The sequence below is a fragment of the Capricornis sumatraensis genome, unplaced genomic scaffold (genome assembly GCF_032405125.1).
Source record: "Capricornis sumatraensis isolate serow.1 unplaced genomic scaffold, serow.2 scaffold10, whole genome shotgun sequence".
In the NCBI taxonomy this organism is placed as follows: Eukaryota; Metazoa; Chordata; class Mammalia; order Artiodactyla; family Bovidae; genus Capricornis; species Capricornis sumatraensis.
The window spans coordinates 3,629,656-3,768,606 of record NW_027184621.1 but is presented as its reverse complement, the minus strand read 5'-3'; positions in this window follow the sequence as shown (position 1 = coordinate 3,768,606).

The following is a 138,951-nucleotide window of genomic DNA, read 5'->3' as shown; positions in this document are numbered from 1 at the left end:
GCTCCCGTCCACAGCCCCAGCTCAGGGAAGCAGCTCCTCAGTTAAGACCTGTAGGAGGCGCGGGTCGCCCCCGCCTGGAAGCCTAGTGCACAGCATGCGGGAAGCGAGCCTCCTCGGTAGAAGAGAAGGCAGCCCAGCTGCGTGCGGCTGCAATCACTGCTTTGGCGGAGCCGAGTGCCCTTCCAGTACGGCAGAGCTCCAGCTCTGCTCAAAGGCCCGATCTCTCATAGTTGCTGGCGTGAGGCTGCTGTGCCCTTGGCGAGCCTTGCCCAGACTTGCCTCGCGTTAGGCTTCCAGTCCAGAAAGGAGCGGGCTGCGCGAGACTGGGAGATGCTACTGGCGCCTTCCTGGCCTCAGCTCCACTCCTGCCTTGCCTTTGCACCTAGTCCCCAGGCGTTCTTGTGGAGGGTTTAGTTGCCGGTGGGTTGCACACTTCCAAGCGCTCCAGCTTGAGGGCTCTATTAGAGGCAAATTGAGGGCAACTAGAAGTCTATTCTTACGGTTACTTGACCGCCCAGACTCAGCACAGCACGGAGAGCACAAGGCTCACAGGGTCCCTGGCTGGGGTCTGCAGCCCCACACACGCGGAGGCTGACTCGGTGAGCGCCCAGAAGGTGCCTGACAGACGTCATTTCCCTAGTGCTCTCCTCCCCAGCAGAGACGTGTGCAGGTGGTTGGGGCCTGCCGCTGCGTGTCTGGGCTCCTGTCCACAGCCCCAGCTCAGGGAAGCAGCTCCTCAGCCAAGACCTGTAGGAGGCGCGGGGCGCCCCTGCCGGGAAGCCTAGTTTACAGCATGCCGGAAACGACCCTCCTCAGTACAAGAGAAGGCAGCCCAGCTGCGTGCGGCTGCAATCAGTACTTTGGCGGAGCCGAGTGGCCCTCCAGTACGGCAGAGCTCCAGCTCTGCTCAAAGGCCCGATCTCTCAGAGTTGCTGGCGTGAGGCTGCTGTGCCCTGGGTGAGCCTTGCCCAGACTTGCCTCGCGTTAGGCTTCCAGTCCAGAAAGGCGCGGGCTGCGCGAGACTGGAGATGCTACTGGCGCCTTCCTGGCCTCAGCTCCACTCCTGCTTTGCCTTTGCACCTAGTCCCCAGGCGTTCTTGTGGAGGGCTTAGTTGCCGGTGGGTTGCACACTGCCAAGCGCTCCAGCAGTGAGGGCTCTATTAGTGGTAATGGGAGGGCAACTGCAGGGCTCCTCCAGCGGTTGCTTGACCGCCCAGACTCAGCACAGCACGGAGAGCACAAGGCTCACAGGGCCACTGGCTGGGGTCTGCAGCCCCACACACGCGGAAGCTGACTCGGTGAGCGCCCAGAATCTGCCTGACAGACGTCATTTCCCTAGTGCTCTCCTCCCCAGCAGAGACGTGTGCAGATGGTTAGGGCCTGCCCCTGCGTTTCTGGGCTCCCGTCCACAGCCCCACCTCAGGGAAGCAGCTTCTGAGCTAAGAATTGTGGGAGGCGCAGGGGGCCCCGCCTGGAAGCCTAGTTTACAGCATGCGGGAAGCGAGCCTCCTCGGGAGAAGAGAAGGCAGCCCTGGTGTGTGCGGCTGCATTCACTGCTTTGGCGGAGCCGAGTGCGCCTCCAGTACGGCAGAGCTCCAGCTCTGCTCAGAGGCCCGATCTGGCAGAGTTGCTGGCGTGAGGCTGCTCTGCCCTGGGCGAGCCTTGCCCAGACTTGCCGCACGTTAGGATTCCAGTCCAGATAGGAGCGGGTTGCGTGAGACTGGGAGATGCTACTGGCGCCTTCCTGGCCTCAGCTCCACTCCTGCCTTGCCTTTGCACCTAGTCCCCAGGCGTTCTTGTGAAAGGCTTAGTTGCCGGTGGGTTGCACACTGCCAAGCGCTCCAGCAGTTAGGGCTCTATTAAAGGCAAAGGGAGGGCTACTGCAAGTCGCCTCTTGCATTTGCTTGACCGCCCAGGCTCTGCACAGCACGGAAAGCACAAGGCTCACAGGGCCCCTGGCTGGGGTCTGCAGCCCCACACACCGGAGTGGAACTCTGGGAGCGCCCAGAAGGTGCCTGCCAGACGTCATTTCCCTAGTGCTCTCCTCCCCAGCAGAGACGTGTGCAGGTGGTTGGGGACTGCCCTTGAGTGTCTGGACTCCATTCCACAGCCCCAGTTCAGGGAAGCAGCTCCTCCGCTAAGACCTGTAGGAGGCGCGGGGCGCCCCCGCCTGGAAGCCCAGTTTATAGCATGCCGGAAGCGAGCCTCCTCAGTACAAGAGAAGGCAGCCCTGCTGCATGTGGCTGCAATCAGTACTTTGGCGGAGCCGAGTGCCCCTCCAGTACGGCAGAGCTCCAGCTCTGCTCAAAGGCCCGATCTCTCATAGTTGCTGGCGTGAGGCTGCTGTGCCCTGGGCGAGCCTTGCCCAGAATTGCCTCGCGTTAGGCTTCCAGTACAGAAAGGAGCGGGCTGTGCGAGACTGGGAGATGCTACTGGCGCCTTCCTGGCCTCAGCTCCACTCCTGCCTTGCCTTTGCACCTATTCCCCAGGCGTTCTTCTGGAGGGCTTAGTTGCCGGTGGGTTGCACACTGCCAAGCGCTCCAGCAGTGTGGGCTCTATTAGAGGCAATGGGAGGGCAACTGTAGGGCTACTCCAGCGGTTGCTTGACCGCCCAGACTCAGCACAGCACGGAGAGCCCAAGGCTCACAGGGCCCCTGGCTGGGGTCTGCAGCCCCACACATGCGGAAACTGACTCGGTGAGCGCCCAGAATGTGCCTGACAGACGTCATTTCCCTAGTGCTCTCCTCCCCAGCAGAGACGTGTGCCGGTGCTTGGGGCCTGCCCCTGCGTGTCTGGGCTCCCGTCCACAGCCTCAGCTCAGGGAAGCAGCTCCTGAGCCAAGAACTGTGGGAGGCGCAGGGGGCCCCGCCTGGAAGCCTAGTTTACAGCATGCGGGAAGCGAGCCTCCTCGGGAGAAGAGAAGGCAGCCCTGCTGCCTGCGGCTGAATTCACTGCTTTGGCGGAGCCGAGTGTGCCTCCAGTACGGCAGAGCTCCATCTCTGCTCAGAGGCCCGATATGGCAGAGCTGCTGGCGTGAGGCTGCTCTGCCCTGGGCGAGCCTTGCCCAGACTTGCCTCGCGGCTAGGCTTCCAGTCCAGAAAGGAGCGTGCTGCGCGAGACTGGGAGATTCTACTGGCGCCATCCTGGCCTCATCTCCACTCCTGCCTTGCCTTTGCACCTAGTCCCCAGCGTTCTTGTGGAGGGCTTAGTTGCCGGTGGGTTGCACACTGCCAAGCGCTCCAGCAGTGAGGGCTTTATTAGAGGCAATGGGAGGGCAACTGCAGGGCTCCTGCAGCGGTTGCTTGACCGCCCAGACTCAGCACAGCACGGAGAGCACAAGGCTCACAGGGCCCCTGGCTGGGGTCTGCAGCCCCACACACCGGAGGGGAACTCTGGGAACGCCCAGAAGGTGCCTGACAGACGTCATTTCCCTAGTGCTCTCCTCCCCAGCAGAGACGTGTGCAGGTGGTTGGGGCCTGCCCTTGAGTGTCTGGACTCCCTTCCACAGCCCCAGCTCAGGGAAGCAGCTCCTCAGCTAAGACCTGTAGTAGGCGCGGGGCGCCCCCGCCTGGAAGCCCAGTTTATAGCATGCCAGAAGCGAGCCTCCTCAGTACAAGAGAAGGCAGCCCAGCTACGTGCGGCTGCAATCAGTACTTTGGCGGAGCCGAGTGCCCCTCCAGTACGGCAGAGCTCCAGCTCTGCTCAAAGGCCCGATCTCTCATAGTTGTTGGCGTGAGGCTGCTGTGCCCTGGGCGAGCCTTGCCCAGACTTGCCTCGCGTTAGGCATCCAGTACAGAAAGGAGCGGGCTGCGCGAGACTGGGAGATGCTACTGGCGCCTTCCTGGCCTCAGCTCCACTCCTGCCTTGCCTTTGCACCTAGTCCCCAGGCGTTCTTGTGGAGGGCTTAGTTGCCGGTGGGTTGCACACTGCCAAGCGCTCCAGCAGTGAGGGCTCTATTAGAGGCAATGGGAGGGCGACTGCAGGGCTCTTCCAGCGGTTGCTTGACCGGCCAGACTCAGCAGAGCACGTAGAGCACAAGGCTCACAGGGCCCCTGGCTGGCGTCTGCAGCCCCACACACCAGAGGTGAACACCGGGAGCGCCCAGAAGGTGCCTGGGAGACGTCATTTCCCTAGTGCTCTCCTCCCCAGCAGAGACGTGTGCAGGTGGTTGGGGCTTGTCCTTGAGTGTCTGGACTCCCTTCCACAGCCCCAGCTCAGGGAAGCAGCTCCTCAGCTAAGACTTGTAGGAGGAGCGGGGCGCCCCCGCCTGGAAGCCTAGTGCACTGCATGCGGGAAGCGAGCCTCCTCCGGAGAAGAGAAGGCAGCCCTGCTGTGTGCGGCTGCATTCACAACTTTGGCGGAGCCGAGTGCGCCTCCAGTACGGCAGAGCTCCAGCTCTGCTCAGAGGCCCGATCTGACAGAGTTGCAGGCGTTAGGCTGCTCTGTCCTGGGCGAGCCTTGCCCAGACTTGCCTCACACATAGGTTTCTAGTCCAGGAAGGAGCGGGCTGCGCGAGACTGGGAGATGCTACTCGCGCCTTCCTGGCCTCAGCTCCACTCCTGCCTTGCCTTTGCACCTAGGCCCCAGGCGTTCTTGTGGAGGGCTTAGGTGCCGGTGGGTTGCACACTGCCAAGCGCTCCAGCAGTGAGGGCTCTATTAGAGGCAATGGGAGGGAAACTGCAGGGCTCCTCCAGCGATTGCTTGACCGCCCAGACTCAGCAAAACACGGAGAGCACAAGGCTCACAGGGCCCCTGGCTGGGGTCTGCAGCCCCACACACGCGGAGGCTGACTCAGTGAGCGCCCAGAAGGTGCCTGACAGACGTCATTTCCCTAGTGCTCTTCACCCCAGCAGAGACGTGTGCAGGTGTTTGGGGCCTGCCCCTTCGTGTCTGCGCTCCCGTCCACAGCCCCTGCTCAGGGAAGCAGCTCCTAAGCCAAGACATGTGGCAGGCGCAGGGGGCCCCGCCTGGAAGCCTAGTTTACAGCTTGCGGGAAGCGAGACTCCTCGGGAGAAGAGAAGGCAGCCCTGCTGTGTGCGGCTGCATTCACTGCTTTGGCGGAGCCGAGTGCGCCTCCGGTACGGCAGAGCTCCAGCTCTGCTCTGAGTCCCAATCTGGCAGAGTTGCTGGCATGAGACTGCTCTGCCCTGGGCGAGCCTTGCCCAGACTTGCCTCGTGACTAGGCTTCCAGTCCAGGAAGGAGAAGGCTGCGTGAGACTGCGAGATGCTACTGGCGCCTTCCTGGCCTCAGCTCCACTCCTGCCTTACCTTTGCACTTAGTCTCCAGGCGTTCTTCTGGAGGGCTTAGTTGCCAGTGGGTTGCACACTGCTAAGCGTTCCAGCAGTGAGGGCTCTATTAGATGCACTGGGAGGGCAACTACAGGGCTCCTCCAGCGGTTGCTTGACCGCCCAGACTCAGCACAGTACGGAGAGCACAAGACTCTCAGGGCCCCTGGCTGGGGTCTACAGCCCCACACATGTGGAGGCTGACTCGGTGAGCGCCCAGAAAGTTCCTGACAGACGTCAATTTCCTAGTGCTCTCCTCCCCAGCAGAGACGTGTGCAGGTGGTTGGGGCCTGCCCTTGAGTGTCTGGACTCCCGTGCACAGCCCCAGCTCAGGGAAGCAGCTCCTCAGCTAAGACCTGTAGGAGACGCGGGGCGCCCCCGCCTGGAAGCCCAGTTTATAGCATGCCGGAAGCGAGCCTCCTCAATACAAAATAAGGCAGCCCAGCTGCGTGCGGCTGCAATCAGTAATTTGACGGAGCCGAGTGCCCCTCCAGTACGGCAGAGCTCCAGCTCTGCTCAAAGGTCCGATCTCTCATAGTTGCTGGCATGAGGCTGCTGTGCCCTGGGCGAGCCTTGCCCAGACTTGCCTCGCGTTAGGCTTCCAGTCCAGAAAGGAGCATGCTGTGCAAGACTGGGAGATGCTACTGGCGCCTTCCTGGCCTCAGGTCCACTCCTGCCTTGCCTTTGCACCTAGTCCCCAGGCGTTCTTGTCGACGTCTTAGTTGCCGGTGTGTTGCACACTGCCAAGCGCTCCAGCAGTGAGGGCTCTATTAGAGGCAAAGGGAGGGCAACTGCAAGTTTCCTCTTGCGGTTGCTTGACCGCACAGACTCAGCACAGCACGGAGAGCCCAAGGCTCACAGGGCTCCTGGCTGGGGACTGCAGCCCCACACACGCGGATGCTGACTCGGTGAGCGCCCAGAAGGTTCCTGACAGACGTCGTTTCCCTAGTGCTCTCCTCCACAGCAGAGACGTGTGCAGGTGCTTGGGGCCTGCCCCTGCGTGTCTGGGCTCCCGTCCACAGCCCCAGCTCAGGGAAGCAGCTCCTCAGCCAAGACCTGTGGGAGGCGCAGGGGGCCCTGCCTGGAAGCCTAGTTTACAGCATGCGGGAAGCGAGCCTCCTCGGGAGAAGAGAAGGCAGCCCTGCTGCGTTTGGCTGCATTCACTGCTTTGGCGGAGCCGATTGCGGCTCCAGTACGGCAGAGCTCCAGCTCTGCTCAGAGGCCCGATCTGGCAGAGCTGCTGGTGTGAGGCTGCTCTGCCCTGGGCGAGCCTTGCCCAGACTTGCCTCGTGGCTAGGCTTCCAGTCCAGGAAGGAGCACCCTGCGCGAGACTGGGAGATTCTACTGGCGCCATCTTGGCCTCAGCTCCACTCCTGCCTTGCCTTTGCACCTAGTCCCCAGGCGTTCTTGTGGAGGGCTTAGTTGCTGGTGGGTTGCACACTGCCAAGCGCTCCAGCAGTGAGGGCTCTATTAGAGGCAATGGGAGCGCCACTGCAGGGCTCCTCCAGCGGTTGCTTGACCGCCCAGACTCAGCACAGCACGGAGAGCACAAGGCTCACAGGGCCCCTGGCTGGGGTCTGCAGCCCCACACACGCGGAGGCTGACTCGGTGAGCGCCCAGAAGGTGCCTGACAGACGTCGTTTCCCTAGTGCTCTCCTCCCCAGCAGAGACGTGTGCAGGTGGTTTGGGCCTGCCCCTGCGTGTCTGGACTCCCGTCCACAGCCCCAGCTCAGGGAAGCATCTCCTGAGCGAAAACATGTGGGAGGCGCAGGTGGCCCCGCCTGGAAGCCTAGTTTACAGCATGCGGGAAGCGAGCCTCCTCGGGAGAAGAGAAGGCAGCCCTGCTGTGTGCGGCTGCATTCACTGCTTTGGCGGAGCCGAGTGCGCCTCCAGTACGGCAGAGCTCCAGCTCTGCTCAGAGGCCCGATGTGGCAGAGTTGCTGGCGTGAGGCTGCTCTGCCCTGGGCGAGCCTTGCCCAGACTTGCCGCACGTTAGTCTTCCAGTCCAGATAGGAGCGGGCTGCGTGAGACTGGGAGATGCTACTGGCGCCTTCCTGGCCTCAGCTCTACTCCTGCCTTGCCTTTGCACCTAGTCCCCAGGCGTTCTTGTGAAAGGCTTAGTTGCCGGTGGGTTGCACACTGCCAAGCGCTCCAGCAGTGAGGGCTCTATTAAAGGCAAAGGGAGGGCTACTGCAAGTCGCATCTTGCGTTTGCTTGACCGCCCAGACTCTGCACAGCACGGAAAGCACAAGGCTCACAGGGCCCCTGGCTGGGGTCTGCAGCCCCACACACGTGGAAACTGACTCGGTGAGCGCCCAGAAGGTGCCTGCCAGACGTCATTTCCCTAGTGCTCTCCTCCCCAGCAGAGACGTGTGCAGGTGATTAGGGCCTGCCCTTGAGTGTCTGGACTCCCTTCCACAGCCCCAGCTCAGGGAAGCAGCTCCTCAGCTAAGACCTGTAGGAGGCGCGGGGCGCCCCCGCCGGGAAGCCCAGTTTATAGCATGCCGGAAGCGAGCCTCCTCAGTACAAGAGAAAGCAGCCCAGCTGCGTGCGGATGCAATCAGTACTTTGGCGGAGCCGAGTGCCCCTCCAGTACGGCAGAGCTCCAGCTCTGCTCAAAGGCCCGATCTCTCAGAGTTGCTGGCATGAGGCTCCTGTGCCCTGGGCGAGCCTTGACCAGACTTGCCTCGCGTTAGGCTTCCAGTCCAGAAAGGAGCGGGCTGCGCGAGACTGGGAGATGCTACTCGCGCCTTCCTGGCCTCAGCTCCACTCCTGCCTTGCCTTTGCACCTAGTCCCCAGGCGTTCTTGTGGAGGGCTTAGTTGCCGGTGGGTTGCACACTGCCAAGCGCTCCAGCAGTGAGGGCTCTATTAGAGGCAATGGAAGGGCAACTGCAGGGCTCTTCCAGCGGTTGCTTGACTGCCCAGACTCAGCACAGCACGGAGAGCACAAGGCTCACAGGGCCCCTGGCTGGGGTCTGCAGCCCAACACACGCGGCGGCTGACTCGGTGAGCGCCCAGAAGGTGCCTGAGAGACGTCATTTCCCTAGTGCTCTCCTCCCAGGCAGAGACGTGTGCAGGTGATTGGGCCCTGCGCCTGCCTGTCTGAGCTCCCATCCACAGCCCCAGCTCAGGGAAGCAGCTCCTGAGCCAAGACCTGTGGGAGGCGCAGGTGGCCCCGCCTGGAACCCTAGTTTACAGCATGCGGGAAGCGAGCCTCCTCCTGTGAAGAGAAGGCAGCCCTGCTGTGTGCAGCTGCTTTCACTGCTTTGGAAGAGCCGAGTGCGCCTCCAGTACGGCAGAGCTCCAGCTCTGCTCAGAGGCCCGATCTGACAGAGTTGCTGGCGTGAGGCTGCTCTGCTCTGGGCGAGCCTTGCCCAGACTTGCCTCGCGGCTAGGTTTCCAGTCCAGGACAGAGCATGCTGCGTGAGACTGGGAGATGCTACTGGCGCCTTCCTGGCCTCAGCTCCACTCCTGCCTTGCCTTTGCACCTAGTACCCAGGCGTTCTTGTGGAGGGCTTAGTAGCCGGTGTGTTGCACACTGCCAAGCGCTCCAGCAGTGAGGGCTCTATTAGAGGCAAAGGGAGGGCTACTACAAGTCGCCTCTTGCGTTTTGCTTGACCGCCCAGACTCAGCACAGCACGGAAAGCACAAGGCTCACAGGGACCCTGGCTGGGGTCTGCAGCCCCACACACCGGAGGCGAACTCCGGGAGCACCCAGAAGGTGCCTGACAGACGTCATTTCCCTAGTGCTCTCCTCCCCAGCAGAGACGTATGCAGGTGGTTGGGGCCTGGCGTGCGTGTCTGAGCTCCCGTCCACAGCCCCAGCTCAGGGAAGCAGCTCCTCAGCCAAGACCTGAAGGAGGCGCGCAGTGCCCCCATCTGGAAGCCTAGTGCATAGCATGCGGGAAGCGAGTCTCCTCTGGAGAATAGGAGCCAGCCCAGCTGCGTGCGGCTGCAATCACTGCTTTGGCGGAGCCGAGTGCCCCTCCAGTACGGCAGAGCTCCAGCTCTGCTCAGAGGCCCGATCTGGCAGAGATGCTGGCGTGAGGCTGCTCTGCCCTGGGCGAGCTTTGCCCAGACTTGCCTCGCGGCTAGGCTTCCAGTCCAGGAAGGAGCAGGCTGCGCGAGACTGGGAGATGTGACTGGCGCCTTCCTGGCCTCAGCTCCACTCCTGCCTTGCCTTTGCACTTAGTCCCCAGGCGTTCATGTGAAAGGCTTAGTTGCCGGTGGGTTGCACACTGCCAAGCGCACCAGCAGTGAGGGCTCTATTAGAGGCAATGGGAGGGCAACTGCAGGGCTCCTCCAGCGGTTGCTTGACCGCCCAGACTCAGCACAGCACGGAGAGCACAAGGCTCACAGGGCCCCTGGCTGGGGTCTGCAGCCCCACACACGCGGATGCTGACTCGGTGAGCGCCCAGAAGGTGCCTGACAGACGTCATTTCCCTAGTGCTCTCCTCCCCAGCAGAGACGTGTGCAGGTGGTTGGGGCCTGCCCCTGCGTGTCTGGGCTCCCGTCCACAGCCCCAGCTCAGGGAAGCAGCTCCTCAGCCAAGTCCTGTAGGAGGCGCGGGGCGCCCCCTCCTGGAAGCCTAGTGCACAGCATGCGGGAAGCGAGCCTCCTTGGGAGAAGAGGAGGCAGCCCAGATGCGTGGGGCTGCAATCACTGCTTGGGCGGAGCCGAGTGCGCCTCCAGTACTGCAGAGCTTCAGCTCTGCTCAGAGGCCCGATCTGGCAGAGTGCTGGCGTGAGGCTGCTCTGCCCTTGGCGAGCCTTGCCCAGACTTGCCTCGTGGCTAGGCTTCCAGTCCTGAAAGGAGCGGGCTGCGCGAGACTGGGAGATGCTACTGGCGTCTTCCTGGCCTCAGCTCCACTCCTGCGTTGCCTTTGCATCTAGTCCCCAGGCGTTCTCGTGGAGGGCTTAGTTGCCGGTGGGTTGCACACTGCCAAGCGCTCCAGCAGTGAGGGCTCTATTAGAGGCAATGGGAGGGCAACTGCAGGGCTCCTCCACCGGTTGCTTGACCGCCCAGACTCAGCACAGCACGGAGAGCACAAGGCTCACAGGGCCCCTGGCTGGGGTGTGCAGCCCCACACACGAGGAGGCTGATTCGGTGAGCGCCCAGAAGGTGCCTGCCAGACGTCATTTCCCTAGTGCTCTCCTCCCCAGCAGAGACGTGTGTAGGTGGTTTGGGCCTGCCCCTGCGTGTCTGGGCTCCCGTCCAAAGCCCCAGCTCAGGGAAGCAGCTCCTAAGACAAGACCTGTGGTAGGCGCAGGGGGCCCCGCCTGGAAGCCTAGTTTACAGCTTGCGGGAAGGGAGCCTCCTCAGGAGAAAAGAAGGCAGCCCTGCTGTGTGCGGCTGCATACACTGCTTTGGCGGAGCCGAGTTCGCCTTCAGTACCGCAGAGCTCCACCTCTGCTCTGAGTCCCAATCTGGTAGAGTTGCTGGCGTGAGGCTGCTCTGCCCTGGGCGAGCCTTGCCCAGACTTGCCTCGCGGCTAGGTTTCCAGTCCAGGACAGAGCATGCTGCGTGAGACTGGGAGATGCTACTGGCGCCTTCCTGGCCTCAGTTCCACTCCTGCCTTGCCTTTGCACCTAGTCCCCAGGCGTTCTTGTGGAGGGCTTAGTTGCCGGTGGGTTGCACACTGCCAAGCGCTCCAGCAGTGAGGGCTCTATTAGAGGAAATGGGAGGGCTACTGCAGGGCTCCTCCTGCGGTTGCTTAACCGCCCAGACTCAGCACAACACGGAGAGCACAAGGCTCACAGGGCCCCTGGCTGGGGTCTGCAGCCCCACACACGCGTAGGCTGACTCGGTGAGCGCCCAGAAGGTGCCTGACAGACGTCATTTCCATAGTGCTCTCCTGTCCAGCAGAGACGTGAAAAGGTGGTTGGGGTCTGCCCCTGCGTGTCTGGGCTCCCGTCCACAGCCCCAGCTCAGGGAAGCAGCTACTGAGCCAAGACCTGTAGGAGGCGAATGGGGCCCCGCCTGGAAGACTAGTTTACAGCATTTGGGAAGCGAGCCTCCTCGGGAGAAGAGAAGGCCTCCCTGCTGTGTGCGGCTGCATTCACTGCTTGGCCAGAGCCGAGTGCACCTCCATTACGGAAGAGCTCCAGCTCTGCTCAGAGGCCCGATCGGGCAGAGTTGCTGGCGTGAGGCTGATCTGCCCTGTGCGAGCCTTGCCCAGACTTGCCTCGCGGCTAGGCTTCCAGTCCAGGAAGGAGCACGCTGCGCGAGACTGGGAGATGCTACTGGCACCTTCCAGGCCTCAGCTCCACTCCTGCCTTGCCTTTGCACCTAGTACCCAGGCGTTCTTGTGGAGGGCTTAGTTGCCGGTGGGTTGCACACTGCCAAGCGCTCCAGCAGTGAAGGCTCTATTAGAGGCAATGGGAGTGCAACTGCAGGGATCCTCCAGCGGTTTCTTGACCACCCAGACTCAGCACAGCATGGAGAGCACAAGGCTCACAGGGCCCCTGGCTGGGGTCTGCAGCCCCACACACGCGGAGGCTGACTCGGTGAGCGCCCAGAAGGTGCCTGACAGACGTCATTTCCCTAGGGCTCCCCACCCCAGCAGAGAAATATGCAGGTTGTTTGGGCCTGCCCCTGCATGTCTGGGCTCCCGTCCACAGCCCCAGCTCAGGGAAGCAGCTCCTCAGCCAAGACCTGAAGGAGGCGCGCGGCGCCCCCGCCTGGAAGCCCAGTGCACAGCATGCGGGAAGCGACCCTTCTTGGTAGAAGAGGAGCCAGCCCAGATGCGTGCGGCTGCAATCACTGCTTGGGCGGAGCCGAGAGCCCCTCCAGTACGGCAGAGCTCCAGCTCCACTCAGAGGCCCGATCTGGCAGAGTTGCTGGCGAGAGGCTGCTTTTCCTGAGGGCGAGCCTTTCCCAGACTTGCCTCGTGTCTAGGCTTCCAGTCCAGGAAGGAGCAGGCTGCGTGAGACTGCGAGATGCTACTGGCGCCTTCCTGGCCTCATCTGCACTCCTGCCTTACCTTTGCACTTAGTCTCCAGGCGTTCTTGTGGAGGGCTTAGTTGCCAGTGGGTTGCACACTGCTAAGCGTTCCAGCAGTGAGGGCTCTATTAGATGCAATGGGAGGGCAACTACAGGGCTCCTCCAGCGGTAGCTTGACCGCCCAGACTCAGCACAGCACGGAGAGCACAAGGCTCACAGGGCCCCTGGCTGGGTTCTGCAGCCCAACACACTGGAGGGTAACTCCGGGAGCGCCCAGAAGGTGCCTGACAGACGTCATTTCTCTAGTGCTCTACTCCCCAGCAGAGACGTGTGCAGGTGGTTGGGGCCTGCCCTTGAGTGTCCGGACTCCCTTCCACAGCCCCAGCTCAGGGAAGCAGCTCCTCAGCTAAGACCTGTAGGAGGCGCGTGGCGCCCCCGGCGGGAAGCCTAGTTTACAGCATGCCGGAAGCGAGCCTCCTCAGTACAAGAGAAGGCAGCCCAGCTGCGTGCGGCTGCAATCAGTACTTTGGCGGAGCCGAGTGCCCCTCCAGTACGGCAGAGCTCCAGCTCTGCTCAAAGACCCGATCTCTCATAGTTGCTGGAGTGAGGCTGCTGTGCCCTGGGCGAGCCTTGCCCAGACTTGCCTCGCGTTAGGCTTCCAGTCCAGAAAGGAGCGGGCTGCGCGAGACTGGGAGATGCTACTGGCGCCTTCCTGGCCTCAGCTCCACTCCTGCCTTGCCTTTGCACCTAGTCCCCAGGCGTTCTTGTGGAGGGCTTAGTTGCCGGTGGGTTGCACACTGCCAAGCGCTCCAGCAGTGAGGGCTCTATTAGAGGCAAAGTGAGGGCAACTGGAAGTCTATTCTTACGGTTGCTTGACCGCCGAGACTCAGCACAGCACGGAGAGCACAAGGATCACAGGGCTACTGGCTGGGGTCTGCAGCCCCACACACGCGGAGGCTGACTCGGTGAGCGCCCAGAAGGTGCCTGACAGACGTCATTTCCCTAGTGCTCTCCTCCCCAGGAGAGACATGTGCAGGTGGTTGGGGCCTGCCCCTGCGTGTCTGGGCTACCGTCCACAGCCCCACCTCAGGGAAGCAGCTCCTCAGCCAAGACCTTTGGGAGTTGCAGGGGGCCCCGTCTGGAAGACTAGTTTACAGCATGCAGGAAGCGAGTCTCCTCGGGAGAAGAGGAGCCAGCCCAGCTGCGTGCGGCTGCAATCACTGCTTTGGCGGAGCCGAGTGCCCCTCCAGTACGGCAGAGCTCCAGCTCTGCTCAGAGGCCCGATCTGGCAGAGTTGCTGGCGTGAGGCTGCTCTGCCCAGGGCGAGCTTTGCCCAGACTTGCCTCGCGGCTAGGCTTCCAGTCCAGGAAGGAGCAGGCTGCGCGAGACTGGGAGATGCTACTGGCGCCTTCCTGGCCTCAGCTCCACTCCTGCCTTGCCTTTGCACCTAATCCCCAGGCGTTCTTAGGAAAGGCTTAGTTGCCGGTGGGTTGCACACTGCCAAGCGCTCCAGCAGTGAGGGCTCTATTAGAGGCAAAGTGAGGGCAACTGGAAGTCTATTCTTACGGTTGCTTGACCGCCGAGACTCAGCACAGCACGGAGAGCACAAGGATCACAGGGCCACTGGCTGGGGTCTGCAGCCCCACACACGCGGAGGCTGACTCGGTGAGCGCCCAGAAGGTGCCTGACAGACGTCATTTCCCTAGTGCTCTCCTCCCCAGCAGAGACGTGTGCAGGTGGTTAGGGCCTTCCCCTGCGTTTCTGGGCTCCCGTCCACAGCCCCAGTTCAGGGAAGCAGCTCCTCAGCCAAGACCTGTGGGAGGCGCAGTGTGCCCCGCCTGGAAGCCTAGTTTACAGCATGTGGAAAGCGAGCCTCATTGGGAGAATGGGAGCCAGCCCAGCTGCGTGCGGCTGCAATCACTGCTTTGGCGGAGTCGAGTGCCCCTCCATTACGGCAGAGCTCCAGCTCTGCTCAGAGGCCCGATCTGGCAGAGTTGCTGGCGTGAGGCTGCTCTGCCCTGGGCGAGCCTTGCCCAGACTTGCCGCACGTTAGGCTTCCATTCCAGAAAGGAGCGGGCTGCGTGAGACTGGGAGATGCTACTGGCCCCTTCCTGGCCTCAGCTCCACTCCTGCCTTAACTTTGCACCGAGTCCCCAGGCGTTCTTGTGGAGGGCTTAGTTGCCGGTGGGTTGCACACTGCCAAGCGCTCCAGCAGTGAGGGCTCTATTAGAGGCAAAGGTAGGGCAACTGCAGGGCTCCTCCAGCGGTTGCTTGACCGCCCAGACTCAGCACAGCACGGAGAGCACAAGGCTCACAGGGCCCCTGGCTGGGGACTGCAGCCCCACACACCGGAGGTGAACTCTGGGAGCGCCCAGAAGGTGCCTGACAGACGTCATTTTCCTAGTGCTCTCCTCTCCAGCAGAGACGTCTGCCGGTGCCTGGGGCCTGCCCCTGCGTGTCTGGGCTCCCGTCCACAGCCCCAGCTCAGGGAAGCAGCTCCTGAGCCAAGACCTGTGGGAGGCGCAGGTGGCCCCGCCTGGAAGCCTAGTTTACAGCATGCGGGAAGCGATCCTCCTCCGGAGAAGAGAGGGCAGCCCTGCTGTGTGCGGCTGCATTCACTGCTTTGGCGGAGCCGAGTGCGCCGCCAGTACGGCAGAGCTCCAGCTCTGCTCAGAGGCCCGATCTGACAGAGTTGCTGGCATTAGGCTGCTCTGTCCTGGGCGAGCCTTGCCCAGACTTGCCTCACACATAGTCTTCCAGTCCAGGAAGGAGCGGGCTGCGCGAGACTGGGAGATGCTTCTCGCGCCTTCCTGGCCTCAGCTCCACTCCTGCCTTGCCTTTGCACCTAGTCCCCAGGCATTCTTGTGGAGGGCTTAGTTGTCGGTGGGTTGCACACTGCCAAGCGCTCCAGCCGTCAGGGCTCTATTAGAGGCAAAGGGAGGGCTACTGCAAGTCTCCTCTTGCGTTTGCTTGACCGCCCAGACTCTGCACAGCACGGAAAGCACAAGGCTCACAGGGCCCCTGGCTGGGGTCTGCAGCCCCACACACGCGGAGGCTGACTCGGTGAGCGCCCAGAAGGTGCCTGACAGACGTCATTTCCCTAGTGCTTTCCTCCCCAGCAGAGACGTGTGCAGGTGGTTTGGGCCTGCCCCTGCGTGTCTGGGCTCCCGTCCACAGCCCCAGCTCAGGGAAGCAGCTCCTGAGCCAAGACCTGTGGGAGGCGCAGGGGCCCCCGCCTGGAAGCCTGGTTTACAGCATGCGGGAAGCGAGCCTCCTCGGGAGAAGAGAAGGCAGCCCTGCTGTGTGCGGCTGCATTCACTGCTTTGGCGGAGCCGAGTGCGGCTCCAGTACGGCAGAGCTCCAGCTCTGCTCAGAGGCCCGATCTGGTAGAGTTGCTGGCGTGAGGCTGCTCTGTCCTGGGCGAGCCTTGCCCAGACTTGCCTCGCGTCTAGGCTTCCAGTCCAGGAAGGAGCAGGCTGCGCGAGACTGGGAGATTCTCCTGGCGCCTTCCTGGCCTCAGCTCCACTCCTGCCTTGCCTTTGCACCTAGTCCCCAGGCGTTCTTGTGGAGGGCTTAGTTGCCGGTGGGTTGCACACTGCCAAGCGCTCCAGCAGTGAGGGCTCTATTAGAGGCAATGAGAGGGCAACTGCAGGGCTCCTCCAGCGGTTGATTGACCGCCCAGACTCAGCACAGCGTGGAGAGCACAAGGCTCACAGGGCCCCTGGCTGGGGTCTGCAGCCCCACACACGCGGAGGCTGTCTCGTTGAGCGCCCAGAAGGTGCCTGACAGACGTCATTTCCCTAGTGCTCTCCTCCCCAGCAGAGACGTGTGCAGGTGGTTGGGGCCTGCCCCTGCGTGTCTGGGCTCCTGTCCACAGCCCCAGCTCAGGGAAGCAGCTCCTCAGCCAAGACCTGTAGGAGGCGCGGGGCGCCCCTGCCGGGAAGCCTAGTTTACAGCATGCCGGAAACGACCCTCCTGAGTACAAGAGAAGGCAGCCCAGCTGCGTGCGGCTGCAATCAGTACTTTGGCGGAGCCGAGTGCCCCTCCAGTACGGCAGAGCTCCAGCTCTGCTCAAAGGCCCGATCTCTCAGAGTTGCTGGCGTGAGGCTGCTGTGCCCTGGGTGAGCCTTGCCCAGACTTGCCTCGCGTTAGGCTTCCAGTCCAGAAAGGTGCGGGCTGCGCGAGACTGGAGATGCTACTTGCGCCTTCCTGGCCTCAGCTCCACTCCTGCTTTGCCTTTGCACCTAGTCCCCAGGCGTTCTTGTGGAGGGCTTAGTTGCCGGTGGGTTGCACACTGCCAAGCGCTCCAGCAGTGAGGGCTCTATTAGTGGTAATGGGAGGGCAACTGCAGGGCTCCTCCAGCGGTTGCTTGACCGCCCAGACTCAGCACAGCACGGAGAGCACAAGGCTCACAGGGCCACTGGCTGGGGTCTGCAGCCCCACACACGCGGAAGCTGACTCGGTGAGCGCCCATAAGGTGCCTGACAGACGTCGTTTCCCTGTGCTCTCCTCCACAGCAGAGACGTGTGCAGGTGGTTGGGGCCTGCCCCTGCGTGTCTGGGCTCCCGTCCACAGCCCCAGCTCAGGGAAGCAGCTCCTCAGCCAAGACCTGTGGGAGGCGCAGGGGACCCCGCCTGGAAGCCTAGTTTACAGCATGCGGGAATCGAGCCTCCTCGGGAGAAGAGAAGGCAGCCCTACTGCGTGTGGCTTCATTCACTGCTTTGGTGGAGCCGCGTGCGGCTCCAGTACGGCAGAGCTCCAGCTCTGCTCAGAGGCCCGATCTGGCAGAGCTGCTGGCGTGAGGCTGCTTTGCCCTGGGCGAGCCTTGCCCAGACTTGCCGCACGTTAGGGTTCCAGTCCAGATAGGAGCGGGCTGCGTGAGACTGGGAGATGCTACTGGCGCCTTCCTGGCCTCAGCTCCACTCCTGCCTTGCCTTTGCACCTAGTCCCCAGGCGTTCTTGTGAAAGGCTTAGTTGCCGGTGGGTTGCACACTGCCAAGCGCTCCAGCAGTTAGGGCTCTATTAAAGGCAAAGGGAGGGCTACTGCAAGTCGCCTCTTGCATTTGCTTGACCGCCCAGGCTCTGCACAGCACGGAAAGCACAAGGCTCACAGGGCCCCTGGCTGGGGTCTGCAGCCCCACACACCGGAGGGGAACTCTGGGAGCGCCCAGAAGGTGCCTGCCAGACGTCATTTCCCTAGTGCTCTCCTCCCCAGCAGAGACGTGTGCAGGTGGTTGGGGCCTGCCCTTGAGTGTCTGGACTCCATTCCACAGCCCCAGTTCAGGGAAGCAGCTCCTCCGCTAAGACCTGTAGGAGGCGCGGGGCGCCCCCGCCTGGAAGCCCAGTTTATAGCATGCCGGAAGCGAGCCTCCTCAGGACAAGAGAAGGCAGCCCAGCTGCATGTGGCTGCAATCAGTACTTTGGCGGAGCCGAGTGCCCCTCCAGTACGGCAGAGCTCCAGCTCTGCTCAAAGGCCCGATCTCTCATAGTTGCTGGCGTGAGGCTGCTGTGCCCTGGGCGAGCCTTGCCCAGAATTGCCTCGCGTTAGGCTTCCAGTACAGAAAGGAGCGGGCTGTGCGAGACTGGGAGATGCTACTGGCGCCTTCCTGGCCTCAGCTCCACTCCTACCTTGCCTTTGCACCTATTCCCCAGGCGTTCTTGTGGAGGGCTTAGTTGCCGGTGGGTTGCACACTGCCAAGCGCTCCAGCAGTGTGGGCTCTATTAGAGGCAATGGGAGGGCAACTGCAGGGCTACTCCAGCGGTTGCTTGACCGCCCAGACTCAGCACAGCACGGAGAGCCCAAGGCTCACAGGGCCCCTGGCTGGGGTCTGCAGCCCCACACACGCGGAAACTGACTCGGTGAGCGCCCAGAATGTGCCTGACAGACGTCATTTCCCTAGTGCTCTCCTCCCCAGCAGAGACGTGTGCCGGTGCTTGGGGCCTGCCCCTGCGTGTCTGGGCTCCCGTCCACAGCCCGAGCTCAGGGAAGCTGCTCCTGAGCCAAGAACTGTGGGAGGCGCAGGGGGCCCCGCCTGGAAGCCTAGTTTACAGCATGCGGGAAGCGAGCCTCCTCGGGAGAAGAGAAGGCAGCCCTGCTGCCTGCGGCTGAATTCACTGCTTTGGCGGAGCCGAGTGCGCCTCCAGTACGGCAGAGCTCCATCTCTGCTCAGAGGCCCGATCTGGCAGAGCTGCTGGCGTGAGGCTGCTCTGCCCTGGGCGAGCCTTGCCCAGACTTGCCTCGCGGCTAGGCTTCCAGTCCAGAAAGGAGCGGGCTGCGCGAGACTGGGAGATTCTACTGGCGCCATCCTGGCCTCATCTCGACTCCTGCCTTGCCTTTGCACCTAGTCCCCAGCGTTCTTGTGGAGGGCTTAGTTGCCGGTGGGTTGCACACTGCCAAGCGCTCCAGCAGTGAGGGCTTTATTAGAGGCAATGGGAGGGCAACTGCAGGGCTCCTGCAGCGGTTGCTTGACCGCCCAGACTCAGCACAGCACGGAGAGCACAAGGCTCACAGGGCCCCTCTCTGTGGTCTGCAGCCCCACACACCGGAGGGGAACTCCGGGAGCGCCCAGAAGGTGCCTGAGAGACGTCATTTCCCTAGTGCTCTCCTCCCCAGCAGAGACGTGTGCAGGTGGTTGGGGCCTGCCCTTGAGTGTCTGGACTCCCTTCCACAGCCCCAGCTCAGGGAAGCAGCTCCTCAGCTAAGACCTGTAGGAGGCGCGGGGCGCCCCCGCCTGGAAGCCCAGTTTATAGCATGCCAGAAGCGAGCCTCCTCAGTACAAGAGAAGGCAGCCCAGCTGCGTGCGGCTGCAATCAGTACTTTGGCGGAGCCGAGTGCCCCTCCAGGACGGCAGAGCTCCAGCTCTGCTCAAAGGCCCGATCTCTCATAGTTGTTGGCGTGAGGCTGCTCTGCCCTGGGCGAGCCTTGCCCAGACTTGCCTCGCGTTAGGCATCCAGTCCAGAAAGAAGCGGGCTGCGCGAGACTGGGAGATGCTACTGGCGCCTTCCTGGCCTCAGCTCCACTCCTGCCTTGCCTTTGCACCTAGTCCCCAGGCGTTCTTGTGGAGGGCTTAGTTGCCGGTGGGTTGCACACTGCCAAGCGCTCCAGCAGTGAGGGCTCTATTAGAGGCAATGGGAGGGCGACTGCAGGGCTCTTCCAGCGGTTGCTTGACCGGCCAGACTCAGCACAGCACGTAGAGCACAAGGCTCACAGGGCCCCTGGCTGGCGTCTGCAGGCCCACACACCAGAGGTGAACACCGGGAGCGCCCAGAAGGTGCCTGGGAGACGTCATTTCCCTAGTGCTCTCCTCCCCAGCAGAGACGTGTGCAGGTGGTTGGGGCTTGTCCTTGAGTGTCTGGACTCCCTTCCACAGCCCCAGCTCAGGGAAGCAGCTCCTCAGCTAAGACTTGTAGGAGGAGCGGGGCGCCCCCGCCTGGAAGCCTAGTGCACTGCATGCGGGAAGCGAGCCTCCTCCGGAGAAGAGAAGGCAGCCCTGCTGTGTGCGGCTGCATTCACAGCTTTGGCGGAGCCGAGTGCGCCTCCAGTACGGCAGAGCTCCAGCTCTGCTCAGAGGCCCGATCTGACAGAGTTGCAGGCGTTAGGCTGCTCTGTCCTGGGCGAGCCTTGCCCAGACTTGCCTCACACATAGGTTTCTAGTCCAGGAAGGAGCGGGCTGCGCGAGACTGGGAGATGCTACTCGCGCCTTCCTGGCCTCAGCTCCACTCCTGCCTTGCCTTTGCACCTAGTCCCCAGGCGTTCTTGTGGAGGGCTTAGGTGCCGGTGGGTTGCACACTGCCAAGCGCTCCAGCAGTGAGGGCTCTATTAGAGGCAATGGGAGGGAAACTGCAGGGCTCCTCCAGCGATTGCTTGACCGCCCAGACTCAGCAAAACACGGAGAGCACAAGGCTCACAGGGCCCCTGGCTGGGGTCTGCAGCCCCACACACGCGGAGGCTGACTCGGTGAGCGCCCAGAAGGTGCCTGACAGACGTCATTTCCCTAGTGCTTTCCTGTCCAGCAGAGACGTGTGCAGGTGGTTGGGGCCTGCCCCTGCGTGTCTGGGCTCCCGTCCACAGCCCCAGCTCAGGGAAGCAGCTCCTCAGTTAAGACCTGTAGGAGGCGCGGGTCGCCCCCGCCTGGAAGCCTAGTGCACAGCATGCGGGAAGCGAGCCTCCTCGGTAGAAGAGAAGGCAGCCCAGCTGCGTGCGGCTGCAATCACTGCTTTGGCGGAGCCGAGTGCCCTTCCAGTACGGCAGAGCTCCAGCTCTGCTCAAAGGCCCGATCTCTCATAGTTGCTGGCGTGAGGCTGCTGTGCCCTTGGCGAGCCTTGCCCAGACTTGCCTCGCGTTAGGCTTCCAGTCCAGAAAGGAGCGGGCTGCGCGAGACTGGGAGATGCTACTGGCGCCTTCCTGGCCTCAGCTCCACTCCTGCCTTGCCTTTGCACCTAGTCCCCAGGCGTTCTTGTGGAGGGTTTAGTTGCCGGTGGGTTGCACACTTCCAAGCGCTCCAGCTTGAGGGCTCTATTAGAGGCAAATTGAGGGCAACTAGAAGTCTATTCTTACGGTTACTTGACCGCCCAGACTCAGCACAGCACGGAGAGCACAAGGCTCACAGGGTCCCTGGCTGGGGTCTGCAGCCCCACACACGCGGAGGCTGACTCGGTGAGCGCCCAGAAGGTGCCTGACAGACGTCATTTCCCTAGTGCTCTCCTCCCCAGCAGAGACGTGTGCAGGTGGTTGGGGCCTGCCGCTGCGTGTCTGGGCTCCTGTCCACAGCCCCAGCTCAGGGAAGCAGCTCCTCAGCCAAGACCTGTAGGAGGCGCGGGGCGCCCCTGCCGGGAAGCCTAGTTTACAGCATGCCGGAAACGACCCTCCTCAGTACAAGAGAAGGCAGCCCAGCTGCGTGCGGCTGCAATCAGTACTTTGGCGGAGCCGAGTGGCCCTCCAGTACGGCAGAGCTCCAGCTCTGCTCAAAGGCCCGATCTCTCAGAGTTGCTGGCGTGAGGCTGCTGTGCCCTGGGTGAGCCTTGCCCAGACTTGCCTCGCGTTAGGCTTCCAGTCCAGAAAGGCGCGGGCTGCGCGAGACTGGAGATGCTACTGGCGCCTTCCTGGCCTCAGCTCCACTCCTGCTTTGCCTTTGCACCTAGTCCCCAGGCGTTCTTGTGGAGGGCTTAGTTGCCGGTGGGTTGCACACTGCCAAGCGCTCCAGCAGTGAGGGCTCTATTAGTGGTAATGGGAGGGCAACTGCAGGGCTCCTCCAGCGGTTGCTTGACCGCCCAGACTCAGCACAGCACGGAGAGCACAAGGCTCACAGGGCCACTGGCTGGGGTCTGCAGCCCCACACACGCGGAAGCTGACTCGGTGAGCGCCCAGAATCTGCCTGACAGACGTCATTTCCCTAGTGCTCTCCTCCCCAGCAGAGACGTGTGCAGATGGTTAGGGCCTGCCCCTGCGTTTCTGGGCTCCCGTCCACAGCCCCACCTCAGGGAAGCAGCTTCTGAGCTAAGAATTGTGGGAGGCGCAGGGGGCCCCGCCTGGAAGCCTAGTTTACAGCATGCGGGAAGCGAGCCTCCTCGGGAGAAGAGAAGGCAGCCCTGGTGTGTGCGGCTGCATTCACTGCTTTGGCGGAGCCGAGTGCGCCTCCAGTACGGCAGAGCTCCAGCTCTGCTCAGAGGCCCGATCTGGCAGAGTTGCTGGCGTGAGGCTGCTCTGCCCTGGGCGAGCCTTGCCCAGACTTGCCGCACGTTAGGATTCCAGTCCAGATAGGAGCGGGTTGCGTGAGACTGGGAGATGCTACTGGCGCCTTCCTGGCCTCAGCTCCACTCCTGCCTTGCCTTTGCACCTAGTCCCCAGGCGTTCTTGTGAAAGGCTTAGTTGCCGGTGGGTTGCACACTGCCAAGCGCTCCAGCAGTTAGGGCTCTATTAAAGGCAAAGGGAGGGCTACTGCAAGTCGCCTCTTGCATTTGCTTGACCGCCCAGGCTCTGCACAGCACGGAAAGCACAAGGCTCACAGGGCCCCTGGCTGGGGTCTGCAGCCCCACACACCGGAGTGGAACTCTGGGAGCGCCCAGAAGGTGCCTGCCAGACGTCATTTCCCTAGTGCTCTCCTCCCCAGCAGAGACGTGTGCAGGTGGTTGGGGACTGCCCTTGAGTGTCTGGACTCCATTCCACAGCCCCAGTTCAGGGAAGCAGCTCCTCCGCTAAGACCTGTAGGAGGCGCGGGGCGCCCCCGCCTGGAAGCCCAGTTTATAGCATGCCGGAAGCGAGCCTCCTCAGTACAAGAGAAGGCAGCCCTGCTGCATGTGGCTGCAATCAGTACTTTGGCGGAGCCGAGTGCCCCTCCAGTACGGCAGAGCTCCAGCTCTGCTCAAAGGCCCGATCTCTCATAGTTGCTGGCGTGAGGCTGCTGTGCCCTGGGCGAGCCTTGCCCAGAATTGCCTCGCGTTAGGCTTCCAGTACAGAAAGGAGCGGGCTGTGCGAGACTGGGAGATGCTACTGGCGCCTTCCTGGCCTCAGCTCCACTCCTGCCTTGCCTTTGCACCTATTCCCCAGGCGTTCTTCTGGAGGGCTTAGTTGCCGGTGGGTTGCACACTGCCAAGCGCTCCAGCAGTGTGGGCTCTATTAGAGGCAATGGGAGGGCAACTGTAGGGCTACTCCAGCGGTTGCTTGACCGCCCAGACTCAGCACAGCACGGAGAGCCCAAGGCTCACAGGGCCCCTGGCTGGGGTCTGCAGCCCCACACATGCGGAAACTGACTCGGTGAGCGCCCAGAATGTGCCTGACAGACGTCATTTCCCTAGTGCTCTCCTCCCCAGCAGAGACGTGTGCCGGTGCTTGGGGCCTGCCCCTGCGTGTCTGGGCTCCCGTCCACAGCCTCAGCTCAGGGAAGCAGCTCCTGAGCCAAGAACTGTGGGAGGCGCAGGGGGCCCCGCCTGGAAGCCTAGTTTACAGCATGCGGGAAGCGAGCCTCCTCGGGAGAAGAGAAGGCAGCCCTGCTGCCTGCGGCTGAATTCACTGCTTTGGCGGAGCCGAGTGTGCCTCCAGTACGGCAGAGCTCCATCTCTGCTCAGAGGCCCGATATGGCAGAGCTGCTGGCGTGAGGCTGCTCTGCCCTGGGCGAGCCTTGCCCAGACTTGCCTCGCGGCTAGGCTTCCAGTCCAGAAAGGAGCGTGCTGCGCGAGACTGGGAGATTCTACTGGCGCCATCCTGGCCTCATCTCCACTCCTGCCTTGCCTTTGCACCTAGTCCCCAGCGTTCTTGTGGAGGGCTTAGTTGCCGGTGGGTTGCACACTGCCAAGCGCTCCAGCAGTGAGGGCTTTATTAGAGGCAATGGGAGGGCAACTGCAGGGCTCCTGCAGCGGTTGCTTGACCGCCCAGACTCAGCACAGCACGGAGAGCACAAGGCTCACAGGGCCCCTGGCTGGGGTCTGCAGCCCCACACACCGGAGGGGAACTCTGGGAACGCCCAGAAGGTGCCTGACAGACGTCATTTCCCTAGTGCTCTCCTCCCCAGCAGAGACGTGTGCAGGTGGTTGGGGCCTGCCCTTGAGTGTCTGGACTCCCTTCCACAGCCCCAGCTCAGGGAAGCAGCTCCTCAGCTAAGACCTGTAGTAGGCGCGGGGCGCCCCCGCCTGGAAGCCCAGTTTATAGCATGCCAGAAGCGAGCCTCCTCAGTACAAGAGAAGGCAGCCCAGCTACGTGCGGCTGCAATCAGTACTTTGGCGGAGCCGAGTGCCCCTCCAGTACGGCAGAGCTCCAGCTCTGCTCAAAGGCCCGATCTCTCATAGTTGTTGGCGTGAGGCTGCTGTGCCCTGGGCGAGCCTTGCCCAGACTTGCCTCGCGTTAGGCATCCAGTACAGAAAGGAGCGGGCTGCGCGAGACTGGGAGATGCTACTGGCGCCTTCCTGGCCTCAGCTCCACTCCTGCCTTGCCTTTGCACCTAGTCCCCAGGCGTTCTTGTGGAGGGCTTAGTTGCCGGTGGGTTGCACACTGCCAAGCGCTCCAGCAGTGAGGGCTCTATTAGAGGCAATGGGAGGGCGACTGCAGGGCTCTTCCAGCGGTTGCTTGACCGGCCAGACTCAGCAGAGCACGTAGAGCACAAGGCTCACAGGGCCCCTGGCTGGCGTCTGCAGCCCCACACACCAGAGGTGAACACCGGGAGCGCCCAGAAGGTGCCTGGGAGACGTCATTTCCCTAGTGCTCTCCTCCCCAGCAGAGACGTGTGCAGGTGGTTGGGGCTTGTCCTTGAGTGTCTGGACTCCCTTCCACAGCCCCAGCTCAGGGAAGCAGCTCCTCAGCTAAGACTTGTAGGAGGAGCGGGGCGCCCCCGCCTGGAAGCCTAGTGCACTGCATGCGGGAAGCGAGCCTCCTCCGGAGAAGAGAAGGCAGCCCTGCTGTGTGCGGCTGCATTCACAACTTTGGCGGAGCCGAGTGCGCCTCCAGTACGGCAGAGCTCCAGCTCTGCTCAGAGGCCCGATCTGACAGAGTTGCAGGCGTTAGGCTGCTCTGTCCTGGGCGAGCCTTGCCCAGACTTGCCTCACACATAGGTTTCTAGTCCAGGAAGGAGCGGGCTGCGCGAGACTGGGAGATGCTACTCGCGCCTTCCTGGCCTCAGCTCCACTCCTGCCTTGCCTTTGCACCTAGGCCCCAGGCGTTCTTGTGGAGGGCTTAGGTGCCGGTGGGTTGCACACTGCCAAGCGCTCCAGCAGTGAGGGCTCTATTAGAGGCAATGGGAGGGAAACTGCAGGGCTCCTCCAGCGATTGCTTGACCGCCCAGACTCAGCAAAACACGGAGAGCACAAGGCTCACAGGGCCCCTGGCTGGGGTCTGCAGCCCCACACACGCGGAGGCTGACTCAGTGAGCGCCCAGAAGGTGCCTGACAGACGTCATTTCCCTAGTGCTCTTCACCCCAGCAGAGACGTGTGCAGGTGTTTGGGGCCTGCCCCTTCGTGTCTGCGCTCCCGTCCACAGCCCCTGCTCAGGGAAGCAGCTCCTAAGCCAAGACATGTGGCAGGCGCAGGGGGCCCCGCCTGGAAGCCTAGTTTACAGCTTGCGGGAAGCGAGACTCCTCGGGAGAAGAGAAGGCAGCCCTGCTGTGTGCGGCTGCATTCACTGCTTTGGCGGAGCCGAGTGCGCCTCCGGTACGGCAGAGCTCCAGCTCTGCTCTGAGTCCCAATCTGGCAGAGTTGCTGGCATGAGACTGCTCTGCCCTGGGCGAGCCTTGCCCAGACTTGCCTCGTGACTAGGCTTCCAGTCCAGGAAGGAGAAGGCTGCGTGAGACTGCGAGATGCTACTGGCGCCTTCCTGGCCTCAGCTCCACTCCTGCCTTACCTTTGCACTTAGTCTCCAGGCGTTCTTCTGGAGGGCTTAGTTGCCAGTGGGTTGCACACTGCTAAGCGTTCCAGCAGTGAGGGCTCTATTAGATGCACTGGGAGGGCAACTACAGGGCTCCTCCAGCGGTTGCTTGACCGCCCAGTCTCAGCACAGTACGGAGAGCACAAGACTCTCAGGGCCCCTGGCTGGGGTCTACAGCCCCACACATGTGGAGGCTGACTCGGTGAGCGCCCAGAAAGTTCCTGACAGACGTCAATTTCCTAGTGCTCTCCTCCCCAGCAGAGACGTGTGCAGGTGGTTGGGGCCTGCCCTTGAGTGTCTGGACTCCCGTGCACAGCCCCAGCTCAGGGAAGCAGCTCCTCAGCTAAGACCTGTAGGAGACGCGGGGCGCCCCCGCCTGGAAGCCCAGTTTATAGCATGCCGGAAGCGAGCCTCCTCAATACAAAATAAGGCAGCCCAGCTGCGTGCGGCTGCAATCAGTAATTTGACGGAGCCGAGTGCCCCTCCAGTACGGCAGAGCTCCAGCTCTGCTCAAAGGTCCGATCTCTCATAGTTGCTGGCATGAGGCTGCTGTGCCCTGGGCGAGCCTTGCCCAGACTTGCCTCGCGTTAGGCTTCCAGTCCAGAAAGGAGCATGCTGTGCAAGACTGGGAGATGCTACTGGCGCCTTCCTGGCCTCAGGTCCACTCCTGCCTTGCCTTTGCACCTAGTCCCCAGGCGTTCTTGTCGACGTCTTAGTTGCCGGTGTGTTGCACACTGCCAAGCGCTCCAGCAGTGAGGGCTCTATTAGAGGCAAAGGGAGGGCAACTGCAAGTTTCCTCTTGCGGTTGCTTGACCGCACAGACTCAGCACAGCACGGAGAGCCCAAGGCTCACAGGGCTCCTGGCTGGGGACTGCAGCCCCACACACGCGGATGCTGACTCGGTGAGCGCCCAGAAGGTTCCTGACAGACGTCGTTTCCCTAGTGCTCTCCTCCACAGCAGAGACGTGTGCAGGTGCTTGGGGCCTGCCCCTGCGTGTCTGGGCTCCCGTCCACAGCCCCAGCTCAGGGAAGCAGCTCCTCAGCCAAGACCTGTGGGAGGCGCAGGGGGCCCTGCCTGGAAGCCTAGTTTACAGCATGCGGGAAGCGAGCCTCCTCGGGAGAAGAGAAGGCAGCCCTGCTGCGTTTGGCTGCATTCACTGCTTTGGCGGAGCCGATTGCGGCTCCAGTACGGCAGAGCTCCAGCTCTGCTCAGAGGCCCGATCTGGCAGAGCTGCTGGTGTGAGGCTGCTCTGCCCTGGGCGAGCCTTGCCCAGACTTGCCTCGTGGCTAGGCTTCCAGTCCAGGAAGGAGCACCCTGCGCGAGACTGGGAGATTCTACTGGCGCCATCTTGGCCTCAGCTCCACTCCTGCCTTGCCTTTGCACCTAGTCCCCAGGCGTTCTTGTGGAGGGCTTAGTTGCCGGTGGGTTGCACACTGCCAAGCGCTCCAGCAGTGAGGGCTCTATTAGAGGCAATGGGAGCGCAACTGCAGGGCTCCTCCAGCGGTTGCTTGACCGCCCAGACTCAGCACAGCACGGAGAGCACAAGGCTCACAGGGCCCCTGGCTGGGGTCTGCAGCCCCACACACGCGGAGGCTGACTCGGTGAGCGCCCAGAAGGTGCCTGACAGACGTCGTTTCCCTAGTGCTCTCCTCCCCAGCAGAGACGTGTGCAGGTGGTTTGGGCCTGCCCCTGCGTGTCTGGACTCCCGTCCACAGCCCCAGCTCAGGGAAGCATCTCCTGAGCGAAAACATGTGGGAGGCGCAGGTGGCCCCGCCTGGAAGCCTAGTTTACAGCATGCGGGAAGCGAGCCTCCTCGGGAGAAGAGAAGGCAGCCCTGCTGTGTGCGGCTGCATTCACTGCTTTGGCGGAGCCGAGTGCGCCTCCAGTACGGCAGAGCTCCAGCTCTGCTCAGAGGCCCGATGTGGCAGAGTTGCTGGCGTGAGGCTGCTCTGCCCTGGGCGAGCCTTGCCCAGACTTGCCGCACGTTAGTCTTCCAGTCCAGATAGGAGCGGGCTGCGTGAGACTGGGAGATGCTACTGGCGCCTTCCTGGCCTCAGCTCTACTCCTGCCTTGCCTTTGCACCTAGTCCCCAGGCGTTCTTGTGAAAGGCTTAGTTGCCGGTGGGTTGCACACTGCCAAGCGCTCCAGCAGTGAGGGCTCTATTAAAGGCAAAGGGAGGGCTACTGCAAGTCGCATCTTGCGTTTGCTTGACCGCCCAGACTCTGCACAGCACGGAAAGCACAAGGCTCACAGGGCCCCTGGCTGGGGTCTGCAGCCCCACACACGTGGAAACTGACTCGGTGAGCGCCCAGAAGGTGCCTGCCAGACGTCATTTCCCTAGTGCTCTCCTCCCCAGCAGAGACGTGTGCAGGTGATTAGGGCCTGCCCTTGAGTGTCTGGACTCCCTTCCACAGCCCCAGCTCAGGGAAGCAGCTCCTCAGCTAAGACCTGTAGGAGGCGCGGGGCGCCCCCGCCGGGAAGCCCAGTTTATAGCATGCCGGAAGCGAGCCTCCTCAGTACAAGAGAAAGCAGCCCAGCTGCGTGCGGATGCAATCAGTACTTTGGCGGAGCCGAGTGCCCCTCCAGTACGGCAGAGCTCCAGCTCTGCTCAAAGGCCCGATCTCTCAGAGTTGCTGGCATGAGGCTCCTGTGCCCTGGGCGAGCCTTGACCAGACTTGCCTCGCGTTAGGCTTCCAGTCCAGAAAGGAGCGGGCTGCGCGAGACTGGGAGATGCTACTCGCGCCTTCCTGGCCTCAGCTCCACTCCTGCCTTGCCTTTGCACCTAGTCCCCAGGCGTTCTTGTGGAGGGCTTAGTTGCCGGTGGGTTGCACACTGCCAAGCGCTCCAGCAGTGAGGGCTCTATTAGAGGCAATGGAAGGGCAACTGCAGGGCTCTTCCAGCGGTTGCTTGACTGCCCAGACTCAGCACAGCACGGAGAGCACAAGGCTCACAGGGCCCCTGGCTGGGGTCTGCAGCCCAACACACGCGGCGGCTGACTCGGTGAGCGCCCAGAAGGTGCCTGAGAGACGTCATTTCCCTAGTGCTCTCCTCCTAGGCAGAGACGTGTGCAGGTGATTGGGCCCTGCGCCTGCCTGTCTGAGCTCCCATCCACAGCCCCAGCTCAGGGAAGCAGCTCCTGAGCCAAGACCTGTGGGAGGCGCAGGTGGCCCCGCCTGGAACCCTAGTTTACAGCATGCGGGAAGCGAGCCTCCTCCTGTGAAGAGAAGGCAGCCCTGCTGTGTGCAGCTGCTTTCACTGCTTTGGAAGAGCCGAGTGCGCCTCCAGTACGGCAGAGCTCCAGCTCTGCTCAGAGGCCCGATCTGACAGAGTTGCTGGCGTGAGGCTGCTCTGCCCTGGGCGAGCCTTGCCCAGACTTGCCTCGCGGCTAGGTTTCCAGTCCAGGACAGAGCATGCTGCGTGAGACTGGGAGATGCTACTGGCGCCTTCCTGGCCTCAGCTCCACTCCTGCCTTGCCTTTGCACCTAGTACCCAGGCGTTCTTGTGGAGGGCTTAGTAGCCGGTGTGTTGCACACTGCCAAGCGCTCCAGCAGTGAGGGCTCTATTAGAGGCAAAGGGAGGGCTACTACAAGTCGCCTCTTGCGTTTTGCTTGACCGCCCAGACTCAGCACAGCACGGAAAGCACAAGGCTCACAGGGACCCTGGCTGGGGTCTGCAGCCCCACACACCGGAGGCGAACTCCGGGAGCACCCAGAAGGTGCCTGACAGACGTCATTTCCCTAGTGCTCTCCTCCCCAGCAGAGACGTATGCAGGTGGTTGGGGCCTGGCGTGCGTGTCTGAGCTCCCGTCCACAGCCCCAGCTCAGGGAAGCAGCTCCTCAGCCAAGACCTGAAGGAGGCGCGCAGTGCCCCCATCTGGAAGCCTAGTGCATAGCATGCGGGAAGCGAGTCTCCTCTGGAGAATAGGAGCCAGCCCAGCTGCGTGCGGCTGCAATCACTGCTTTGGCGGAGCCGAGTGCCCCTCCAGTACGGCAGAGCTCAAGCTCTGCTCAGAGGCCCGATCTGGCAGAGATGCTGGCGTGAGGCTGCTCTGCCCTGGGCGAGCTTTGCCCAGACTTGCCTCGCGGCTAGGCTTCCAGTCCAGGAAGGAGCAGGCTGCGCGAGACTGGGAGATGTGACTGGCGCCTTCCTGGCCTCAGCTCCACTCCTGCCTTGCCTTTGCACTTAGTCCCCAGGCGTTCATGTGAAAGGCTTAGTTGCCGGTGGGTTGCACACTGCCAAGCGCACCAGCAGTGAGGGCTCTATTAGAGGCAATGGGAGGGCAACTGCAGGGCTCCTCCAGCGGTTGCTTGACCGCCCAGACTCAGCACAGCACGGAGAGCACAAGGCTCACAGGGCCCCTGGCTGGGGTCTGCAGCCCCACACACGCGGATGCTGACTCGGTGAGCGCCCAGAAGGTGCCTGACAGACGTCATTTCCCTAGTGCTCTCCTCCCCAGCAGAGACGTGTGCAGGTGGTTGGGGCCTGCCCCTGCGTGTCTGGGCTCCCGTCCACAGCCCCAGCTCAGGGAAGCAGCTCCTCAGCCAAGTCCTGTAGGAGGCGCGGGGCGCCCCCTCCTGGAAGCCTAGTGCACAGCATGCGGGAAGCGAGCCTCCTTGGGAGAAGAGGAGGCAGCCCAGATGCGTGGGGCTGCAATCACTGCTTGGGCGGAGCCGAGTGCGCCTCCAGTACTGCAGAGCTTCAGCTCTGCTCAGAGGCCCGATCTGGCAGAGTGCTGGCGTGAGGCTGCTCTGCCCTTGGCGAGCCTTGCCCAGACTTGCCTCGTGGCTAGGCTTCCAGTCCTGAAAGGAGCGGGCTGCGCGAGACTGGGAGATGCTACTGGCGTCTTCCTGGCCTCAGCTCCACTCCTGCGTTGCCTTTGCATCTAGTCCCCAGGCGTTCTCGTGGAGGGCTTAGTTGCCGGTGGGTTGCACACTGCCAAGCGCTCCAGCAGTGAGGGCTCTATTAGAGGCAATGGGAGGGCAACTGCAGGGCTCCTCCACCGGTTGCTTGACCGCCCAGACTCAGCACAGCACGGAGAGCACAAGGCTCACAGGGCCCCTGGCTGGGGTGTGCAGCCCCACACACGAGGAGGCTGATTCGGTGAGCGCCCAGAAGGTGCCTGCCAGACGTCATTTCCCTAGTGCTCTCCTCCCCAGCAGAGACGTGTGTAGGTGGTTTGGGCCTGCCCCTGCGTGTCTGGGCTCCCGTCCAAAGCCCCAGCTCAGGGAAGCAGCTCCTAAGACAAGACCTGTGGTAGGCGCAGGGGGCCCCGCCTGGAAGCCTAGTTTACAGCTTGCGGGAAGGGAGCCTCCTCAGGAGAAAAGAAGGCAGCCCTGCTGTGTGCGGCTGCATACACTGCTTTGGCGGAGCCGAGTTCGCCTTCAGTACCGCAGAGCTCCACCTCTGCTCTGAGTCCCAATCTGGTAGAGTTGCTGGCGTGAGGCTGCTCTGCCCTGGGCGAGCCTTGCCCAGACTTGCCTCGCGGCTAGGTTTCCAGTCCAGGACAGAGCATGCTGCGTGAGACTGGGAGATGCTACTGGCGCCTTCCTGGCCTCAGTTCCACTCCTGCCTTGCCTTTGCACCTAGTCCCCAGGCGTTCTTGTGGAGGGCTTAGTTGCCGGTGGGTTGCACACTGCCAAGCGCTCCAGCAGTGAGGGCTCTATTAGAGGAAATGGGAGGGCTACTGCAGGGCTCCTCCTGCGGTTGCTTAACCGCCCAGACTCAGCACAACACGGAGAGCACAAGGCTCACAGGGCCCCTGGCTGGGGTCTGCAGCCCCACACACGCGTAGGCTGACTCGGTGAGCGCCCAGAAGGTGCCTGACAGACGTCATTTCCATAGTGCTCTCCTGTCCAGCAGAGACGTGAAAAGGTGGTTGGGGTCTGCCCCTGCGTGTCTGGGCTCCCGTCCACAGCCCCAGCTCAGGGAAGCAGCTACTGAGCCAAGACCTGTAGGAGGCGAATGGGGCCCCGCCTGGAAGACTAGTTTACAGCATTTGGGAAGCGAGCCTCCTCGGGAGAAGAGAAGGCCTCCCTGCTGTGTGCGGCTGCATTCACTGCTTGGCCAGAGCCGAGTGCACCTCCATTACGGAAGAGCTCCAGCTCTGCTCAGAGGCCCGATCGGGCAGAGTTGCTGGCGTGAGGCTGATCTGCCCTGTGCGAGCCTTGCCCAGACTTGCCTCGCGGCTAGGCTTCCAGTCCAGGAAGGAGCACGCTGCGCGAGACTGGGAGATGCTACTGGCACCTTCCAGGCCTCAGCTCCACTCCTGCCTTGCCTTTGCACCTAGTACCCAGGCGTTCTTGTGGAGGGCTTAGTTGCCGGTGGGTTGCACACTGCCAAGCGCTCCAGCAGTGAAGGCTCTATTAGAGGCAATGGGAGTGCAACTGCAGGGATCCTCCAGCGGTTTCTTGACCACCCAGACTCAGCACAGCATGGAGAGCACAAGGCTCACAGGGCCCCTGGCTGGGGTCTGCAGCCCCACACACGCGGAGGCTGACTCGGTGAGCGCCCAGAAGGTGCCTGACAGACGTCATTTCCCTAGGGCTCCCCACCCCAGCAGAGAAATATGCAGGTTGTTTGGGCCTGCCCCTGCATGTCTGGGCTCCCGTCCACAGCCCCAGCTCAGGGAAGCAGCTCCTCAGCCAAGACCTGAAGGAGGCGCGCGGCGCCCCCGCCTGGAAGCCCAGTGCACAGCATGCGGGAAGCGACCCTTCTTGGTAGAAGAGGAGCCAGCCCAGATGCGTGCGGCTGCAATCACTGCTTGGGCGGAGCCGAGAGCCCCTCCAGTACGGCAGAGCTCCAGCTCCACTCAGAGGCCCGATCTGGCAGAGTTGCTGGCGAGAGGCTGCTTTTCCTGAGGGCGAGCCTTTCCCAGACTTGCCTCGTGTCTAGGCTTCCAGTCCAGGAAGGAGCAGGCTGCGTGAGACTGCGAGATGCTACTGGCGCCTTCCTGGCCTCATCTGCACTCCTGCCTTACCTTTGCACTTAGTCTCCAGGCGTTCTTGTGGAGGGCTTAGTTGCCAGTGGGTTGCACACTGCTAAGCGTTCCAGCAGTGAGGGCTCTATTAGATGCAATGGGAGGGCAACTACAGGGCTCCTCCAGCGGTAGCTTGACCGCCCAGACTCAGCACAGCACGGAGAGCACAAGGCTCACAGGGCCCCTGGCTGGGTTCTGCAGCCCAACACACTGGAGGGTAACTCCGGGAGCGCCCAGAAGGTGCCTGACAGACGTCATTTCTCTAGTGCTCTACTCCCCAGCAGAGACGTGTGCAGGTGGTTGGGGCCTGCCCTTGAGTGTCCGGACTCCCTTCCACAGCCCCAGCTCAGGGAAGCAGCTCCTCAGCTAAGACCTGTAGGAGGCGCGTGGCGCCCCCGGCGGGAAGCCTAGTTTACAGCATGCCGGAAGCGAGCCTCCTCAGTACAAGAGAAGGCAGCCCAGCTGCGTGCGGCTGCAATCAGTACTTTGGCGGAGCCGAGTGCCCCTCCAGTACGGCAGAGCTCCAGCTCTGCTCAAAGACCCGATCTCTCATAGTTGCTGGAGTGAGGCTGCTGTGCCCTGGGCGAGCCTTGCCCAGACTTGCCTCGCGTTAGGCTTCCAGTCCAGAAAGGAGCGGGCTGCGCGAGACTGGGAGATGCTACTGGCGCCTTCCTGGCCTCAGCTCCACTCCTGCCTTGCCTTTGCACCTAGTCCCCAGGCGTTCTTGTGGAGGGCTTAGTTGCCGGTGGGTTGCACACTGCCAAGCGCTCCAGCAGTGAGGGCTCTATTAGAGGCAAAGTGAGGGCAACTGGAAGTCTATTCTTACGGTTGCTTGACCGCCGAGACTCAGCACAGCACGGAGAGCACAAGGATCACAGGGCTACTGGCTGGGGTCTGCAGCCCCACACACGCGGAGGCTGACTCGGTGAGCGCCCAGAAGGTGCCTGACAGACGTCATTTCCCTAGTGCTCTCCTCCCCAGGAGAGACATGTGCAGGTGGTTGGGGCCTGCCCCTGCGTGTCTGGGCTACCGTCCACAGCCCCACCTCAGGGAAGCAGCTCCTCAGCCAAGACCTTTGGGAGTTGCAGGGGGCCCCGTCTGGAAGACTAGTTTACAGCATGCAGGAAGCGAGTCTCCTCGGGAGAAGAGGAGCCAGCCCAGCTGCGTGCGGCTGCAATCACTGCTTTGGCGGAGCCGAGTGCCCCTCCAGTACGGCAGAGCTCCAGCTCTGCTCAGAGGCCCGATCTGGCAGAGTTGCTGGCGTGAGGCTGCTCTGCCCAGGGCGAGCTTTGCCCAGACTTGCCTCGCGGCTAGGCTTCCAGTCCAGGAAGGAGCAGGCTGCGCGAGACTGGGAGATGCTACTGGCGCCTTCCTGGCCTCAGCTCCACTCCTGCCTTGCCTTTGCACCTAATCCCCAGGCGTTCTTAGGAAAGGCTTAGTTGCCGGTGGGTTGCAAACTGCGAAGCGCTCCAGCCGTGAGGGCTCTATTAGAGGCAACGGGAGGGCTACTGCAAGTCTCCTCTTGCGTTTGCTTGACCGCCCAGACTCAGCACAGCACGGAAAGTAAAAGGCTCACAGGGCCCCTGGCTGGGGTCTGCAGCCCCTCACACCGGAGGGAAACTCCGGGAGCGCCAAGAAGGTGCCTGACAGATGTCATTTCCCTAGTGCTGTCCTCCCCAGCAGAGACGTGTGCAGGAGGTTGGGGCCTGCCCTTGAGTGTCTGGACTCCCTTCCACAGCCCCAGCTCAGGGAAGCAGCTCCTCAGCTCAGACCTGTAGGAGGCGTGGGGCGCCCCCGCCCGGAAGCCTAGATTACAGCATGACGGAAGCGAGCCTCCTCAGTACAAGAGAAGGCAGCCCAGCTGCGTGCGGCTGGAATCAGTACTTTGCCGGAGCCGAGTGCCCCTCCACTACGGCAGAGGTCCAGCTCTGCTCAAAATCCCGATCTCTCATAGTTGCTGGCGTGAGGCTGCTGTACCCTGGGCAAGCCTTGCCCAGACTTGCCTCGCGTTAGGCTTCCAGTCCAGAAAGGAGCGGGCTTCGCGAGACTGGGAGATGCTACTCGCGCCTTCCTGGCCTCAGCTCCACTCCTGCCTTGCCTTTGCACCTAGTCCCCAGGCGTTCTTGTGGAGGGCTTAGTTGCTGGTGGGTTGCACACTGCCAAGCGCTCCAGCAGTGAGGGCTCTATTAGAGGCAAAGTGAGGGCACCTGGAAGTCTATTCTTACGGTTGCTTGACCGCCGAGACTCAGCACAGCACGGAGAGCACAAGGATAACAGGGCCACTGGCTGGGGTCTGCAGCCCCACACACGAGGAGGCTGACTCGGTGAACGCCCAGAAGGTGCCTGACAGACGTCATTTCCCTAGTGCTCTCCTCCCCAGCAGAGACGTGTGCAGGTGGTTAGGGCCTGCCCCTGCGTTTCTGGGTTCCCGTCCACAGCCCCAGTTCAGGGAAGCAGCTCCTCAGCCAAGACCTGTGGGAGGCGCAGGGGGCCCCGCCTGGAAGCCTAGTTTACAGCATGTGGAAAGCGAGCCTCATTGGGAGAAGGGGAGCCAGCCCAGCTGCGTGCGGCTGCAATCACTGCTTTGGCGGAGTCGAGTGCCCCTCCATTACGGCAGAGCTCCAGCTCTGCTCAGAGGCCCGATCTGGCAGAGTTGCTGGCGTGAGGCTGCTCTGCCCTGGGCGAGCCTTGCCCAGACTTGCCGCACGTTAGGCTTCCATTCCAGCAAGGAGCGGGCTGCGTGAGACTGGGAGATGCTACTGGCGCCTTCCTGGCCTCAGCTCCACTCCTGCCTTACCTTTGCACCGAGTCCCCAGGCGTTCTTGTGGAGGGCTTAGTTGCCGGTGGGTTGCACACTGCCAAGCGCTCCAGCAGTGAGGGCTCTATTAGAGGCAATGGGAGGGCAACTGCAGGGCTCCTCCAGCGGTTGCTTGACCGCCCAGACTCAGCACAGCACGGAGAGCACAAGGCTCATAGGGCCCCTGGCTGGGGACTGCAGCCCCACACACCGGAGGTGAACTCTGGGAGCGCCCAGAAGGTGCCTGACAGACGTCATTTTCCTAGTGCTCTCCTCTCCAGCAGAGACGTCTGCCGGTGCCTGGGGCCTGCCCCTGCGTGTCTGGGCTCCCGTCCACAGCCCCAGGTCAGGGAAGCAGCTCCTGAGCCAAGACCTGTGGGAGGCGCAGGTGGCCCCGCCTGGAAGCCTAGTTTACAGCATGCGGGAAGCGATCCTCCTCCGGAGAAGAGAAGGCAGCCCTGCTGTGTGCGGCTGCATTCACTGCTTTGGCGGAGCCGAGTGCGCCGCCAGTACGGCAGAACTCCAGCTCTGCTCAGAGGCCCGATCTGACAGAGTTGCTGGCATTAGGCTGCTCTGTCCTGGGCGAGCCTTGCCCAGACTTGCCTCACACATAGTCTTCCAGTCCAGGAAGGAGCGGGCTGCGCGAGACTGGGAGATGCTACTCGCGCCTTCCTGGCCTCAGCTCCACTCCTGCCTTGCCTTTGCACCTAGTCCCCAGGCATTCTTGTGGAGGGCTTAGTTGTCGGTGGGTTGCACACTGCCAAGCGCTCCAGCCGTCAGGGCTCTATTAGAGGCAAAGGGAGGGCTACTGCAAGTCTCCTCTTGCGTTTGCTTGACCGCCCAGACTCTGCACAGCACGGAAAGCACAAGGCTCACAGGGCCCCTGGCTGGGGTCTGCAGCCCCACACACGCGGAGGCTGACTCGGTGAGCGCCCAGAAGGTGCCTGACAGACGTCATTTCCCTAGTGCTTTCCTCCCCAGCAGAGACGTGTGCAGGTGGTTTGGGCCTGCCCCTGCGTGTCTGGGCTCCCGTCCACAGCCCCAGCTCAGGGAAGCAGCTCCTGAGCCAAGACCTGTGGGAGGCGCAGGGGGCCCCGCCTGGAAGCCTGGTTTACAGCATGCGGGAAGCGAGCCTCCTCGGGAGAAGAGAAGGCAGCCCTGCTGTGTGCGGCTGCATTCACTGCTTTGGCGGAGCCGAGTGCGGCTCCAGTACGGCAGAGCTCCAGCTCTGCTCAGAGGCCCGATCTGGTAGAGTTGCTGGCGTGAGGCTGCTCTGTCCTGGGCGAGCCTTGCCCAGACTTGCCTCGCGTCTAGGCTTCCAGTCCAGGAAGGAGCAGGCTGCGCGAGACTGGGAGATTCTCCTGGCGCCTTCCTGGCCTCAGCTCCACTCCTGCCTTGCCTTTGCACCTAGTCCCCAGGCGTTCTTGTGGAGGGCTTAGTTGCCGGTGGGTTGCACACTGCCAAGCGCTCCAGCAGTGAGGGCTCTATTAGAGGCAATGAGAGGGCAACTGCAGGGCTCCTCCAGCGGTTGATTGACCGCCCAGACTCAGCACAGCGTGGAGAGCACAAGGCTCACAGGGCCCCTGGCTGGGGTCTGCAGCCCCACACACGCGGAGGCTGACTCGGTGAGCGCCCAGAAGGTGCGTGACAGACGTCATTTCCCTAGTGCTCTCCTCCCCAGCAGAGACGTGTGCAGGTGGTTGGGGCCTGACCTTGACTGTCTAGACTCCCTTCCACAGCCCCAGCTCAGGGAAGCAGCTCCTCAGCTAAGACCTGTAGGAGGCGGGGGGCGCCCCCGCCTGGAAGCCCAGTTTATAGCATGCCGGAAGCGAGCCTCCTCAGTACAAGAGAAGGCAGCCCAGCTGCGCGCGGCTGGCATCAGTACTTTGGCGGAGCCGAGTGCCCCTCCAGTACGGCAGAGCTCCAGCTCTGCTCAAAATCCCGATCTCTCATAGTTGGTGGCGTGAGGCTGCTGTGCCCTGGGCAAGCCTTGCCCAGACTTGCCTCGCGTTAGGCTTCCAGTCCAGAAAGGAGCGGGCTTCGCGAGACTGGGAGATGCTACTCGTGCCTTCCTGGCCTCAGCTCCACTCCTGCCTTGCCTTTGCACCTAGTCCCCAGGCGTTCTTGTGGAGGGCTTAGTTGCCGGTGGGTTGCACACTGCCAAGCGCTCCAGCAGTGAGGGCTCTATTAGAGGCAAAGTGAGGGCAACTGGAAGTCTATTCTTACGGTTGCTTGACCGCCGAGACTCAGCACAGCACGGAGAGCACAAGGATCACAGGGCCACTGGCTGGGGTCTGCAGCCCCACACACGCGGAGGCTGACTCGGTGAGCGCCCAGAAGGTGCCTGACAGACGTCATTTCCCTAGTGCTCTCCTCCCCAGCAGAGACGTGTGCAGGTGGTTAGGGCCTTCCCCTGCGTTTCTGGGCTCCCGTCCACAGCCCCAGTTCAGGGAAGCAGCTCCTCAGCCAAGACCTGTGGGAGGCGCAGTGTGCCCCGCCTGGAAGCCTAGTTTACAGCATGTGGAAAGCGAGCCTCATTGGGAGAATGGGAGCCAGCCCAGCTGCGTGCGGCTGCAATCACTGCTTTGGCGGAGTCGAGTGCCCCTCCATTACGGCAGAGCTCCAGCTCTGCTCAGAGGCCCGATCTGGCAGAGTTGCTGGCGTGAGGCTGCTCTGCCCTGGGCGAGCCTTGCCCAGACTTGCCGCACGTTAGGCTTCCATTCCAGAAAGGAGCGGGCTGCGTGAGACTGGGAGATGCTACTGGCCCCTTCCTGGCCTCAGCTCCACTCCTGCCTTACCTTTGCACCGAGTCCCCAGGCGTTCTTGTGGAGGGCTTAGTTGCCGGTGGGTTGCACACTGCCAAGCGCTCCAGCAGTGAGGGCTCTATTAGAGGCAAAGGTAGGGCAACTGCAGGGCTCCTCCAGCGGTTGCTTGACCGCCCAGACTCAGCACAGCACGGAGAGCACAAGGCTCACAGGGCCCCTGGCTGGGGACTGCAGCCCCACACACCGGAGGTGAACTCTGGGAGCGCCCAGAAGGTGCCTGACAGACGTCATTTTCCTAGTGCTCTCCTCTCCAGCAGAGACGTCTGCCGGTGCCTGGGGCCTGCCCCTGCGTGTCTGGGCTCCCGTCCACAGCCCCAGCTCAGGGAAGCAGCTCCTGAGCCAAGACCTGTGGGAGGCGCAGGTGGCCCCGCCTGGAAGCCTAGTTTACAGCATGCGGGAAGCGATCCTCCTCCGGAGAAGAGAGGGCAGCCCTGCTGTGTGCGGCTGCATTCACTGCTTTGGCGGAGCCGAGTGCGCCGCCAGTACGGCAGAGCTCCAGCTCTGCTCAGAGGCCCGATCTGACAGAGTTGCTGGCATTAGGCTGCTCTGTCCTGGGCGAGCCTTGCCCAGACTTGCCTCACACATAGTCTTCCAGTCCAGGAAGGAGCGGGCTGCGCGAGACTGGGAGATGCTTCTCGCGCCTTCCTGGCCTCAGCTCCACTCCTGCCTTGCCTTTGCACCTAGTCCCCAGGCATTCTTGTGGAGGGCTTAGTTGTCGGTGGGTTGCACACTGCCAAGCGCTCCAGCCGTCAGGGCTCTATTAGAGGCAAAGGGAGGGCTACTGCAAGTCTCCTCTTGCGTTTGCTTGACCGCCCAGACTCTGCACAGCACGGAAAGCACAAGGCTCACAGGGCCCCTGGCTGGGGTCTGCAGCCCCACACACGCGGAGGCTGACTCGGTGAGCGCCCAGAAGGTGCCTGACAGACGTCATTTCCCTAGTGCTTTCCTCCCCAGCAGAGACGTGTGCAGGTGGTTTGGGCCTGCCCCTGCGTGTCTGGGCTCCCGTCCACAGCCCCAGCTCAGGGAAGCAGCTCCTGAGCCAAGACCTGTGGGAGGCGCAGGGGCCCCCGCCTGGAAGCCTGGTTTACAGCATGCGGGAAGCGAGCCTCCTCGGGAAAAGAGAAGGCAGCCCTGCTGTGTGCGGCTGCATTCACTGCTTTGGCGGAGCCGAGTGCGGCTCCAGTACGGCAGAGCTCCAGCTCTGCTCAGAGGCCCGATCTGGTAGAGTTGCTGGCGTGAGGCTGCTCTGTCCTGGGCGAGCCTTGCCCAGACTTGCCTCGCGTCTAGGCTTCCAGTCCAGGAAGGAGCAGGCTGCGCGAGACTGGGAGATTCTCCTGGCGCCTTCCTGGCCTCAGCTCCACTCCTGCCTTGCCTTTGCACCTAGTCCCCAGGCGTTCTTGTGGAGGGCTTAGTTGCCGGTGGGTTGCACACTGCCAAGCGCTCCAGCAGTGAGGGCTCTATTAGAGGCAATGAGAGGGCAACTGCAGGGCTCCTCCAGCGGTTGATTGACCGCCCAGACTCAGCACAGCGTGGAGAGCACAAGGCTCACAGGGCCCCTGGCTGGGGTCTGCAGCCCCACACACGCGGAGGCTGACTCGGTGAGCGCCCAGAAGGTGCGTGACAGACGTCATTTCCCTAGTGCTCTCCTCCCCAGCAGAGACGTGTGCAGGTGGCTGGGGACTGCCCTTGAGTGTCTGGAATCACTTCCACAGACCCAGCTCAGGGAAGCACCTCCTCAGCTAAGACTTGTAGGAGGAGCGGGGCGCCCCCGCCTGGAAGCCTAGTGCACAGCATGCGGGAAGCGAGCCTCCTCGGTAGAAGAGAAGGCAGCCCAGCTGCGTGCGGCTGCAATCACTGCTTTGGCGGAGCCGAGTGCCCTTCCAGTACGGCATAGCTCCAGCTCTGCTCAAAGGCCCGATCTGGCAGAGTTGCTTCCTTGAGGCTGTTGTGCCCTGGGCGAGCCTTGCCCAGACTTGCCTCGCGTAGGCATCCTGTCCAGAAAGGAGCGGGCTGCGCGAGACTGGGAGATGCTACTGGCGCCTTCCTGGCCTCAGCTCCACTCCTGCCTTGCCTTTGCACCTAGTCCCCAAGCGATCTTGTGGACGTCTTAGTTGCCGGTGTGTTGCACACTGCCAAGCGCTCCAGCAGTGAGGGCTCTATTAGAGGCAAAGGGAGGGCATCTGCAAGTTTCCTCTTGCAGTTGCTTGACCGCCCAGACTCAGCACAGCACGGAGAGCCCAAGGCTCACAGGGCCCCTGGCTGGGGTCTGCAGCACCACACACGCGGAAACTGACTCGGTGAGCGCCCAGAAGGTGCCTGACAGACGTCGTTTCCCTAGTGCTCTCTTCCACAGCAGAGACGTGTGCAGCTGCTTGGGGCCTGTCCCTGCGGGTCTGGGCTCCCATCCACAGCCCCAGCTCAGGGAAGCAGCTCCTCAGCTAAGACCTGTAGGAGGCGCGGGGCGCCCCCGCCTGGAAGCCCAGTTTATAGCATGCCGGAAGCGAGCCTCCTCAGTACAAGAGAAGGCAGCCCAGCTGCGTGCGGCTGGCATCAGTACTTTGGCGGAGCCGAGTGCCCCTCCAGTACGGCAGAGCTCCAGCTCTGCTCAAAGTCCCGATCTCTCATAGTTGCTGGCGTGAGTCTGCTGTGCCCTGGGCGAGCCTTGCCCAGACTTGCCTCGCGTTAGGCTTCCAGTCCAGAAAGGAGCGGGCTTCGCGAGACTGGGAGATGCTACTCGCGCCTTCCTGGCCTCAGCTCCACTCCTGCCTTGCCTTTGCACCTAATCCCCAGGCGTTCTTGTGGAGGGCTTAGTTGCCGGTGGGTTGCACACTGCCAAGCGCTCCACCAGTGAGGGCTCTATTAGAGGCAAAGTGAGGGCAACTGGAAGTCTATTCTTACGGTTGCTTGACCGCCGAGACTCAGCACAGCACGGAGAGCACAAGGATCACAGGGCCACTGGTGGGGTCTGCAGCCCCACACACGCGGAGGCTGACTCCGTGAGCGCCCAGAAGGTGCCTGAAAGACGTCATTTCCCTAGTGCTCTCCTCCCCAGCAGAGACGTGTGCAGGTGGTTAGGGCCTGCCCCTGTGTTTCTGGTCTCCCGTCCATAGCCCCAGCTCAGGGAAGCAGCTCCTCAGCCAAGACCTGTGGGAGGCGCAGGGGGCCCCGCCTGGAAGCCTAGTTTACAGCATGTGGAAAGCGAGCCTCATTGGGAGAAGGGGAGCCAGCCCAGCTGCGTGCGGCTGCAATCACTGCTTTGGCGGAGTCGAGTGCCCCTCCATTACGGCAGAGCTCCAGCTCTGCTCAGAGGCCCGATCTGGCAGAGTTGCTGGCGTGAGGCTGCTCTGCCCTGGGCGAGCCTTGCCCAGACTCGCCGCACGTTAGGCTTCCAGTCCAGAAAGGAGCGGGCTGCGTGAGACTGGGAGATGCTACTGGCCCCTTCCTGGTCTCAGCTCCACTCCTGCCTTGCCTTTGCACCTAGTCCCCAGGCGTTCTTGTGGAAGGCTTAGTTGCCGGTGGGTTGCACACTACCAAGCGCTCCAGCAGTGAGGGCTCTATTAGAGGCAAAGGTAGGGCAACTGCAGGGCTCCTCCAGCGGTTGCTTGACCGCCCAGACTCAGCACAGCACGGAGAGCACAAGGCTCACAGGGCCCCTGGCTGGGGTCTGCAGCCCCACAAACCGGAGTTGAACTCCGGGAGCGCCCAGAAGGTGCCTGACAGACGTCATTTCCCTAGTGCTCTCCTCTCCAGCAGAGACGTGTGCAGGTGGTTGGGGCCTGCCCCTGCGTGTCTGGGCTCCCGTCCACAGCCCCAGCTCAGGGAAGCAGCTCCTGAGCCAAGACCTTTGGGAGGCGCAGGTGGCCCCGCCTGGAAGCCTAGTTTACAGCATGCGGGAAGCGAGCCTCCTCGGGAGAAGAGAAGGCAGCCCTGCTGTGTGCGGCTGCATTGACTGCTTTGGCGGAGCCGAGTGTGCCTCCAGTACAGCAGAGCTCCAGCTCTGCTCAAGGCCAGATCTGGCAGAGCTGCTGGCGTGAGGCTGCTCTGCCCTGGGCGAACCTTGCCCTGACTTGTCTCGCGGATAGGTTTCCAGTCCAGGAAGGAGCAGGCTGCGCGAGACTGGGAGATGCTACTGGCGCCTTCCTGGCCTCAGCTCCACTCCTGCCTTGCCTTTGCACCTAGTCCCCAGGCGTTCTTGTGGAGGGCTTAGTTGCCGGTGGGTTGCACACTGCCAGGCGCTCCAGCAGTGAGGGCTCTATTAGAGGCAATGGGAGGGCAACTGCAGGGCTCCTCCAGCGGTTGCTTGACCCCCCAGACTCAGCACAGCACGGAGAGCACAAGGCTCACAGGGCCCCTGGCTGGGGTCTGCAGCCCCACACACGCGGAGGCTGACTCGGTGAGCGCCCAGAAGGTGCCTGACAGACGTCATTTCCCTAGTGCTCTCCTCCCCAGCAGAGACATGTGCAGGTGGTTCGGGCCTGCCCCTGCGTGTCTGGGCTCCCGTCCACAGCACCAGCTCAGGGAAGCAGCTCCTCAGCCAAGACCTGTGGGAGGCGCAGGGGGCCCTGCCTGGAAGCCTAGTTTACAGCATGCGGGAAGCGAGCCTCCTCCGGAGAAGAGAAGGCAGCCCTGCTGTGTGCGGCTGCATTCACTGCTTTGGCGGAGCCGAGTGCGCCTCCAGTACGGCAGAGCTCCAGCTCTGCTCATAAGCCCGATCTGACAGAGTTGCTGGCGTTAGGCTGCTCTGTCCTGGGCGAGCCTTGCCCAGACTTGCCTCACACATAGGCTTCCAGTCCAGGAAGGAGCGGGATGCGCGAGACTAGGAGATGCTACTGGCGCCTTCCTGGCCTCAGCTCCACTCCTGCCTTGCCTTTGCACCTAGTCCCCAGGCGTTCCTGTGGAGGGCTTAGTTGCCGGTGGGTTGCACACTGCCAAGCGCTCCAGCAGTGAGGGCTCTATTAGAGGCAATGGGAGGGCAACTGCAGGGCTCCTCCAGGGGTTGCTTGACCGCCCAGACTCAGCACAGCACGGAGAGCCCAAGGCTCACAGGGCCCCTGGCTGGGGTCTGCAGCCCCACACACCGGAGGCGAACTCCGGGAGCACCCAGAAGGTGCCTGACAGACGTCATTTCCCTAGTGCTCTCCTCCCCAGCAGAGACGTGTGCAGGTGGCTGGGGCCTGCCCTTGAGTGTCTGGACTCCCTTCCACAGCCCCAGCTCAGGGAAGCAGCTCCTCAGCTAAGACTTGTAGGAGGAGCGGGGCGCCCCCGCCTGGAAGCCTAGTGCACAGCATGCGGGAAGCGAGCCTCCTCGGTAGAAGAGAAGGCAGCCCAGCTGCGTGCGGCTGCAATCACTGCTTTGGCGGAGCCGAGTGCCCTTCCAGTACGGCAGAGCTCGAGCTCTGCTCAAAGGCCCTATCTGGCAGAGTTGCTTCCTTGAGGCTGTTGTGCCCTGGGCGAGCCTTGCCCAGACTTGCCTAGCGTAGGCTTCCTGTCCAGAAAGGAGCGGGCTGCGCGAAACTGGGAGATGCTACTGGCGCCTTCCTGGCCTCAGCTCCACTCCTGCCTTGCCTTTGCACCTAGTCCCCAGGCGTTCTTGTGGACGTCTTAGTTGTCGGTGTGTTGCACACTGCCAAGCGCTCCAGCAGTGAGGGCTGTAGTAGAGGCAAAGGGAGGGCATCTGCAAGTTTTCTCTTGCGGTTGCTTGACCGCCCAGACTCAGCACAGCACGGAGAGCCCAAGGCTCACAGGGCCCCTGGCTGGGGTCTGCAGCACCACACACGCGGAAACTGACTCGGTGAGCGCCCAGAAGGTGGCTGACAGACGTCGTTTCCCTAGTGCTCTCCTCCACAGCAGAGAAGGGTGCAGGTGCTTGGGGCCTGCCCCTGCGGGTCTGGGCTCCCGTCCACAGCCCCAGCTCAGGGAAGCAGCTCCTCAGCCAAGACCTGTGGGAGGCGCAGGGGGCCCTGCCTGGAAGCCTAGTTTACAGCATGCGGGAAGCGAGCCTGCTCGGGAGAAGAGAAGGCAGCCCTGCTGCGTGTGGTTGCATTCACTGCTTTGGCGGAGCCGAGTGTGGCTCCAGTACGGCAGAGCTCCACCTCTGCTCAAGGCCAGATCTGGCAGAGCTGCTGGCGTGAGGCTGCTCTGCCCTGGGCGAACCTTGCCCTGACTTGCCTCGCGGATAGGTTTCCAGTCCAGGAAGGAGCAGGCTGCGCGAGACTGGGAGATGCTACTGGCGCCTTCATGGCCTCAGCTCCACTCCTGCCTTGCGTTTGCACCTAGTCCCCAGGTGTTCTTGTGGAGGGCTTAGTTGCCGGTGGGTTGCACACTGCCAAGCGCTCCAGCAGTGAGGGCTCTATTAGAGGCAATGGGAGGGCAACTTCAGGGCTCCTCCAGCGGTTGCTTGACCGCCCAGACTCAGCACAGCACGGAGAGCACAAGGCTCACAGGGACCCTGGCTGGGGTCTGCAGCCCCACAAACCGGAGTTGAACTCCGGGAGCGCCCAGAAGGTGCCTGACAGACGTCATTTCCCTAGTGCTCTCCTCCCCAGCAGAGACGTGTGCAGGTGGTTGGGGCCTGCCCCTGCGTGTCTGGGCTCCCGTCCACAGCCCCAGCTCAGGGATGCAGCTCCTGAGCCAAGACCTTTGGGAGGCGCAGGTGGCCCCGCCTGGAAGCCTAGTTTACAGCATGCGGGAAGCGAGCCTCCTCGGGAGAAGAGAAGGCAGCCCTGCTGTGTGCGGCTGCATTCACTGCTTTGGCGGAACCTAGTGCGCCTCCAGTACGGCAGAGCTCCAGCTCTGCTCAGAGGCCCGATCTTACAGAGTTGCTGGCGTGAGGCTGCTCTGCCCTGGGCGGGCCTTGCCCAAACTTGCCTCGCGGCTAGGCTTCCAGTCCAGGAAGGGGCAGGCTGCGCGAGACTGGGAGATGCTACTGGCGCCTTCCTGGCCTCAGCTCCACTCCTGCCTTGCCTTTGCACCTAGTCCCCAGGTGTTCTTGTGGAGGGCTTAGTTGCCGGTGGGTTGCACACTGCCAAGCGCTCCAGCAGTGAGGGCTCTATTAGTGGCAGTGGGAGGGCAACTACAGGGCTCCTCCAGCGGTTGCTTGACCGCCCAGACTCAGCACAGCACGGAGAGCACATGGCGCCCAGGGTCCCTGGCTGGGGTCTGCTGCCCCACACACGCGGAGGCTGACTCGGTGAGCGCCCAGAAGGTGCCTGAGAGACGTCATTTCCCTAGTGCTCTCCTCCCCAGCAGAGACGTGTGCAGGTGGTTTGGGCCTACCCCTGCGTGTCTGGGCTCCCGTCCACAGCCCCAGGTCAGGGAAGCAGCTCCTGAGCCAAGACATGTGGAAGGCGCAGGGGGCCCCGACTTTAAGCCTAGTTTACAGCATTTGGGAAGCGAGCCTCCTCGGTAGAAGAGAAGGCAGCCCTGCTGTGTGCGGCTGCATTCACTGCTTTGGCGGAGCCTCGTGCGCCTCCAGTTCGGCAAAGCTCCAGCTCTGCTCAGAGGCCCGATCTGGCAGAGTATCTGCCGTGAGGCTGCTCTGCCCTGGGAGACTTGCCCAGACTTGCCTCTTGGCTAGGCTTCCAGTCCAGGAAGGAGAAAGCTGCGCGATACTGGGAGATGCTCCTGGCGCCTTCCTGGCCTCAGCTACACTCCTGCCTTGCCTTTGCACATAGTCCCCAGGCTTTCTTCTGGAGGGCTTAATTGCCCGTGGGTTGCACACTGCCAAGCGCTCCAGCAGTGAGGGCTCTATTAGAGGCAAAGTGAGTTCAACTGGAAGTCTATTCTTACGGTTGCTTGACCGCCCAGACTCAGTACAGCACGGAGAGCACAAGGCTCACAGGGCCCCTGGCTGGGGTCTGCAGCCCCACACACGCGGAGGCTGACTCGGTGAGCACCCAGAAGGTGCCTGACAGACGTCATTTCCCTAGTGCTCTCCTACCCAGCAGAGATGTGTGCAGGTGGTTGGGGCCTGCCCCTGCGTGGCTCGGCTCCCGTCCACAGCCCCAGCTCAGGGAAGCAGCTCCTCAGCCTAGACCTGTAGGAGGTGCGGGGCGCCCCCGCCTACAAACCTAGTGCAGATCATGCGGGAAGCGAGCCTCCTTGGGAGAGGAGGAGGCATCCCAGACCCGTGTGCCTGCAATCACTGCTTGGGCGGAGCCGAGTGCGCCTCCACTACGGCAGAGATCCAGCTCTGCTCAGAGGCCCGATCTGGCAGAGTGCTGGCGTGAGGCTGCTCTGCCCTGGGCGAGCCTTGCCCAGACTTGCCTCTCGGCTAGGCTTCCAGTCCAGCAAGGAGCAGGCTGCGCAAGACTGGGAGATGCTCCTGTCGCCTCCCAGGCCTCAGCTCCACTCCTGCCTTGCCTTTGCACCTAGTCCCCAGGCGTTCTTGTGGAGGGCTTAGTTGCCGGTGGGTTGCACACTGCCAAGCGCTCCAGCAGTGAGGGCTATATTAGAGGAAATGGGAGGGCTACTGGAGGGCTCCTCCAGCGGTTGCTTGACCGCCCAGACTCAGCACAACACGGAGAGCACAAGGCTCACAGGGCCCTTGGCTGGGGTCTGCAGCCCCACACACGCGAGGCTGACTCGGTGAGCGCCCAGAAGGTGCCTGACAGACGTCATTTCCCTAGTGCTCTCCTCCCCAGCAGAGACGTGTGCAGGTGTTTGGGGCCTGCCCTGCATGTCTGGGCTCACGTGCACAGCCCCAGCTCAGGGAAGCAGCTCCTGAGCCAAGACCTGAAGGAGGCGCGCGGCGCCCCCGCCTGGAAGCTTAGTGCACAGCATGTGGGAAGCGACCCTCCTTGGGAGAAGAGGAGGCAGCCCAGATGCGTGCGGCTGCAATTACTGCTTGGGCGGAGCCGAGAGCCCCTCCAGTACGGCAGAGCTCCAGCTCCGCTCAGAGGCCCGATCTGGCAGAGTTGCTGGCGTGAGGCTGCTTTTCCTTGGGCGAGCCTTGCCCAGACTTGCCTCGTGTCTAGGCTTCCAGTCCAGGAAGGAGCAGGCTGCGTGAGACTGCGAGATGCTACTGGCGCCTTCCTGGCCTCACCTCCACTCCTGCCTTACCTTTGCACTTAGTCTCCAGGCGTTCTTGTGGAGGGCTTAGTTGCCAGTGGGTTGCACACTGCTAAGCGTTCCAGCAGTGAGGGCTCTATTAGATGCAGAGGGAGGGCAACTACAGGGCTCCTCCAGCGGTTGCTTGACCGCCCAGACTCAGCACAGCACGGACAGCACAAGGCTCTCAGGGCCCCTGGCTGGGGTCTACAGCCCCACACACGCGGAGGCTGACTCGGTGAGCGCCCAGAAAGTGCCTGACAGACGTCATTTCCCTAGTGCTCTCCTCCCCAGCAGAGACGTGTGCAGGTGGTTGGGGCCTGCCCCTGTGTGTCTGGGCTCCCGTCCACAGCCCCAGCTCAGGGAAGCAGCTCCTGAGCCACGACCTGTGGGAGGGGCAGGGGGCCCCGCCTGGAAGCCTAGTTTACAGCATGCGGGAAGCGAGTCTCCTCGGGAGAAGAGGAGCCAGCCCAGTTGCGTGCTGCTGCAATCACTGCTTTGGCGGAACCGAGTGCCCCTCCAGTACGGCAGAGCTCCAGCTCTGCTCAGAGGCCCGATCTGGCAGAGTTGCTGGCGTGAGGCTGCTCTGCCCAGGGCGAGCTTTGCCCAGACTTGCCTCGCGGCTAGGCTTCCAGTCCAGGAAGGAGCAGGCTGGGCGAGACTGGGAGATGCGACTGGCGCCTTCCTTGCCTCAGCTCCACTCCTGCCTTGCCTTTGCACCTAGTCCCCAGGCTTTCTTGTGAAAGGCTTAGTTGCCGGTGGGTTGCACACTGCCAAGCGCTCCAGCCGTGAGGGCTCTATTAGAGGCAAAGGGAGGGCTACTGCAAGTCGCCTCTTGCGTTTGCTTGACCGCCCAGACTCAGCACAGCACGGAGATCACAAGGCTCACAGGGCCCCTGGCTGAGGTCTGCAGCCCCACACACCGGAGGGGAACTCCGGGAGCGCCCAGAAGGTGCCTGACAGACGTCATTTCTCTAGTGCTCTACTCCCCAGCAGAGACGTGTGCAGGTGGTTGGGGCCTGCCCTTGAGTGTCCGGACTCCCTTCCACAGCCCCAGCTCAAGGAAACAGCTCCTCAGCTAAGACCTGTAGGAGGTGCGGGGCGCCCACGCCAGGAAGCCTAGTTTACAGCATGCCGGAAGCGAGCCTCCTCAGTACAAGAGAAGGCAGCCCAGCTGCGTGCGGCTGCAATCAGTACTTTGGCGGAGCCGAGTGCCCCTCCAGTACGGCAGAGCTCCAGCTCTGCTCAAAGGCCCGATCTCTCATAGTTGCTGGCGTGAGGCTGCTGTGCCCTGGACGAGCCTTGCCCAGACTTGCCTCGCGTTAGGCTTCCAGTCCAGAAAGGAGCGGGCTGCGCGAGACTGGGAGATGCTACTGGCGCCTTCCTGGCCTCAGCTCCACGCCTGCCTTGCCTTTGCACCAAGTCCCCAGGCATTCTTGTGGAGGGCTTAGTTGCCGGTGGGTTGCACACTGCCAAGCGCTCCAGCTTGAGGGCTCTATTAGAGGCAAAGTGAGGGCAACTGGAAGTCTATTCTTACGGTTGCTTGACCGCACAGACTCAGCACAGCACGGAGAGCACAAGGCTCACAGGGCCCCTGGCTGGGGTCTGCAGCCCCACACACGCGGAGGCTGACTCGGTGAGCGCCCAGAAGGTGGCTGAGAGACGTCATTTCCCTATTGCTCTCCTCCCCAGCAGAGACGTGTGCAGCTGGTTTGGGCAAGCCCCTGCGTGTCTGGGCTCCCGTCCACAGCCCCAGCTCAGGGAAGCAGCTCCTGAGCCAAGACCTGTGGGAGGCGCAGGGTGCCCCGCCTGGAAGGCTACTTTACGGCATGCGGGAAGAGAGCCTCCTCGGGAGAAGGAAAGGCAGCCCTGCTGTGTGCGGCTGCATTGACTGCTTTGGTGGAGCCGAGTGTGCCTCCAGTACGGCAGAGCTCCAGCTCTGCTCAGAGGCCCGATCTGGCAGAGTGCTGGCGTGAGGCTGCTCTGCCCTGGGCGAGCCTTGCCCAGACTTGCCTCGAGGCTCGTCTTCCAGTCCAGAAAGGAGCGGGCTGCGCGAGCCTGGGAGATGCTACTGGCGCCTTCCTTGCCTCAGCTCCACTCCTGCCTTGCCTTTGCACCTAGTCCCCAGGCGTTCCTGTGGAGGGCTTAGTTGCCGGTTTGTTGCACACTGCCAAGCGCTCCAGCAGTGAGGGCTCTATTAGAGGTAATGGGAGGGCAACTGCAGGGCTCCTCCAGCGGTTGCTTGACCGACCAGACTCAGTACAGCACGGAGAGCACAAGGCTCACAGGGCCCCTTGCTGGGGTATGCAGCCCCACACACGCGGAGGCTGACTCGGTGAGCGCCCAGAAGGTGCCTGTCAGACGTCATTTCCCTAGTGCTCTCCTCCCCAGCAGAGATATGTGCAGGTGGTTTGGGCATGCCCCTGCGTGTCTGGGCTCCCGACCACAGCCCCAGCTCAGGGAAGCAGCTCCTCAGCCAAGACCTGTAGGAGGCGCGGGGCGCCCCCGCCTGGAAGCCTAGTGCACAGCATGCGGGAAGTGAGCATCCTTGGGAGAGGTGGAGGCATCCCAGACCCGTGAAGCTGCAATCACTGCTTGGGCGGAGCCGAGTGGGCTTCCACTACGTGAGAGTTCCAGCTCTGCTCAGAGGCCCGATCTGGCAGAGTGTTGGCGTGAGGCTGCTCTGCTCTCGGCGAGCCTTGCCCAGACTTGCCTCGCGGCTAGGCTTCCAGTCCAGAACGGAGCGGGCTGCGTGAGACTGGGAGATGCTACTGGCGCCTTCCTGGCCTCAGCTCCACTCCTGCCTTGCCTTTGCACCTACTCCCCAGGCGTTCTTGTGGAGGGCTTAGTTGCCGGTGGGTTGCACACTGCCATGCGCTCCAGCAGTGAGGGCTCTATTAGAGGCAATGGGAGGGCAACTGCAGGGCTCCACCAGCGGTTGCTTGACCGCCCAGACTCAGCACAGCATGGAGAGCAAAAGGCTCACAGGGCCCCTGGCTGGGGTCTGCAGCCCCACACACGCGGAGGCTGATTCGGTGAGCGCCCAGAAGGTGCCTGACAGACGTCATTTCCCTAGTGCTCTCCTCCCCAGCAGAGACGTGTTCAGGGGGTTGGGGCCTGCCCCTGCGTGTCTGGGCTTCGGAACACAGCCCCAGCTCAGGGAAGTAGCTCCTCAGCCAAGACTTGTAGTAGGTGTGGGGCGCCCCCGCCTGGAAGCCTAGTGCACAGCATGCGGGAAGCGAGCCTCCTTGGGAGAAGAGGAGGCAGCCCAGATGCGTGCGGCTGCAATCACTGCTTGGGCGGAGCGGAGTGCGCCTCCAGTACGAGAGAGCTCCAGCTCTGCTCAGAGGCCCGATCTGGCAGAGTGCTGATGTGAGGCTGTCTGCCCTTGGCGAGCCTTGCCCAGACTTGCCTCGCGGCTAGGCTTCCAGTCCAGAAAGGAGGGGGCTGCGCGAGACTGGGAGATGCTACTGGCGCCTTCCTGGCCTCAGCTCCACTCCTGCCTTGCCTTTGCACCTTCTCCCCAGGCGTTCTTGTGGAGGGCTTAATTGCCCGGGGGTTGCACACTGCCAAGCGTTCCAGCAGTGAGGGCTCTATTAGAGGCAATGGGAGGGCAACTGCAGGGCTCCTCCAGCGGTTGCTTGACCGCCCAGACTCAGCACAGCACGGAGAGCACAAGGCTCACAGGGCCCCTGGCTGGGGTCTGCAGCCCCACACACGCGGAGGCTGACTCGGTGAGCGCCCAGAAGATGCCTGACAGACGTCATTTCCCTAGTGCTCTCCTCCCCAGCAGAGACGTGTGCAGGTGGTTGGGGCCTGCCCCTGCGTATCTGGGCTCCCTTCCACAGCCCCAGCTCAGGGAAGCAGCTCCTGAGCCAAGACCTGTGGGAGGTGCAGGGAGCGCCGCCTGGAAGCCTAGTTTACAGCATGCGGGAAGCGATCCTCCTCGGGAGAAGAGGAGGCAGCCCTGCTGTGTGCGGCTGCATTCACTGCTTTGGCGTAGCCGAGTGCACCTCCAGTACGGCAGAGCTCCAGCTCTGCTCAGAGGCCCGATCAGGCAGAGTTGCTGGCGTGAGGCTGCTCTGCCCTGGGAGACTTGCCCAGATTTGCCTCGCGGCTAGGCTTCCAGTCCATGAAGGAGCAGGCTGCGCGAGACTGGGAGATGCTAATGGCGCCTTCCTGGCCTCAGCTCCACTCCTGCCTTGCCTTTGCACCTTGTCCCCAGGCTTTCTTGTGGAGGGCTTAGTTGCCGGTGTGTTGCACACTGCCAAGGGCTCCAGCTTGATGGCTCTATTAGAGGCAAAGTGAGGGCAACTGGAAGTGTATCCTTACGGTTACTTGACCGCCCAGACTCAGCGCAGCACGGAGAGCACAAGGCTCACAGGGCCCCTGGCTGGGGTCTGCAGCCCCACACACGCGGAGGCTGACTCGGTGAGTGCCCAGAAGCTGCCTGACAGACGGCATTTCCCTAGTGCTCTCCTCCCCAGCAGAGACGTGTGCAGGTGGTTGGGGCCTGCCCCTGCGTGTCTGGGCTCCCGTCCACAGCCCCAGCTCAGGGAAGCAGCTCCTCAACCAAGACCTGTCGGAGGAGCGGGGCGCCCCCGCCTGGAAGCCTAGTGCACAGCATGCGGGAAGCGAGCCTCTTCAGGAGAAGAGAACACAGCCCTGCTGTGTGCAGCTGCGTTCACTGCTTTGCCGAGCCGAGTGCGCCTCCAGTACGGCAGAGCTCCAGCTCTGCTCAGAGGCCCGATCTGGCAGAGTTGCTGGCGTGAGTCTGCTCTGCCCTGGGCGAGCATTGCCCAGACTTGCTGCTGCTAGGCTTCCAGTCCAGGAAGGAGCGGGCTGCGCGAGACTGGGATATGCTACTGGCGCCTTCCTGGCCTCAGCTCCACTCCTGCCTTGCCTTTGCACCTAGTCCCCAGGCGTTCTTGTGGAGAGCTTAGTTGCCGGTGCGTTGCACACTGCCAAGCGCTCCCGCAGTGAGGGCTCTATTAGAGGTAATGGGAGGGCAACTGCAGGGCTCCTCCAGCGGTTGCTTGACCGCCCAGACTCAGCACAGCACGGAGAGCACAAGGCTCACAGGGCCCCTGGCTGGGGTCTGCAGCCCCACACACGCGGAGGCTGATTCGGTGAGCGCCCAGAAGGTGCCTGACAGACGTCATTTCCCTAGTGCTCTCCTCCCCAGCAGAGACGTGTTCAGGGGGTTGGGGCCTGCCCCTGCGTGTCTGGGCTTCGGAACACAGCCCCAGCTCAGGGAAGTAGCTCCTCAGCCAAGACTTGTAGTAGGTGTGGGGCGCCCCCGCCTGGAAGCCTAGTGCACAGCATGCGGGAAGCGAGCCTCCTTGGGAGAAGAGGAGGCAGCCCAGATGCGTGCGGCTGCAATCACTGCTTGGGCGGAGCGGAGTGCGCCTCCAGTACGAGAGAGCTCCAGCTCTGCTCAGAGGCCCGATCTGGCAGAGTGCTGATGTGAGGCTGTCTGCCCTTGGCGAGCCTTGCCCAGACTTGCCTCGCGGCTAGGCTTCCAGTCCAGAAAGGAGGGGGCTGCGCGAGACTGGGAGATGCTACTGGCGCCTTCCTGGCCTCAGCTCCACTCCTGCCTTGCCTTTGCACCTTCTCCCCAGGCGTTCTTGTGGAGGGCTTAATTGCCCGGGGGTTGCACACTGCCAAGCGTTCCAGCAGTGAGGGCTCTATTAGAGGCAATGGGAGGGCAACTGCAGGGCTCCTCCAGCGGTTGCTTGACCGCCCAGACTCAGCACAGCACGGAGAGCACAAGGCTCACAGGGCCCCTGGCTGGGGTCTGCAGCCCCACACACGCGGAGGCTGACTCGGTGAGCGCCCAGAAGATGCCTGACAGACGTCATTTCCCTAGTGCTCTCCTCCCCAGCAGAGACGTGTGCAGGTGGTTGGGGCCTGCCCCTGCGTATCTGGGCTCCCTTCCACAGCCCCAGCTCAGGGAAGCAGCTCCTGAGCCAAGACCTGTGGGAGGTGCAGGGAGCGCCGCCTGGAAGCCTAGTTTACAGCATGCGGGAAGCGATCCTCCTCGGGAGAAGAGGAGGCAGCCCTGCTGTGTGCGGCTGCATTCACTGCTTTGGCGTAGCCGAGTGCACCTCCAGTACGGCAGAGCTCCAGCTCTGCTCAGAGGCCCGATCAGGCAGAGTTGCTGGCGTGAGGCTGCTCTGCCCTGGGAGACTTGCCCAGATTTGCCTCGCGGCTAGGCTTCCAGTCCATGAAGGAGCAGGCTGCGCGAGACTGGGAGATGCTAATGGCGCCTTCCTGGCCTCAGCTCCACTCCTGCCTTGCCTTTGCACCTTGTCCCCAGGCTTTCTTGTGGAGGGCTTAGTTGCCGGTGTGTTGCACACTGCCAAGGGCTCCAGCTTGATGGCTCTATTAGAGGCAAAGTGAGGGCAACTGGAAGTGTATCCTTACGGTTACTTGACCGCCCAGACTCAGCGCAGCACGGAGAGCACAAGGCTCACAGGGCCCCTGGCTGGGGTCTGCAGCCCCACACACGCGGAGGCTGACTCGGTGAGTGCCCAGAAGCTGCCTGACAGACGGCATTTCCCTAGTGCTCTCCTCCCCAGCAGAGACGTGTGCAGGTGGTTGGGGCCTGCCCCTGCGTGTCTGGGCTCCCGTCCACAGCCCCAGCTCAGGGAAGCAGCTCCTCAACCAAGACCTGTCGGAGGAGCGGGGCGCCCCCGCCTGGAAGCCTAGTGCACAGCATGCGGGAAGCGAGCCTCTTCAGGAGAAGAGAACACAGCCCTGCTGTGTGCAGCTGCGTTCACTGCTTTGCCGAGCCGAGTGCGCCTCCAGTACGGCAGAGCTCCAGCTCTGCTCAGAGGCCCGATCTGGCAGAGTTGCTGGCGTGAGTCTGCTCTGCCCTGGGCGAGCATTGCCCAGACTTGCTGCTGCTAGGCTTCCAGTCCAGGAAGGAGCGGGCTGCGCGAGACTGGGATATGCTACTGGCGCCTTCCTGGCCTCAGCTCCACTCCTGCCTTGCCTTTGCACCTAGTCCCCAGGCGTTCTTGTGGAGAGCTTAGTTGCCGGTGCGTTGCACACTGCCAAGCGCTCCCGCAGTGAGGGCTCTATTAGAGGTAATGGGAGGGCAACTGCAGGGCTCCTCCAGCGGTTGCTTGACCGCCCAGACTCAGCACAGCACGGAGAGCACAAGGCTCACAGGGCCCCTGGCTGGGGTCTGCAGCCCCACACACGCGGAGGCTGACTTGGTGAGCGCCCAGAAAGTGCCTGAGAGATGTCATTTCCCTAGTGCTCTCCTCCCCAGCATAAACGTGTCCAGGTGGTTTGGGCCTGCTCCTGCGTGTCTGGGCTCCCGACCACAGCCCCAGCTCAGGTAAGCAGCTCCTCAGCCAAGACCTGTAGGAGGCGCGGGGCGCCCCCGCCTGGAAGCCTAGTGCACAGCATGCGGGAAGCGAGTCTCCTTGGGAGAGGAGGAGGCATCCCAGACTCGTGCGGCTGCAATCACTGCTTGGGCGGAGCCGAGTGCGCCTCCACTACGGCAGAGTTCCAGCTCTGCTCAGAGGCCCGATCTGGCAGAGTGCTGGCGTGAGGCTGTCTGCCCTTGGCGAACCTTGCCCAGATTTGCCTCGCGGCTAGGCTTCCAGTCCAGAACGGAGCGGGCTGCGTGAGACTGGGAGATGCTACTGGCGCTTTCCTGGCCTCAGCTCCACTCCTGCCTTGCCTTTGCACCTAGTCCCCAGGCGTTCTTGTGGAGGGCTTAGTTGCCGGTGGGTTTCACACTGCCAAGCGCTCCAGCAGTGAGGGCTCTATTAGAGGCAATGGGAGGGCAACTGCAGGGCTCCTCCAGCGGTTGCTTGACCGCCCAGACTCAGCACAGCACGGAGAGCACAAGGCTCATAGGGCCCCTGGCTGGGGTCTGCAGCCCCACACACGCGGAGGATGACTCGGTGAGCGCCCAGAAGGTGCCTGACAGACGTCATTTCCCTAGTGCTCTCCTCCCCAGCAGAGACGTGTGCAGGTAGTTGGGGCCTGCCCCTGCGTATCTGGGTTCCCGACCACAGCCCCAGCTCAGGGAAGCAGCTCCTGCGCAAAGACCTGTGGGAGGCGCAGGGAGCGCCGCCTGGAAGCCTAGTTTACAGCATGCGGGAAGCGAGCCTCCTCGGGAGAAGAGGAGGAAGCCCTGCTGTGTGCGGCTGCATTCACTGCTTTGGCGGAGCCGAGTGCGCCTCCAGTACGGCAGAGCTCCAGCTCTGCTCAGAGGCCCGATCTGGCAGAGTTGCTGGCGTGAGGCTGCTCTGCCCTGGGCGAGCCTTGCCAAGACTTGCCTCGCGGCTAGGCTTCCAGTCCAGGAAGGAGCAGGCTGCGCGAGACTGGGAGATGCTACTGGCGCCTTCCTGGCCTCAGCTCCACACCTGCCTTGCCTTTGCACCTAGTCCCCAGGCGTTCCTGTAGATGGTTTAGTTGCCGGTGGGTTGCACACTGCCAAGCGTTCCAGCAGTGAGGGCTCTATTAGAGGCAATGGGAAGGCAACTGCAGGGCTCCTCCAGCGGTTGCTTGACCGCCCAGACTCAGCACAGCATGGAGAGCACAAGGCTCACAGGGCCCCTGGCTGGGGTCTGCAGCCCCACACACGCGGAGGCTGACTCGGTGAGCGCCCAGAAGGTGCCTGACAGACGTTATTTCCCTAGTGCTCTCCTCCCCAGCAGAGACGTGTGCAGGTGGTTGGGGCCTGCCCCTGCGTGTCTGGGCTCGCGTCCTCAGCCGCAGCTCAGGGAAGCAGCTCCTCAGCCAAGACCTGTTGGAGGTGCAGGGGGCCCCGCCTGGAAGCCTAGTTTACAGCATGCAGGAAGCGAGTCTCCTCGGGAAAAGAGGAGCCAGCCCAGCTGCGTGCGGCTGCAATCACTGCTTTGGCGGAGCCCCGTGCGCCTCCAGTACGGCAGAGCTACAGCTCTGCTCAAGGCGAGATCTGGCAAAGCTGCTGGCGTGAGGCTACTCTGCCCTGTGCGAACCTTGCCCAGACTTGCCTCGCGGCTAGGCTTTCAGTCCAGGGAGGAGCAGGCTGCCCGAGACTTGGAGATGCTACTGAAGCCTTCCTGGCCTCAGCTCCACTCCTGCCTTGCCTTTGCACCTAGTCCCCAGGCGTTCTTGTGGAGGGCTTAGTTGCCGTTGGGTTGCACACTGCCATGCGCTCCAGCAGTGAGGGCTCTATTAGAGGCAATGGGAGGGCAACTGCAGGGCTCCTCCAGCGGTTGCTTGACCGCCCAGACTCAGCACAGCACGGAGAGCACAAGGCTCACAGGGCCCCTGGCTGGGGTCTGCACCCCAACACACGTGGAGGCTGACTCCGTGAGCGCCCAGAAGGTGCCTGACAGACGTCATTTCCCTAGTACTCTCCTCCCCAGCAGAGACATGTGCAGGTGGTTTGGGCCTGCCCCTGCGTGTCTGGGCTCCCGTCCACAGCCTCAGCTCAGGGAAGCACCTCCTGAGTCAAGACCTGTGGGAGGCGCGGGGGGCCCCACCTGGAAGCCTAGTTTACAGCATGTGGGAAGCGAGCCTCCTCGGGAGAAGAGAAGGCAGCCTGGCTGTGTGCGGCGGCATTCACTGCTTTGGCGGAGCCGAGTGCGCCTCCAGTAAGGCAGAGCTCCAGCTCTGCTCAGAGTCCCGATCTGGCAGAGTTGCTGTCGTGAGGCTGCTCTGTCCTGGGAGAGACTTGCCCAGATTAGCCTCGCACATAGGCTTCCAGTCCAGGAAGGAGCAGGCTGCGTGAGACTGGGAGATGCTACTGGCGCCTTCCTGGCCTCAGCTCCACTCCTGCCTTGCCTTTGCACCTAGTCCCCAGGCGTTCTTGTGGAGGGCTTAGTTGCCGGTGGGTTGCACACTGCCAAGGGCTCCAGCTTGAGGGCTCTATTAGAGGCAAAGGGAGGGCAACTGGAAGTCTATTCTTACGGTTGCTTGACCGCCCAGAATCAGCACAGCACGGAGAGCACAAGGCTCTCAGGGCCCCTGGCTGGGGTCTACAGCTCCACACACGCGGAGGCTGACTCCGTGAGCGCCCAGAAGGTGCCTGACAGACGGCATTTCCCTAGTGCTCTCCTCCTCAGGAGAGACATGTGCAGGTGGTTGGGGCCTGGCCCTGCGTGTCTGGGCTCCCGTCCACAGCCCCAGCTCAGGGAAGCAGCTCCTCAGCCAAGACCTGTGGGCGGCACAGGGGGCCCCGCCTGGAAGCCCAGTTTACAGCATGCGGGAAGCGAGAGTCCTTGGGAGAAGGGGAGGCAGCCCAGCTGCGTGCGGCTGCAATCACTGCTTTGTCGGATCCGAGTGCCCCTCCATTAGGGCAGAGCTCCAGCTCTGCTCAGAGGCCCGATCTGGCAGAGTTGCTGGCGTGAGGCTGCTCTGCCCTGGCCGAGCCTTGCCCAGACTTGCCGCACGTTATGCTTCCAGTCCAGATAGGAGCGAGCTGCGTGAGACTCGGAGATGCTACTGGCGCCTTCCTGGCCTCAGCTCCACTCCTGCCTTGCCTTTGCACCTAGTCCCCAGGCGTTCTTGAGAAAGGCTTAGTTGCCGGTGGGTTGCACACTGCCAAGCGCTCCAGCTTGAGGGCTCTATTAGAGGCAAAGTGAGGGCTACTGCAAGTCGCCTCTTGCGTTTGCTTGACCGCCCAGACTCTGCACAGCAGGGAAAGCACAAGGCTCACAGGGCCCCTGGCTGGGGTCTGCAGCCCCACACACGCGGAGGCTGACTCAGTGAGCGCCCAGAAGGTGCCTGACAGACGTCATTTCCCTAGTGCTCTCCTCCCCAAAAGAGACGTGTGCAGGTGGTTGGGGCCTGCCCCTGCGTGTCTGGGCTACCGTCCACAAAGCCAGCTCAGGGAAGCAGCTCCTGAGCCAAGACCTTTGGGAGGCTCAGGGGGCCCCTCCTAGAAGCCTAGTTTACAGCATGCGGGAAGCGAGCCTCCTCGGGAGAAGAGAAGGCAGCCCTGCTGTGTGCGGCTGCATTCACTGCTTTGGCGGAGCCGAGTGTGCCTCCAGTACGGCAGAGCTCCAGCTCTGCTCAGAGGCCCGATCTGGCAGAGTGCTGGCGTGAGGCTGCTCTGGCCTGGGCGAGGCTTGCCCAGACTTGACTCGAGGCTCGGCTTCCAGTCCAGAAAGGAGCGGGCTGCGCGAGACTGGGAGATGCTACTGGCGCCTTCCTGGCCTCAGCTCCACTCCTGCCTTGCCTTTGCACCTAGTCCCAAGGAGTTCTTGTGGAGGGCTTAGTTGCCGGTGGGTTGCACACTGCCAAGCGCTCCAGCAGTGAGGGCTCTATTAGAGGCAATGGGAGAGCAACTGTAGGGCTCCTCCAGCGGTTGCTTGACCGCCCAGACTCAGCACAGCACGGAGAGCACAAGGCTCACAGGGCCCCTGGCTGGGGTCTGCAGCCCCACACACGCGGAGGCTGACTCAGTGAGCGCCCAGAAGGTGCCTGACAGACGTCATTTCCCTAGTGCTCTCCTCCCCAGCAGAGACGTGTGCAGGTGGTTGGGGCCTGCCCCTGCGTGTCTGGGCTCCCGTCCACAGCCCCAGCTCAGGGAAGCAGCTCCTGAGCCAAGACCTGTGGGAGGCGCAGGGAGCGCCGCCTGGAAGCCTAATTTACAGCATGCGGGAAGCGAGCCTCCTCGGGAGAAGAGGAGGAAGCCCTGCTGTGTGCGGCTGCATTCACTGCTTTGGCGGAGCCGAGTGCGCCTCCAGTACGGCAGAGCTCCAGCTCTGCTCAGAGGCCCGATCTGGCAGAGTGCTGGCGTGAGGCTGCTCTGACCTGGGCGAGCCTTGCCCAGACTTGCCTCGAGGCTCGGCTTCCAGTCCAGAAAGGAGCGGGCTGCCCGAGACTGGGAGATGCTACTGGCGCCTTCCTGGCCTCAGCTCCACTCCTGCCTTGCCTTTGCACCTTGTCCCCAGGCTTTCTTGTGGAGGGCTTAGTTGCCGGTGTGTTGCACACTGCCAAGGGCTCCAGCTTGATGGCTCTATTAGAGGCAAAGTGAGGGCAACTGGAAGTGTATCCTTACGGTTACTTGACCGCCCAGACTCAGCGCAGCACGGAGAGCACAAGGCTCACAGGGCCCCTGGCTGGGGTCTGCAGCCCCACACACGCGGAGGCTGACTCGGTGAGTGCCCAGAAGCTGCCTGACAGACGGCATTTCCCTAGTGCTCTCCTCCCCAGCAGAGACGTGTGCAGGTGGTTGGGGCCTGCCCCTGCGTGTCTGGGCTCCCGTCCACAGCCCCAGCTCAGGGAAGCAGCTCCTCAACCAAGACCTGTAGGAGGAGCGGGGCGCCCCCGCCTGGAAGCCTAGTGCACAGCATGCGGGAAGCGAGCCTCTTCAGGAGAAGAGAACACAGCCCTGCTGTGTGCAGCTGCGTTCACTGCTTTGCCGAGCCGAGTGCGCCTCCAGTACGGCAGAGCTCCAGCTCTGCTCAGAGGCCCGATCTGGCAGAGTTGCTGGCGTGAGTCTGCTCTGCCCTGGGCGAGCCTTGCCCAGACTTGCTGCTGCTAGGCTTCCAGTCCAGGAAGGAGCGGGCTGCGCGAGACTGGGATATGCTACTGGCGCCTTCCTGGCCTCAGCTCCACTCCTGCCTTGCCTTTGCACCTAGTCCCCAGGCGTTCTTGTGGAGAGCTTAGTTGCCGGTGCGTTGCACACTGCCAAGCGCTCCCGCAGTGAGGGCTCTATTAGAGGTAATGGGAGGGCAACTGCAGGGCTCCTCCAGCGGTTGCTTGACCGCCCAGACTCAGCACAGCACGGAGAGCACAAGGCTCACAGGGCCCCTGGCTGGGGTCTGCAGCCCCACACACGCGGAGGCTGACTTGGTGAGCGCCCAGAAAGTGCCTGAGAGATGTCATTTCCCTAGTGCTCTCCTCCCCAGCATAAACGTGTCCAGGTGGTTTGGGCCTGCTCCTGCGTGTCTGGGCTCCCGACCACAGCCCCAGCTCAGGTAAGCAGCTCCTCAGCCAAGACCTGTAGGAGGCGCGGGGCGCCCCCGCCTGGAAGCCTAGTGCACAGCATGCGGGAAGCGAGTCTCCTTGGGAGAGGAGGAGGCATCCCAGACTCGTGCGGCTGCAATCACTGCTTGGGCGGAGCCGAGTGCGCCTCCACTACGGCAGAGTTCCAGCTCTGCTCAGAGGCCCGATCTGGCAGAGTGCTGGCGTGAGGCTGTCTGCCCTTGGCGAACCTTGCCCAGATTTGCCTCGCGGCTAGGCTTCCAGTCCAGAACGGAGCGGGCTGCGTGAGACTGGGAGATGCTACTGGCGCTTTCCTGGCCTCAGCTCCACTCCTGCCTTGCCTTTGCACCTAGTCCCCAGGCGTTCTTGTGGAGGGCTTTGTTGCCGGTGGGTTGCACACTGCCAAGCGCTCCAGCAGTGAGGGCTCTATTAGAGGCAATGGGAGGGCAACTGCAGGGCTCCTCCAGCGGTTGCTTGACCGCCCAGACTCAGCACAGCACGGAGAGCACAAGGCTCATAGGGCCCCTGGCTGGGGTCTGCAGCCCCACACACGCGGAGGATGACTCGGTGAGCGCCCAGAAGGTGCCTGACAGACGTCATTTCCCTAGTGCTCTCCTCCCCAGCAGAGACGTGTGCAGGTAGTTGGGGCCTGCCCCTGCGTATCTGGGTTCCCGACCACAGCCCCAGCTCAGGGAAGCAGCTCCTGAGCCAAGACCTGTGGGAGGCGCAGGGAGCGCCGCCTGGAAGCCTAGTTTACAGCATGCGGGAAGCGAGCCTCCTCGGGAGAAGAGGAGGAAGCCCTGCTGTGTGCGGCTGCATTCACTGCTTTGGCGGAGCCGAGTGCGCCTCCAGTACGGCAGAGCTCCAGCTCTGCTCAGAGGCCCGATCTGGCAGAGTTGCTGGCGTGAGGCTGCTCTGCCCTGGGCGAGCCTTGCCAAGACTTGCCTCGCGGCTAGGCTTCCAGTCCAGGAAGGAGCAGGCTGCGCGAGACTGGGAGATGCTACTGGCGCCTTCCTGGCCTCAGCTCCACACCTGCCTTGCCTTTGCACCTAGTCCCCAGGCGTTCCTGTAGATGGTTTAGTTGCCGGTGGGTTGCACACTGCCAAGCGTTCCAGCAGTGAGGGCTCTATTAGAGGCAATGGGAAGGCAACTGCAGGGCTCCTCCAGCGGTTGCTTGACCGCCCAGACTCAGCACAGCATGGAGAGCACAAGGCTCACAGGGCCCCTGGCTGGGGTCTGCAGCCCCACACACGCGGAGGCTGACTCGGTGAGCGCCCAGAAGGTGCCTGACAGACGTCATTTCCCTAGTGCTCTCCTCCCCAGCAGAGACGTGTGCAGGTGGTTGGGGCCTGCCCCTGCGTGTCTGGGCTCGCGTCCTCAGCCGCAGCTCAGGGAAGCAGCTCCTCAGCCAAGACCTGTTGGAGGTGCAGGGGGCCCCGCCTGGAAGCCTAGTTTACAGCATGCAGGAAGCGAGTCTCCTCGGGAAAAGAGGAGCCAGCCCAGCTGCGAGCGGCTGCAATCACTGCTTTGGCGGAGCCCCGTGCGCCTCCAGTACGGCAGAGCTACAGCTCTGCTCAAGGCGAGATCTGGCAAAGCTGCTGGCGTGAGGCTACTCTGCCCTGTGCGAACCTTGCCCAGACTTGCCTCGCGGCTAGGCTTTCAGTCCAGGAAGGAGCAGGCTGCCCGAGACTTGGAGATGCTACTGAAGCCTTCCTGGCCTCAGCTCCACTCCTGCCTTGCCTTTGCACCTAGTCCCCAGGCGTTCTTGTGGAGGGCTTAGTTGCCGGTGGGTTGCACACTGCCATGCGCTCCAGCAGTGAGGGCTCTATTAGAGGCAATGGGAGGGCAACTGCAGGGCTCCTCCAGCGGTTGCTTGACCGCCCAGACTCAGCACAGCACGGAGAGCACAAGGCTCACAGGGCCCCTGGCTGGGGTCTGCACCCCAACACACGCGGAGGCTGACTCCGTGAGCGCCCAGAAGGTGCCTGACAGACGTCATTTCCCTAGTACTCTCCTCCCCAGCAGAGACATGTGCAGGTGGTTTGGGCCTGCCCCTGCGTGTCTGGGCTCCCGTCCACAGCCTCAGCTCAGGGAAGCACCTCCTGAGTCAAGACCTGTGGGAGGCGCGGGGGGCCCCACCTGGAAGCCTAGTTTACAGCATGTGGGAAGCGAGCCTCCTCGGGAGAAGAGAAGGCAGCCTGGCTGTGTGCGGCGGCATTCACTGCTTTGGCGGAGCCGAGTGCGCCTCCAGTAAGGCAGAGCTCCAGCTCTGCTCAGAGGCCCGATCTGGCAGAGTTGCTGGCGTGAGGCTGCTCTGTCCTGGGAGAGACTTGCCCAGATTAGCCTCGCACATAGGCTTCCAGTCCAGGAAGGAGCAGGCTGCGTGAGACTGGGAGATGCTACTGGCGCCTTCCTGGCCTCAGCTCCACTCCTGCCTTGCCTTTGCACCTAGTCCCCAGGCGTTCTTGTGGAGGGCTTAGTTGCCGGTGGGTTGCACACTGCCAAGGGCTCCAGCTTGAGGGCTCTATTAGAGGCAAATGAGGGCAACTGGAAGTCTATTCTTACGGTTGCTTGACCGCCCAGAATCAGCACAGCACGGAGAGCACAAGGCTCTCAGGGCCCCTGGCTGGGGTCTACAGCTCCACACACGCGGAGGCTGACTCGGTGAGCGCCCAGAAGGTGCCTGACAGACGGCATTTCCCTAGTGCTCTCCTCCTCAGGAGAGACATGTGCAGGTGGTTGGGGCCTGGCCCTGCGTGTCTGGGCTCCCGTCCACAGCCCCAGCTCAGGGAAGCAGCTCCTCAGCCAAGACCTGTGGGCGGCACAGGGGGCCCCGCCTGGAAGCCCAGTTTACAGCATGCGGGAAGCGAGAGTCCTTGGGAGAAGGGGAGGCAGCCCAGCTGCGTGCGGCTGCAATCACTGCTTTGTCGGATCCGAGTGCCCCTCCATTAGGGCAGAGCTCCAGCTCTGCTCAGAGGCCCGATCTGGCAGAGTTGCTGGCGTGAGGCTGCTCTGCCCTGGGCGAGCCTTGCCCAGACTTGCCGCACGTTATGCTTCCAGTCCAGATAGGAGCGAGCTGCGTGAGACTCGGAGATGCTACTGGCGCCTTCCTGGCCTCAGCTCCACTCCTGCCTTGCCTTTGCACCTAGTCCCCAGGCGTTCTTGAGAAAGGCTTAGTTGCCGGTGGGTTGCACACTGCCAAGCGCTCCAGCTTGAGGGCTCTATTAGAGGCAAAGTGAGGGCTACTGCAAGTCGCCTCTTGCGTTTGCTTGACCGCCCAGACTCTGCACAGCAGGGAAAGCACAAGGCTCACAGGGCCCCTGGCTGGGGTCTGCAGCCCCACACACGCGGAGGCTGACTCAGTGAGCGCCCAGAAGGTGCCTGACAGACGTCATTTCCCTAGTGCTCTCCTCCCCAAAAGAGACGTGTGCAGGTGGTTGGGGCCTGCCCCTGCGTGTCTGGGCTACCGTCCACAAAGCCAGCTCAGGGAAGCAGCTCCTGAGCCAAGACCTTTGGGAGGCTCAGGGGGCCCCTCCTAGAAGCCTAGTTTACAGCATGCGGGAAGCGAGCCTCCTCGGGAGAAGAGAAGGCAGCCCTGCTGTGTGCGGCTGCATTCACTGCTTTGGCGGAGCCGAGTGTGCCTCCAGTACGGCAGAGCTCCAGCTCTGCTCAGAGGCCCGATCTGGCAGAGTGCTGGCGTGAGGCTGCTCTGGCCTGGGCGAGGCTTGCCCAGACTTGACTCGAGGCTCGGCTTCCAGTCCAGAAAGGAGCGGGCTGCGCGAGACTGGGAGATGCTACTGGCGCCTTCCTGGCCTCAGCTCCACTCCTGCCTTGCCTTTGCACCTAGTCCCAAGGAGTTCTTGTGGAGGGCTTAGTTGCCGGTGGGTTGCACACTGCCAAGCGCTCCAGCAGTGAGGGCTCTATTAGAGGCAATGGGAGAGCAACTGTAGGGCTCCTCCAGCGGTTGCTTGACCGCCCAGACTCAGCACAGCACGGAGAGCACAAGGCTCACAGGGCCCCTGGCTGGGGTCTGCAGCCCCACACACGCGGAGGCTGACTCAGTGAGCGCCCAGAAGGTGCCTGACAGACGTCATTTCCCTAGTGCTCTCCTCCCCAGCAGAGACGTGTGCAGGTGGTTGGGGCCTGCCCCTGCGTGTCTGGGCTCCCGTCCACAGCCCCAGCTCAGGGAAGCAGCTCCTGAGCCAAGACCTGTGGGAGGCGCAGGGAGCGCCGCCTGGAAGCCTAATTTACAGCATGCGGGAAGCGAGCCTCCTCGGGAGAAGAGGAGGAAGCCCTGCTGTGTGCGGCTGCATTCACTGCTTTGGCGGAGCCGAGTGCGCCTCCAGTACGGCAGAGCTCCAGCTCTGCTCAGAGGCCCGATCTGGCAGAGTGCTGGCGTGAGGCTGCTCTGACCTGGGCGAGCCTTGCCCAGACTTGCCTCGAGGCTCGGCTTCCAGTCCAGAAAGGAGCGGGCTGCCCGAGACTGGGAGATGCTACTGGCGCCTTCCTGGCCTCAGCTCCACTCCTGCCTTGCCTTTGCACCTTGTCCCCAGGCTTTCTTGTGGAGGGCTTAGTTGCCGGTGTGTTGCACACTGCCAAGGGCTCCAGCTTGATGGCTCTATTAGAGGCAAAGTGAGGGCAACTGGAAGTGTATCCTTACGGTTACTTGACCGCCCAGACTCAGCGCAGCACGGAGAGCACAAGGCTCACAGGGCCCCTGGCTGGGGTCTGCAGCCCCACACACGCGGAGGCTGACTCGGTGAGTGCCCAGAAGCTGCCTGACAGACGGCATTTCCCTAGTGCTCTCCTCCCCAGCAGAGACGTGTGCAGGTGGTTGGGGCCTGCCCCTGCGTGTCTGGGCTCCCGTCCACAGCCCCAGCTCAGGGAAGCAGCTCCTCAACCAAGACCTGTAGGAGGAGCGGGGCGCCCCCGCCTGGAAGCCTAGTGCACAGCATGCGGGAAGCGAGCCTCTTCAGGAGAAGAGAACACAGCCCTGCTGTGTGCAGCTGCGTTCACTGCTTTGCCGAGCCGAGTGCGCCTCCAGTACGGCAGAGCTCCAGCTCTGCTCAGAGGCCCGATCTGGCAGAGTTGCTGGCGTGAGTCTGCTCTGCCCTGGGCGAGCCTTGCCCAGACTTGCTGCTGCTAGGCTTCCAGTCCAGGAAGGAGCGGGCTGCGCGAGACTGGGATATGCTACTGGCGCCTTCCTGGCCTCAGCTCCACTCCTGCCTTGCCTTTGCACCTAGTCCCCAGGCGTTCTTGTGGAGAGCTTAGTTGCCGGTGCGTTGCACACTGCCAAGCGCTCCCGCAGTGAGGGCTCTATTAGAGGTAATGGGAGGGCAACTGCAGGGCTCCTCCAGCGGTTGCTTGACCGCCCAGACTCAGCACAGCACGGAGAGCACAAGGCTCACAGGGCCCCTGGCTGGGGTCTGCAGCCCCACACACGCGGAGGCTGACTTGGTGAGCGCCCAGAAAGTGCCTGAGAGATGTCATTTCCCTAGTGCTCTCCTCCCCAGCATAAACGTGTCCAGGTGGTTTGGGCCTGCTCCTGCGTGTCTGGGCTCCCGACCACAGCCCCAGCTCAGGTAAGCAGCTCCTCAGCCAAGACCTGTAGGAGGCGCGGGGCGCCCCCGCCTGGAAGCCTAGTGCACAGCATGCGGGAAGCGAGTCTCCTTGGGAGAGGAGGAGGCATCCCAGACTCGTGCGGCTGCAATCACTGCTTGGGCGGAGCCGAGTGCGCCTCCACTACGGCAGAGTTCCAGCTCTGCTCAGAGGCCCGATCTGGCAGAGTGCTGGCGTGAGGCTGTCTGCCCTTGGCGAACCTTGCCCAGATTTGCCTCGCGGCTAGGCTTCCAGTCCAGAACGGAGCGGGCTGCGTGAGACTGGGAGATGCTACTGGCGCTTTCCTGGCCTCAGCTCCACTCCTGCCTTGCCTTTGCACCTAGTCCCCAGGCGTTCTTGTGGAGGGCTTTGTTGCCGGTGGGTTGCACACTGCCAAGCGCTCCAGCAGTGAGGGCTCTATTAGAGGCAATGGGAGGGCAACTGCAGGGCTCCTCCAGCGGTTGCTTGACCGCCCAGACTCAGCACAGCACGGAGAGCACAAGGCTCATAGGGCCCCTGGCTGGGGTCTGCAGCCCCACACACGCGGAGGATGACTCGGTGAGCGCCCAGAAGGTGCCTGACAGACGTCATTTCCCTAGTGCTCTCCTCCCCAGCAGAGACGTGTGCAGGTAGTTGGGGCCTGCCCCTGCGTATCTGGGTTCCCGACCACAGCCCCAGCTCAGGGAAGCAGCTCCTGAGCCAAGACCTGTGGGAGGCGCAGGGAGCGCCGCCTGGAAGCCTAGTTTACAGCATGCGGGAAGCGAGCCTCCTCGGGAGAAGAGGAGGAAGCCCTGCTGTGTGCGGCTGCATTCACTGCTTTGGCGGAGCCGAGTGCGGCTCCAGTACGGCAGAGCTCCAGCTCTGCTCAGAGGCCCGATCTGGCAGAGTTGCTGGCGTGAGGCTGCTCTGCCCTGGGCGAGCCTTGCCAAGACTTGCCTCGCGGCTAGGCTTCCAGTCCAGGAAGGAGCAGGCTGCGCGAGACTGGGAGATGCTACTGGCGCCTTCCTGGCCTCAGCTCCACACCTGCCTTGCCTTTGCACCTAGTCCCCAGGCGTTCCTGTAGATGGTTTAGTTGCCGGTGGGTTGCACACTGCCAAGCGTTCCAGCAGTGAGGGCTCTATTAGAGGCAATGGGAAGGCAACTGCAGGGCTCCTCCAGCGGTTGCTTGACCGCCCAGACTCAGCACAGCATGGAGAGCACAAGGCTCACAGGGCCCCTGGCTGGGGTCTGCAGCCCCACACACGCGGAGGCTGACTCGGTGAGCGCCCAGAAGATGCCTGACAGACGTCATTTCCCTAGTGCTCTCCTCCCCAGCAGAGACGTGTTTAGGTGGTTGGGGCCTGCCCCTGCGTGTCTGGGCTTCCGAACACAGCCCCAGCTCACGGAAGCAGCTCCTCAGCCAAGACCTGTAGGAGGCGTGGGGCGCCACCGCCTGGAAGCCTAGTGCACAGCATGCGGGAAGCGAGCCTCCTTGGGATAAGAGGAGGCAGCCCAGATGCGTGCGGCTGCAATCACTGCTTTGGTGGAGCCGAGTGCACCTCCATTACGGCAGAGCTCCAGCTCTGCTCAGAGGCCCGATCTGGCAGAGTGCTGGCGTGAGGCTGCTCTGCCCTGGGCGAGCCTTGCCCAGACTTGCCTCGCGGCTAGTCTTCTAGTCCAGAAAGGAGCGGGCTGTGCGAGACTGGGAGATTCTCCTGGCGCCTTCCTGGCCTCAGCTCCACTCCTGCCTTGCCTTTGCACCTAGTCCCCAGGAGTTCTTGTGGAGGGCTTAGTTGCCAGTGTGTTGCACACTGCCAAGGGCTCCAGCTTGATGGCTCTATTAGAGGCAAAGTGAGGGCAACTGGAAGTGTATCCTTACGGTTACTTGACCGCCCAGACTCAGCGCAGCACGGAGAGCACAAGGCTCACAGGGCCCCTGGCTGGGGTCTGCAGCCCCACACACGCGGAGGCTGACTCGGTGAGTGCCCAGAAGCTGCCTGACAGACGGCATTTCCCTAGTGCTCTCCTCCCCAGCAGAGACGTGTGCAGGTGGTTGGGGCCTGCCCCTGCGTGTCTGGGCTCCCGTCCACAGCCCCAGCTCAGGGAAGCAGCTCCTCAACCAAGACCTGTAGGAGGCGCGGGGCGCCCCCGCCTGGAAGTCTAGTGCACAGCATGCGGGAAGCGAGCCTCTTCAGGAGAAGAGAACACAGCCCTGCTGTGTGCAGCTGCGTTCACTGCTTTGCCGAGCCGAGTGCGCCTCCAGTACGGCAGAGCTCCAGCTGTGCTCAGAGGCCCGATCTGGCAGAGTTGCTGGCGTGAGTCTGCTCTACCCTGGGCGAGCCTTGCCCAGACTTGCTGCTGCTAGGCTTCCAGTCCAGGAAGGAGCGGGCTGGGCGAGACTGGGATATGCTACTGGCGCCTTCCTGGCCTCAGCTCCACTCCTGCCTTGCCTTTTCACCTAGTCCCCAGGCGTTCTTGTGGAGAGCTTAGTTGCCGGTGCGTTGCACACTGCCAAGCGCTCCCGCAGTGAGGGCTCTATTAGAGGTAATGGGAGGGCAACTGCAGGGCTCCTCCAGCGGTTGCTTGACCGCCCATACTCAGCACAGCACGGAGAGCACAAGGCTCACAGGGCCCCTGGCTGGGGTCTGCAGCCCCACACACGCGGAGGCTGACTTGGTGAGCGCCCAGAAGGTGCCTGAGAGATGTCATTTCCCTAGTGCTCTCCTCCCCAGCATAAACGTGTCCAGGTGGTTTGGGCCTGCTCCTGCGTGTCTGGGCTCCCGACCACAGCCCCAGCTCAGGTAAGCAGCTCCTCAGCCAAGACCAGTAGGAGGCGCGGGGCGCCCCCGCCTGGAAGCCTAGTGCACAGCATGCGGGAAGCGAGCCTCCTTGGGAGAGGAGGAGGCATCCCAGACTCGTGCGGCCTCAATCACTGCTTGGGCGAAGCCGAGTGCGCCTTCACTACGGCAGAGTTCCAGCTCTGCTCAGAGGCCCGATCTGGCAGAGTGCTGGCGTGAGGCTGTCTGCCCTTGGCGAGCCTTGCCCAGACTTGCCTCGCGGCTAGGCTTCCAGTCCAGAACGGAGCGGGCTGCATGAGACTGGGAGATGCTACTGGCGCTTTCCTGGCCTCAGCTCCACTCCTGCCTTGCCTTTGCACCTAGTCCCCAGGCGTTCTTGTGGAGGGCGTAGTTGCCGGTGGGTTGCACACTGCCAAGCGCTCCAGCAGTGAGGGCTCTATTAGAGGCAATGGGAGGGCAACTGCAGGGCTCCTCCAGCGGTTGCTTGACCGCCCAGACTCAGCACAGCACGGAGAGCACAAGGCTCACAGGGCCCCTGGCTGGGGTCTGCAGCCCCACACACGCGGAGGATGACTCGGTGAGGGCCCAGAAGGTGCCTGACAGACGTCATTTCCCTAGTGCTCTCCTCCCCAGCAGAGACGTGTGCAGGTGGTTGGGGCCTGCCCCTGCGTATCTGGGCTCCCGTCCACAGCCCCAGCTCAGGGAAGCAGCTCCTGAGCCAAGACCTGTGGGAGGCGCAGGGAGCGCCACCTGGAAGCCTAGTTTACAGCATGCGGGAAGCGAGCCTCCTCGGGAGAAGAGGAGGCAGCCCTGCTGTGTGCGGCTGCATTCACTCGTTTGGCGGAGCCGAGTGCGCCTCCAGTACGGCAGAGCTCCAGCTCTACTCAGAGGCCCGATCTGGCAGAGTTGCTGGCGTGAAGCTGCTCTGCCCTGGGCGAGCCGTGCCAAGACTTGCCTCGCGGCTAGGCTTCCAATCCAGGAAGGAGCAGGCTGCGCGAGACTGGGAGATGCTACTGGCGCCTTCCTGGCCTCAGCTCCAGTCCTGCCTTGCCTTTGCACCTAGTCCCCAGGCGTTCCTGTAGAGGGCTTAGTTGACGGTGGGTTGCACACTGCCAAGCGCTCCAGCAGTGAGGGCTCTATTAGAGGCAATGGGAGGGCAACTGCAGGGCTCCTCCAGCGGTTGCTTGACCGCCCAAACTCAGCACAGCATGGAGAGCACAAGGCTCACAGGGCCCCTGGCTGGCGTCTGCAGCCCCACACACGCGGAGGCTGACTCGGTGAGCGCCCAGAAGGTGCCTGACAGACGTCCTTTCCCTAGTGCTCTCCTCCCCAGCAGAGACGTGTTCAGGTGGTTGGGGCCTGCCCCTGCGTGTCTGGGCTTCCGAACACAGCCCCAGCTCAGGGAAGCAGCTCCTCAGCCAAGACCTGTAGGAGGCGTGGGGCGCCCCCTCCTGGAAGCCTAGTGCACAGCATGCGGAAAGCTAGCCTCCTTGGGAGAAGAGGAGGCAGCCCAGATGGGTGCGGCTGCAATCACTGCTTGGGCGGAGCGGAGTGCGCCTCCAGTACGAGAGAGCTCCAGCTCTGCTCAGAGGCCCGATCTGGCAGAGTGCTGATGTGAGGCTGTCTGCCCTTGGCGAGCCTTGCCCAGACTTGCCTCGCGGCTAGGCTTCCAGTCCAGAAAGGAGGGGGCTGCGCGAGACTGGGAGATGCTACTGGCGCCTTCCTGGCCTCAGCTTCACTCCTGCCTTGCCTTTGCACCTAGTCCCCAGGCGTTCTTGTGGAGGGCTTAATTGCCCGGGGGTTGCACACTGCCAAGCGCTCCAGCAGTGAGGGCTCTATTAGAGGTAATGGGAGGGCAACTGCAGGGCTCCTCCAGCGGTTGCTTGACCGCCCAGACTCAGCACAGCACGGAGAGCACAAGGCTCACAGGGCCCCTGGCTGGGGTCTGCAGCCCCACACTCGCGGAGGCTGACTCGGTGAGTGCCCAGAAGGTGCCTGACAGACGTCATTTCCCTAGTGCTCTCCTCCCCAGCAGAGACATGTGCAGGTGGTTGGCGCCTGCTCTTGAGCGTCTGGACTCCCTTCCACAGCCCCAGCTCAGGGAAGCAGCTCCTCAGCTAAGATCTTTGGAGGCGCGGGGCTCCCCCGCCGGGAAGCCTAGTTTACAGAATGCCGGAAGCGAGCCTCCTCAGTACAAGAGAAGGCAGCCCAGCTGCGTGCTGCTGCAATCAGTACTTTGGCAGAGCCGAGTGCCCCTCCAGTACGGCAGAGCTCCAGCTCTGCTCAAAGGCCCGATCTCTCAGAGTTGCTGGCGTGAGGCTGCTGTGCCCTGGGCGAGCCTTGCCCAGACTTGCCTCGCGTTAGGCTTCCAGTCCAGAAAGGAGCAGGCTGCGCTAGACTGGGAGATGCTACTGGCGCCTTCCTGGCCTCAGCTCCACTCCTGCCTTGCATTTGCAGCTACTCCCCAGGCGTTCTTGTGGAGGGCTTAGTTGCTGGTGGGTTGCACACTGCCAAGCGCTCCAGCAGTGAGGGCTCTATTAGAGGCAATGGGAGGGCAACTGCATGGCTCCTCCAGCGATTGCTTTACCGCCCAGACTCAGCACAGCACGGAGAGCACAAGGCTCACAGGGCCCCTGGCTGGGGTCTGCAGCCCCACACACGCGGAGGCTGACTCGGTGAGCGCCCAGAAAGTGCCTGACAGACGTCATTTCCCTAGTGCTCTTCACCCCAGCAGAGACGTGTGCAGGTGTTTGGGGCCTGCCCCTTCGTGTCTGCGCTCCCGCCCACAGCCCCTGCTCAGGGAAGCAGCTCCTAAGCGAAGACGTGTGGCAGGCGCAGGGGGCCCCGCCTGGAAGCCTAGTTTACAGCTTGCGGGACGCGAGCCTCCTCGGGAGAAGAGAAGGCAGCCCTGCTGTGTGCGGCTGCATTCACTGCTTTGGCGGAGCCGAGTTCGCCTCCAGTACGGCAGAGCTCCAGCTCTGCTCTGAGTCCCAATCTGGCAGAGTTGCTGGCGTGAGACTGCTCTGCCCTGGGCGAGCCTTGCCCATACTTGCCTCGTGACTAGGCTTCCAATCCAGGAAGGAGAAGGCTGCGTGAGACTGGGAGATGCTCCTGGCGCCTTCCTGGCCTCAGCTCCACTCCTGCCTTACCTTTGCACTTAGTCTCCAGGCGTTCTTGTGGAGGGCTTAGTTGCCAGTGGGTTGCACACTGCTAAGCGTTCCAGCAGTGAGGGCTCTATTAGATGCAATGGGAGGGCAACTACAGGGCTCCTCCAGCGTTTGCTTGACCGCCCAGACTCAGCACAGTACGGAGAGCACAAGGCTCTCAGGGCCCCTGGCTGGGGTCTACAGCCCCACACATGCGGAGGCTGACTCGGTGAGCGCCCAGAAAGTTCCTGACAGACGTCAATTCCCTAGTGCTCTCCTCCCCAGCAGAGACGTGTGCAGGTGGTTGGGGCCTGCCATTGAGTGTCTGGACTCCCTTCCACAGCCCCAGCTCAGGGAAGCAGCTCCTCAGCTAAGACCTGTAGGAGGCGCGGGGCGCCCACCCCGGGAAGCCTAGTTTACAGCATGCCGGAAGCGAGCCTCCTCAGTACAAGAGAAGGCAGCCCAGCTGCGTGCGGCTGCAATCAGTACTTTGGCGGAGCCGAGTGCCCCTCCAGTATGGCAGAGCTCCAGCTCTGCTTAAAGGCCCGATCTCTCAGAGTTGCTGGCGTGAGGCTGCTGTGCCCTGGGCGAGCCTTGCCCAGACTTGCCGCGCGTTAGGCTTTCAGTCCAGAAAGGAGCGGGCTGCGCGAGACTGGGAGATGCTACTGGCGCCTTCCTGGCCTCAGCTCCACTCCTGCCTTGCCTTTGCACCTAGTCCCCAGGCGTTCTTGTGGAGGGCTTAGTTGCCGGTGGGTTGCACACTGCCAAGCGCTCCAGCAGTGAGGGCTCTATTAGTGGTAATGGGAGGGCAACTGCAGGGCTCCTCCAGCGGTTGCTTGACCGCCCAGACTCAGCACAGCACGGAGAGCACAAGGCTCACAGGGCCACTGGCTGGGGTCTGCAGCCCCACACACGCGGAGGCTGACTCAGTGAGCGCCCAGAAGGTGCCTGACAGACGTCATTTCCCTAGTGCTCTCCTCCCCAGCAGAGACGTGTGCAGGTGGTTTGGGCCTGCCCCTGCGTGTCTGGGCTCCCGTCCACAGCCCCAGCTCAGGGAAGCAGCTCCTGGGCCAAGACCTGTTTGAGGCGCAGGGGGCCCCTCCTGGAAGCCTAGTTTACAGCATGCGGGAAGCGAGCCTCCTTGAGAGAAGGGGAGGCAGCCCAGCTGCGTGCAGCTGCAATCACTGCTTTGGCAGAGCCAAGTGCCCCTCCATTTCGGCAGAGCTCCAGCTCTGCTCAGAGGCCCGATCTGGCAGAGTTGCTGGGGTGAGGCTGTTCTGCCCAGGGCAAGCTTTGCCCAGACTTGCCTTACTGTTAGGCTTCCAGTCCAGGAAGGAGCAGGCTGCGCGAGACTGGGAGATGCTACTGGCGCCTTCCTGGCCTCAGCTCCACTCCTGCCTTGCCTTTGCACCTAGTCCCCAGGCGTTCTTGTGAAAGGCTTAGTTGCCGGTGGGTTGCACACTGCCAAGCGCTCCAGCAGTGAGGGCTCTATTAGAGGCAATGGGAGGGCAACTGCAGGGCTCCTCCAGCGGTTGCTTGACCGCCCAGACTCAGCACAGCACGGAGAGCACAAGGCTCACAGGGCCCCTGGCTGGGGTCTGCAGCCCCACACACCGGAGGTGAACTCTGGGAGCGCCCAGAAGGTGCCTGAGTGCCGTCATTTCCCTAGTGCTCTCCTCCCAGGCAGAGAGGTGTGCAGGTGGTTGGGGCCTGCCCTTGAGTGTCTGGACTCCCTTCCAAAGCCCCAGCTCAGGGAAGCAGCTCCTCAGCTAAGACCTGTAGGACGCGCGGGGCGCCCCCGCCTGGAAGCCTAGTTTACAGCATGCAGGAAGCGAGTCTCCTCGGGAGAAGAGGAGCCAGCCCAGCTGCGTGCGGCTGCAATCACTGCTTTGGCGGAGCCGAGTGCCCCTCCAGTACGGCAGAGCTCCAGCTCTGCTCAGAGGCCCGATCTGGCAGAGTTGCTGGCGTGAGGCTGCTCTGCCCAGGGCGAGCTTTGCCCAGACTTGCCTCGCGGCTAGGCTTCCAGTCCAGGAAGGAGCAGGCTGCGCGAGACTGGGAGACGCTACTGGCGCCTTCCTGGCCTCAGCTCCACTCCTGCCTTGCCTTTGCACCTAGTCCCCAGGCGTTCTTATGAAAGACTTAGTTGCCGGTGGGTTGCACACTGCCAAGCGCTCCCTCCGTGAGGGCTCTATTAGAGGCAAAGTGAGGGCTACTGCAAGTCGCCTCTTGCGTTTGCTTGACCGCCCAGACTCAGCACTGCACGGAAAGTACAAGGCTCACAGGGCCCCTGGCTGGGGTCTGCAGCCCCACACACCGAAGGGGATCTCCGTGAGCGCCCAGAAGGTGCCTGACAGATGCCATTTCCCTAATGATCTCCTTCCCAGCAGAGAGGTGTGCAGGTGGTTGGGGCCTGCCCTTGAGTGTCTGGACTCCCTTCCACAGCCCAAGCTCAGGGAAGCAGCTCCTCAGCTAAGACCTGTAGGAGGCGCGGGGCGCCCCCCCGGGAAGCCTAGTTTACAGCATGCCGAAAGCGAGCCTCCTCAGTACAAGAGAAGGCAGCCCAGCTGCGTGCGGCTGCAATCAGGACTTTGGCGGAGCCGAGTGCCCCTCCATTACGGCAGAGCTCCAGCTCTGCTCAGAGGCCCGATCTGGCAGAGTGCTGGCGTGAGGCTGCTCTGCCTTGAGCGAGCCTTGCCCAGACTTGCCTCGAGGCTCGGCTTCCAGTCCAGAAAGGAGCGGGCTGCGCGAGACTGGGAGATGCTACTGGCGCCTTCCTGGCCTCAGCTCCACTCCTGCCTTGCCTTTGCACCTAGTCCCCAGGCGTTCTTGTGGAGGGCTTAGTTGCCGTTGGGTTGCACACTGCCAAGCGCTCCATCAGTGAAGGCTGTATTAGAGGCAAAGGGAGGGCAACCTCAAGTTTCCTTGTGCGGTGGCTTGACCGCACAGACTCAGCACAGCACGGAGATCACAAGGCTCATAGGGCCCCTGGCTGGGGTTTGCAGCCCCACACACCTGAGGCGAACTCCGGGAGCGCCCAGAAGGTGCCTGACAGACATCATTTCCCTAGTGCTCTCCTCCCCAGCAGAGACATGTGCAGGTGGTTGGGGCCTGCCCCTGCGTGTCTGGGCTCCCATCCACAGCCCCACCTCAGGGAAGCAGCTCCTCAGCCAAGACCTGTGGGAGGCGTAGGGGGCCCCGCCTGGAAGCCCAGTTTACTGCATGCGGGATTCGAGCCTCCCTGGGAGAAGGGGAGGCAGCCCAGCTGCGTGCGGCTGCAATCACTGCTTTGGCGGAGCCGAGTGCCCCTCCAGTACGGCAGAGCTTCAGCTATGCTCAAGGCCAGATCTGGCAGAGCTGCTGGCGTGAGGCTTCTCTGCCCTGGGCGAACCTTGCCCAGAATTGCCTCGCGGCTAGGCTTCCAGTCCAGGAAGGAGCAGGCTGCGCGAGACTGGGAGATGCTACTGGCGCCTTCCTGGCCTCAGCTTCACTCCTGCCTTGCCTTTGCACCTAGTCCCCAGGCGTTCTTGTGAAAGGCTTAGTTGCCGGTGGGTTGCACACTGCCAAGCGCTCCAGCCGTGAGGGCTCTATTAGAGGCAAAGGGAGGGCTACTGCAAGTCGCCTCTTGCGTTTGCTTGACCGCCCAGAATCTGCACAGCACGGAAAGCACAAGGCTCACAGGGCCCCTGGCTGGGGTCTGCAGCCCCACACACGCGGAGGCTGACTCGGTGAGCGCCCAGAAGGTGCCTGACAGACGTCATTTCCCTAGTGCTCTCCTCTCCAGCAGAAACGTGTTCAGGTGGTTAGGGCCTGCCCCTGCGTTTCTGGGTTCCCGTCCAAAGCCCCAGCTCAGGGAAGCAGCTCCTCAGCCAAGACCTGTGGGAGGCGCAGGGGGCCCCGCCTGAAAGCCTCGTTTACAGCATGCGGGAAGCGAGCCTCCTTGGGAGAAGGGGAGCCAGCCCAGCTGCGTGTGGCTGCAATCACTGCTTTGGCGGAGTCGAGTGCCCCTCCAGTACGGCAGAGCTCCAGCTCTGCTCAGAGGCCCGATCTGGCAGAGTTGCTTGCGTGAGGCTGCTCTGTCCTGGGTGAGCCTTGCTCAGACTTGCCACACGTTAGGCTTCCACTCCAGAAAGGAGCGGGCTGCGTGAGACTGGGAGATGATACTGGCGCCTTCCTGGCCTCAGCTCCACTCCTGCCTTGCCTTTGCACCTAGTCCCCAGGCGTTCTTGTGGAGGGTTTAGTTGCCGGTGGGTTGCACACTGCCAAGCGCTACAGCAGTGAGGGCTCTATTAGAGGCAATGGGAGGGCAACTGCAGGGCTCCTCCAGCGGTTGCTTGACCGCCCAGACAAAGCACAGCACGGAGAGCACAAGGCTCACAGGGCCCCTGGCTGCGGTCTGCAGCCCCACACACCGGAGGTGAACTCCGGGAGCGCCCAGAAGGTGCCTCAGAGACGTCATTTCCCTAGTGCTCTCCTTCCCAGCAGAGACGAGTGCAGGTGGTTGGGGCCTGATCCTGCGTGTCTGGGCTCCCGTCCACAGCCCCAGCTCAGGGAAACAGCTCCTGAGCCAAGACCTGTGGGAGGCGCAGGGGGCCCCACCTGAAAACCTAGTTTACAGCATGCAGGAAGCGAGTCTCCTCGGGAGAAGAGGAGCCAGCCCAGCTGCGTGCGGCTGCAATCACTGCTTTGGCGGAGCCGAGTGCCCCTCCAGTACGGCAGAGCTCCAGCTCTGCTCAGAGGCCCGATCTGGCAGAGTTGCTGGCGTGAGGCTGCTCTGCCCAGGGCGAGCTTTGCCCAGACTTGCCTCGCGGCTAGGCTTCCAGTCCAGGAAGGAGCAGGCTGCGCGAGACTGGGAGATGCTACTGGCGCCTTCCTGGCCTCAGCTCCACTCCTGCCTTGCCTTTGCACCTAGTCCCCAGGCGTTCTTATGAAAGACTTAGTTGCCGGTGGGTTGCACACTGCCAAGCGCTCCCTCCGTGAGGGCTCTATTAGAGGCAAAGTGAGGGCTACTGCAAGTCGCCTCTTGCGTTTGCTTGACCGCCCAGACTCAGCACTGCACGGAAAGTACAAGGCTCACAGGGCCCCTGGCTGGGGTCTGCAGCCCCACACACCGGAGGGGATCTCCGTGATCGCCCAGAAGGTGCCTGACAGATGTCATTTCCCTAGTGATCTCCTCCCCAGCAGAGAGGTGTGCAGGTGGTTGGGGCCTGCCCTTGAGTGTCTGGACTCCCTTCCACAGCCCCAGCTCAGGGAAGCAGCTCCTCAGCTAAGACCTGTAGGAGGCGCGGGGCGCCCCCCCCGGGAAGCCTAGTTTACAGCATGCCGGAAGCGAGCCTCCTCAGTACAAGAGAAGGCAGCCCAGCTGCGTGCGGCTGCAATCAGGACTTTGGCGGAGCCGAGTGCCCCTCCATTACGGCAGAGCTCCAGCTCTGCTCAGAGGCCCGATCTGGCAGAGTGCTGGGTTGAGGCTGCTCTGCCTTGGGCGAGCCTTGCCCAGACTTGCCTCGAGGCTCGGCTTCCAGTCCAGAAAGGAGCGGGCTGCGCGAGACTGGGAGATGCTACTGGCGCCTTCCTGGCCTCAGCTCCACTCCTGCCTTGCCTTTTCACCTAGTCCCCAGGCGTTCTTGTGGAGGGCTTAGTTGACTGTGGGTTGCACACTGCCAAGCGCTCCAGCAGTGAGGGCTCTATTAGAGGCAATGGGAGGGCAACTGCAGGGCTCCTCCAGCAGTTGCTTGACCGTCCAGACTCAGCACAGCACGGAGAGCACAAGGCTCACAGGGCCCCTGGCTGGGGTCTGCAGCCCCACACACGCGGAGGCTGACTCGGTGAGCGCCCAGAAGGTGCCTGACAGACGTCATTTCCCTAGTGCTCTCCTCCCCAGCAGAGACGTTTGCAGGTGGTTTGGGCCTGCCCCTGCGTGTCTGGGCTCCCGTCCACAGCCCCAGCTCAGGGAAGCAGCTCCTGAGCCAAGACCTGTGGTAGGCGCAGGGGGCCCCGCCTGGAAGCATAGTTTACAGCATGCGGGAAGCGAGCCTCCTCGGGAGAAGAGAAGGCAGCCCTGCTGTGTGCGGCTGCATTCACTGCTTTGGCAGAGCCGAGTGCACCTCCAGTACGGCAGAGCTCCAGCTCTGCTCAAAGGCCCGATCTCTCAGAGTTGCTGGCGTGAGGCTGCTGTGCCCTGGGCGAGCCTTGCCCAGACTTGCCGCACGTTAGGCTTCCAGTCCAGAAAGGAGCGGGCTGCGCGAGACTGGGAGATGCTACTGGCGCCTTCCTGGCCTCAGCTCCACTCCTGCCTTGCCTTTGCACCTAGTCCCCAGGCGTTCTTGTGGAGGGCTTAGTTGCCGGTGGGTTGCACACTGCCAAGCGCTCCAGCAGTGAGGGCTCTATTAGAGGCAAAGTGAGGGCAACTGGAAGTCTATTCTTACGGTTGCTTGACCGCCGAGACTCAGCACAGCACGGAGAGCACAAGGATCACAGGGCCCCTGGCTGGGGTCTGCAGCCCCACACACGCGGAGACTGACTCGGTGTGCGCCCAGAAGGTGCCTGACAGACGTCATTTCCCTAGTGCTCTCCTCTTCAGCAGAAACGTGTGCAGGTGGTTAGGGCCTGCCCCTGCGTTTCTGGGCTCCCGTCCAAAGCCCCAGCTCAGGGAAGCAGCTCCTCAGCCAAGACCTGTGGGAGGCGCAGGGGGCCCCGCCTGGAAGCCTCGTTTACAGCATGCGGGAAGCGAGCCTCCTTGGGAGAAGGGGAGCCAGCCCAGCTGCGTGCGGCTGCAATCACTGCTTTGGCGGAGTCGAGTGCCCCTCCAGTACGGCAGACCTCCAGCTCTGCTCAGAGGCCCGATCTGGCAGAGTTGCTTGCGTGAGGCTGCTCTGTCCTGGGTGAGCCTTGCTCAGACTTGCCGCACGTTAGGCTTCCACTCCAGAAAGGAGCGGGCTGCGTGAGCCTGGGAGATGATACTGGCGCCTTCCTGGCCTCAGCTCCACTCCTGCCTTGCCTTTGCACCTAGTCCCCAGGCGTTCTTGTGGAGGGCTTAGTTGACGGTGGGTTGCACACTGCCAAGCGCTACAGCAGTGAGGGCTCTATTAGAGGCAATGGGAGGGCAACTGAAGGGCTCCTCCAGCGGTTGCTTGACCGCCCAGACAAAGCACCTCACGGAGAGCACAAGGCTCACAGGGCCCCTGGCTGGAGTCTGCAGCCCCACACACCGGAGGTGAACTCCGGGAGCGCCCAGAAGGTGCCTGAGAGACGTCATTTCCCTAGTGCTCTCCTTCCCAGCAGAGACGAGTGCAGGTGGTTGGGGCCTGATCCTGCGTGTCTGGGCTCCCGTCCACAGCCCCAGCTCAGGGAAATAGCTCCTGAGCCAAGACCTGTGGGAGGCGCAGGGGGCCCCGCCTGAAAACCTAGTTTACAGCATGCGGGAAGCGAGCTTCCTCGGGAGAAGAGAAGGCAGCCCTGCTGTGTGCGGCTGCATTCACTGCTTTGGCGGAGCCGAGTGCGCCTCCAGTACGGCAGAGCTCCAGCTCTGCTCAAAGGCCCGATCTCTCATAGTTGCTGGCGTGAGCCTCCTGTGCCCTGGGCGAGCCTTGCCCAGACTTGCCTCGCGTTGGCTTCCTGTCCAGAAAGGAGCGGGCTGCGCGAGACTGGGAGATGCTACTGGCGCATTCCTGGCCTCAGCTCCACTCCTGCCTTGCCTTTACAGCTCGTCCCCAGGCGTTCTTGTGGAGGGCTTAGTTGCCGGTGGGTTGCACACTGCCAAGCGCTCCAGCAGTTAGGGCTCTATTAGAGGCAATGGGAGGGCAACTGCAGGGCTCCTACAGCGGTTGCTTGACCGCCCAGACTCAGCACAGCACGGAGAGCCCAAGGCTCACAGGGCCCCTGGCTGGGGTCTGCAGCCCCACACACCGGAGGTGAACTCCGGGAGCGCCCAGAAGGTGCCTGAGTGCCGTCATTTCCCTAGTGCTCTCCTCCCAGGCAGAGACGTGTGCAGGTGGTTGGGGCCTGCCCCTGCCTGTCTGAGCTCCCGTCCACAGCCCCAGCTCAGGGAAGCAGCTCCTGAGCCAAAACCTGTGAGAGGTGCACGGGGCCCCGCCTGGAAGCGTAGTTTACAGCATGCGGGAAGCGAGCCTCCTCCGGAGAAGAGAAGGCAGCCCTGGTGTGTGCGGCTGCATTCACTGCTTTGGCGGAGCCGAGTGCGCCTCCAGTACGGCAGAGCTCCAGCTCTGCTCAGAGGCCCGATCTGGCAGTGTTGCTGGCGTGAGGCTGCTCTGCCCAGGGCAATTTTGCCCAGACTTGCCTTGCGGCTAGGCTTCCAGTCCAGGAAAGAGCAGGCTGCGCGAGACTGGGAGATGCTACTGGCGCCTTCCTGGCCTCAGCTCCTCTCCTGCCTTGCCTTTTCACCTAGTCCCCAGGCGTTCTTGTGAAAGGCTTAGTTGCCGGTGGGTTGCACACTGCCAAGCGCTCCATCAGTGAAGGCTGCATTAGAGGCAAAGGGAGGGCAACCTCAAGTTTCCTTGTGCGGTTGCTTGACCGCACAGACTCAGCACAGCACGGAGATCACAAGGCTCATAGGGCCCCTGGCTGGGGTTTGCAGCCCCACACACCGGAGGCGAACTCCGGGAGCGCCCAGAAGGTGCCTGACAGACGTCATTTCCCTAGTGCTCTCCTCCCCAGCAGAGACATGTGCAGGTGGTTGGGGCCTGCCCCTGCGTGTCTGGGCTCCCGTCCACAGCCCCACCTCAGGGAAGCAGCTCCTCAGCCAAGACCTGTGAGAGGTGCACGGGGCCCCGCCTGGAAGCCTAGTTTACAGCATGCAGGAAGTGAGTCTCCTCGGGAGAAGAGGAGCCAGCCCAGCTGCGTGCGGCTGCAATCACTGCTTTGGCGGAGCCGAGTGCCCCTCCAGTACGGCAGAGCTCCAGCTCTGCTCAGAGGCCCGATCTGGCAGAGTTGCTGGCGTGAGGCTGCTCTGCCCAGGGCGAGCTTTGCCCAGACTTGCCTCGCGGCTAGGCTTCCAGTCCAGGAAGGAGCAGGCTGCGCGAGACTGGGAGATGCTACTGGCGCCTTCCTGGCCTCAGCTCCACTCCTGCCTTGCCTTTGCACCTAGTCCCCAGGCGTTCTTGTGAAAGACTTAGTTGCCGGTGGGTTGCACACTGCCAAGCGCTCCCTCCGTGAGGGCTGTATTAGAGGCAAAGTGAGGGCTACTGCAAGTCGCCTCTTGCGTTTGCTTGACCGCCCAGACTCAGCACTGCACGGAAAGTACAAGGCTCACAGGGCCCCTGGCTGGGGTCTGCAGCCCCACACACCGGAGGGGATCTCCGTGAGCGCCCAGAAGGTGCCTGACAGATGTTATTTCCCTAGTGATCTCCTCCCCAGCAGAGAGGTGTGCAGGTGGTTGGGTCCTGCCCTTGAGTGTCTGGACTCCCTTCCACAGCCCCAGCTCAGGGAAGCAGCTCCTCAGCTAAGACCTGTAGGAGGCGCGGGGCGCCCCCGCCGGGAAGCCTAGTTTACAGCATGCCGGAAGCGAGCCTCCTCAGTACAAGAGAAGGCAGCCCAGCTGCGTGCGGCTGCAATCAGGACTTTGGCGGAGCCGAGTGCCCCTCCATTACGGCAGAGCTCCAGCTCTGCTCAGAGGCCCGATCTGGCAGAGTGCTCGCGTGAGGCTGCTCTGCCCTGGGCGAGCCTTGCCCAGACTTGCCTCGCGTAGGCTTCCTGTCCAGAAAGGAGCGGGCTGCGCGAGACTGGGAGATGCTACTGGCGCCTTCCTGGCCTCAGCTCCACTCCTGCCTTGCCTTTGCACCTAGTCCCCAGGCGTTCTTGTGGAGGGCTTAGTTGCCGGTGGGTTGCACACTGCCAAGCGCTCCAGCAGTGAGGGCTCTATTAGAGGCAATGGGAGGGCAACTGCAGGGCTCCTCCAGCGTTTCCTTGACCGCCCAGACTCAGCACAGCACGGAGAGCACAAGGCTCACAGGGCCCCAGGCTGGGGTCTGCAGCCCCACACACGCGGAAACTGACTCGGTGAGCGCCCAGAAGGTGCCTGACAGACGTCGTTTCCCTAGTGCTCTCCTCCCCAGCAGAGACGTGTGCAGGTGGTTGGGGCCTGCCCCTGCGTGTCTGGGCTCCCGTCCACAGCCCCAGCTCAGGGAACCAGCTCCTCAGCCAAAACCTGTGGGAGGCGCAGGGTGCCCCGCCTGGAAGCCTAGTTTACAGCATGCGGGAAGCCAGCCTCCTCGGGAGAAGAGAAGGCAGCCGTGCTGCGTGTGGCTGCATTCACTGCTTTTGCGGAGCCGAGTGCGACTCCAGTACGGCAGAGCTCCAGCTCTGCTCAGAGGCCCAATCTGGCAGAGCTGCTGGCGTGAGGCTGCTCTGCCCTGGGCGAGCCTTGCCCAGACTTGCCTCGTGGCTAGGCTTCCAGTCCAGGAAGTAGCAGGCTGCGCGAGACTGGGAGATGTTACTGGCGCCTTCCTGGCCTCAGCTCCACTCCTGCCTTGCCTTTGCACCTAGTCCCCAGGCGTTCTTGTGGAGGGCTTAGTTGCCGGTGGGTTGCACACTGCCAAGCGCTCCAGCAGTGAGGGCTCTATTAGAGGCAATGGGAGGGCAACTGCAAGTCGCTTCTTGCGTTTGCTTGACCGCCCAGACTCTGCACAGCACGGAAAGCACAAGGCTCACAGGGCCCCTGGCTGGGGTCTGCAGCCCCACACACTGGAGGGGAACTCTGGGAGCGCCCAGAAGGTGCCTGACAGACGTCATTTCCCTAGTGCTCTCCTCCCCAGCAGAGACGTGTGCAGGTGGTTGGGGCCTGCCCTTGAGTGTCTGGTCTCCCTTCCACAGCCCCAGCTCTGGGAAGCAGCTCCTCAGCTAAGACCTGTAGGAGGCGCGGGGCGCCCCCGCCTGAAGCCCAGTTTATAGCATGCTGGAAGCGAGCCTCCTCAGTACAAGAGGAGGCAGCCCAGCTGCGTGCGGCTGCAATCAGTACTTTGGCGGAGCCGAGTGCCCCTAAAGTACGGCAGAGCTCCAGCTCTGCTCAAAGGCCCGATCTCTCATAGTTGCTGGCGTGAGGCTGCTGTGCCCTGGGCGAGCATTGCCCAGACTTGCCTCGTGGCTAGGCTTCCAGTCCAGGAAGGAGCAGGCTGCGCGAGACTGGGAGATTCTACTGGCGCCATCCTGGCCTCAGCTCCACTCCTGCCTTGCCTTTGCACCTAGTCCCCAGGCGTTCTTGTGGAGGGCTTAGTTGCCGGTGGGTTGCACACTGACAAGCGCTCCAGCAGTGAGGGCTCTATTAGAGGCAATGGGAGGGCAACTGCAGGGCTCCTGCAGCGGTTTCTTGACCGCCCTGACTCAGCACAGCACGGAGAGCACAAGGCTCACAGGGCCCCTGGCTGGGGTCTGCAGCCCCACACACGCGGAGGCTGACTCGGTGAGCGCCCAGAAGGTGCCTGACAGACGTCATTTCCCTAGTGCTCTCCTCCCCAGCAGAGACGTGTGCAGGTGGTTTGGGCCTGCCCCTGCGTGTCTGGGCTCCCGTCCACAGCCCCATCTCAGGGAAGCAGCTCCTGAGCCAAGACATGTGGGAGGCGCAGGTGGCCCCGCCTGGAAGCCTAGTTTACAGCATGCGGGAAGCGAGCCTCCTCGGGAGAAGAGAAGGCAGCCCTGCTGTGTGCGGCTGCATTCACTGCTTTGGTGGAGCCGAGTGCGCCTCCACTATGGCAGAGCTCCAGCTCTGCTCAGAGGCCCGATCTGGCAGAATTGCTGGCGTGATGCTGCTCTGCCCTGGGCGAGCCTTGCCCAGACTTGCCGCACGTTAGGCTTCCAGTCCAGATAGGAGCGGGCTGCGTGAGACTGGGAGATGCTACTGGCGCCTTCCTGGCCTCAGCTCCACTCCTGCCGTGCCTTTGCACCTAGTCCCCAGGCGTTCTTGTGAAAGGCTTAGTTGCCGGTGGGTTGCACACTGCCAAGCGCTCCAGCAGTGAGGGCTCTATTAAAGGCAAAGGGAGGGCTACTGCAAGTCGCCTCTTGCGTTTGCTTGACCGCCCAGACTCTGCACAGCACGGAAAGCACAAGGTTCACAGGGCCCCTGGCTGGGGTCTTCAGCCCCACACACCGGAGGGGAACTCTGGGAGCGCCCAGAAGGTGCCTGACAGACGTCATTTCCCTAGAGCTCTCCTCCCCAGCAGAGACGTGTGCAGGTGTTTGGGGCCTGCCCTTGAGTGTCTGCACTCCCTTCCACAGCCCCAGCTCAGGGAAGCAGCTCCTCAGCTAAGACCTGTAGGAGGCGCGGGGCGCCCCCGCCTGGAAGCCCAGTTTATAGCATGCTGAAAGCGGGCCTCCTCAGTACAAGAGAAGGCAGCCCAGCTGCGTGCGGCTGGAATCAGTACTTTGGCGGAGCCGAGTGCCCCTCCAGTACGGCAGAGCTCCAGCTCTGCTCAAGGCCCGATCTCTCATAGTTGCTGGCGTGAGGCTGCTGTGCCCTGGGCGAGCCTTGCCCAGACTTGCCTCGCGTTAGGCTTCCAGTCCAGAAAGGAGCGGGCTGCGCGAGACTGGGAGATGCTACCGGCGCCTTCCTGGCCTCAGCTCCACTCCTGCCTTGCCTTTGCACCTAGTCCCCAGGCGTTCTTGTGGAGGGCTTAGTTGCCGGTGGGTTGCACACTGCCAAGCGCTCCAGCAGTGAGGGCTCTATTAGAGGCAAAGTGAGGGCAACTGGAAGTCTATTCTTACGGTTGCTTAACCGCCGAGACTCAGCACAGCACGGAGAGCACAAGGATCACAGGGCCACTGGCTGGGGTCTGCAGCCCCACACACGCGGAGGCTGACTCGGTGAGCGCCCAGAAGGTGCCTGACAGACGTCATTTCCCTAGTGCTCTCCTCCCCAGCAGAGACGTGTGCAGGTGGTTAGGTCCTGCCCCTGCGTGTCTGGGCTTCCGTCCACAGCCCAAGCTCAGGGAAGCAGCTCCTCAGCCAAGACCTGTGGGAGGCGCAGGGGGCCCCGCCTGGAAGCCTAGTTTACAGCATGCGGAAAGCGAGCCTCATTGGGAGAAGGGGAGCCAGCCCAGCTGCGTGCTGCTGCAATCACTGCTTTGTCGGATTCGAGTGCCCCTACATTACGGCAGAGCTCCAGCTCTGCTCAGAGGCCTGATCTGGCAGAGTTGCTGGCGTGAGGCTGCTCTGCCCTCGGCGAGCCTTGCCCAGACCTGCCGCACGTTAGGCTTCCAGTCCAGAAAGGAGTGGGCTGCGTGAGACTGGGAGATGCTACTGGCGCCTTCCTGGCCTCAGCTCCACTCCTGCCTTGCCTTTGCACCTAGTCCCCAGGCGTTCTTGTGGAGGGCTTAGTTGCCGGTGGGTTGCACACTGACAAGCGCTCCAGCAGTGAGGGCTCTATTAGAGGCAATGGGAGGGCAACTGCAGGGCTCCTCCAGCGGTTGCTTGACCGCCCAGACTTAGCACAGCACGGAGAGCACAAGGCTCACAGGGCCCCTGGCTGGGGTCTGCAGCCCCACACACCGGAGGTGAACTCCGGGAGCGCCCAGAAGGTGCCTGACAGACGTCATTTCCCTAGTGCTCTCCTCTCCAGCAGAGAAGTGTGCAGGTGGTTGGGGCCTGCCCCTGCGTGTCTGGGCTCCTGTCCACAGCCCCAGCTCAGGGAAGCAGCTCCTGAGCCAAGACCTTTGGGAGGCGCAGGGGGCTCCGCCTGGAAGCCTAGTTTACAGCATGCGGGAAGCGAGCCTCCTCGGGAGAAGAGAAGGCAGCCCTGCTGTGTGTGGCTGCATTCACGGCTTTGGCGGAGCCGAGTGTGCCTCCAGTATAGCAGAGCTCCAGCTCTGCTCAAGGACAGATCTGGCCGAGCTGCTGGCGTGAGGCTGCTCTGCCCTGGGCGAACCTTGCCCAGACTTGCCTCGCGGCTAGGTTTCCAGTCCAGGAAGGAGCAGGCTGCGCGAGACTGGGAGATGCTACTGGCGCCTTCCTGGCCTCAGCTCCACTCCTGCCTTGCCTTTGCACCTAGTCCCCAGGCGTTCTTGTGGAGGGCTTAGTTGCCGGTGGGTTGCACACTGCCAAGCGCTCCAGCAGTGAGGGCTTTATTAGAGGCAATGGGAGGGCAACTGCAGGGTTCCTCCAGCGGTTGCTTGACCGCCCAGACTCAGCACAGCACGGAGAGCACAAGGCTCACAGGGCCCCTGGCTGGGGTCTGCAGCCCCACACACGCGGAAGCTGACTCCTTAAGCGCCCAGAAGGTGCCTGACAGACGTCAATTCCCTAGTGCTCTCCTCCCCAGCAGAGATATGTGCAGGTGGTTGGGGCCTGCCCCTGCGTGTCTGGGCTACCGTCCACAGCCCCACCTCAGGGAAGCAGCTCCTCAGCCAAGACCTGTGGGAGGCGCAGGGGGCCCCGCCTGGAAGCCCAGTTTACAGCATGCTGGAAGCGAGCCTCCTTGGCAGAAGGGGAGGCAGCCCAGCTGCGTGCGGCTGCAATCTCTGCTTTGGCGGATCCGAGTGCCCCTCCATTACGGCAGAGCTCCAGCTCTGCTCAGAGGCCCGATCTGGCAGAGTTGCTGGCGTGAGGCTGCTCTGCCCTGGGCGAGCCTTGCCCAGACTTGCCTCACGTTAGGCTTCCAGTCCAGAAAGGAGCGGGCTGCGTGAGACTGGTAGATGCTACTGGCGCCTTCCTGGCCTCAGCTCCACTCCTGCCTTGCCTTTGCACCTAATCCCCAGGCGTTCTTGTGGAGGGCTTAGTTGCCGGTGGGTTGCACACTGCCAAGCGCTGCAGCAGTGTGGGCTCTATTAGAGGGAATGGGAGGGCAACTGCAGGGCTCCTCCAGCGGTTGCTTGACCGCCCAGACTCAGCATAGCACGGAGAGCACAAGGCTCACAGGGCCCCTGGCTGGGGTCTGAAGCCCCACACACGCGGAGGCTGACTCGGTGAGCACCCAGAAGGTGCCTGACAGACGTCATTTCCCTAGTGCTTTCCTCCCCAGCAGAGCCGTGTGCCGGTGCTTGGGGCCTGCCCCTGCGTGTCTGGGCTCCCGTCCACAGCCCCAGCTCAGGGAAGCAGCTCCTGAGCCAAGACCTGTGGGAGGCGCAGGGGGCCCCGCCTGGAAGCCTAGTTTACAGCATGCGGGAAGCGAGCCTCCTCGGGAGAAGAGAAGGCAGCTCTGCTGCGTGCGGCTGCATTCACTGCTTTGGCGGAGCCGAGTGCGCCTCCAGTACTGCAGAGCTCCAGCTCTGCTCAGAGGCCCGATCTGGCAGAGCTGCTGGCGTGAGGCTGCTCTGCCCTGGGCGAGCCTTGCCCAGACTTGCCTCGCGGCTAGGCTTCCAGTCCAGGAAGGAGCATGCTGTGCAAGACTGGGAGATGCTACTGGCGCCTTCCTGGCCTCAGCTCCACTCCTGCCTTGCCTTTGCACCTAGTCCCCAGGCGTTCTTGTGGAGGGCTTAGTAGCCGGTTTGTTGCACACTGCCAAGCGCTCCAGCCGTGAGGGCTCTATTAGAGGCAAAGGGAGGGCTACTGAAAGTCGCCTCTTGCGTTTGCTTGACCGCCCAGACTCAGCACAGCACGGAAAGCACAAGGCTCACAGGGCCCCTGGCTGGGGTCTTCAGCCCCACACACCGGAGGCGAACTCCGGGAGCACCCAGAAGGTGCCTGACAGACGTCATTTCCCTAGTGTTCTCCTCCCCAACAGAGACGTGTACAGGTGGTTGGGGCCTGCCCTTGAGTGTCTGGACTTCCTTCCACAGCCCCAGCTCAGGGAAGCAGCTCCTCTGCTAAGACTTGTAGGAGGAGCGGGGCGCCCCCGCCTGGAAGCCTAGTGCACAGCATGCGGGAAGCGAGCCTCCTCGGTAGAAGAGAAGGCAGCCCAGCTGCGTGCGGCTGCAATCACTGCTTTGGCGGAGCCGAGTGCCCTTCCAGTACGGCAGAGCTCCAGCTCTGCTCAAAGGCCCGATCTGGCAGAGTTGCTTCCGTGAGGCTGCTGTGCCCTGGGCGAGCCTTGCCCAGACCTGCCTCGCGTAGGCTTCCTGTCCAGAAATGAGCGGGCTGCACGAGACTGGGAGATGCTACTGGCGCCTTCCTGGCCTCAGCTCCACTCCTGCCTTGCCTTTGCACATAGTCCCCAGGCGTTCTTGTGGAGGGCTTAGTTGCCGGTGGGTTGCACACTGCCAAGCGCTCCAGCAGTGAGGGCTCTATTAGAGGCAAAGGGAGGGCAACTGCAAGTTTCCTCTTGAGGTTGCTTGACCGCCCAGACTCAGCACAGCACGGAGAGCCCAAGGATCACAGGGCCCCTGGCTGGGGTCTTCAGCCCCACACACGCGGAAACTGAATCGGTGAGCGCCCAGAAGGTGCCTGACAGAAGTCATTTCCCTAGTGCTCTCCTCCCCAGCAGATACGTGTGCAGGTGGTTTGTTCCTGACCCTGCGTGTCTGGGCTCCCGTCCACAGCCCCAGCTCAGGGAAGCAGCTCCTCAGCCAAGACCTGTAGGAGGCGCGGGGCGCCCCCGCCTGGAAGCCTAGTGCACAGCATGGGGGAAGCGTGCCTCCTTGGGATAAGAGGAGGCAGCCCAGATGCGTGCGGCTGCAATCACTGCTTTGGTGGAGCCGAGTGCACCTCCAGTACGGCAGAGCTCCAGCTCTGCTCAGAGGCCCGATCTGGCAGAGTGCTGGCGTGAGGCTGCTCAGCCCTGGGCGAGCCTTGCCCAGACTTGCCTCGCGGCTAGGCTTCTAGTCCAGAAAGGAGGGGGCTGTGCGAGACTGGGAGATGCTACTGGCGCCTTCCTGGCCTCAGCTCCACTCCTGCCTTGCCTTTGCACCTAGTCCCCAGGAGTTCTTGTGGAGGGCTTAGTTGCCAGTGGGTTGCACACTGCCAAGCGCTCCAGCTTGAGGGCTCTATGAGAGGCAAAGTAAGGGCAACTGGAAGTGTATTCTTACGGTTACTAGACCGCCCGGACTCAGCACAGCACGGAGAGCACAAGGCTCACAGGGCCCCTGGCTGGGGTCTGCAGCCCCACACACGCGGAGGCTGACTCGGTGAGTGCCCAGACGGTGCCTGACAGACGTCATTTCCCTAGTGCTCTCCTCCCCAGCAGAGACGTGTGCAGGTGGTTGGGGCCTGCCCCTGCGTGTCTGGGCTCCTATCCACAGCCCCAGCTCAGGGAAGCAGCTCCTGAGCCAAGACCTGTGGGAGGCGCAGGGGGCCCCGCCTGGAAGCCTAGTTTACAGCATGCGGGAAGCGAGACTCCTCGGGAGAATAGGAGCCAGCCCAGCTGCGTGCGGCTGCAATCAATACTTTGGCGGAGCCGAGTGCCCCTCCAGTACGGCAGTGCTCCAGCTCTGCTCAGAGGCCCGATCTGGCAGAGTTGCTGGCGTGAGGCTGCTCTGCCCTGGGCGAGCCTTGCCCAGACTTGCCTCGCGGCTAGGCTTCCAGTCCAGGAAGGAGCAGGCTGCGCGAGACTGGGAGATGCTACTGGCGCCTTCCTGGCCTCAGCTCCACTCCTGCCTTGCCTTTGCACCTAGTCCCCAGGCGTTCTTGTGGAGGGCTTAGTTGCCGGTGGGTTGCACACTGCCACGCGCTCCAGCAGTGAGGGCTCTATTAGAGGCAATGGGAGGGCAACTGCAGGGCTCCTCCAGCGGTTGCCTGACCGCCCAGACAGCACAGCACGGAGAGCCCAAGGCTCACAGGGCCCCTGGCTGGGGTCTGCAGCCCCACACACCGGAGGGGAATTCCGGGAGCGCCCAGAAGGTGCCAGACATATGTCATTTTCCTACTGCTCTCCTCCCCAGCAGAGACGTGTGCAGGTGGTTGGTGCCTGCCCTTGAGTGTCTGGACTCCCTTCCACAGCCCCAGCTCAGTGAAGCAGCTCCTCAGCTAAGACCTGTAGGAGGCGCGGGGCGCCCCCGCCGGGAAGCCTACTTTACAGCATGCCGGAAGCGAGCCTCCTCAGTACAAGAGAAGGCAGCCGTGCTGCGTGCGGCTGCAATCAGTACTTTGGCGGAGCCGAGTGCCCCTCCAGTACGGCAGAGCTCCAGCTCTGCTCAAAGGCCCGATCTCTCATAGTTGCTGTCGTGAGGTCCTGTGCCTGGGCGAGCCTTGCCCAGACTTGCCTCGCGTTAGGCTTCCAGTCCAGAAAGGAGCGGGCTGCGCGAGACTGGGAGATGCTACTGGCGCCTTCCTGGCCTCAGCTCCACTCCTGCCCTGCCTTTGCACCTAGACCCGAGGCGTTCTTGTGGAGGGCTTAGTTGCCGGTGGGTTGCACACTGCCAAGCGCTCCAGCAGTGAGGGCTCTATCAGAGACAAAGGGAGGGCTACTGCAAGTCGCCTCTTGCGTTTGCTTGACCGCCCAGACGCAGCACAGCACGGAAAGCACAAGGCTCACAGGGCCCCTGGCTGGGGTCTGCAGCCCCACACACCGGAGGCGAACTCTGGGAGCGCCCAGATGGTGCCTGAAAGACGTCATTTCCCTAGTGCTCTCCTCCCCAGCAGAGACGTGTGCAGGTGGTTTGGGCCTGCCCCTGCGTGTCTGGGCTCCCGTCCACAGCCCCAGCTCAGGGAAGGAGTTCCTGAGCCAAGACCTGTGGGAGGCGCAGGGGGCCCCACCTGGAAGCCTAGTTTACCGAATGCGGGAAGCGAGCCTCCTCAGGAGAAGAGAAGGCAAGCCGGCTGCGTGCGGCTGCATTCACTGCTTGGGCGGAGCCGAGTGCGCTTCCAGTACGGCAGAGATCCAGCATTGCTCAGAGCCCCGATCTGGCAGAGTTGCTGGCGTGAGGCTGCTCTGCCCTGGGGGAGCCTTGCCCAGACTTACCTCGCACATAGGCTTCCAGTCCAGAAAGGAGCAGGCTGCGCGAAACTGGGAGTTGCTACTGGCGCCTTCCTGGCCTCAGGTCCACTCCTGCCTTGCCTTTGCACCTAGTCCCAAGGCGTTCTTGTGGAGCGCTTAGTTGCCGGTGGGTTGCACACTGCCAAGCGCTCCAGCAGTGAGGGCTCTATTAGAGGCAAGGGGAGGGCAACTGCAGGGATCCTCCAGAGGTTGCTTGACCGCCCGGACTCAGCACAGCACGGAGAGCACAAGGCTCACAGGGCCCCTGGCTGGGGTCTGCAGCCCCACACACGCGGAGGCTAACTCAGTTAGCGACCAGAAGGTGCCTGACAGACGTCATTTCCCTAGTGCTCTCCTCCCCAGCAGAGACGTGTGTAGGTGGTTGGGGCCTGCCCCTGCGTGTCTGGGCTCCAGTCCACAGCCCCAGCTCAGGGAAGCAGCTCCTGAGCCAAGACCTGTGGGAGGCGCAGGGGGCCCCTCCTGGAAGCCTAGTTTACAGCATGCGGGAAGCCAGACTCCTCGGGAAAAGAGAAGGCAGCCCTGCTGTGTGCGGCTGCATTCACTGCTTTGGCGGAGCCGAGTGCACCTCCAGTACGGCAGAGCTCCAGCTCTGCTCAGAGTCCGGATCTGGCAGAGTTGCTTGCGTTAGGCTGGTCTGTCCTGGGCGAGCCTTGCCCAGACTTGCCTCGCACATAGGCTTCCAGTGCAGGAAGGAGCGGGCTGCGCAAGACTGGGAGATGCTACTGGCGCCTTCCTGGCCTCAGCTCCACTCCTGCCTTGCCTTTGCACCTAGTTCCCAGGCGTTCCTGTGGAGGGCTTAGTTGCCAGTGGGTTGCACACTGCCAAGCGCTCCAGCAGTGAGGGCTCTATTAGAGGCAATGGGAGGGCAACTGCAGGGCTCCTCCAGCGGCTGCTTGACCGCCCAGACTCAGCACAGCACGGAGAGCACAAGGCTCACAAGGCCCCTGGCTGGGGTCTGCAGCCCCACACACGCGGAGGCCGAGTCGGTGAGCGCGCAGAAGGTGCCTGACAGACGTCACTTTCCTAGTGCTCTCCTCCCCAGCAGAGACGTGTTCAGGTGGTTGGGGCCTGCCCTTGAGTGTCTGGACTCCCTTCCACAGCCCCAGCTCAGGGAAGCAGCTCTTCAGCTAAGACCTGTAGGAGGCGCGGGGCGCCCCCGCCGGGAAGCCTAGTTTACAGCATGCCAGAAGCGAGCCTCCTCAGTACAAGAGAAGGCAGCCCAGCTGCGTGGAAATGCAATCAGTACTTTGGCGGAGCCGAGTGCCCCTCCAGTACGGCAGAGCTCCAGCTCTGCTCAAAGGCCCGATCTCTCATAGTTGCTGGCGTGAGCCTCCTGTGCCCTAGGCGAGCCTTGCCCAGACTTGCCTCGCGTAGGCTTCCTGTCCATAATGGAGCGGGCTGCGCGAGACTGGGAGATGCTACTGGCGCCTTCCTGGCCTCAGCTCCACTCCTGCCTTGCCTTTGCAGCTAGTCCCCAGGCGTTCTTGTGGAGGGCTTAGTTGTCGGTGGGTTGCACACTGCCAAGCGCTCCAGCAGTGAGGGCTCTATTAGAGGCAATGCGAGGGCAACTGCAGGGCTCCTCCAGCGGTTGCTTGACCGCCCAGACTCAGCACAGCACGGAGAGCACAAGGCTCACAGGGACCCTGGCTGGGGTCTACAGCCCCACACACCGGAGGTGAACTCCGGGAGCGCCCAGATGGGGCCTGACAGACGTCATTTCGCTAGTGCTCTCCTCCCCAGCATAGACATGTGTAGGTGGTTGGGGACTGCCCCTGCGTGTCTCGGCTCCTGTCCACAGCCACAGCTCAGGGAAGCAGCTCCTGAGCCAAGACCTGTGGGAGGCGCAGGGGGCCCCGCCTGGAAGCCTAGTTTACAGCATGTGGGAAGCGAGACTCCTCGGGAGAAGGGGAGCCAGCCCAGCTGCCTGTGGCTGCAATCAATACTTTGGCGGAGCCGAGGGCCCCTCCAGTACGGCAGTGCTCCAGCTCTGCTCAGAGGCCCGATCTGGCAGAGTTGCTGGCGTGAGGCTGCTCTGCCCTGGGCGAGCCTTGCCCAGACTTGCCTCGCGGCTAGGCTTCCAGTCCAGGAAGGAGCAGGCTGCGTGAGACTGAGAGATGCTACTGGCACCTTCCTGGCCTCAGCTCCACTCCTGCCTTGCCTTTGCACCTAGTCCCCAGGCGTTCTTGTGGAGGGCTTAGTTGCCGGTGGGTTGCACACTGCCAAGCGCTCCAGCAGTGAGGGCTCTATTAGAGGCAATGGGAGGGCAACTGCAGGGCTCCTCCAGCGGTTGCTTGACCGCCCAGACAGCACATGACGGAGAGCCCAAGGCTCACAGGGCCCCTGGCTGGGGTCTGCAGCCCCACACACCGGAGGGGAATTCCGGGAGCGCCCAGAATGTGCCAGACAGACGTCATTTTCCTAGTGCTCTCCTCCCCAGCAGAGACGTGTGCAGGTGGTTGGGGCCTGCCCTTGAGTGTCTGGACTCCCTTCCACAGCCCCAGCTCAGGGAAGCAGCTCCTCAGCTAAGACCTGTAGGAGGCGCGGGGCGCCCCCGCCGGAAAGCCTAGTTTACAGCATGCCGGAAGCGAGCCTCCTCAGTACAGGAGAAGGCAGCCCAGCTGCGTGCGGCTGCAATCAGTACTTTGGCAGAGCCGAGTGCCCCTCCAGTACGGCAGAGCTCCAGCTCTGCTCAAAGGCCCGATCTCTCATAGTTGCTGGCGTGAGCCTCCTGTGCCCTGGGCGAGCCTTGCCCAGACTTGCCTCGGGTTAGGCTTCCAGTCCAGAAAGGAGCAGGGTGCCCGAGACTGGGAGATGCTACTGCCGCCTTCCTGGCCTCAGCTCCACTCCTGCCTTGCCTTTGCACCTAGTCCCCAGGCGTTCTTGTGGAGGGCTTAGTTGCCGGTGGGTTGCACACTGACAAGCGCTCCAGCAGTGAGGGCTCTATTAGAGGCAATGGGAGGGCAACTGCAGGGCTCCTCCAGCGGTTGCTTGACCGCCCAGACTTAGCACAGCACGGAGAGCACAAGGCTCACAGGGCCCCTGGCTGGGGTCTGCAGCCCCACACACCGGAGGTGAACTCCGGGAGCGCCCAGAAGGTGCCTGACAGACGTCATTTCCCTAGTGTTCTCCTCTCCAGCAGAGAAGTGTGCAGGTGGTTGGGGCCTGCCCCTGCGTGTCTGGGCTCCTGTCCACAGCCCCAGCTCAGGGAAGCAGCTCCTGAGCCAAGACCTTTGGGAGGCGCAGGGGGCTCCGCCTGGAAGCCTAGTTTACAGCATGCGGGAAGCGAGCCTCCTCGGGAGAAGAGAAGGCAGCCCTGCTGTGTGCGGCTGCATTCACGGCTTTGGCGGAGCCGAGTTTGCCTCCAGTATAGCAGAGCTCCAGCTCTGCTCAAGGCCAGATCTGGCCGAGCTGCTGGCGTGAGGCTGCTCTGCCCTGGGCGAACCTTGCCCAGACTTGCCTCGCGGCTAGGTTTCCAGTCCAGGAAGGAGCAGGCTGCGCGAGACTGGGAGATGCTACTGGCGCCTTCCTGGCCTCAGCTCCACTCCTGCCTTGCCTTTGCACCTAGTCCCCAGGCGTTCTTGTGGAGGGCTTAGTTGCCGGTGGGTTGCACACTGCCAAGCGCTCCAGCAGTGAGGGCTCTATTAGAGGCAATGGGAGGGCAACTGCAGGGTTCCTCCAGCGGTTGCTTGACCGCCCAGACTCAGCACAGCACGGAGAGCACAAGGCTCACAGGGCCCCTGGCTGGGGTCTGCAGCCCCACACACGCGGAAGCTGACTCCTTAAGCGCCCAGAAGGTGCCTGACAGACGTCAATTCCCTAGTGCTCTCCTCCCCAGCAGAGATATGTGCAGGTGGTTGGGGCCTGCCCCTGCGTGTCTGGGCTACCGTCCACAGCCCCACCTCAGGGAAGCAGCTCCTCAGCCAAGACCTGTGGGAGGCGCAGGGGGCCCCGCCTGGAAGCCCAGTTTACAGCATGCGGGAAGCAAGCCTCCTTGGCAGAAGGGGAGGCAGCCCAGCTGCGTGCGGCTGCAATCTCTGCTTTGGCGGATCCGAGTGCCCCTCCATTACGGCAGAGCTCCAGCTCTGCTCAGAGGCCCGATCTGGCAGAGTTGCTGGCGTGAGGCTGCTCTGCCCTGGGCGAGCCTTGCCCAGACTTGCCTCACGTTAGGCTTCCAGTCCAGAAAGGAGCGGGCTGCGTGAGACTGGTAGATGCTACTGGCGCCTTCCTGGCCTCAGCTCCACTCCTGCCTTGCCTTTGCACCTAGTCCCCAGGCGTTCTTGTGGAGGGCTTAGTTGCCGGTGGGTTGCACACTGCCAAGCGCTGCAGCAGTGTGGGCTCTATTAGAGGGAATGGGAGGGCAACTGCAGGGCTCCTCCAGCGGTTGCTTGACCGCCCAGACTCAGCATAGCACGGAGAGCACAAGGCTCACAGGGCCCCTGGCTGGGGTCTGAAGCCCCACACACGCGGAGGCTGACTCGGTGAGCACCCAGAAGGTGCCTGACAGACGTCATTTCCCTAGTGCTTTCCTCCCCAGCAGAGCCGTGTGCCGGTGCTTGGGGCCTGCCCCTGCGTGTCTGGGCTCCCGTCCACAGCCCCAGCTCAGGGAAGCAGCTCCTGAGCCAAGACCTGTGGGAGGCGCAGGGGGCCCCGCCTGGAAGCCTAGTTTACAGCATGCGGGAAGCGAGCCTCCTCGGGAGAAGAGAAGGCAGCTCTGCTGCGTGCGGCTGCATTCACTGCTTTGGCGGAGCCGAGTGCGCCTCCAGTACTGCAGAGCTCCAGCTCTGCTCAGAGGCCCGATCTGGCAGAGCTGCTGGCGTGAGGCTGCTCTGCCCTGGGCGAGCCTTGCCCAGACTTGCCTCGCGGCTAGGCTTCCAGTCCAGGAAGGAGCATGCTGTGCAAGACTGGGAGATGCTACTGGCGCCTTCCTGGCCTCAGCTCCACTCCTGCCTTGCCTTTGCACCTAGTCCCCAGGCGTTCTTGTGGAGGGCTTAGTAGCCGGTTTGTTGCACACTGCCAAGCGCTCCAGCCGTGAGGGCTCTATTAGAGGCAAAGGGAGGGCTACTGAAAGTCGCCTCTTGCGTTTGCTTGACCGCCCAGACTCAGCACAGCACGGAAAGCACAAGGCTCACAGGGCCCCTGGTTGGGGTCTGCAGCCCCACACACCGGAGGCGAACTCCGGGAGCACCCAGAAGGTGCCTGACAGACGTCATTTCCCTAGTGTTCTCCTCCCCAACAGAGACGTGTACAGGTGGTTGGGGCCTGCCCTTGAGTGTCTGGACTTCCTTCCACAGCCCCAGCTCAGGGAAGCAGCTCCTCTGCTAAGACTTGTAGGAGGAGCGGGGCGCCCCCGCCTGGAAGCCTAGTGCACAGCATGCGGGAAGCGAGCCTCCTCGGTAGAAGAGAAGGCAGCCCAGCTGCGTGCGGCTGCAATCACTGCTTTGGCGGAGCCGAGTGCCCTTCCAGTACGGCAGAGCTCCAGCTCTGCTCAAAGGCCCGATCTGGCAGAGTTGCTTCCGTGAGGCTGCTGTGCCCTGGGCGAGCCTTGCCCAGACCTTCCTCGCGTAGGCTTCCTGTCCAGAAATGAGCGGGCTGCACGAGACTGGGAGATGCTACTGGCGCCTTCCTGGCCTCAGCTCCACTCCTGCCTTGCCTTTGCACATAGTCCCCAGGCGTTCTTGTGGACGTCTTAGTTGCCGGTGTGTTGCACACTGCCAAGCGCTCCAGCAGTGAGGGCTCTATTAGAGGCAAAGGGAGGGCAACTGCAAGTTTCCTCTTGAGGTTGCTTGACCGCCCAGACTCAGCACAGCACGGAGAGCCCAAGGCTCACAGGGCCCCTGGCTGGGGTCTTCAGCCCCACACACGCGGAAACTGAATCGGTGAGCGCCCAGAAGGTGCCTGACAGACGTCATTTCCCATGTGCTCTCCTCCCCAGCAGATACGTGTGCAGGTGGTTTGTTCCTGACCCTGCGTGTCTGGGCTCCCGTCCACAGCCCCAGCTCAGGGAAGCAGCTCCTCAGCCAAGACCTGTAGGAGGCGCGGGGCGCCCCCGCCTGGAAGCCTAGTGCACAGCATGGGGGAAGCGTGCCTCCTTGGGATAAGAGGAGGCAGCCCAGATGCGTGCGGCTGCAATCACTGCTTTGGTGGAGCCGAGTGCACCTCCAGTACGGCAGAGCTCCAGCTCTGCTCAGAGGCCCGATCTGGCAGAGTGCTGGCGTGAGGCTGCTCAGCCCTGGGCGAGCCTTGCCCAGACTTGCCTCGCGGCTAGGCTTCTAGTCCAGAAAGGAGCGGGCTGTGCGAGACTGGGAGATGCTACTGGCGCCTTCCTGGCCTCAGCTCCACTCCTGCCTTGCCTTTGCACCTAGTCCCCAGGAGTTCTTGTGGAGGGCTTAGTTGCCAGTGGGTTGCACACTGCCACGTGCTCCAGCTTGAGGGCTCTATGAGAGGCAAAGTAAGGGCAACTGGAAGTGTATTCTTACGGTTACTAGACTGCCCGGACTCAGCACAGCACGGAGAGCACAAGGCTCACAGGGCCCCTGGCTGGGGTCTGCAGCCCCACACACGCGGAGGCTGACTCGGTGAGTGCCCAGACGGTGCCTGACAGACGTCATTTCCCTAGTGCTCTCCTCCCCAGCAGAGACGTGTGCAGGTGGTTGGGGCCTGCCCCTGCGTGTCTGGGCTCCTATCCACAGCCCCAGCTCAGGGAAGCAGCTCCTCAGCCAAGACCTGTAGGAGGCTCGGGGCGCCCCCGCCTGGAAGCCTAGTGCACAGCATGCGGGAAGCGAGACTCTTCAGGAGAAGAGAAGGCAGCCCTGCTGTGTGCAGCTGCGTTCACTGCTTTGCCGAGCCGAGTGCGCCTCCAGTACGGCAGAGCTCCAGCTCTGCTCAGAGGCCCGATCTGGCAGAGTTGCTGGCGTGAGGCTGCTCTGCCCTGGGCGAGCCTTGCCCAGACTTGCCTCGCACATAGGCTTCCAGTCCAGGATGGAGCGGGCTGCGCAAGACTGGGAGATGCTGCTGGCGCCTTCGTGGCCTCAGCTCCACTCCTGTCTTGCCTTTGCACCTAGTTCCCAGGCGTTCCTGTGGAGGGCTTAGTTGCCAGTGGGTTGCACACTGCCAAGCGCTCCAGCAGTGAGGGCTCTATTAGAGGCAATGGGAGGGCAACTGCAGGGCTCCTCCAGCGGCTGCTTGACCGCCCAGACTCAGCACAGCACGGAGAGCACAAGGCCCACAGGGCCCCTGGCTGGGGTCTGCAGCCCCACACACGCGGATGCCGAGTCGGTGAGCGCGCAGAAGGTGCCTGACAGATGTCATTTCCCTAGTGCTCTCCTCCCCAGCAGAGACGTGTGCAGGTGGTTGGGGCCTGCCCCTGCGTGTCTGGGCTCCTATCCACAGCCCCAGCTCAGGGAAGCAGCTCCTGAGCCAAGACCTGTGGGAAGCGCAGGGGGCCCCGCCTGGAAGCCTAGTTTACAGCATGCGGGAAGCGAGACTCCTCGGGAGAATAGGAGCCAGCCCAGCTGCGTGCGGCTGCAATCAATACTTTGGCGGAGCCGAGTGCCCCTCCAGTACGGCAGTGCTCCAGCTCTGCTCAGAGGCCCGATCTGGCAGAGTTGCTGGCGTGAGGCTGCTCTGCCCTGGGCGAGCCTTGCCCAGACTTGCCTCGCGGCTAGGCTTCCAGTCCAGGAAGGAGCAGGCTGCGCGAGACTGGGAGATGCTACTGGCGCCTTCCTGGCCTCAGCTCCACTCCTGCCTTGCCTTTGCACCTAGTCCCCAGGCGTTCTTGTGGAGGGCTTAGTTGCCGGTGGGTTGCACACTGCCACGCGCTCCAGCAGTGAGGGCTCTATTAGAGGCAATGGGAGGGCAACTGCAGGGCTCCTCCAGCGGTTGCCTGACCGCCCAGACAGCACAGCACGGAGAGCCCAAGGCTCACAGGGCCCCTGGCTGGGGTCTGCAGCCCCACACACCGGAGGGGAATTCCGGGAGCGCCCAGAAGGTGCCAGACATATGTCATTTTCCTACTGCTCTCCTCCCCAGCAGAGACGTGTGCAGGTGGTTTTTGCCTGCCCTTGAGTGTCTGGACTCCCTTCCACAGCCCCAGCTCAGTGAAGCAGCTCCTCAGCTAAGACCTGTAGGAGGCGCGGGGCGCCCCCGCCGGGAAGCCTACTTTATAGCATGCCGGAAGCGAGCCTCCTCAGTACAAGAGAAGGCAGCCGTGCTGCGTGCGGCTGCAATCAGTACTTTGGCGGAGCCGAGTGCCCCTCCAGTACGGCAGAGCTCCAGCTCTGCTCAAAGGCCCGATCTCTCATAGTTGCTGTCGTGAGGTCCTGTGCCTGGGCGAGCCTTGCCCAGACTTGCCTCGCGTTAGGCTTCCAGTCCAGAAAGGAGCGGGCTGTGCGAGACTGGGAGATGCTACTGGCGCCTTCCTGGCCTCAGCTCCACTCCTGCCCTGCCTTTGCACCTAGACCCCAGGCGTTCTTGTGGAGGGCTTAGTTGCCGGTGGGTTGCACACTGCCAAGCGCTCCAGCAGTGAGGGCTCTATCAGAGACAAAGGGAGGGCTACTGCAAGTCGCCTCTTGCGTTTGCTTGACCGCCCAGACGCAGCACAGCACGGAAAGCACAAGGCTCACAGGGCCCCTGGCTGGGGTCTGCAGCCCCACACACCGGAGGCGAACTCCGGGAGCGCCCAGAAGGTGCCTGAAAGACGTCATTTCCCTAGTGCTCTCCTCCCCAGCAGAGACGTGTGCAGGTGGTTTGGGCCTGCCCCTGCGTGTCTGGGCTCCCGTCCACAGCCCCAGCTCAGGGAAGGAGTTCCTGAGCCAAGACCTGTGGGAGGCGCAGGGGGCCCCACCTGGAAGCCTAGTATACCGAATGCGGGAAGCGAGCCTCCTCAGGAGAAGAGAAGGCAAGCCGGCTGCGTGCGGCTGCATTCACTGCTTGGGCGGAGCCGAGTGCGCTTCCAGTACGGCAGAGATCCAGCATTGCTCAGAGCCCCGATCTGTCAGAGTTGCTGGCGTGAGGCTGCTCTGCCCTGGGGGAGCCTGGCCCAGACTTACCTCGCACATAGGCTTCCAGTCCAGAAAGGAGCAGGCTGCGCGAAACTGGGAGTTGCTACTGGCGCCTTCCTGGCCTCAGGTCCACTCCTGCCTTGCCTTTGCACCTAGTCCCAAGGCGTTCTTGTGGAGCGCTTAGTTGCCGGTGGGTTGCACACTGCCAAGCGCTCCAGCAGTGAGGGCTCTATTAGAGGCAATGGGAGGGCAACTGCAGGGATCCTCCAGAGGTTGCTTGACCGCCCGGACTCAGCACAGCACGGAGAGCACAAGGCTCACAGGGCCCCTGGCTGGGGTCTGCAGCCCCACACACGCGGAGGCTAACTCAGTTAGCGCCCAGAAGGTGCCGGACAGACGTCATTTCCCTAGTGCTCTCCTCCCCAGCAGAGACGTGTGTAGGTGGTTGGGGCCTGCCCCTGCGTGTCTGGGCTCCAGTCCACAGCCCCAGCTCAGGGAAGCAGCTCCTGAGCCAAGACCTGTGGGAGGTGCAGGGGGCCCCTCCTGGAAGCCTAGTTTACAGCATGCGGGAAGCCAGACTCCTCGGGAAAAGAGAAGGCAGCCCTGCTGTGTGCGGCTGCATTCACTGCTTTGGCGGAGCCGAGTGCACCTCCAGTACGGCAGAGCTCCAGCTCTGCTCAGAGTCCGGATCTGGCAGAGTTGCTTGCGTTAGGCTGCTCTGTCCTGGGCGAGCCTTGCCCAGACTTGCCTCGCACATAGGCTTCCAGTGCAGGAAGGAGCGGGCTGCGCAAGACTGGGAGATGCTACTGGCGCCTTCCTGGCCTCAGCTCCACTCCTGCCTTGCCTTTGCACCTAGTCCCCAGGCGTTCTTGTGGAGGGCTTAGTTGCCGGTGGGTTGCACACTGCCAAGCGCTCCAGCAGTGAGGGCTCTATTAGAGGCAATGGGAGGGCAACTGCAGGGCTCCTCCAGCGGTTGCTTGACCGCCCAGGCAGCACATGACGGAGAGCCCAAGGCTCACAGGGCCCCTGGCTGGGGTCTGCAGCCCCACACACCGGAGGGGAATTCCGGGAGCGCCCAGAATGTGCCAGACAGACGTCATTTTCCTAGTGCTCTCCTCCCCAGCAGAGACGTGTGCAGGTGGTTGGGGCCTGCCCTTGAGTGTCTGGACTCCCTTCCACAGCCCCAGCTCAGGGAAGCAGCTCCTCAGCTAAGACCTGTAGGAGGCGCGGGGCGCCCCCGCCGGAAAGCCTAGTTTACAGCATGCCGGAAGCGAGCCTCCTCAGTACAGGAGAAGGCAGCCCAGCTGCGTGCGGCTGCAATCAGTACTTTGGCAGAGCCGAGTGCCCCTCCAGTACGGCAGAGCTCCAGCTCTGCTCAAAGGCCCGATCTCTCATAGTTGCTGGCGTGAGCCTCCTGTGCCCTGGGCGAGCCTTGCCCAGACTTGCCTCGGGTTAGGCTTCCAGTCCAGAAAGGAGCAGGGTGCCCGAGACTGGGAGATGCTACTGCCGCCTTCCTGGCCTCAGCTCCACTCCTGCCTTGCCTTTGCACCTAGTCCCCAGGCGTTCTTGTGGAGGGCTTAGTTGCCGGTGGGTTGCACACTGACAAGCGCTCCAGCAGTGAGGGCTCTATTAGAGGCAATGGGAGGGCAACTGCAGGGCTCCTCCAGCGGTTGCTTGACCGCCCAGACTTAGCACAGCACGGAGAGCACAAGGCTCACAGGGCCCCTGGCTGGGGTCTGCAGCCCCACACACCGGAGGTGAACTCCGGGAGCGCCCAGAAGGTGCCTGACAGACGTCATTTCCCTAGTGTTCTCCTCTCCAGCAGAGAAGTGTGCAGGTGGTTGGGGCCTGCCCCTGCGTGTCTGGGCTCCTGTCCACAGCCCCAGCTCAGGGAAGCAGCTCCTGAGCCAAGACCTTTGGGAGGCGCAGGGGGCTCCGCCTGGAAGCCTAGTTTACAGCATGCGGGAAGCGAGCCTCCTCGGGAGAAGAGAAGGCAGCCCTGCTGTGTGCGGCTGCATTCACGGCTTTGGCGGAGCCGAGTTTGCCTCCAGTATAGCAGAGCTCCAGCTCTGCTCAAGGCCAGATCTGGCCGAGCTGCTGGCGTGAGGCTGCTCTGCCCTGGGCGAACCTTGCCCAGACTTGCCTCGCGGCTAGGTTTCCAGTCCAGGAAGGAGCAGGCTGCGCGAGACTGGGAGATGCTACTGGCGCCTTCCTGGCCTCAGCTCCACTCCTGCCTTGCCTTTGCACCTAGTCCCCAGGCGTTCTTGTGGAGGGCTTAGTTGCCGGTGGGTTGCACACTGCCAAGCGCTCCAGCAGTGAGGGCTCTATTAGAGGCAATGGGAGGGCAACTGCAGGGTTCCTCCAGCGGTTGCTTGACCGCCCAGACTCAGCACAGCACGGAGAGCACAAGGCTCACAGGGCCCCTGGCTGGGGTCTGCAGCCCCACACACGCGGAAGCTGACTCCTTAAGCGCCCAGAAGGTGCCTGACAGACGTCAATTCCCTAGTGCTCTCCTCCCCAGCAGAGATATGTGCAGGTGGTTGGGGCCTGCCCCTGCGTGTCTGGGCTACCGTCCACAGCCCCACCTCAGGGAAGCAGCTCCTCAGCCAAGACCTGTGGGAGGCGCAGGGGGCCCCGCCTGGAAGCCCAGTTTACAGCATGCGGGAAGCAAGCCTCCTTGGCAGAAGGGGAGGCAGCCCAGCTGCGTGCGGCTGCAATCTCTGCTTTGGCGGATCCGAGTGCCCCTCCATTACGGCAGAGCTCCAGCTCTGCTCAGAGGCCCGATCTGGCAGAGTTGCTGGCGTGAGGCTGCTCTGCCCTGGGCGAGCCTTGCCCAGACTTGCCTCACGTTAGGCTTCCAGTCCAGAAAGGAGCGGGCTGCGTGAGACTGGTAGATGCTACTGGCGCCTTCCTGGCCTCAGCTCCACTCCTGCCTTGCCTTTGCACCTAGTCCCCAGGCGTTCTTGTGGAGGGCTTAGTTGCCGGTGGGTTGCACACTGCCAAGCGCTGCAGCAGTGTGGGCTCTATTAGAGGGAATGGGAGGGCAACTGCAGGGCTCCTCCAGCGGTTGCTTGACCGCCCAGACTCAGCATAGCACGGAGAGCACAAGGCTCACAGGGCCCCTGGCTGGGGTCTGAAGCCCCACACACGCGGAGGCTGACTCGGTGAGCACCCAGAAGGTGCCTGACAGACGTCATTTCCCTAGTGCTTTCCTCCCCAGCAGAGCCGTGTGCCGGTGCTTGGGGCCTGCCCCTGCGTGTCTGGGCTCCCGTCCACAGCCCCAGCTCAGGGAAGCAGCTCCTGAGCCAAGACCTGTGGGAGGCGCAGGGGGCCCCGCCTGGAAGCCTAGTTTACAGCATGCGGGAAGCGAGCCTCCTCGGGAGAAGAGAAGGCAGCTCTGCTGCGTGCGGCTGCATTCACTGCTTTGGCGGAGCCGAGTGCGCCTCCAGTACTGCAGAGCTCCAGCTCTGCTCAGAGGCCCGATCTGGCAGAGCTGCTGGCGTGAGGCTGCTCTGCCCTGGGCGAGCCTTGCCCAGACTTGCCTCGCGGCTAGGCTTCCAGTCCAGGAAGGAGCATGCTGTGCAAGACTGGGAGATGCTACTGGCGCCTTCCTGGCCTCAGCTCCACTCCTGCCTTGCCTTTGCACCTAGTCCCCAGGCGTTCTTGTGGAGGGCTTAGTAGCCGGTTTGTTGCACACTGCCAAGCGCTCCAGCCGTGAGGGCTCTATTAGAGGCAAAGGGAGGGCTACTGAAAGTCGCCTCTTGCGTTTGCTTGACCGCCCAGACTCAGCACAGCACGGAAAGCACAAGGCTCACAGGGCCCCTGGTTGGGGTCTGCAGCCCCACACACCGGAGGCGAACTCCGGGAGCACCCAGAAGGTGCCTGACAGACGTCATTTCCCTAGTGTTCTCCTCCCCAACAGAGACGTGTACAGGTGGTTGGGGCCTGCCCTTGAGTGTCTGGACTTCCTTCCACAGCCCCAGCTCAGGGAAGCAGCTCCTCTGCTAAGACTTGTAGGAGGAGCGGGGCGCCCCCGCCTGGAAGCCTAGTGCACAGCATGCGGGAAGCGAGCCTCCTCGGTAGAAGAGAAGGCAGCCCAGCTGCGTGCGGCTGCAATCACTGCTTTGGCGGAGCCGAGTGCCCTTCCAGTACGGCAGAGCTCCAGCTCTGCTCAAAGGCCCGATCTGGCAGAGTTGCTTCCGTGAGGCTGCTGTGCCCTGGGCGAGCCTTGCCCAGACCTTCCTCGCGTAGGCTTCCTGTCCAGAAATGAGCGGGCTGCACGAGACTGGGAGATGCTACTGGCGCCTTCCTGGCCTCAGCTCCACTCCTGCCTTGCCTTTGCACATAGTCCCCAGGCGTTCTTGTGGACGTCTTAGTTGCCGGTGTGTTGCACACTGCCAAGCGCTCCAGCAGTGAGGGCTCTATTAGAGGCAAAGGGAGGGCAACTGCAAGTTTCCTCTTGAGGTTGCTTGACCGCCCAGACTCAGCACAGCACGGAGAGCCCAAGGCTCACAGGGCCCCTGGCTGGGGTCTTCAGCCCCACACACGTGGAAACTGAATCGGTGAGCGCCCAGAAGCTGCCTGACAGACGTCATTTCCCATGTGCTCTCCTCCCCAGCAGATACGTGTGCAGGTGGTTTGTTCCTGACCCTGCGTGTCTGGGCTCCCGTCCACAGCCCCAGCTCAGGGAAGCAGCTCCTCAGCCAAGACCTGTAGGAGGCGCGGGGCGCCCCCGCCTGGAAGCCTAGTGCACAGCATGGGGGAAGCGTGCCTCCTTGGGATAAGAGGAGGCAGCCCAGATGCGTGCGGCTGCAATCACTGCTTTGGTGGAGCCGAGTGCACCTCCAGTACGGCAGAGCTCCAGCTCTGCTCAGAGGCCCGATCTGGCAGAGTGCTGGCGTGAGGCTGCTCAGCCCTGGGCGAGCCTTGCCCAGACTTGCCTCGCGGCTAGGCTTCTAGTCCAGAAAGGAGCGGACTGTGCGAGACTGGGAGATGCTACTGGCGCCTTCCTGGCCTCAGCTCCACTCCTGCCTTGCCTTTGCACCTAGTCCCCAGGAGTTCTTGTGGAGGGCTTAGTTGCCAGTGGGTTGCACACTGCCACGTGCTCCAGCTTGAGGGCTCTATGAGAGGCAAAGTAAGGGCAACTGGAAGTGTATTCTTACGGTTACTAGACTGCCCGGACTCAGCACAGCACGGAGAGCACAAGGCTCACAGGGCCCCTGGCTGGGGTCTGCAGCCCCACACACGCGGAGGCTGACTCGGTGAGTGCCCAGACGGTGCCTGACAGACGTCATTTCCCTAGTGCTCTCCTCCCCAGCAGAGACGTGTGCAGGTGGTTGGGGCCTGCCACTGCGTATCTGGGCTCCCGTCCACAGCACCAGCTCAGGGAAGCAGCTCCTCAGCCAAGACCTGTAGGAGGCTCGGGGCGCCCCCGCCTGGAAGCCTAGTGCACAGCATGCGGGAAGCGAGACTCTTCAGGAGAAGAGAAGGCAGCCCTGCTGTGTGCAGCTGCGTTCACTGCTTTGCCGAGCCGAGTGCGCCTCCAGTACGGCAGAGCTCCAGCTCTGCTCAGAGGCCCGATCTGGCAGAGTTGCTGGCGTGAGGCTGCTCTGCCCTGGGCGAGCCTTGCCCAGACTTGCCTCGCACATAGGCTTCCAGTCCAGGATGGAGCGGGCTGCGCAAGACTGGGAGATGCTGCTGGCGCCTTCGTGGCCTCAGCTCCACTCCTGTCTTGCCTTTGCACCTAGTTCCCAGGCGTTCCTGTGGAGGGCTTAGTTGCCAGTGGGTTGCACACTGCCAAGCGCTCCAGCAGTGAGGGCTCTATTAGAGGCAATGGGAGGGCAACTGCAGGGCTCCTCCAGCGGCTGCTTGACCGCCCAGACTCAGCACAGCACGGAGACCACAAGGCCCACAGGGCCCCTGGCTGGGGTCTGCAGCCCCACACACGCGGATGCCGAGTCGGTGAGCGCGCAGAAGGTGCCTGACAGACGTCATTTCCCTAGTGCTCTCCTCCCCAGCAGAGACGTGTGCAGGTGGTTGGGGCCTGCCCCTGCGTGTCTGGGCTCCTATCCACAGCCCCAGCTCAGGGAAGCAGCTCCTGAGCCAAGACCTGTGGGAGGCGCAGGGGGCCCCGCCTGGAAGCCTAGTTTACAGCATGCGGGAAGCGAGACTCCTCGGGAGAATAGGAGCCAGCCCAGCTGCGTGCGGCTGCAATCAATACTTTGGCGGAGCCGAGTGCCCCTCCAGTACGGCAGTGCTCCAGCTCTGCTCAGAGGCCCGATCTGGCAGAGTTGCTGGCGTGAGGCTGCTCTGCCCTGGGCGAGCCTTGCCCAGACTTGCCTCGCGGCTAGGCTTCCAGTCCAGGAAGGAGCAGGCTGCGCGAGACTGGGAGATGCTACTGGCGCCTTCCTGGCCTCAGCTCCACTCCTGCCTTGCCTTTGCACCTAGTCCCCAGGCGTTCTTGTGGAGGGCTTAGTTGCCGGTGGGTTGCACACTGCCACGCGCTCCAGCAGTGAGGGCTCTATTAGAGGCAATGGGAGGGCAACTGCAGGGCTCCTCCAGCGGTTGCCTGACCGCCCAGACAGCACAGCACGGAGAGCCCAAGGCTCACAGGGCCCCTGGCTGGGGTCTGCAGCCCCACACACCGGAGGGGAATTCCGGGAGCGCCCAGAAGGTGCCAGACATATGTCATTTTCCTACTGCTCTCCTCCCCAGCAGAGACGTGTGCAGGTGGTTGGTGCCTGCCCTTGAGTGTCTGGACTCCCTTCCACAGCCCCAGCTCAGGGAAGCAGCTCCTCAGCTAAGACCTGTAGGAGGCGCGGGGCGCCCCCGCCGGGAAGCCTACTTTATAGCATGCCGGAAGCGAGCCTCCTCAGTACAAGAGAAGGCAGCCGTGCTGCGTGCGGCTGCAATCAGTACTTTGGCGGAGCCGAGTGCCCCTCCAGTACGGCAGAGCTCCAGCTCTGCTCAAAGGCCCGATCTCTCATAGTTGCTGTCGTGAGGTCCTGTGCCTGGGCGAGCCTTGCCCAGACTTGCCTCGCGTTAGGCTTCCAGTCCAGAAAGGAGCGGGCTGTGCGAGACTGGGAGATGCTACTGGCGCCTTCCTGGCCTCAGCTCCACTCCTGCCCTGCCTTTGCACCTAGACCCCAGGCGTTCTTGTGGAGGGCTTAGTTGCCGGTGGGTTGCACACTGCCAAGCGCTCCAGCAGTGAGGGCTCTATCAGAGACAAAGGGAGGGCTACTGCAAGTCGCCTCTTGCGTTTGCTTGACCGCCCAGACGCAGCACAGCACGGAAAGCACAAGGCTCACAGGGCCCCTGGCTGGGGTCTGCAGCCCCACACACCGGAGGCGAACTCCGGGAGCGCCCAGAAGGTGCCTGAAAGACGTCATTTCCCTAGTGCTCTCCTCCCCAGCAGAGACGTGTGCAGGTGGTTTGGGCCTGCCCCTGCGTGTCTGGGCTCCCGTCCACAGCCCCAGCTCAGGGAAGGAGTTCCTGAGCCAAGACCTGTGGGAGGCGCAGGGGGCCCCACCTGGAAGCCTAGTATACCGAATGCGGGAAGCGAGCCTCCTCAGGAGAAGAGAAGGCAAGCCGGCTGCGTGCGGCTGCATTCACTGCTTGGGCGGAGCCGAGTGCGCTTCCAGTACGGCAGAGATCCAGCATTGCTCAGAGCCCCGATCTGTCAGAGTTGCTGGCGTGAGGCTGCTCTGCCCTGGGGGAGCCTGGCCCAGACTTACCTCGCACATAGGCTTCCAGTCCAGAAAGGAGCAGGCTGCGCGAAACTGGGAGTTGCTACTGGCGCCTTCCTGGCCTCAGGTCCACTCCTGCCTTGCCTTTGCACCTAGTCCCAAGGCGTTCTTGTGGAGCGCTTAGTTGCCGGTGGGTTGCACACTGCCAAGCGCTCCAGCAGTGAGGGCTCTATTAGAGGCAATGGGAGGGCAACTGCAGGGATCCTCCAGAGGTTGCTTGACCGCCCGGACTCAGCACAGCACGGAGAGCACAAGGCTCACAGGGCCCCTGGCTGGGGTCTGCAGCCCCACACACGCGGAGGCTAACTCAGTTAGCGCCCAGAAGGTGCCGGACAGACGTCATTTCCCTAGTGCTCTCCTCCCCAGCAGAGACGTGTGTAGGTGGTTGGGGCCTGCCCCTGCGTGTCTGGGCTCCAGTCCACAGCCCCAGCTCAGGGAAGCAGCTCCTGAGCCAAGACCTGTGGGAGGTGCAGGGGGCCCCTCCTGGAAGCCTAGTTTACAGCATGCGGGAAGCCAGACTCCTCGGGAAAAGAGAAGGCAGCCCTGCTGTGTGCGGCTGCATTCACTGCTTTGGCGGAGCCGAGTGCACCTCCAGTACGGCAGAGCTCCAGCTCTGCTCAGAGTCCGGATCTGGCAGAGTTGCTTGCGTTAGGCTGCTCTGTCCTGGGCGAGCCTTGCCCAGACTTGCCTCGCACATAGGCTTCCAGTGCAGGAAGGAGCGGGCTGCGCAAGACTGGGAGATGCTACTGGCGCCTTCCTGGCCTCAGCTCCACTCCTGCCTTGCCTTTGCACCTAGTTCCAAGGCGTTCCTGTGGAGGGCTTAGTTGCCGGTGGGTTGCACACTGCCAAGCGCTCCAGCAGTGAGGGCTCTATTAGAGGCAATGGGAGGGCAAATGCAGGGCTCCTCCAGCGGCTGCTTGACCGCCCAGACTCAGCACAGCACGGAGAGCACAAGGCTCACAAGGCCCCTGGCTGGGGTCTGCAGCCCCACACACGCGGAGGCCGAGTCGGTGAGCGCGCAGAAGATGCCTGACAGACGTCATTTTCCTAGTGCTCTCCTCCCCAGCAGAGACGTGTTCAGGTGGTTGGGGCCTGCCCTTGAGTGTCTGGACTCCCTTCCACAGCCCCAGCTCAGGGAAGCAGCTCTTCAGCTAAGACCTGTAGGAGGCGCGGGGCGCCCCCGCCGGGAAGCCTAGTTTACAGCATGCCAGAAGCGAGCCTCCTCAGTACAAGAGAAGGCAGCCCAGCTGCGTGAGAATGCAATCAGTACTTTGGCGGAGCCGAGTGCCCCTCCAGTACGGCAGAGCTCCAGCTCTGCTCAAAGGCCCGATCTCTCATAGTTGCTGGCGTGAGCCTCCTGTGCCCTAGGCGAGCCTTACCCAGACTTGCCTCGCGTAGGCTTCCTGTCCAGAATGGAGCGGGCTGCGCGAGACTGGGAGATGCTACTGGCGCCTTCCTGGCCTCAGCTCCACTCCTGCCTTGCCTTTGCAGCTAGTCCCCAGGCGTTCTTGTGGAGGGCTTAGTTGTCGGTGGGTTGCACACTGCCAAGCGCTCCAGCAGTGAGAGCTCTATTAGAGGCAATGCGAGGGCAACTGCAGGGCTCCTCCAGCGGTTGCTTGACCGCCCAGACTCAGCACAGCACGGAGAGCACAAGGCTCACAGGGACCCTGGCTGGGGTCTACAGCCCCACACACCGGAGGTGAACTCCGGGAGCGCCCAGATGGGGCCTGACAGACGTCATTTCGCTAGTGCTCTCCTCCCCAGCATAGACATGTGTAGGTGGTTGGGGACTGCCCCTGCGTGTCTCGGCTCCTGTCCACAGCCACAGCTCAGGGAAGCAGCTCCTGAGCCAAGACCTGTGGGAGGCGCAGGGGGCCCCGCCTGGAAGCCTAGTTTACAGCATGTGGGAAGCGAGACTCCTCGGTAGAAGGGGAGCCAGCCCAGCTGCCTGTGGCTGCAATCAATACTTTGGCGGATCCGAGGGCCCCTCCAGTACGGCAGTGCTCCAGCTCTGCTCAGAGGCCCGATCTGGCAGAGTTGCTGGCGTGAGGCTGCTCTGCCCTGGGCGAGCCTTGCCCAGACTTGCCTCGTGGCTAGGCTTCCAGTCAAGGAAGGAGCAGGCTGCGTGAGACTGGGAGATGCTACTGGCGCCTTCCTTGCCTCAGCTCCACTCCTGCCTTGCCTTTGCACCTTGTCCCCTGGCGTTCTTGTGGAGGGCTTAGTTGCCGGTTGGTTGCACACTGCCAAGCGCTCCAGCAGTGAGGGCTCTATTAGAGGCAATGGGAGGGCAACTGCAGGGCTCCTCCAGCGGTTGCTTGACCGCCCAGACAGCACAGCACGGAGAGCCCAAGGCTCACAGGGCCCCTGGCTGGGGTCTGCAGCCCCACACACCAGAGGGGAATTCCGGGAGCGCCCAGAAAGTGCCAGACAGACGTCATTTTCCTAGTGCTCTCCTCCCCAGCAGAGACGTGTGCAGGTGGTTGGGGCCTGCCCTTGAGTGTCTGGACACCCTTCCACAGCCCCAGCTCAGGGAAGCAGCTCCTCAGCTAAGACCTGTAGGAGGCGCGGGGCGCCCCCGCCGGGAAGCCTAGTTTACAGCATGCCGGAAGCGAGCCTCCTCAGTACAAGAGAAGCCAGCCCAGCTGCGTGCGGATGCAATCAGTACTTTGGCGGAGCCGAGTGCCCCTCCAGCACGGCAGAGCTCCAGCTCTGCTCAAAGGCCCGATCTCTCATAGTTGCTGGCGTGAGCCTCCTGTGCCCTGGGCGAGCCTTGCCCAGACTTGCCTCGCGTTAGGCTTCCAGTCCAGAAAGGAGCGGGCTGCGTGAGACTGGGAGATGCTACTGGCGCCTTCCTGGCCTCAGCTCCACTCCTGCCTTGCCTTTGCACCTAGTCCCCAGGCGTTCTTGTGGAGGGCTTAGTTGCCGGTGGGTTGCACACTGCCAAGCGCTCCAGCAGTGAGGGCTCTATCAGAGGCAAAGGGAGGGCTACTGCAAGTCGCCTCTTGCGTTTGCTTGACCGCCCAGACTCCGCACAGCACGGAAAGCACAAGGCTCACAGGGCCCCTGGCTGGGGTCTGCAGCCCCACACACCGGAGGCGAACTCCGGGAGCGCCGAGAAGGTGCCTGAAAGACGTCATTTCCCTAGTGCTCTCCTCCCCAGCAGAGACGTGTGCAGGTGGTTGGGGCCTGCCCCTGCGTGTCTGGGCTCCCGTCCACAGCCCCAGCTCAGGGAAGTAGTTCCTGAGCCAAGACCTGTGGGAGGCGCAGGGGGCCCCGCCTGGAAGCCTAGTTTACAGCATGCGGGAAGCGAGCCTCCTCGGGAGAAGAGAAGGCAGGCCGGCTGCGTGCGGCTGCTTTCACTGCTTGGGCGGAGCCGAGTGCGCTTCCAGTACGGCAGAGCTCCAGCACTGCTCAGAGGCCCGATCTGGCAGAGTTGCTGGCGTGAGGCTGCTCTGCCCTTGGCGAGCCTTGCCCAGACTTGCCTCGCACATAGGCTTCCAGTCCAGAAAGGAGCAGGCTGCGCGAGACTGGGAGATGCTACTGGCGCCTTCCTGGCCTCAGCTCCACTCCTGCCTTGCCTTTGCACCTAGTCCCCATGCGTTCTTGTGGAGGGCTTAGTTGCTGGTGGGTTGCACACTGCCAAGCGCTCCAGCTGTGAGGGCTCTATTAGAGGCAATGGGAGGGCAACTGCAGGGCTCCTCCAGCGGTTGCTTGACCGCCCAGACTCAGCACAGCATGGAGAGCCCAAGGCTCACAGGGCCCCTGGCTGGGGTCTGCAGCCCCACACACCAGAGGCGAACTTCGGGAGCGCCCAGAAGGTGCCTGACTGTCGTCATTTCCCTCGTGCTCTCCTCCCCAGAAGAGAGTTGTGCAGGTGGTTGGGGCCTGCACTTGCGTCTCTGAGCTCCTGCCCACAACCCAGCTCAGGGGATGCAGACCCTAAGCCAAACCTGCAGGAGGCGAGGGTCGGCTCGCCTGGAAGCGGAGTGCACAGCATGTGGGGAATCGAGCCTCCTCGGAGGTAGATGAGACAGCATAGCCGCGTGGCGCTACCAGCCCTGGTTGGTCAGAGTCAAGTGCTCCTCCTCTAGGGCATAGCTCCAGGTCTGCTCAGAGGCCCGATCTGGCAGAGTTCCTGGAGCGAGGCTGCTCTGCCCTGGGCGAGCCTTTCCGAGACGTGCCTCGCTGCTAGGCTCTTGCCCATGAAGGAGCAGGCTGTGCGAGGCTGGTATATCCCACGGGCACCTTCCTTGCCTCAGCTCTGATCCTGCCTTGCCTTTGCAGGTAGGCCCCAAGCGTCCTTGGGGAGGAGTTAGGGGCCGGTGGGTTCCACATTGCCACGGGCTAGAGCAGTGAGAGCTCTGTCAGAGGGAATGGAAGGGCAACTGTTTGGCTCCTTCAGTTGTTGCTTGGCTGCCCAGACATGTGCCGCACGGAGAGCACCATACACCCAGGGCCCCTGGCTGGGATCTGCAGTCCCCAGACTCGGAGACTCACTCCGTGGGCGCCCTGCAGGTGCCTGACAGATGTATATTCCCTAGCGCTCTCGTCCCCAGCAGAGACGTGTGCAGGTGGTTGGGGCCTGCCCCTGCGTGCCTGGGCTCCTGCCCACAGCCCCAGCTCAGGGGAAGCAGCCCCTGAGGTAAGACCTGTAGGAGAAGCAGGAGGCCCCTGCCTGGAAGCCAAGTGCGCAGCATGAGGGGAAACGAGCCTCCTCGGGGGAAATGAGGCAGCCCAACCGCGTGCAGCTGCAAGCCCAGTTTGGGCGGAGTCGAGTGTGCCTCCACTACTGCAGAGCTTCAGCTCTGCTCAGAGGCCCGATCTGGCAGAGTTCCTGGCGTGAGGCTGCTCTGCTCTGGGCGAGCGTTGCCCAGACTTGCCTCGCTGCTAATGTTAGTTTCCAGGAAGGAGCAGGCTGCGCGAGGCTCGGAGACACCACTGGCGCCTTCCTGGCCTCAGCTCCGCTCCTGCCTTGCCTTTGCACCTAGGCCGCAGGCGTCCTTGTGGAGGTTTTAGGGGCTGGTGTGTTTCACACTGCCAAGGGCTCCAGCAGTGAGAGCTCTGTTCGAGGGAAGCGAAGGGTATATTTGGAGTACAATCCTTTATCAGATATGAGGCCCACACCCTCAGCCTGAACCCTCACCCCGAACCCTTACCCTCACCCACACCCTCACCCTGAACCCTCACGCCTCACCCCTCACCCTAACAAGTTGGGGGGCTCTTCCCCAAACTCTAACCTTAACCCTACTGCCGGGGTCCAGCCCCAGTGGATCCAGGGTGATTTGAAGTTGGGGGCGGAGCCGGCGTCTTTAGAAAAATACATATTTAATCACAGATATAGAGAGATTAGAAATGGTTAGTGCAGTAGGAAGATTAGTGAAGAAAAGGAGGCTGAATAACTTAGATTACGTGGAATAGCATCCATGCTCCAGATGGGAATTCAGCCAGAAAAATGGGAGCAAGAAAGAAGTGACATGGGGGAATCAGTCTTTCCGGAAACTGATCCGATTTCTTTATTTTTGGGTTTGCTTATATACCTTTTGTTACACATAGGGATGAATACAGAGTCACGTGGGGGTCAGCAGTCCTGACCTTTATCAAAATCAGGTGCTTCACATAAATGTATAAAAAAAGGTCTTAGGGATACTACATCATCTTCTGGCCATGAGTGAGACCTGCTGACATTTTATGATCCTTTCTTTCTGATAACCAAAAAACTTATTTTTTCCAAGTGTGTTTTTTCTCAAACCAGGCACCACCCTCCAAATAAAGCTGCATTCCTATAGGGTGTGGGTGTAGTGAGTTACAATCAAGAAAGGAATTTACTTAACCCAAGGTTAACAGGATTCATCTTAAAGGTTAATACTTATTTCTCCTATATGTTAGTTATATTCATTAGAAGGGTAGGGAACATGGAGATTTAGCAGCAAACATCAGCCCAACAAATGAAAATCCTTTCACCAATGCTCCCCTTAAGATCTATTTAGTCTTAAGATATGATAAAGTTACATTCTTACATAGCAAGGATACAGTGATTTGTAGCAAAGTCCAGTGGTCTATTACAAAAGAGAAAATCCATTAGCTAAAAAGTCTAGTATTGCTAACATCAAAAACGACTGTATTTCCTTTTCTATATTCCAAATACATTGATTAATATATTCCCAAGTGCCTAAGGATATGGAGGCCTGGCGGCAATCATTGACTCAACAAGAAGAAAAAGCCCTATGCTAATTAAGACTCTCCAAAACTCTGTGCTGTTTATGGTTAAGAGGTAGTAAACAATCATGTGGCAGGAGTATGGATAATCCTGTCACACAAGCTAGTCTGTCAGCAGAGAGGTTTGACCTGAGACATCCTTGTCCCACCCAGAGCAGGGAATTAGCAGCAATTATTGACACAACAAATGAAAAAACCCTTCACCAATATAATTCCTAACCAACCCATTATACTAATAATTTCTAACTCCCCAAAATAATTTGCCTTTAGTAAGTCCAAAACATCTCGTGCCTCTCAGATTGGGAGGCTGTAAATCACATGTGGCTGGACTAACCTAAACAGGTGGGCTAGATAACCTTCAGAGCAGTCCGGAAGCTGAAACACTCTTGTCACGCCCAAGAATTTTTATTGCCTTGGAGCTGCAGGTTTACTCCTTCTCCGAGAGAAACGGTTATTGGGGAGAGCCCCCTGTAAAGTCAGAGGTGTAGGTGAGAGCATAAAACAGAGTCTGGTTTTGGGGTAGATGCTCAGGAACAGGGGGTTTCCTGAGGCTTGATCACGCCTTTGCATATGCCAAGCCTTCTTCCTCATGACCTTTGCCATGGGCGGAGTTCCTCACGCTGGCCCCCGACACCCTATCCACATCCTAAACCTAACCCACATCATAGTCACGCCCTCAACCCTATACTTACCCTTGAAGCACGTACCCGCCTCATCTTCATTTTTGACACTTCCCATGCATAACAAAAGACAAGGTCGTAATGTTTCAAACATGGATCCAAGACCCATTATCCACATAAAAAGAATATACATACTCTGATCACATCATTTAAATCTCTTGCATCACCAAAATACCTCTCCACCACGTATCCAATCGCCATTGATGGATCACATCTATCTCATACATTTCATAACTTAGCAATCAAATACGCAGCAGTAATCTGGGTAATTATATACACAAGATATATTTATACCATAAATATTTCAACACATTCCACTTTCTACGATGAATTCAATCTTCACAAAAGTAGGATGAACAGCACCTGTTTCCACTAGGATCCATATCATTGCACAAAGTGACAGTGAGCGTGAAAATCTTAATGATGACCACCAGTAAGAAGGTCAGCACGGTTGATATCACAGATTTTTCAGTGTTCCAATACAAGTTCTACCCAAATCCATAAGGAGAGACGTACGCATAGGAAACTACACATTGAAAGCAAGTCTATTGAGATAAATATTGGACATCAATTGTGTGAATCTTTAAGGCATAACTGCAGACATTCTTCAGACATTCTTCAAATTCATAAAATGACAACAAAGTATGGCTATGTACAATCCATTCGGTTTTATAAACCACTCATGAATAACCTCACAAGCCATTGAAAACCAGATGACAATTTCAAATAGCTTTGATCTACAAACAAGGCTGTAAGACAGAAAGTCAAAATCGAAATACATGAAGTAAATCCTCAATAGACAGGAAAACATCCCATGGTAGTGAAGTCAATTAACATTAGTTATTAGGGCTTTCATGCACAGACTCATTTCCGATCGATGTGATCTCAATTCATATTTGGCAAAATATACGAAAGCTGATCTTAACAGTCATATTATTTTTCTTTGTACCCCTAAAAAGAAAAATGAACATGAAACACTAAATTAAACTTGGAGACTCACATTTCCCAATCGGTATACAAAGCAACGGCATGTCAAACTTTCTAATTCACATATGCATTTAAATGAAATTGGATGAAATACCCCTAAATTAACACATACTTCTATGCCCAATGTTTCACAAGGCAGAAAACACTCAATGAATGAAACTGAGAGGGTAACAGCCAGGAAGGCCAGGGGTCTCCAAAGGGAGGAAACGGGGTGCAAGTGTCAGACAGTTGTAATCTGTGACTTCCCAGGCAGGAGGAAACAAGCTGTTCTCTTTCTTCCCCTTCTCGATACAAATTTAAAAAGAGGTTTTCTCTTACAATTCTGTGTTGCTATAATGACACCTGGTTCCACCTGAACTTCACTTTTCTCATACTTTGAGCTGACCAAGGCATTTTTCTTATGGAAAGGTTTGCCTTAAGCTATGTGAATGTACTATGTATTTACCCTAGACTCTATCTTCAAGGAGGTTCTGCCTAAAGGCTCAGAACTGACTTGACAAACCAATTAGCTTTACTCATACATGGTTCTCCTGATCTATGTGAATGAAGCTATCTATTTGCTCCTATCAATCATTTTATGGCCCAGGATGACTGACCTGGTGCCACGGTCATCTCCATATATCTTGTGGGTGAGGGGTCTGCTGCCATTCCTTTCTCTAATGAGTAGACTGCTAGTAGCTAGATAACATGCAGCTAAAGATGAGTAGGGGGGCACTCTTTCTGCCCCCTTCTGATGTCTATGTCAGAAGCTTTCTCTCTTTTATACTTTCATAAAACGTTGCGACACAAAAGCTCTGAGTGATCAAGCCTCATCACTGGCCCCGGGTTGAATTCTTCCTCTAAGGAGCCCAAGAATTCAAGCATCTTTCCTGGTTAGACAACAACCTTTAAAAACAATGGTCTTTTCAAAAAAAAATGATGATAAGTGATGAGTATGCAGATGTCTACGAATGAAATGGGACCCATATGTCAAACCACATAAAAATATATCTTCCCTCAACATACATATAACACAATCAGGCCTTCATATGCATCGATTCGCCAACTATCAACTCATACAAATATGGATGTAAAATATCACAATACATTCCAAAGTTGAAAAGTGATGGATATTGACTTTCGCCCGCTGGTGATTCTTTTTATGTCATCTCCATTATATTAGCTATGACAATGAAGCATGTGCTGTGCTAAGTCACTTACATTGTGTCCAACTCTTTGGGATCATATGGACTAGGCCCCACCAGGCTCCTCTCTCCATGAGATTCTCTAGGCAAGGATACTGGAGTGGGTTGCCATGCTCTCCCTCAGGAGATCTTCCTGCCCCAGGGATCGAATCCATATCTCCTATGTCTCCTGCATGGGTATGTTCCGCATGTTCTTTACCACTAGAACCACCTGGGAAGCCCCAAGACACATGAACATCAGTGGATTTGGGGATCCACGGGCCATATACAGAACCATTCCTCCAACAAAACTGAAGAATGACTTTAAAATCTCAAACAAAACATGAGTGTATGTGTTCACAAACTTCACGGAGCAAGGGTTTCTTCGATCTGAAAACTGGCATCGATGAAGGATTGTGTGAAGAATGCTTCCAAGTCTATTTGGCAAACACAACCTAAGTTGGCTATATTTAGTCCTCAGATGAATGGAATGTCATGAGTACTGGTCGTTTCAAATAAGTAGCATGTGAAGCTGTTTACACTTATTGGGATGCGTGGTAGGCCACATTCACACATTTCAGTAGCATTGGTGCCAAAACGATACATTTCTCAGGGGAAGCTTCTACATGGACTCTTGGGATCAGAGCTCTAACTCATACACACATGCTTTTCCTTTTAAAATGATCCTGCATGATACGCAAACAAAACACTGGATGAACACCTAGACGGTGAGCTCTGTACTAAATGATTTTAAAGCCAGTAGATGGAATGAGCTCATGAGGAAGACTACAAACGAGTCATCTTCTTCAACTTGGTCAAACTGCTCATAGTCATACAGGTGAATGAAAAGTTGAGCCTGTTGTCATTCAATCTGTTTAAAAGAAATAGAATAATACAACAAATTAGTAAATCTTGTTTTCTTAATAAACATTGTATGATTTCTGCACAGCTTTGTTACTGGCATGAATAGAATATCTACAATAATAATTTGTCACAGTGAAATGGATTCACATTCACTATCGAGTCACATCTATAATTGATGCCATAGCTGTTTGATACTATTGCTTGAATGAATGCAACTTATGTGACTTCACAAACTACAAACACGACTAACATAATAGCTATTATAAAACCTTGAGTGACATGAGCGTGAAGACGTAGTAGAGTTGCTCTCAAGAATAATGATACTATTATTCACTGCAGCCATAGTACTGGAATCTGTACATTCACACCCCTGCAAAAGAGACGGAAAGGATAGAATAATAATAAAGGAACTTCATAACTATATTCCTACTGTAAACATTCAACACGACGTTTTCTTTTAAACTGACTCTCATATTTGGTCTACTGTAACCTCTTCTGTGTTCATTTTATGCTAAACTTATTGCTAACAGTAAAATTACCATATGAGCACTAATTAATTTTTTTTTACTTGCAAAGCTAGTGATAGAACCAAAGGCCAATATCTACATCAAACAGGAGGAACGGAATGGAAACTGTAAACAATTTTATGGAATAACATTTCCGTGCTCCTACTCAGTCAAACAGACATTCAAAAGGATGTGATTTTTCTGACAGTTTATTTCGGAAACTTGGAAGTGGATGACTGCAAACAATAAAACGAATAATATATTGATACATAATATTAATAATATACACTGGGTCATTCTTTTTTCTGTTCTGCCACAGCTAACTGACTGGAAGTCAGTTGTCGTAACTACTACTAACATAAGACCCTCACCGATAAGTGAAGATATATAGGAAAATCCATAATAGATCCAAAAACCATCAAAGATAGAATGGTAATAAAAAAATACAGTGACAGTTTAGTTGGTATAAGAAACAGGATGATTATGAAAGCAAAGCCAACAATCATGGATAGGCCATGGAAGCCCGTGGCTGTCACGAGTGTTGACTTGGATCCTTCATCTCAGGTTGTTAAAAGTGCATGGTAAAATCCAGAGGTTTGCAGCAGTGGTAACCTCCTGAACAGACTGAAATAAACAGGGTTTCCAGAATATCCTGACGATTTCCATCTACTAGGCTGTGGTGAGCTCAAGCAATACATACTCCAGAGGACAGAAGACAGACAGGTTGGGAACACGTCTACTGCACTTAGGGAGAAAGGGAATGTTGCTACTCAGCCTAGTCCAAGTGTAGAAGCAACACCTCGGTGATTCGACCTTTAAAGACTCGATACATATGAGAACGACTGGTATGAAGAAACCTTCAGAAGTGCCTTCTCAGACCTCCTCCCATCATAAGCACAAGCATAATGAAAACACGGAGTTTTCATGGTCTCACGCAAAATTAGACTCACTTATGACTTTGCTTTGAGAAGAGTTGAACTACTCATTGTTAAAGAGAAATGATCCTTTCTTCTCTGAAGATCTGTGAATCATTCATAGGGTGTGGTGAATAAACTACTTACGGATCTAATACATAAAAATGCAATAGGCTAAGCACAGAGATGTTTTTCTCCCTTTCTCAAAGGACGGAACATTTTGTATTTGCACTGATTTTATGTCTTGACTTCATGTACAATTATACAGTGATTTTTTTAGTTGACATACAATAGGACTAAAAATATTGATATAATACTAATAACTCATGTTGGTATGTGTGGTTGTCACATAGGATTCACAGGAGATTTAAATTCACAGTTGTCAATGTAAAGGATGAATGCTATTTAGCTTCTTCGTGAATCTAGACCACGAATGAAGAGTTTTCCTCAACATATTTCACTGAGGGAAATACAAGGATGATAGGCATAATACTATGCTTCGACTCATGGATATCTAAGCATTGCTCACAATACAGATCTGATTTTCGAAATCAGGGTTCTTTCAGTGTCCTTGAACAGCATTTGTTTTTCTGTATACAGAAGAAAAAAACTCCTGAGTATCAAACTTGTTCACATAAAACATGTGTATGAATTGTTACCTTCCTGAAACAGGGATCAAACCCACATCACTTCCACCTCCTGCACTGGTAGGCAGATTATTTATTTATCAACTGCACCACCTGGGAATCGACATACATTTCAAGGACCACTGCCATCAGCTTCTACTGTTCATGACCAAAGTAGGAGAAACAACATTGGAAGAAGTACTCAAAAGGGTACTCATAGGAAGTGCTCATAAGTCAAGGAACTGTTATACGGGGTACTCTCGTTATTACTCGGACAAGTCAGTTCCTCCGATGATGATGGCTATAACTGAAAAATTACTACAAATGCATGGGATGCGATGTCTACATGATAAATGTGTTCCTCTTACACTATTGCTTCAGGGATGCCTACTCCAGCATGAAGGACTGCACTTCAAGGGACGCCTGCTATTCCAGCTCAAGCAACAGATAGTGAAGTGCAGATCATTGTCCTTTGTTGAAAATAATCAGCAGTTTGTCAACATAGGGAACATGCCGGAGGAACCCTCGGGATGGAACTCTGAAAACAGGTTGGGCCCTCTTTTTGCCAAGCCCTGCGATAAAATACAAATCAGAAAAAGAAAAATAGCATCGGTTTGGTCAGGACTTCCTCATCTTTTCTTTCTCGGTAGCAGGAAGCAGACATTGAGGCCAGAGGATGGCAGGGTTTCATTGTGAACTAACGTTGGGTGGGGTGGAAGCTCATCACTCTAGTAAGAATGTGGCTCAATAAAACGGAATTTCATTCGCTTCATGGACATAGAGTTCTACAATCCTTCATTAAGGAATTCAATGAGTTACATTTCCTTACACCTTCGCAATCTCTCGGTTTACAAGAATGTCAATTGCTAGTCCAGCACTTATACGATGAGTGTTACAGGTAGTATTAGTGTATAAAGGAGGAGGAGCAATGGCAGGAAGTTTATTTATTCTCTGTTTGAATTCTTGATTTTTTATATAATTTTTTATAATATCCTTACAGATGTGGATATTTTAGTGACATGTATAAATACACATTGAGCAGTGCTATGATAACTCATACTGTTGGCACACTAAATATCATGCTTACTATGTGCTTTTCATATATTCCTTTTGAGATTCTCTTCCATGATACATTATCATAAGATATTTAATAGTTTCCTAAACTGTACAGTAGGTCCTTGTGGCTTCTTTTATATATAGTAATGTATTTGTTCATAATTCAAACAAAAACTGGTACACAAATATTCACAGTGACATTCACAATAGCTCAAAGGTAGAACTCATTCAAGTGTCTGTTGGTGGGAGACTGAATATGCAACACAAGGTATATTCAGAAGCTTGAACGGTATTCCCCCATACAAAAAAGTACATGAAATGGTGCTGCCACTCTGCAAGACATTACAGAAATGACTCCAAAAGGAACACACAGAATAAATACATAGTTCGAATCCTATTCATGCTATGTACCCAAATGGTTTGGGAAAGGGGGCTGAAAAAATGGATTCTTCTTCAGTCATACCCACAATGGCATGATTCACACTGCCAAACAAACAGAAGTAATCTAAGTGTCCATGGCAGCCAATTCCATAAACAAACTGTGGTATACCCACAATGGAATCTGATTCGGCCCTTCAAAGTCAGTAATTCTGACAATGCGACAATGTGGACAAACCTTATGGTCATTAGATTCAGTGAAATAAACCAGACCAAGAAAAAGACAAACGTTCTGTGATTCTACTCATATGAGATATCCAAACGAGTCAAATCTGTCAGAAATAGCAGAAAGTGATTCCGACCGATCGAAAAGAGTTCACCTCAGCTTTTCTATCCATAGGGAAAGCTAAGCCGTAAATCTGCACAACAACCATACCCTTCCTTTCCTTTGGTTGCATTTTTAAAATATTTGTTTCTTTTTTAATTTGGCTGCGTCAAGTCAACCTTCCTTGAGGCAAGCCAGATATTTAGCTACAGCATGCAAATTCTCCGTTGTGGCATGGGAGATCTACTTCTTGGAGCAGGGAATGAACCTGGGCCTCCTTCTTTGGGAGTGTCCAGTCTCAGCCATTGGACCACCAGGAAGTGCCTGTTTTGTTTTTAGATGAAGATGGAATCTAAGGTGATATCTTGGGCCATTTCAGTCACTGACTCAGTTTCCTGAGTTTCTCCAAAGCACGCACAAGGTGCACATTATTAAACTGGTTTGCAAAACAAGAAAAGGTTGTCTGCTACAACACTGTATGCTTACAAATATCTCAATGGTAAATGGCACATTATTTAATTACTATGGGGGGAGAAAGAATCCAGGATTCATACATGTTACAACATGAAGAAATATTAAAGCCATCTTCAGTGAAAAAAAAAATCCACAAAGAAAAGGCCACCCAGAACCCTTGTTCACCATGTCTGCTTTCAATCCATCAAGTTTGTCCAAATAACTGAAAATCTCAGTAACACTCTAAATAAAGGAAAAAGGATGAAGATGGAAACAAAAGATATATTCATACACTTGAACAATTGCTAAAAGTGGAAGCGGGGCTGTGGATTACATTATAATGTAGATACCATATGATTTCCTGATTTTGGAGATTATGTGCTGGTTCTGCAGAAGGTACCCATTTTGGATAAAAGACAGAGAGTATTTTAGATGATGTGGCAAATGCTAGCACTTGTTCCCATTGCTAGGCATTTTCTGTACATTTTAAATGACTGGAAAGTATACTAGGTTTCAAATCAACCATGTCAATACCACAAAAGACTTTTAGAGTAGACAGGCAGGAAACTTTCTTACACAGGCCAAGACTTACCCAGACGAAGTTCAAGGGAAGCTGCGATGCTCACTGCCCTTGAAGGAGTCCACGTGGAATGAAGAAGTACTGTGGGAAGTCTATTAGTAACCACCATGTCTTGGGTCCTCTGGATGACCTACTGCAGGAGAAACAGATTTGACAGATAAAATGCTCCACATAACTTCACAAAAAGTTGTTAGACTACATTCAGTAAAGCTGAATCATTTCGGATCAATTTACAATCCTATAAAATACTACCATTTACAGTCCAAAAATCACTTGCATTTCTATACACTAATAACAATCAGAAAAAAAAAAAATTAAGAAAATCCCACTTAAATAAAACATCTAGCAACAAACTCAATCAAGAACATGAAAGACCAGTAGTCAGAAAACTAGAAAGCACTCATAAAGAAACCAAAGAAAACACAAATACACAGAAAACTATTCCATGCTCATGCACTGGAACAGTGAGGAATTAAAAGGTCCATTCCAACCAAAGTCATCAACAAATACACTGACTGCAATCACAAAATAATATTCAATGGCATTTTTCACAGAAATAGAAATAGTCCTAATATTAGCCTGCTAATGTTGAACAGGACCTTAAACGGCCAAAAAGACTCTGAGAAAGAGGAACACAGCTGGAGGCATCTTCCTATCCCTCTTCAAACTACATCACGGACCTGGAGTGACCACCACAGTGAGGAACTGGCAGGAACACAGACACATGGACTCCAGGAGAGAAGAGAGAGCCCAGAAGCGAACCCACGTGTTCATGGTCAATTCCTGAAAATCAAACCAGGAACGAGCGAAGAGGAAAGGACAGTCTTCTCAAGAAACAGTGACAGGAAAACGGCCACCTACACGGAAGAACATCAGTGTTCATCCTCTACATCATCTAACGCAAATCTAACTAAAAACCCACCGTTTTGCACACGGAGCTCTTTCCCCCTGAGTCCTCTGAGATGGACCTCCAGTCAGCCCTCAGCTGGACACAGGAAACGTCTACTCGGTCCTCATTTTTCGCTCTGGCAGCGCCTCCCTGCTGGTGGGCACTGAGGCAACCCTGCTCCTCTCAGCCTGGATGCAGCCCTGTTATCCAGAAGCCTGAGCCCTGATGGTCCTGAGGAGACAAAGCTCCCGCCAGCTGCTCACGGAGCAGAGTCTAAAGGCAAAGCGTCCTGCGCCCGCGGGTCAGAGGGGGGTTTGGCGCCCCCTGCGGGCCACAAGAGAAGAGCGGGCAGCCCGGCACTCACAGACCTCAGAGGGCTCACCCAGAAGCAGCTCTGCTGCGAGCACTCAGACTGGAAGCCCAAACTGAAATGGAGCAGAATAGCCCCATGACCCTCCGCAAAACATGGCTAAGGAACAATCAGAGCCTGTATGGAATGCAGCCATAAAAAGGAACACATTTGAGTCTGTTCTAATAAAGGGGAGGGAAGTCAGTCAAAGAGAGAAAAACATGGAATCTAGAAGGATGGTACTGACGAGTCTGTTCACAGAGCAGCAATGGAGGTGCAGACATAGGGAACAGACTTAAGACGAGGGTGGGGAACAAGAGGGAGAGGGTGAGCTGAATGGAGAGAGCAGCATGGATGCAGGTACACCAACATTTGTAAATAGACAACCAATGGGAATTTGCTGTATGATTCAGGGAACTCAAAGTGGGGCTCAGGAGTAACCAGGAGACGTGGGAATGGGTGCGAGGTGGGAGGGAGATTCAAGAGCAAGAGGACATAGGTACACCTATGGTTAATTCATGTGGATATATGACACATCCAACCAATATTGTAAAGCAAGGATCAATGAACTAAAAAGAAATAACTGTTTAAAAAAATATGAACATAAACACAAACTTTGCAACAAGGTAATTCCATTTAAAAAACTATAGAAATTTTAGAAAACTACAAAAGTTCTACATGACCTTCGGTCTGGGGATCAGGTCTAACATACACAAAAAAAGCCAACTTACCAAATTATGAATATAAATTATTTAAAACATTGCCTTTTATCATTTCATACATTTACCCTGTGGAGGACCTTACTCGAGAGAACCAAAAACAAACGGTTAAATGAACCACGGACCACCCACTCTGGCCAGGCAACAGAGAAAAGAAAACACTTGCAGGAGTCATCTTACAACAGGAGGTCCTGGGAAGGAATAAGGAACGAACAAGCTACCACCAACCAGAATTCTGGAGAGGTCAGGAGATGGGAGGCTCCAGTTCAGAGGTCCTATCAACCTCCCAGGATTCGCTTCGCTGGATTCCATCTCGGCTGAGTGATGCGTGTGCCCCCAAGAAGGATCCCAATTCAGAATGCCCGGCAAGAGACAAACCAGAAATGAACCCGATGAGCATAAAACCTGAGACTGTGAGCCACGTGACGGAGTGGTTCTCTCCGTTTCCCTCACCCTCCTGCCCTCCACCCCGGCAGCCCTTCCCAAGAAAGCCTCTCGCTTGGACAGACAGCACTCCTCTCCTCAGACAACTCATTGCCCAGTGTCAGACAAGAACTCACTCTCAAGCCCTGGAAGGGATCCCCCTTCCTTCATCAAAAGCAATATCCAGGAGAAAATATCTTCAAAACGCTATCTTGCAGAGAAGGAAATCAGAGAAGGCAATGACAGCCCGCTCCAGTACCATTGCCTGGAGAATCCCACGGACAGAGGAGCCTGGTAGGCTGCAACCCCGGGGTCACTAAGAGTCGGACACGACTTCACTGAGTGACTTCACTTTCACTTTTCACTTTCCTGCACTGGAGGAGGACATGGCAACCCACTCCAGGGTTCTTGCCTGGAGAATCCCAGGGACAGAGGAGCCTGGTAGGCTGCTGTCTCTGGGGTCGCGCAGAGTCAGGCACGACTGAAGCGACGCAGCAGCAGCAGCAGAGAAGGAAATGGCACCACCTGCAGTACTCTGGTCTCACAAATCCCAGGGACAGAGGAGCTTGGTGGGCTACAGTCCAAAAGCAGGGCATTTCTGATGGCAGGAAACAGTCCCAGGGAAGCTGAGCTGCTCACCAAAGGCCCCAGAGCTTTGGATAGCACACCAGAGCTGTGGCTGAGGATTCCCAGCTGCCATGCCTCTTGATCCTGGCCTCTTTCACTAGATACATGTGTGGAAAACGAGAATCTAGAATATGCCCTGGTGGTTCCATAGTAAAGAATCCACCTGCCAGTGCTGGAGATGCATGTGCGATCCCTAGGATGGGAAGATCCCACATCCTCTGGAGCCCGTGTGCCACAACTGCCCAGCCTGTGCTCTACATCCTGGAAGCCACGATGCCGAGTTTACATGCTGCAGCCACTGAAGCCCGTGAGCCGGTGCCCCTCAACAAGAGGAGACACTGCAGTGAGAAGCCTGCAAACCACTAGTTATGGCCCATGCTCACCAAAACTAGAGAAAAGCCCACACACAAAGATGCAACACAGCCAACAATAAATAAAACTGTTTTTCTAAAAAAAAATGCATATCTGGCAAAGAAACTGTACTCGAATTGTCCAAGAACACTAGAGCAAACGGGCCCATTCATAATTGGTAGCGACTGAAATAGACACCTGGCCACTGAGGGTATACAGATAGTAAACTATCATACAAAAACATCCTCAAGATACTGGTGCCATGCACGCAGGGCCCCCTTTGAAAGACAATCTGACAGTTTTTTTTCAGTAACCACGTGGGACAAGCACTGAATTCTGTGTATGACAAGCGGTGGAAGCCAGGTATCTTACCATTGGAACGCAAAGTTACAGATAAACAAAAGGACACGTTACACTGTCCAAGTCGTGGTGGATCGGGTTGGAGACATCATCACAAATTACCTTTAACTGAATATGTTCAAAGGCGAGCTGGAATACATGCATATATATATCCATGTATTGTCAGCTGAGCATATTGAGCTCCTACATGTATGTTTTAAATATCATTCTCTAATAAAAGGGAACAGGAAACATCTCCGATGGCCCGGTGGTAAAGAATCTGCCTACCGATGCAGGGAACACGGGTTCAATTCCTGTGTAGAGGATTCCACACGCCCAGGGGCAACGAAGCCCTTGAACAACTCTTGAAGTTTGCATGCTCCAGAGCCCAAGTTCTGCAAACAGAGAAAGCACTGCAATGAGAAGCCATGGCACAGCAACTAACTAGAGGGTAGCCTCTGCTCACTACAACTAGACAAACCAGCAATAAAGACCCAGCACAGTCAAAAATAATGTAATGTTTAAAAAAAAAAAAAAAAAAAAAAAGGACAGTTCTTTGAAGAAATGACTGAGACTAGGGGTGAGACTAAATATATGAGCCAGGGTCATCTTAAATTATGAGAAATTAAAGAAACTAAAGACAACTAACAAGCTGTCCAAACTGATACAAATGAATGTTGACACAGTGTTATCTGTATACACCAGCAAATAACAATCTGAAAAGGAATTTAAACAAACAGTTCCCTTTCAATCATGTCAACATTAATAAAATACTTTGCTATGGACGGAATGAGGATGACAAGAATGGCTCACTGGAAATGATACATGATTGCTGAAAAATACCCTGAAGACATGGACAGATACTCCATAGCGATGAGAAGACTTCAGTTGGAAATACCGTGGAATGCATCTTCAATCTGAAATGAAGATTCAATATGAATTACAAAAGGCTGAAAGGGGGTTGCTAAACCACAAAAGATGCCAGCATTCTTGGCCTCCAGAGGAGAATTCCATCCAGGGCAAGTGACAAAGCTTGATGGCTCAGAGGTTTTCTGTTAAAAAGTTTTATTAAAGTATAAAAGAGATCGAGAGAGCTGCTGACATAGACATTAAAAGGGGGAAGAAAGAGGACCCCCTGCTAGTCTTTAGCCAGATGTTATACAGCCACTAGCAGTCTGCTAATGAAAGAAAGACAATGTCTCAGAGAATGGCACCAGGCCCCTCACCCACAGCATGCATTGAGATAACACTGGCAGCAGATGAGTCATCCCAGGCCATAAAATGATGGACATGAATCTTGAAGAAAGGCAGATTTCCAAGCACATATATAGTTTCATTCACATAGATTAAGAGAACAAGGTATGAGTAAAACATGCTGGTTTGTCAAGTCGTTTCTGAGGCTTTAGGGGGAACTGACCTGAAGACAGAGCCTTGGGTGAATACCTAGTACATTAACATACCTTAAGACAAACATTTCCATAAGAAAAATGCATTGCTTAGTTCAAGGTTTGAGAAAAGTGACATTCAGGTGGAGCCAGGAGTTGTCATGGCAACACAGAATTTTCAGAGAAACCTCTTTAAATTTGTATCAAGATGGAGAAAAAAAAATGCAACACTCTTTTGTCTCCTCCTGCCTCTTAAGAGAGAGAAAGAAACGTCTGACACTTGCAGTCTATCTTCTCTGTCTGGAGACCCCTGGCCTTCCTGCCTGGTATCCTCTCCAGGCGTGTAGGAAGCAATACATAGGCTGCTTGGGAAAACCGCGCGGGTCTGAGCTTTATGCAAAGGGGTAAAGCGGTAAAACCGTTGGCCCCAAAGGCGAGGCTTTTCTGCGACCGGCATGTTAGTCGCCTCCGAGACTGCAAACAAAGAGGGCAGAATACATGGTTCCCTGCTCCGCCGAGTCCGAGTTCCCTTACCTGTGGTCCACAGCCCTCCGCTCTGCTCGCTGGCTGCGGATCGACGGGGACCCAGGAGCCCACGAAACGAGCATTCCCAGCTGCGATGGCGAGCCCTGAGAGCACAACCGGGAACCCCTGGCCCCGACGCGCCGCCATGGTCATCCCGCCCCAGACCCGCTCACGTGAGCCGCGCTCCTGACCAGCCGCCCAGGTTCGCCCCGCCCCCGACGCGCGCACGGTGCGCCCCGCCCCCACGCCCCCTTCCAGGACGGGCGGGCGGGACCGCGACTGCCTCCAGGTGAAACACAAGGACAAGCAAATCCACCCCACCGAGGCAATCCAAGCTTTTTCTCAGCTGATCTGTCTATGATTTTGGGATAAAACTATGACTACAGAAAGCAAAGATGACCTAGGACAGCCATGATATTCTACAGAACCAGACCCTGGCGGGCAGAGGCTTGAAGAGGGCGCGGGAGCCCTATCAGTAACAGCAAGCCTCTGTAGCCCAGCGGTTAGGCAGGCTGGTGAGCAGGCGGACGGTGGCCTGCGATTTAGGAGTTCAAGTGCCCTATCTAACCCTTTGGCTTTTAGGGGGCGGGGGACCGCAAGAGGAGGGGCTTAGACCAGAAAAGTTTATTTTTATGTGAGGGTTAGGTTTAGGGTTCCGGCATCCCCCCAACTTGTTAGGGTTCAGGATCAGAGTTCGGGTTTGGGGAATCCCCTCTCTTCTTAGGGTTCGGATTCGGGTTCAGGGTTCGTGTTTGGGGTTTGGCGTTCAGGGTTTGGGGCTAGGGGCTCGCGGTTCTAGTTTGGGGTTTGGGGTTCCCCTAAGGTTCAGCTTAGGGGTTTGGCGGTTGGGGTTCGGCTTAGGGGTTAGAGGTTTGTGGTTTGGGATTCGGGTTTGGAGATTGAAGTCTGGGTTTGGGCTTTAAGATTCGGTGTTGGGGTTTGGGGTTGGGTTAGGGTTACGGTATCACGGTTCAGGTTCACGGTTTGGGGACTGGAGCTCGGCGTTTAGTTTAGGGGTTCGGGATATAGGGTTTTGAGGTCAGGGTCGACTTCGGGGTTTGGAGTCGCGGTGAGGGGCTAGTAAGTGCCACACAGCCAAGGGCTCCAGCAGTACCAGCTCTGTCAGAGGAAAGGGAAGGGCAAGTGCAGGGCTCCTCCAGCGGTTGCTTGGGCGCCCAGACTCACCGCAGCACGGAGAGCACCAGGCTCCCAGGGCCCCTGGCTGGGGTCTGCGGCTCCGCACTCCCAGAGGCTGACTCCGTGGGCGCCCAGCAGGGGCCTGCCAGACCTAGGTTCCCTAGCGCTCTCCTCCCCAGCAGACATATGTGCAGGTGGTTGGGGCCTGCCCCTGCGTGTCTGGGATCCCGCCCACAGTCCCAGCTCGTGGGAAGTAGCCCCTGAGCCAAGACCTGCAGGAGGCGAGGGGCGGCACCGCCTGGAAGGCGAGTGCACAGCATGCAGGGAAGCGAGCCTCCTTGGGGGAGGTTGAGGCAGCCCAATTGCCTGAGGCTGCCAGCCCTGGTTGGGGGGAGCCTAGTGCGCCTCCAGTAAGGCAGAGCTTCAGCTCTGCTCAGAGGCCTGAGCTGGCATAGTTTCTGGTGCGAGGCTGCTGTGCTCTGGGCGAGCCTTGCCCAGACTTGCCTCGCCGCTAATCGTAGTGCCCAGGAAGGAGCAGGCTGTGCGCGACTGGGAAACACCACTGGCGCCTTCCTGGCCTCAGCTCCGCTCCTGCCTTGCCTTTGCACCTAGGCCCCAGGCGTCCTTGCGGAAGTTTTAGGGGCTGGTGTGTTCCACACTGCCAAGGGCTCCAGCAGTGAGAGCTCAGTTCGAGGGAAAGGAAGGGCATATTTGGAGTACAATCCTTTACCAGCGATGAGGCCCTCACCCTCACCCTGAACCCTGAACCCTCACACCTCACCCCTCACCCTAACATGGTGGGGGGCTATTCCCCAAACTCTAACCTTCACCCTACCCTAACCCGACACCCTATCCACATCCTAAACCTAACCCACATCATAGTCACGCCCTCAACCCTATACTTACCCTTGAAGCACGTACCCACCTCATCTTCTTTTTTGACACGTCCCCTGCATAACAAAAGACAAGGTCATAATATTTCAACCATGGATCCAAGACCCATTATCCACAGAAAAGGAGTATACATACTGTGATCACATCATTTAAATCTCTTGCATCACCAAAATACCTCTCCACCACGTATCCAATCGCCATTGATGGATCACATCTATCTCATACATTTCATAACTTAGCAGTCAAATACGCAGCAGTAATCTGGGTAATTTTATACACAAGATATATTTATACCATAAATATTTCAACACATTCCACTTTCTACGATGAGTTCAATCTTCACAAAAGTAGGATGAACAGCACCTGTTTCCACTAGGATCCATCGCATTGCACAAAGTGGCAGTGAGCGTGAAAATCTTAATGATGACCACCAGAAAGAAGGTCAGCACGGTTGATATCAGAGATTTTTCAGTGTTCCAATACAAGTTCTACCCAAATCCATAAGGAGAAACGTACGCATAGGAAACTACACATTGAAAGCAAGTCTATTGAGATAAATATTGGACATCAATTGTGTGAATCTTTAAGGCATAACTGCAGACATGCTTCAGACATTCTTCAAATTCATAGAATGACAACAAAGTATGGCTACGTACACTCCATTCGGTTTCATAAACCACTCATGAATAACCTCACAAGCCATTGAAAACCAGATGACAATTTCAAATAGCTTTGATCTACAAACAAGGCTGTAAGATAGAAAGTTAAAATCGAAATACATGAAGTAAATCCTCAATAGATAGGAAAACATCCCATGGTAGTGAAGTCAATTAACTTTAGTTATTAGGGCTTTCATGCACAGACTCATCTCCGATCGATGTGATCTCAATTCATATTTGGCAAAAAATACAAAAGCTGATCTTAGCAGTCATATTATTTTTTTTTGTACCCCTAAAATGAACATGAAATACTAAATTAAACCTGGAGGCTCACATTTCCCAATCGGTATACAAAGCAACAGCATGTCAAACTTTCTAATTCACATATGCATTTAAATGAAATTGGATGAAATACCCCTAAATTAACACATACTTCTATGCCCAATGTTTCACAAGGCAGAAAACACTCAATGAATGAAACTGAGAGGGTAACAGCCAGGAAGGCCAGGGGTCTCCAAAGGGAGGAGACGGGGTGCAAGTGTCAGACAGTTGTTATCTGTCACTTCCGAGGCAGGAGGAAACAAGCTGTTCTCTTCTTTCCCCTTCTCGATACAAATTTAAAAAGAGGTTTTCTCTTACAATTCTGTGTTGCTATAATGACACCTGGGTCCACCTGAACTTCACTTTTCTCATACTTTGAGCTGACCAAGGCATTTTTCTTATGGAAAGGTTTGCCTTAAGCTATGTGAATGTACTATGTATTGACCCTAGACTCTTATCTTCAAGTAGGTTCTGCCCAAAGGCTCAGAACTGACTTGACAAACCAATATGCTTTACTCATACATGGTTCTCCTGATCTATGTGAATGAAGCTATCTATTTGCTCATATCAATCATTTTATGGCCCAGGATGACTCACCTGGTGCCACGGTCATCTCCATATGTCTTGTGGGTGAGGGGTCTGCTGCCATTCCTTTCTCTAATGAGTAGACTGCTAGTAGCTAGATAACATCCAGCTAAAGATGAGTAGGGGGGCACTCTTTCTGCCCCCTTCTGATGTCTATGTCAGAAGCTTTCTCTCTTTTATACTTTCATAAAACGTTGCGACACAAAAGCTCTGAGTGATCAAGCCTCATCACTGGCCCCGGGTTGAATTCTTCCTCTAAGGAGCCCAAGAATTCAAGCATCTTTCATGGTTAGACAACAACCTTTCCAAACAATGGTCTTTTCAAAACAAATGATGATTCAGTGATGAGTATGCAGATGTCTACGAATGAAATGGGACCCATATGTCAAACCACATAAAAATATATCTTCCCTCTACATACATATAACACAATCAGGCCTTCATACACATCGATTCGCCAACTATCAAGTCATACAAATATGGACCTAAAATATCACAATACATTCCAAAGTTGAAAAGTGATGGATATTGACTTTCGCCCGCTGGTGCTTCTTTTTATGTCATCTCCATTATATTAGCTCTGACAATGAATCATGTGCTGTGCTAAGTCACTTACATTGTGTCCAACTCTTTGGGATCGTATAGACTAGGGCCCACCAGGCTCCTCTCTCCATGAGATTCTCTAGGCAAGGATACTGGAGTGGGTTGCCATGCTCTCCCTCAGGAGATCTTCCTGCCCCAGGGATCGAATCCATATCTCCTATGTCTCCTGCATGGGTATGTTCCGCATGTTCTTTACCACTAGAACCACCTGGGAAGCCCCAAGACACATGAACATCAGTGGATTTGGGGATCCACGGGGCATATACAGAACCATTCCTCCAACAAAACTGAAGAATGACTTTAAAATCTCAAACAAAACATGAGTGTATGTGTTCACGAACTTCACGGAGCAAGGGTTTCTTCTATCTGAAAACTGGCATCGATGAAGGATTGTGTGAAGAATGCTTCCAAGTCTGTTTGGCAGACACAGCCTAGGTTGGCCATATTTAGTCCTCAGATGAATGGAATGTCATGAGTACTGGTCGTTTCAAATAAGTAGCATGTGAAGCTGTTTACACTTATTGGGATGCGTGGTAGGCCACATTCACACATTTCAGTAGCATTGGTGCCAAAACGATACATTTCTCAGGGGAAGCTTCTACATGGACTCTTGGGATCAGAGCTCTAACTCATACACACATACTTTTCCTTTTAAAATGATCCTGCATGATACGCAAACAAAACACTGGATGAACACCTAGACGGTGAGCTCTGTACTAAATGATTTTAAAGCCAGTAGATGGAATGAGCTGATGGGGAAGACTAAAAACGAATCATCTTCTTCAACTTGGTCAAACTGCTCATAGTCATACAAGTGAATGAAAAGTTGAGCCTGTTGTCATTCAATCTGTTTAAAAGAAATAGAATAATACAACAAATTAGTAAATCTTATTTTCTTAATAAACATTGTATGATTTCTGCACAGCTTTGTTACTGGCATGAATAGAATATCTACAATAATAACTTGTCACAGTGAAATGGATTCACATTCGCTATTGAGTCACATCTATAATTGATGCCATAGCTGTTTGATACCATTGCGTGAATGAATGCAACTTATGTGACTTCACAAACTACAAACACGACTAACATAATAGGTATTAAAAAACCTTGAGTGACATGAGCGTGAAGACGTAGTACAGTTGCTCTCAAGAATAATGATACTATTATTCACTGCAGCCATAGTACTGGAATCTGTACATTCACACCCCTGCAAAAGAGACGGAAAGGATAGAATAATAATAAAGGAACTTCATAACTATATTCCTACTGTAAACATTCAACACGACGTTTTCTTTTAAACTGACTTTCATATTTGGTCTACTGTAACCTCTTCTGTGTTCATTTTATGCTAAACATTGCTAACAGTAAAATTACCATACGAGCTCTGATTAATTTTTTTTTTTTTTACTTGCAAAGCTAGTGATAGAACCAAAGGCCAATATCTACATCAAACAGGAGGAACGGAATGGAGACTGTAAACAATTTTATGGAATAACATTTCCGTGTTCCTATTCAGTCAAACGGACATTCGAAAGGATGTGATTTTTCTGAAAGTTTATTTCGGAAACTTGGAATTGGATGACTGCAAACAATAAAAACGAATAATATATTGATACATACTATTAATAACGTACAGTGGGTCATTCTTTTTTCTGTTCTGCCACAGCTAACTGACTGGAAGTCAGTTGTCGTAACTTCTACTAACATAAGACCCTCACTGATAAGTGAAGATATATAGGAAAATCCATAATAGATCTAAAAACCATCAAAGATAAAATGGCCATAAAAAAATACAGTGACAGTTTAGTTGGTGTAAGAAACAGGATGATTATGAAAGCAAAGCCAACAATCATGTATAGGCCATGGAAGCCCGTGGCTGTCACGAGTCTTGACTTGGATCCTTCCTCTGAGGTTGTGAAAAGTGCGTGGTAAAATCCAGAGGTTTGCAGCAGTGGTAACCTCCTGAACAGACTGAAATAAAAAGGGTTTCCAGAATATCCTGACGATTTCCATCTACTAGGCTGTGGTGAGCTCAAGCAATACATACTCCAGAGGACAGAAGACAGACAGGTTGGGAACACGTCTACTGCACTTAGGGAGAAAGGGAATGTTGCTACTCAGCCTAGTCCAAGTGTAGAAGCAACACCTCGGTGATTCGACCTTTAAAGACTCGATACATATGAGAACGACTGGTATGAAGAAACCTTCAGAAGTGCCTTCTCAGACCTCCTCCCATCATAAGCACAAGCATAATGAAAACACTGAGTTTTCGTGGTCTCACACAAAATTATACTCACTTATGACTTTGCTTTGAGAAGAGTTGAACTACTCATTGTTAAAGAGAAATGATCCTTTCTTCTCTGAAGATTTGCGAATCATTCATAGGGTGTGGTGAATAAAATACTTAAGGATCTAATACATAAAAATGCAATAGGCTAAGCACAGAGATGTTTTTCTCCCTTTCTCAAAGGATGGAACATTTTGTATTTGCACTGATTTTATGTCTGGACTTCATGTACAATTATATACCGATTTTTTTTTTTTAGTTGACATACAATAGGACTAAAAATATTGAAATAATACTAATAACTCATGTTGGTATGTGTGGTTGTCACATAGGATTCACAGGAGATTTAAATCCACAGTTGTCAACGTAAAGGATGAATGCTATTTAGCTTCTTCGTGAATCTAGACCACGAATGAAGAGTTTTCCTCAACATATTTCACCGAGGGAAATACAAGGATGATAGGCATAATACTATGCTTCGACTCATGGATATCTAAGCATTGCTCACAATACAGATCTGATTTTCGAAATCAGGGTTCTTTCAGTGTCCTTGAACGGCATTTGTTTTTCTGTATACGGAAGAAAAAAACTCATGAGTATCCAACTTGTTCACATAAAACATGTGTATGAATTGTTATCTTCCTGAACCAGGGATCAAACCCACATCACTTCCACCTCCTGCACTGGTAGGCAGATTATTTATTTATCAACTGCGCCACCTGGGAATCGACATACATTTCAAGGACCACTGCCATCAGCTCCTAGTGTTCATGACCAAAGTAGGAGAAACAACATTGGAAGAAGTACTCATAAGGGTACTCATAGGAAGTACTCATAAGTCAAGGAACTGTTATACTGGGTACTCTCGTTATTACTCGGACAAGTCAGTTCCTCCGATGATGATGGCTATAACTGAAAAATTACTACAAATGCATGGGATGCGATGTCTACATGATAAATGTGTTCCTCTTACACTATTGCTTCAGGGATGCCTACTCCAGCATGAAGGACTGCACTTCAAGGGACGCCTGCTATTCCAGCTCAAGCAACAGATAGTGAAGTGCAGATCATTGTCCTTTGTTGAAAATAATCAGCAGTTTGTCAACACAGGGAACATGCTGGAGGAACCCTCGGGATGGAACTCTGAAAACAGGTTGGGCCCTCTTTTTGCCAAGCCCTGCGATAAAATACAAATCAGAAAAAGAAAAATAGCATCGGTTTGGTCAGGACTTCCTCATCTTTTCTTTCTCGGTAGCAGGAAGCAGACATTGAGGCCAGAGGACGGCAGGGTTTCATTGTGAACTAACGTTGGGTGGGGTGGAAGCTCATCACTCTAGTAAGAATGTGGCTCAATAAAACGGAATTTCATTCGCTTCATGGACATAGAGTTCTACAATCCTTCATTAAGGAATTCAATGAGTTACATTTCCTTACACCTTCACAATCTCTCGGTTTACAAGAATGTCAATTGCTAGTCCAGCACTTATACGATGAGTGTTACAGGTAGTATTAGTGTATAAACGAGGAGGAGCAATGGCAGGAAGTTTATTTATTCTCTGTTTGAATTCTTGATTTTTTATATAATTTTTTATAATATCCTTACAGATGTGGATATTTTAGTGACATGTATAAATACACATTGAGTAGTGCTATGACAACTCATAGTGTTGGCACACTGAATATCATGCTTACTATGTGCTTTTCATATATTCCTTTTGAGATTCTCTTCCATGATACATTATCATAAGATATTTAATAGTTTCCTAAACTGTACAGTAGGTCCTTGTGGCTTCTTTTATATATAATGTATTTGTTAATAATTCAAACAAAAACTGGTACACAAATATTCACAGTGACATTCACAATAGTTCAAAGGTGGAACTCATTCAAGTGTCCATTGGTGGGAGACTGAATATGCAACACAAGGTATATTCAGAAGCTTGAACGGTATTCCCCCATACAAAAAAGTACATGAAATGGTGCTGCCACTCTGCAAGACATTACAGAAATGACTCCAAAAGGAACACACGGAATAAATACATAGTTTGAATCCTATTCATGCTATGTACCCAAATGGTTTGGGAAAGGGGGCTGAAAAAATGGATACTTCTTCAGTCATACTCACAACGGCATGATTCACACTGCCAAACAAACAGAAGTAATCTAAGTGTCCATGGCAGCCAATTCCATAAACAAACTGTGGTATACCCACAATGGAATCTGATTCGGCCCTTCAAAGTCAGTAATTCTGACAATGCGACAATGTGGACAAACCTTATGGTCATTAGATTCAGTGAAATAAACCAGACCAAGAAAAAGACAAACGTTCTGTGATTCTACTCATATGAGATATCCAAACGAGTCAAATCTGTCAGAAATAGCAGAAAGTGATTCCGACCGATCGAAAGGAGTTCATGTTTCATGCACCTCAGTTTCCCTTGGAAAAACTGACTTCCCGTGATATCTCCAAAACCAATTAGACAAATAATTGGAAGCTATATCCAGTCAAATGAACGTAGACGTAATGTTACAGTGTACACCAAACTCACTCAAACTTCTCAACAGACAAAAGGCAAAACTGTATCTATGGTACCTCAGCTTAGCTTGAAACTGTATCTATGGTACCTCACTTCTGCTTATAAAATGTAACAACAACAACAACGACACACTAAAGTCTATCCCAAAAAGGATATAAAACATATATCACCTCAACTTTAAACAATTAGAAATTTAAACTGTGAAAAACCTGATTCACAAAACTTAAACACAAGCCACAGGAAAATATATTGATAAAATACATATCTGATAAAGGATTGTACTCCAAATATACCAAAAAACCTAGAACAATCTCGTAAACAATGTATACACCTAAACACCTGGCCTACAGAAATATCAAGATAGTAAATAAGCCTATCAAAAAGACTCAAAATCACATATCACGAGGAAATGACAAACTAAAATAACAGGGAGGTAGCACTGCACACCTATTAGATCCAGTAAACTCAAAAAAGGGGGGGTAGGGCACAGCTTTTCCTGTGGCTGCAAGACACTCTAGTTCGATCCCTTACCCCAGAAGATCCCGCATGCCACAGAGAAACATAGCTGGATTTGTCCACAGCTAAGCAAGGCTCACCTCTGACCTGAATACTACATGTATAGCACTTACTAAACAGCTTTGCAAACGTCCAGACAAAACGTATCGCATGATTATATACAACAGCTCTACTTGTAATAACTAAACACTTTCAAAGATCAGGATGTCTTCAGTAGATGACAGTGTAAACAAATGGGGATACATCCAAAGTGAAGGGGAGCAGATGCTACCACAAAATATACCACCTCAGCTTTTCTATCCATAGGGAAAGCTAAGCTGTAAATCTGCACAACAACCATACCCTTCCTTTCCTTTTGGTTGTATTTTTTAAATATTTGTTTCTTTTTTAATTTGGCTGCGCCAGGTCAACCTTCCTTGAGGCAAGCCAGATATTTAGCTACAGCATGCAAATTCTCCGTTGTGGCATGGGAGATCTACTTTTCGGATCAGAGAATGAACCTGGGCCTCCTTCTTTGGGAGTGTCCAGTCTCAGCCATTGGACCACCAGGAAGTGCCTGTTCTGTTTTTAGATGAAGATGGAATCTAAGGTGATATCTTGGGCCATTTCAGTCACTGACTCAGTTTCCTGAGTTTCTCCAAAGCACGCACAAGGTGCACATTATTAAACTGGTTTGCAAAACAAGAAAAGGTTGTCTGCTACAACACTGTATGCTTACAAATATCTCAATGGTAAATGGCACATTATTTAATTACTATGGGGGGAGAAAGAATGCAGGATTCATACATGTTACAACATGAAGAAATATTAAAACCATCTTCAGTGAAAAAAAAAAAAATCCACATAGAAAAGGCCACCCAGAACCCTTGTTCACCATGTCTGCTTTCAATCCATCAAGTTTGTCCAAATAACTGAAAATCTCAGTAACACTCTAAATAAAGGAAAAAGGATGAAGATGGAAACAAAAGATATATTCATACACTTGAACAATTGCTAAAAGTGGAAGCGGGGCTGTGGATTACATTATAATGTAGATACCATATGGTTTCCTGATTTTGAAGATTATGTGCTGGTTCTGCAGAAGGTACCCATTTTGGATAAAATACAGAGAGTATTTTAGATGATGTGGCAAATGCCAGCACTTGTTCCCATTGCTAGGCATTTTCTGTACATTTTAAATGACTGGAAAGTATACTAGGTTTCAAAACAACCATGTCAATACCACAAAAGACATTTAGAGTAGACAGGCAGGAAACTTTCTTACACAGGCCAAGACTTACCCAGACGAAGTTCAAGGGAAGCTGCGATGCTCACTGCCCTTGAAGGAGTCCACGTGGAATGAAGAAGTACTGTGGGAAGTCTATTAGTAACCACCATGTCTTGGGTCCTCTGGATGACCTACTGCAGGAGAAACAGATTTGACAGATAAAATGCTCCACATAACTTCACAAAAAGTTGTTAGACTACATTCAGTAAAGCTGAATCATTTCGGATCAATTTACAATCCTATAAAATACTACCATTTACAGTCCAAAAATCACTTGCATTTCTATACACTAATAACAATCAGAAAAAAAAAATTAAGAAAATCCCACTTAAATAAAACATCTAGCAACAAACTTAATCAACATGAAAGACCAGTAGTCAGAAAACTAGAAAGCACTCATAAAGAAACCAAAGAAAACACAAATACACAGAAAACTATTCCATGCTCATGCACTGGAACAGTGAGGAATTAAAAGGTCCATTCCAACCAAAGTCATCAACAAATACACTGACTGCAATCACAAAATAATATTCAATGGCATTTT